Source organism: Harpia harpyja, chromosome 17, assembly GCF_026419915.1.
Source record: "Harpia harpyja isolate bHarHar1 chromosome 17, bHarHar1 primary haplotype, whole genome shotgun sequence".
NCBI lineage: Eukaryota > Metazoa > Chordata > Aves > Accipitriformes > Accipitridae > Harpia > Harpia harpyja.
In genome coordinates this window covers 7,843,136-7,968,902 of record NC_068956.1, presented here as the reverse complement: position 1 = coordinate 7,968,902, position 125,767 = coordinate 7,843,136, and the positions used below count along the sequence as shown (strand labels likewise).

The 125,767-nt window shown below is 43.4% G+C and overlaps 3 protein-coding genes and 1 long non-coding RNA gene across 11 annotated transcripts; 2 read left to right on the top strand and 2 right to left on the bottom strand.

Annotated features, from left to right (window-relative positions):
* Positions 1 to 4,955: 4,955 nt before the first annotated feature.
* Positions 4,956 to 7,119, bottom strand: LOC128153183 (uncharacterized). The gene is made up of 3 exons (XR_008238877.1): positions 6,980 to 7,119; positions 6,052 to 6,134; positions 4,956 to 5,411 (listed from the first exon to the last, which is right to left on the bottom strand). It is a non-coding gene; the product is annotated as an uncharacterized LOC128153183 (long non-coding RNA).
* A 317-nt stretch (positions 7,120 to 7,436) lies between these two features.
* Positions 7,437 to 28,625, top strand: PCF11 (PCF11 cleavage and polyadenylation factor subunit). Of its 3 annotated transcripts, none has more exons than XM_052812124.1 (16): positions 7,437 to 8,091; positions 12,932 to 13,057; positions 15,315 to 15,503; positions 15,920 to 16,111; positions 16,967 to 18,075; positions 18,341 to 18,530; positions 18,625 to 19,267; positions 19,353 to 20,845; positions 22,190 to 22,277; positions 23,006 to 23,125; positions 23,644 to 23,749; positions 24,335 to 24,518; positions 24,995 to 25,150; positions 26,230 to 26,322; positions 26,856 to 26,891; positions 27,516 to 28,625. In XM_052812124.1, the coding sequence occupies exons 1-16, from the start codon at positions 7,903 to 7,905 to the stop codon at positions 27,723 to 27,725; spliced, it is 5,124 nt and encodes a 1,707-aa protein (XP_052668084.1). In that variant the 5' UTR covers positions 7,437 to 7,902; the 3' UTR covers positions 27,726 to 28,625. The 3 variants fall into 3 exon arrangements, with proteins under 3 accessions (XP_052668084.1, XP_052668083.1, XP_052668085.1); XM_052812123.1 differs by having other exon boundaries at positions 7,440 to 8,091; positions 23,641 to 23,749; XM_052812125.1 differs by lacking the exon at positions 7,437 to 8,091 and adding an exon at positions 12,123 to 12,499 and having other exon boundaries at positions 23,641 to 23,749.
* A 1,589-nt stretch (positions 28,626 to 30,214) lies between these two features.
* ANKRD42 (ankyrin repeat domain 42) lies at positions 30,215 to 51,827 on the top strand. Of its 4 annotated transcripts, none has more exons than XM_052812234.1 (12): positions 30,215 to 30,331; positions 32,005 to 33,358; positions 34,941 to 35,048; positions 35,360 to 35,479; positions 36,077 to 36,212; positions 39,683 to 39,883; positions 40,857 to 40,982; positions 43,137 to 43,242; positions 43,861 to 44,036; positions 44,444 to 44,570; positions 47,323 to 47,528; positions 51,044 to 51,827. In XM_052812234.1, the coding sequence occupies exons 2-12, from the start codon at positions 33,170 to 33,172 to the stop codon at positions 51,133 to 51,135; spliced, it is 1,587 nt and encodes a 528-aa protein (XP_052668194.1). In that variant the 5' UTR covers positions 30,215 to 30,331; positions 32,005 to 33,169; the 3' UTR covers positions 51,136 to 51,827. The 4 variants fall into 4 exon arrangements, 3 of the variants coding, with proteins under 3 accessions (XP_052668194.1, XP_052668195.1, XP_052668196.1); XM_052812236.1 differs by lacking the exon at positions 30,215 to 30,331 and having other exon boundaries at positions 32,084 to 32,160; positions 33,195 to 33,358; positions 47,323 to 47,467; positions 51,040 to 51,827; XM_052812235.1 differs by lacking the exons at positions 47,323 to 47,528; positions 51,044 to 51,827 and having other exon boundaries at positions 44,366 to 44,450.
* Positions 51,828 to 52,896: 1,069 nt separating this feature from the next.
* CCDC90B (coiled-coil domain containing 90B) lies at positions 52,897 to 64,570 on the bottom strand. Of its 3 annotated transcripts, XM_052812237.1 has the most exons (9): positions 64,416 to 64,569; positions 62,608 to 62,727; positions 59,803 to 59,906; positions 57,394 to 57,495; positions 56,701 to 56,742; positions 56,550 to 56,621; positions 56,413 to 56,466; positions 55,499 to 55,613; positions 52,897 to 54,311 (listed from the first exon to the last, which is right to left on the bottom strand). In XM_052812237.1, the coding sequence occupies exons 1-9, from the start codon at positions 64,534 to 64,536 to the stop codon at positions 54,256 to 54,258; spliced, it is 786 nt and encodes a 261-aa protein (XP_052668197.1). In that variant the 5' UTR covers positions 64,537 to 64,569; the 3' UTR covers positions 52,897 to 54,255. The 3 variants fall into 3 exon arrangements, with proteins under 3 accessions (XP_052668197.1, XP_052668198.1, XP_052668199.1); XM_052812238.1 differs by lacking the exon at positions 55,499 to 55,613 and having other exon boundaries at positions 64,416 to 64,570; XM_052812239.1 differs by lacking the exons at positions 59,803 to 59,906; positions 64,416 to 64,569.
* Positions 64,571 to 125,767: the final 61,197 nt, after the last annotated feature.

Here is a 125,767-nt window from a genome sequence, read left to right as displayed (position 1 = left end):
ATTCTTTTAATCTTCTTACAAGATACAAAATAGGCTTAAGTCAAAAACTGTTCCTTAATGTAAAGGGTTGAGGGGGATGGTTGCTCGCTTGGCCGTTTTTTGATCATGACAGCTGTCCCCTAGAAAGATTGGCTTTGGAGAGCACTGATACTACTCTAGTGAGCAGGTTTATGCCTCCTTACTCAATATCCATAAAGATCTCTGGGAGACAATTACAATCATAGCAGTAGGAAGAGTCAGCCTGTAGTTAAACCTTCCAGCCCACACACAGTAACAGGAAAATCCTGTTTGAAGAATCAGGGAAGAGCCTATTCCGGATAACAAGAGATAATGTGCTGATAATGCTGCAGTCCCCCCACCCTCTAAATGATTCCTCTGGTGCAAGTGGTCACAGAGTCCAGCCCACAGTGGTTTGATATTTTTTGATATTATTTTACAGAGGAGGGCTGTCCAGGATGGGATAAGGAGAGATGGGTTTCTTGGAAGAATTTCTGCAGTTGAGCTAGCAACAATTTTAATGATCACACAAGCTCAGGGCACTGCAAAAATAATTGTTTTCTGACCCATGCATGGGTTTTCTTGTCCAGATTGAAAATTAGAGAGGGAAAAGATGTGTTGGTAGGGAGATGCACAGCAGTATAAGCCATCCAGCATGGGAGTGGGAAAAGAGAGGGCGCCTGCTTTAGCCCCTACTCAAGGTCTTGTGAGTGTTAACATTGCTGGAACAGAGCTGTGTTAAGCAAGTAAGAGCTAAAACGCCATCCTGAGACCAGATTTACTCTTCTCAAGAGAAATGCTGGAAACCTTTTGCAATACGGTACACACACAAAGATTTTTCACCACAATAGGAAGCTATCCTTGGGCTAGTAGTGTAAGCTGAACCCCCAAAACTGACACTTCCAGGCAAGTGAGAAGAGATTTTTAGCCAAGAATCACAATTCTTCCCAGAAAAATGCCCCAAGGAGCACTATCAAATTCAGTTCATGGAGCTTCCTTCTAATCTAACTGAAGAGCTAGAAAGAAAGAACACCACCCACCTTATCTACTGACTTCGGGGAAAACTACTTTGCACCTCACTATCAAACCATACATTTTCTGATGGACAGTGTTCTTTTGTTAAAAGAAAATCGGAGCTTTGCTTTTAATTAAAAAAACCCCCAACACAAATAGATATTTTTTAAAATACCTTGCAAGTCTCTGCCAACATTTCAATTTCTTTTTTTTTTTCAACAGTGGGAACAAAGACATTAGTAATTGGCAACAACAATTTATCTGAAAAAAATCTTATCAAACCAATAGAATCCTCGTACAGGTAGCAGATACTTGGAGAGGAAAAAACCACTAAAAATGTCCATTTCAGTAGGGCTTTTGTCTCACATAACAGTCCCATAAGCAAAGCAGCTGAAACTTCTATAGGGTTGCTGCAAAACTGGTTGTGTAACTGTACTCAGAAAATCTTTATCAGTGATTCAATGGCAGAACAGAGCAATGCACCTGCAGAGATCTGTCTGGGGTCTGCTTCCATGAAGATGTGAAGAAACAGCTCTTCCTTTTCAGACCTTGGTGTTTGCATTGCCTTTTTTTCCAATTGACTTTTACGGTGTTAGTGCAAAGATCAGATGCTTCTCTGCTAGTCAGATCCTCGCTCACTGTGAGCATGCCATGTGCCATCACTGTTTGGAGTGAAGACCACAACCAGAAGTCTAGAGCTTTTCAGTCTCTTTGTAGTTTACTCCACAGAGTTGGCAGGCTAGAAATACTTCTAAAACGGGACCTAGGAAAAGCAGATACATTCTCCCACACCAACTTCAAAACATTTAGTAAGCTGGTGCAATGCACGGAAGCATCAAAATATACAGAAAATCCCTCAGCCAGACACAGCTGTGATGGGGACAGGGGAGGCAGGACGGGCTGTAACTCGGGTGGCAGCTCCCAGCACAATGATGTGGCACCCACAACCTCCAGCAGATGCAGCTGACCACAAAGAAGACAAATTACATGTAAGTGCTAAAGGAGTTTTTTTATTTTTACATGGATTACATACCATACAGTGTGCTTCTTATCAGACCACACTGTAATAACAAAAAGGTCAGTCCATTACTTGAGCGGAGACCAGGCTAGCTGCAGTCACATTAAACACAAATACAGCCGAAATACTAATTAACTACATGGAATTTACTCACAAAGATCTTGGGTGATTGACTTGCTAAAGGTGCACGAGAACTTGGCTTGTCCAAACACTGCTGCAGACTCTCATCTATCCCATATTCATTGACATTTTTCCCATAGTCATTGTCATCCATCCCACATTCGTTGACAACCATCCCGTAAAAGGGGATGTTGTTGTTGCAGTAGAGTTGAACTCCCAGATCGAACAGAAACATGGTTGAGAGGGGGGATGGATTAAATACTGGACTGATAGTTTGCATAGATGGGAAAAAAACAGAGTGAAAAGGGTTTACAACTCGTACAGAGGGAACCTCTTGAATTTGTGTGTAGAAGAAGTATTTTAGTAGTCATGCAGCTTAATGTCAATTTTTAACAAGCAGTCCCAGCACCATGCATAAACAGAGCCGAAATGCTGGGAGTCCTTCACCGCTGTGGTTACCCAGTGATATCTGTGCCAATGGCTGCTGCTACCTGTGGGTTGGGACGGCCAGGCAAATCTGAAACACCGGGGATCTTTTCCAGGTTAATTCCAGTGTTATGTGACTGCGTACTTTATCAGTCAGAAAGCCAGCTGCCTCCTTTGTGGCTGTACTGCAGTGAGGGACAACTGGTGGAGTGTGATGCCATGTGATAGGAGCAGGTTTAGTTAAATGAAGAGTCTCTCCCATTATCTTTCTGAAAAACAGTTGACAGAGAGGCTTGCTGGTGTTGCCCCTCTCCAATTATGGCCAAATTAGGCTCTGAAGCAAAAAGTTTTGAAAATATAATATACTTTAGTGAATGTGCCTTGAACTCTCTAGGTATGAGTTCCATCTAATCATAGCTGCTTCTCTTTGAGCCGCCAGCCTGCTTGTAGGGAAGGCATGGAGAGCAGGCCAGCAAAAATGTGAATTATTTATGTTCCTGCTGAAAGCATGAGCCTTGTCACTAGAGCCTTGCTTGACTGAATGGATCTGCAGAGACAGTTTCTGTAGCAACCCAGAACCTTGTCCAGCAAAATGTCGCCCAGCCACAGGTAACAGAGAACAGTAATAAATGTCTGCCTGCCTAGCTGAAGATGACACAGAAGTGCCAGAGTAAAATATATCTGGGTTTTGAGTCCTCCAATCTCCCAAGACCCACCAAGATGTCATTTCAGAAGATGAGTTGGTGGCATGTCAGCTTGGGTACCGGTAACAATCCAGCTGTGACAACACGAGGTTTTGAAAGATTACACAAGCCTTTGTGGGAACTCAGTGAGTCTTTAGCACCAGCAACACAAGCTGCTGCGGTCAGGCTCTTACTGGCAGCCCAGCTAGTTAGAGTCAGTGTAAATAAAGATGTGGTTCCCAAAAGCCTACTGTCACATCTTTGGGTGTTATATCCACATAGCAAATACTGGGTTTGATAATATTGTCCAAAATATTTCAGACATCTGGTTTTTATGCCACAGTATTTAGTGTAAATTGACAAAGACAGGAATATGTGGATTCAACAGCTTCTTCTCTATCTATCCTCAGGCTTTGATCCTGGCTTGCTGTTTGTAGTCTGTCTGCCTTCTTGTAAAGATCACAGTGAAAATGTTACGGAAATTACAAGCTGTCAGGACTATCTTGCAAAGCTTTGAAGGGCAACATAGGTTAGTACATTTGTCTAGACATACTAAACATATTTTTCAGTGTGTCAGTATTTGAATTTTTCTTAATTACCAACCCATCAAATGATGTTTTACTAAATATATTCAGCTTATCTTAAGAATTTCTGAGGCTGTGAAACCCAAACCATATTAGAAAAGTTACAATATGCAGAGTTTCCTAAGTACAGAAATGTTGGTAGATGCTTCCTTCATCGTGCGTCTCCAATTCAGCCCCATTCACCACCAGACACTGGAAGAGTAATCTGCAATTTTTTTCTGCTTTCCCAAGTCTGTGATTGCAGTGCTTCCTACATTTCAACCTTACGAACAAAACTAGGCCCTCTGCATTCGGAGTAACCTAGGTGCTTAGCTCGAAACAGGAGATAATCCAGTTGTAAAAGGCTTATGGTTATTTGGTCAGAGGTCACCAAAGTACAACTCTAACTGCGAATAAAAGTGAGGGAAGCTGCATGAGACCTGTGTAACCTATACAAGGAGTAACCTGACTGGCAGACAACGGAGACCTGGTTTATATTTAAAAGTTTTGCTGATTTAGCGATACCAGGACTATAACAACATTCACCGATCAATAGAGCTTTGCTGGGAACAACCTGCAGATGTAGTTTCAATGGCAGAACATCCTTTGCAGTTCTGCTATAAGCAATACATAGTTATTAAAGCAACTTAAATTGGATCTCGTCTCTAGGAGGGTTTACCAGCTCTTCTACTGTAGCTACATTGGCAAAGTTTCTAGTCGAGGCTGTTCTACAAATCAGCTACTGAGTGCGAAGCTGATGACAGCAGAGCTGCTTTGGAGGCTTGATGAGAGCGTAAAGCTTTTCGCCCTTTGGGAGGCCCACAGAGAAACACTGTCTGCTTCCTTAAGTGAATCTCGGCTGGAGAACAAAGGACTTCAGCTCATATACAGAGGGGTAATTTACATCTCATTAAACCAATATTTAAAAATCTACACTGTGTTTGTTTCTTTAGTCTGTGTTTTTCTTTTCAAACATGTCAAAAAGGATGCATTTTCAATTAATTTTTTTTTACTTTTCAAGAATGAAAAGCAGCAAGGACATTTCCGGGTGCCTAGAGATCCTTTTTTTTTCTATCATTGCCTAGCTATAAAACAGTTTAAAGGAATTTTATTAAACTTCTTAAGAAAATTCAGCTCAAGCATAAACACAAGTATGAGTATTTTCAAGTACAACTACAGATGTTTTGGAATGTAATAAATTCTTGAAAGACTTCTTACCTTGACATATTTTCTCATGTAGTAATATAATTTCACAGCTATCCAGCAAAACTTCTTTAATTATCAGTTGCCGGTGATTCTCAAGCCAAGTGTGCTATGTGTAGGTCTAGTCCAGAGGCTTTTTAGTGGGTTTTATGCTAGCAAGCCCCCTAGCTGCATCTATAAAAAAACCCAAACCAAACCTTTAACTGACAGCTATGTCAACTGGGATAAGAAGTAGTGGGACATAGGTGTACCAGAAGCATTTCTAACTAATTATTTCAGCAAAACTATGCTTTTGATAGGAGGTGGTTTCAAGAACACATCTGAAACGTGGTTTCACAGGCATAGGTAAATCGACACTCTGCACATACTGCCGGTAGAAAACAATTCCTGTAATAATAAATGATTTTTCATTAGAGAGCCCAAGGATGGACTCAGTGGGCATTTCTGTGCCACTGTTAATGAGCTGTTTCAAGAATTGCTTTTAGGGCATGGACTGTTCACACAACTCATCAGCATGGGGGCCTCACAGGCAACTTCTTGCTAACAGCCTGTAGACCTTGCTGAGGTACTACTGGCTTCTTATGAAGACCAGTAAAGACAAACTAGTAATATACTAAAATATTGGATCTGCTCAGGCATGTAGGATGTACTTGGTCTCAGGGAGCCGGGTGTGTTCTGGAGGGTAGCAAACTGCTTTGCCTCACATCAGGCACGGTCCTTTGCTGATTAGTAAACAGCAAATCTGGTTTTGAAGGTGGCCTTGGACCACATGATATCCTCATCAAGGCAGTTTTGCTTGTATTATGGGTTTTGCTCCTGTAATTAGTATGAACGAGCATTCTAACTTACAAATATAGTCATTTGAGGAGGATCAAGATTTCCCCACCCTTGCATTTTCCCCCCAGGAGCAGAACAATATGTACTGTTTTTGCCAAGTAAAACTGGGTTTACAGTATGGCTTGATTCCTGGTATGTAATTAATAGTCTTTATGGACAGTGTGTCTTTAAATAGCTGGCTAACATTTACACCAAGAATAAGTCTTGCAGCCCCAGCTTCGGTTGGCCGGAGACAGAAACTTCAGTTTCATTTTCTTATCTTGTGGTGACACACTGTAAAGGCGAAATCGTGTGTACAAAGTACGGCATTTTGAGGCTCACAGGAACAAACATGAACATAGAACCCAACGGGCAAATAAAAGACGCTGTTGTGTTTCCTCTCCCCTCTTCCCTCTTTTGAAGGTCACATTTTTCAGAAAGGGGATACAAATATGAACACAAAAACTACAATACATTTCTGTCCAGATAAAATGGCAAACAGCAGTTTTTACCAGAAACTTGCCAGGTCTCCATTTTTGCTATCTTTCTGCTATATTTACAGAATATATATATATAATTTTTTAGGTACATATAATTCGCATTTTAAAAATGATCTCACAGAATGTGTTTTTCAAGGTGTATTTTAATGAAGCATTCATCCATGGCCTACTTTCAAATGCCGACAGTTCTCCACAGTTAATAAGTAATATGCAGCAGCGGGGGAAAGGAATGGCTATACCTTAACATGCTTTGCAAGCAAGGTAGCTTCCAAGAGGTACCTTTGGGCAAATCTCACGACCAAGAGCAGGTTTTGTTACTTTTGACTACACCAGCTCTCTCCTGGTAGTGGAGTGACAAGGAGGAACGCTGCTCCTGGCTCTGTTCAGACCCAAACCCACTGGCGTGAGGGGTGACCGGTTAGAAGGCGCAAGACAGCCGGCCACCAGAGGAGGAGGGAGGTCGGGCTCACTCGCCGAGGCAAATGAATTCCCACCCGGTAGGGAAAATCCTGTGTCCTGGATCGGCTGGCGCCGCACCAAGCGGTGTGCCGGCCCCCCCGGGTCACACCGGCCCCCCCAGCTCCTGTGGCACAACCCCCCTGGCAGAGGCCGAGGCCGGCTTTCGCTGACAGGCCCTACCTGAGTGCTGCGGCCTGTACTAGCGCGACTCGCTTCGCCGGAGCGAGCGGTTTCTCTGGTACGGGGCTGCCGGCAGACGCCGCTCCCCCGGTGCCGAGGGGCCGCTCCCGGGGCGGCGGGGGGGCTCTGGGGCTGTGTGAGGCGGCGAGGCCGCTGCCCGCCGCTCGGCCGCGGGCCCGCCCCAGGGCGGTGGGCGGTGGCGTTGCCACGGCAACGGCTGACCCAATAGGGAGCGGGAGGCGGGGCGGCGCGGGCACCGGCGTTGCCAGGCCAACGGCTGACCCAATGGCGAGCAGGGGGCGGCGCCGCGCAGTCACGGTTGCGGTCTCGGCGGAAAGGCGGGATCGCGCGGGCCACCAGTCAGAGCTGCGGGCGGTGAGGGAAGGCGGTAGGAGGAGGCGCGGCGGGTTAGGAGCAGGGGAGTCGGGAAACGCAACCAATTGCGAGTCGGGACGCCGGGGTGAGAGCGGGGCTTTAGGGCAGGAGCCAATCGGGGGAGGCGAAGGGCGGCGCTAGCCAATTAGAGGCCGCCGTCGCTGTGGGCGAGCCAATCGCGAGCTGCGCAGAGGGGACGCCAGCCAATCGGGGCGCAGCCAGCGAACAAAAGGGGCTTTCCAAGCCGCCAGCCCCTTTCCTGAGAACAATTTCACATGACGCAACGGTTGGAGGAAGAGGTTTGCGAACCGTAGCCGCCGCCGCCATTTTGTGAGCGTTGAGACTGAGTCGGCGGCGGCTGAAGGAGCGGCAGCGCGAACGGCAGCACCACAGCCAGCGGGAGCCGCAGCCCGGAGGATGCGGTAGAGGAGCCCAGCGGCAGCGGCGGGGGGGGCGGCATCGCTCGGCGGCGGCGGCGGCAGGGGATCGCGGGGAGGGGGCTCTCGGTCGGTGGGTCGGGTCCTGGTGCGGGCCCCGGTCGGAGAAGCATGTCGGCCCCGGAGAGCAGCGCTGGTAGCAGCGAGGCCCGGGAGGACGCGTGCCGCGATTACCAGTCGTCGCTGGAGGACCTGACGTTCAACAGCAAGCCGCACATCAACATGCTGACCATCCTGGCCGAGGAGAACGTGCCCTTCGCCAAGGACATCGTCTCCCTGATCGAGGCGCAAATCGCCAAGGTTTTTATATTCCACCGACTACTACTCCTACCTATACTGCTGGGGGGACCGGCCGGGGCAGCGGGCTAGGGCGGCCTCGGGGGCTAGGAGGAAGGGCGCGGGGGAGATGGCCCCCGGGCGGAGCCGGGCAGAGGGGCGGCAGGAGGAGGAGGAGGAGGGTAGAGGGGACAGGGAGAGACGGCGAAGCAGCGAGGGCGAGAGACGGAAACAGGGCGAGAGAGAGGGGGAGGCTGGGGGGGAGGCAGCGGGCCGGATGGGGCGAGGAGGCCAGTGGCGGGGTGGGTATGGCCGGGCTTGGGGCGGGGGCCGGCGAGGCAGCGGGGCTCAGGGGACGTGGAGGTAGTTAGGGGGGGTGGCGGCTGATGAGGGGGCGAGCAGAGAGAGCAAGATGCCGACGGAGCTGGACGGAGGGTGCCGGGGACTCGGGGCGGGGAGGGGAGCGCCCCGGCCGGGGCAGTGGGGAGAGGGCCAGGAGACTGCGGCCGCTGTGGGGGAAGCAGGCGGAGGGGAAGCGTGTCTTAGGTGGGATCAGGGAGCACGGGGCGAGGCGTCGGGGGCTCCTCCTTCCATCGCTGAGCTTAAGGCTGCTGCTTCTACCCTCCACCCCACAGGGAGCAGGGGACTCGAGGGAGGGGAACAGCCCCCACACCACCCCGTTCGTAGCAGGGGGGAGGGTTTGGGACTCGCCCCACCAAAAGCTCTGGGAGGGCAGCGTGGCTCGCGATTTAAGCCCCGTGTAAATACCAGACACAACATGGCGGCCTGGCAGTGACTGGGCAGCAGCACCTCGCCCTTGTAGCTGGGCTTTCCCCCTACATGGAGCCAGGATTCAGTGTCTCGAATCTGGTGTCTAAACCCTTGTATTTAGCGATTTCGACAGCAGGCGAATATTGCGATCATTAGAGAGGGCCTGACTGGGAGATACTGTGGAGGGTTGGGTTTTTTTGGGGGGTAGTTTAAAGGAATAAAAATAAGGTTAAGTTTATAGCACGCAAATTGTCCACTTCTGAAGGGCTAAATATAATGACTTTTAAGTATCAGTTAAGGCTATTTTCCCAGTGCGGTCCCTGTGAGGTATTATTTTGCGGGGGGTGGGCACCCTTATCTTATAGAAAAGTTTGTGGGTGAAAGGTGATCATCTGTTCCGGATAGAAAATTGTGTGTGGTGGTGATGGGGGTTGTTTTGCTCTGCCTGATTAGAGAAAATTCTGTGGGCTTGGGATAATCTGTTTGGATTTCAGGTGATCTGTGCCCTGAGTAATGCTAGCGTTGTGTGCGTATTTAATTTATTTTGGCTAGAGAAGTTTATTGGTTGAGGATGGGGAAGAAGAAATTCTCCCTGACTGTAGAAACTGCAGCAGCCTGTAGGATCCTAACATGGCGTCTGAAAGGCACATGATATAAAAAGAAGGGAAAGAGGAGGCTCCCTCTGAGCCCAACCCAGGCAGTTGCTGACATCAGTCAGCCACAGCACATGGATGGGGGTTTACAGCACCTTTTTAACAAGAGCATTTTGTAAGAAAAGGGTTCTTCTTTCAATCCTCTCCCTATTCGTGCCAGTCACCCCTCCCCCGTTGTTTCCCTTGCTCCCTCTGATCTCAGGTGTTCAAAGGCTTTTTTCCTTTGGCTTTAAATCGTGGTTTATAATGGTGAGAATTGTACTATCTTAATGATGGGGAGGGAAGGATCTCTTAAGTTATTTAATCTATCTTTCTATCAATGCAGGATGGCTTTTTAGTGTTCCACAGACCTCTTCCAGTCTAGTTTTAAATGCTGCCAGTGGCTGAGTTTGGCCATTCCTTGGGGAGGTGACCTCATAATCTAATAGATCTCACCATTATATCTCCTAAAGGGCAGTGGATGTGTATAAAATGATTTGTGATAAATATCAATGCTGTCAAATTTTTTTTTTTTTTCATTTCTGGGTGATTTAGAGCCTGCCCTGAAGTGTGTTTTTTTTAAAGATGTCTTAAATCCTGTATCAATGGTTAGTTTTACCTAGTTACTGTTTGTGACTGTGGTTTATTCAAGGCAAGTTTTTAGTTGTTTCTGGGAAAGTGATCTCCTTTACTAAGCCACTTTTAAAAAGTGTTGCCTGGAGACAGTTTGTTTAGTGTAAAACTTGAGTGGTCTGCTTTACGATTTAATAAATGGTTCTGAAATGTGTGACTGGTATTATAAAATTTGTAAATAAAAAGTGTGAAATATGTATTTGTCTTTTTATTTACCATTGTATAGTGCAGAATTTGTTTCCAAGACCCATTTTGTATACAAGGTTGGTTTTTTTTTTAAACAAATTTTTGCACGAGTTTGTGACTTGGGGTTCAATTGCCAGATATGATTTTAAACTTGAAATCTTTTAGGAAACTAATAAAAAAGAGCCACACATTTCCAACAGTAGCTTTTCTACATTATTTGAAGGAACAGTGGGAATTCTGTAATGAAGTCTTTAATATTATGCTGATGAGCTCAGAGTTAGCGTTCTTCTGTGTTCTGGTGATTATGCGGCGCCTCCCTGTCTTTTGGTTAGTGTCATGCGGGCACCTTTCTTGCTAGGGGATACTGTATAGACCACCTTAAAACAAAATACATTCAAGTCTGGGATTCCCTTTTGTGGTTATTGGAATATGCACTAGATACCTTGACATGATAAACATTTCCAGAAGAGAAGACTTAAATATTCCAACCATATTTAAGTCATGGTTCTTAAAATGTGATACCTGAGTATCTTATATTTGAAGCAGGGTATTCTGCTGAGCTTCTAATTCTGTGCCGTAGTTTGAAGTAGGCTTCCTTACTAGATTACGGTGCTTCCATGTGTGATTACTTCTAACAGTCTGATGCATAATGAAAGTGACAGTTAAACTTGTCACAGTGCCTTTGCTACTAAGTGATTCCCCAGCATCTCAAACTTGAAGCTTAGCTAAGTATTATGAGCTACTTCCATACATTGGTGAAATGGAAGAATATGACATACTGTGTCAGTAGCTCCTGGGCATAGGTACTTCTGAGACAGCTCTTTGTTTCCGTAACAGCTGACTTTAAAAGTCAGAAATGGTGCACTGTCCTTTCTAATAAAGGCAGGCATTCAGAACTTAAAAGTTAGTGGTTTTAATGTGCCATTGTGCAGACTGTTTTAAAGAAGAAACCAGTATTCCACAGACATTTTAATATTAAACAGTCTTTGTTTTTTGAGGCTAGAGATATGCATTTATTCTAACACTGTTGCATATTAGCTTGTTTACAGCTCAGTATTACATTGTAGTGTGAGATAGGCTTTTAATGTGCTGCAATTAGTTAACTGCATTTTTCTGTTGTTTTATGTACAAAATACACCACGTGCCTGTTTTTACTTTTTTTCAATATGCCCAAAGGCAGTGACACCCCCCCACCCCCAACTAACAAGGAATTCTACCCTCTTCAATATTAAGTTTCAGGTCACAGTATATTAATACACATTTAAGGGCAAGGAGACATTGTGATTTACCCATATAAAAATATTGTTGACTTGGTGCCCTTCTGTGAACCACCTTAAAGGGGAAGGAATGAAATCTAAACTTGTAAAGCAAGAGCACTTCCACACACTTGTCTGGACAATGGGGCTGCGAAGTAAGGTGTCGTTAATTAACCGAGTAGCCTATCCTGTTGAAAATGAGCAGTGAGTGAAGTTATTCTGGTTTTATCCTGAGCTTACAGGATGGTGAACAGGACTTACAGTATTATGAGTGGATGCTCTTCTAAGGGGATCATGGTCAACACACGGCTTGTGGTGGTGTCTTTCATGTTGTCCTCTTCAACAAGTCTGTGTACTTGCTGATGTTTTCTGGAACTTTGCTGTGCCTTCTGCTTTGTGAAAGCCAACGGTGGGCATTAAAATCACCTTGATTTGGGCCAGTAGTGCTTTGTGTACGTTAGAAGTCGCTGTAGGGGTCCAGCGTCACCACACTTCTATCGCACAAACTTGCTACAAGTTTTTTGAAAATGGATTTTAAAAAAACCCCAAACAACAAAAAACAAGCCTTCTCTTGTAGCAAAGATGTGTCCAGAGTTTGAAGACTCCCTTCTGTGAAAATCATGGTTGCAGTTCCTGAGCTTGTCTCTGTATTTACCCGGTCGACTAGATGATTGAGTTTTGTCTGCATTTTGAACTTTGTTCTGACTGTGCATTTTTGCTTGCACTCTGGAAACCTGAACTGTCACTATCTACAAGTGCCAAGAGAGAATGGGACTCCTTGCTCTGTCCGTTTGGATTACAGTGAAATATTTGTGACCTATTCTGCGTGTAGTTTATGAAAAGACTGTTGATACTCGACACATAATCTACGGCTGCAGAAGTTCACTAATTTGGGCTGTTTGCCAGAAGTCTGATTTGTGTTCTGTGAAATCCAGAAAAACAAGCATTCAGGAGGTTTGAATTATGAACTATTTTTTAGAAGTTCCTTGAAGTGCTAACGATGGTTTCCTGCTAACTTAAAGTTACTTTCTCAAGTGGGTTTTGAAAGGTTACACTCAGTACACTAGCGGCAATACTGTCTTGTGGGCTGCTTTTTTCTTCTTTTTTTTTTTCCCCCCTTTTTCCAAAGCTTTGATACGCAAACAAAATAATCTAAGGTGTTCCTTTTTTATGTGATAGACCCACTGCGTTATACTTTGAACTGAGTATCGATTTTCCAGATTAAGTTTTTGTATAAACAAAAAATCCCAAGCCAAATCCCTTGGTGTTTATAGTGGCAACCAAAAAGAGAGGTCTGTATTTCTGGGATTGGTAATCCCTTTATTTAAAAAGCTTAAAATATGTTTTTGTTGTACTAAACTTCTCAGTTTCTTTTTATTACTCCAGGCTCCTGCATCAGAGAAGCTCCCTGTTATGTACCTTATGGATTCCATTGTCAAGAATGTGGGAAGAGAATATCTTACTGCATTTACTAAAAACCTAGTTGCAACATTTATTTGTGTATTTGAAAAGGTATATACACTTTCAGAAAAGTTCTGTATTCTAAGCAAAATTTGTTCCTGATAAAATAAATACATGCTTTCAGTTTTGGGTTTTCTTGGGTGGTGAACTATACAAATTGATTGTTTTTTATAAGTCTCAGTATTGTATCTATACTGTGGAGGATTATTCCTGCTGCTATCAAGCATGAAAGTTACATGTTAGCTGAAAGATGCAAAGTCTTACTTAATTTAATTTGGTTCATAACCATCTGTAATTTTCCTATCCAGGCAAGATTTTACTAACAGTATTTTGGTTACCGATTGCTTACCTGGATGGACTTTTTGTAATGTATAAACCAATTAATTATGAATTGTTGGTTTGTTTTTGAGATAGTCTTTATGCCAAGAATAGACTGAGAATCAGTTTCTTGTGGATTTCTCAGAGCTTCTCTCTCTGTAGTTAGATTTGTCTGATTTATTTAATTCATGATGTGCAAAATGAGTGCTTAAACTGTGAAGAGTGAATAGCACTGACACCTTATTCTCTCCTAGTGGTCTGTGATTTGAAAAAAACGCTGGTCGGGGGAAAGGGTCTTAGAATTTATTGCTATATTACATTACAAACACGTGTTTTAATTTCATTCAACGTTGAAAACTGCTGCCATATCTTTTAATTTTTGCTCTTAATCTTTAAACCCAGTGAAGCAATTGTGCGTATTCCTCAGTGAGAAAGGCAAATCATAGTCCAGTTTTTGGAAGGCTGGGCTTGAATGGGTTTAAGTTGGATCAGAAATGAAGGGTTAAATTCTGTGGTTTCCTGTATGCTATAAGAAAGTGGCATCTCATATGAATGAGATGAATGGAGCTTTTGCATATTTATCTACCGTTACATATCAGCGAGGATCTGAGATCCCAGTATGCTTTATACATGGTTTTCAGATGTAAAATGCATGATGAAATAAGGAATAGATTGTAATAATGACCATAGAAGACTTAAACTCCTGTGTGTAGAGTAGATAGATAGGTAGACGCTTACTTGTTTTTTCAGTACTAGATTGTGAATGTTCTTTTACTGAGTTGCATTTAATGTTGCAGCTGAAGCTCTGGATAATAACTAATTTTCAGAGTTTTATAGGTTAATTGTCTACTAAGCTAACTAGAAATATTTAATTAATGTGTATTAATTAAATGTGTAAAGTAGCAGTCGCTTCTAGTAGCTTAATTGGTCGTGTTAAAAGGTGCAAGTAGAATTCCAGCACTGACATTGTTAAAAATTTTGTTTTATCAGTAAATGGTCACTAAGGTATCTTTAGACACTTGATGAAGTCAGAAACTTCTGCTCAGTCATTTCTGCACCTTTTGCAGTGAACTTCATACCTTCTCATTGAAAATTGTATAGAGGCACCCCCCCAGTAGTTAAGTATGAATTATTTTTGTCGAAGTTCCTGCTCCTCCCTGAAAGAACCTCCAAACTTTCCAGACTATTCTTTGTCTTGCTGTAACATCTTAAAAAGAAAACTGCAGCAAAAACCATCTACATAGTCAATGTTTCAGTTGGGATATTGACATTAGGACAGCTGCATATGTTTTGTCCTCAAATGTTTTTCATTTATTGTTTAATTGAACTGCTCAAGTTATGAGATGAGTTACCTGTCATGAGATAATCCAAACTAATAAAATGGGCGCTGGTCCTACAAAGTATGCTTGATCTGTGGCTCACAGATGGGTCTAATTTTGCAGCTGGACTGAAATATAATTGACTTCATTTTAGCTAATACCCTTTTTGTTGCATTTGTTGGAAAAAAAAATCCTTCAGTGACTAAACAGCTGAGCAAAACACCTTTTCTGTTCACAAAGTTTGTTGTTTCCTGATTTATTTATCATTGTTACGCTCCATTCAGCACAAACACTTTAATAATGTATTGTCTCAGAGGCTGTTGCCTTTCAATATTTTTGTTACTGTATTTTTTCCACAGAAATTGGGCAAGTAAAATGAGAATTTTGGTAATGGAAAAGTTGAAAGAAAATTCTCAGAGAATGGTAATACACAATAAAACCTTCAAATGGCCTTGAAACAACAATTCTACATTTGAACTTCTGTTACTCATTCCGTTGGTATAGACGTATGATCTGCACTGCTTATAAATTCTGTATAGCAAGTTCAATGTGTTAAAATGGCAAACTGTTGATAGAAATAGGAAATAAATGAAATCTTAAGTTCTACAGGAAAGTTTAAGAAATTGTTTTATATTAACTTAACAAGCCATAGAATTGTTTTATTGTTTTAGGTGGATGAAAATACTAGGAAAAGTTTATTTAAATTACGCTCCACATGGGATGATATTTTTCCTTTGAAGAAACTATATGCACTTGATGTCAGAGTCAACTCATTAGATCCTGCTTGGCCAATTAAACCTCTGCCCCCAAATGTGAATACTTCTAGCATCCATGTGAATCCTAAATTTTTAAATAAATCGGTAAGTCTTTATGCCTACTGTGTGAACAGATGGTAATACGTGTAGTTTTCATTGTTTGTATGCTGCTTTTTGACAATTTATTATATTAAGAATGAAGTATCTGACGTTTGTAGACAGGTAAGAGGAATTTCCGAATTCAGAATATTTGATGGGTTTGGGTTTTATATTTCAAAACTGTCTTCTAGATTTTTGGAACACTGATTAATTTATATTAAATCATGTACACCTGTCACAGCAGGCAAATTCTAGTGGGGCAAAAGTTTCAAATTGTTTTAGTTATATTTTGCATTAAAAATGCAATTTATAACTGCTATACAAACTAAGTCGCAGTTCTGGATCATGATAACAGTTCAAGGAGGTGGAGTTAGTTGATTCCATCAGGATTTTAAATGTAACTTTTTTTATTCTGTTTTTAGCCAGAGGAATCTACTGCACCTACCTCTGCTGTCACTTCTGGTGCCTCTACTCCTCCAGCTGTTCCTGAAATACAAAAGAATTTGACACAGGAGCAACTGATAAGGCAGCAATTGCTTGCAAAGCAAAAGCAGTTGTTAGAACTTCAGCAAAAAAAATTAGAGCTGGAGCTGGAACAAACTAAAGCACAGTTGGTGAGTAAGATAGTTGATGAAACTTTTATAGTTGGGACTCACTTTCTTTTAGCCAGTACTTAGCTATACTGGTAACTGCCATACATTATTTTTTCATCATGATAGAGAAGCATAGCTATTTTAGGACTAGGGCAATGCAAGTTGACCTGGGGTTCCTGAACAGTATTTGTTACCTAAAAACCTTAAGGGTTACACTCAAAATAGAGGTAAAAAAAAGGTGAAGTTCTTGGTTTTCTGTTTTTAACTTCTCTCCAAAATGATGCCTGCCAATGATCTTTGTCTTCCACCTCTTCTTGCGGCTTACAGCAAACCAGGCTTTTCCAAATATATTTGCTCTTAGAGAACAAGGAAGCGTGATTGTTGGAAATAAAGGCAGTTTCCTCATTAGGTCAGGTTGGTTTGATGCCACCATCTGAAGATGGTGGTTAAGCTGTATTTTTTACATTCATAATTGAAAGTCTTGCTATGTTGACAGTTGATGGTACCAAAATAAAGCATCTTTGCAGTATAGAAATACGAAAATTATATCAGGTAGTTGGCAGCTTAGTTGCCTTGAGCATGTGGAATATATAGAAAAACTAATGCTGTAATGAGAACATGTGCCTAAGTAACATGTTTTGCAGTATTGACTTTGTAGTACTGATTTTGTATTACATTGAATTTGACCTTTTGTAATGGTACTGCATTATTTTAACACTTGTGATTAGCAATTAATGGGTCATTTTGAGTTAAATGGTTGAATCTCGTAACTTTCAAGACATTTCTATTTATACTTTTGGTTTCGAGACAGACTATGAGCATCTTGGGGTAGGAGTTATGTCATGCAGATTAATGCTGGATTTTTTCCTATTTCAGGCTGTATCTCTTAGTGTTCAGCAAGGATCATCTACTATAGCTTCAGTTCCAGCACCTTCCAAGCAACACATGTCTCCCACACCTCATATGACAGTTAAACCACCTCATCAGACTGCTGTGCAATCCGAAAAAAACAAACCATCCCCAAGTCCTCCACTTCATGATATCAAAATAGTAAATAGGGATCCTCGACTTAATAGGATGGCTCAACATTCTTCTCATGCTAAAGATCAATCTCATAGGAAAGAATTTCCACCAAACACGACTAGTCAGTCTGATACCAAGGCAAACAAAACAACACAGGCTGAAAAACAAAACTCAACAAAGCAAGAAAAATTGAAAGCAAGTGAAAAAACACAAAAGAAAGAACTTGACCAGTCAGAAGCAAAATCTAAATCACCATCCCCTTTGAAAAATAAGCTACCCAATACTAAAGATACTAAAACCCAGGAATGTGAAAGCACAAAAGTATCTGAAATTAGTAAGCGGGATCCAAGACTGAAAAGACATCTTCAAGATAAGTCAGAGGGCAAAGAGGAGGAGGTGAAAGAAAAGCGGAGAAGTACAGAGAAAAAAGAAAAAGAGGAACATAAGACATGTGAACATAGACCAGTAGGCAGCAGAAATAAAGTGATTAATGGTGCTGTTCAGAAACAAGACACGACTACAGAGGAGTCAGAAAAACAGGGTGGAAAACAAGGGAGATCAAGTAATAGAAAACGGTCACGATCGCGCTCTCCTAAGGCACGGTCACCATCTACACATTCTCCAAAAAGACGAGAGAGGAGATCACCCAAAAGAAGACTTAGGAGTTTATCTCCCACTTCATCAACTCCTAAAATAGGAAAGATACGTCAGATAGGCCCTAAGCAGTCTCATGTTGAAGAAGGCACACAAGCAGCAAGAGATGAAAGAAATTCTAATAAGAGAAATGTTAAACAAGAGGTGCGAGATCCGAGGAGAGTGAAAAAAGCCCAAGAAGACAGGCCCCAAGAAACGGCAAGCCAACATTCTACAAAAGCGTCTCCTGATCCAAAGGAGAATGCAGAAAATTGGCAAGGATCCAAATCAGGCAAGAGGTGGAAATCTGGTTGGGAAGAAAATAAAAAGTAAGTTACTATCATTTAAATGACTTCCGTTTAAAGTCAGTGGAAATTCTGCTGCTGACTTCAGTATAGTTGGCTTTGGGAGGCAATGTTTAGGTTGTTAAAATTGATAAGTTTAACTTAGTTCTACTAGTGAAATACAGAAATGATACATACTTAGATTCTAAGGTGATAGTACTGTTTTGCCATGATCAGTTCTAATAGGGATGTAACAGTTATGTCCTGAATAAAGAAGTAATCTGTATTTTAAATACATTCTTGCTTTCAGCTCACAGCAGAATGAAGAACACCAAGCACTTGGTAAATCCCCTCACCAAAGACACCGGGAAAACTGGCCTGCTGGCAAAGGAATTTTATCACCCCGAGCACCAAAGCAGCAGCACCGCTTAAGTGTGGATGCCAATTTACAGATCCCCAAAGAATTGACATCTGCAAGCAAGAGGGAATTACTTAAGAAGGTAATATTGGTAAATCTGTCTTCATAGAAGTATCCTGGGTATAGTTTGCTTTTCTTTTCTCTTTGGAAGTCTAAACTTTAACTTTATATTCTAGGCAAATGAACGTTTAACATCGGGTGAAATAACACAAGATGAGTTCCTCATGGTGGCTCATCAGATCCGACAGCTGTTCCAATATCAGGAAGGAAAGCACAGATGTAATGTCTGGGATAACCCTACAGAAGAAAAATGTGGTTTGAAGAAGAAACCTCTTCTATCGGATGCAGAACTAACATATTATGAACATAAGGCTAAACTAAAAAGAACACAAGTTCAGCATTCATTGTCAAGGCTTGATCTGTTGGATCCTGATGATATTTTGGATTATCATATACCTGATGCATTGCTTTCTGGAATAGAATGTGAGCAAGCAAAAGCCAAGCGTGGAGTACAGTTCGACAGAAAAGAACCATTTGGAGAAAGATCAAGGAGACACTCTCCTGTAAGTGGCACTAACAGACCTTTTGCTGATAACCTCTCACCACTTGAGAGTCGACGAAGACTTGAGGAACAAAATGCTACTAAAGGAGCAAGAGGTTCTAAGAACTTTGATCCTTACGACAGCTGGGGAGAGTCAGATGAATTTAGAGATGCTCTCAGACAACAGGGGAAAAGCACAACAGAGTTCCAGAAAATAGACGGTGATGCAATCTGCAGATTTGATAATCGTGAAGACAGACAGCTTCTTGGGCAAGCTGGTATGTGCTTTTTTTTATTTTAAATCTGTTAAGTAATTGGCAACATTTTAGTGAGTGGTTATCTGGTTTGTTCTGGGTTTTTTAGGCGTTCGAGAGGAACCAAGATCACCATTCAGCGAACGTTTCAAAAGAGCTAGATATGAAGATCCAGAGAAGGCACCGTTTCCGGAAAGTCCAGGATCAAGATTTGGAAGCATTGAAGCAAAGCAGAGAATAAGTGCACTAATGGAAGACAGACCTCTATTTGATGGCTCACCTAGACAGGCTGCTGCAAGGGTTGGGGTAGATGGACAAGGAAGTCCTTTTGTTGATGGTCCTGCTGCTGGTTCAAGTTCCAGAATTGATGGGCCACCTGGACAGGCTGCTATGAGATTTGAGGGGCCTTTGGTGGGGGCTGGTGCCTCTCAGTTTGATGGACCACTAGCAGGAGGAGGGGGAGCTGGACCCCTAAGATTTGATGGGCCACCAGGGCAGCTGGCAGGGGCCCTGAGGTTTGAAGGACCCCCAGGACAGGTTGGTGGAGGAGGTCCACTGAGGTTTGAGGGACCTCTTGGGCAGATAGGTGGGCCTTTGCGATTCGAGGGACCTGCAGGGCAGCCTGTAGGTGGTCCTAGATTTGAAGGACCTGGGGTTGGTCTCAGGTTTGAGGGTCCCCGTGGTCAGCCTTCAGGTGGTCTCAGGTTTGAGGGACCTCACGGTCAACCTCTGGGGCCTCGAGGTCAACCAGGGGGTGGTCTCAGGTTTGAGGGACCCCATGGTCAGCCCTTGGGGCCTCATGGTCAACCAGGAGGTGGCCTCAGGTTTGAGGGGCCACATTTACAGCCATTGGGGCCCCATGGTCAACCTGGAGGTGGCCTCAGATTTGAGGGGCCACATGGTCAGCCTATGGGGCCACATGGACCATCAGGTGGTGGGCTCAGGTTTGAGGGGCCACATGGACCATCAGGTGGTGGGCTCAGATTGGAAGGACCACATGGTCAGCCAGGTGTGGGTCCTAGGTTGATTGATGGACCAGTACACCAGGGAGCTGGTGGACTTAGATTTGATGGTCCTCTGGGTCGGGCCGGTCCGAGATTTGATGGTTGTCACGCAGCTGGATTTGATGGTCAGCCTGGACAGCTGTCTCTCTTGCAAAGATTTGATGGAATTCATGGACAGCCTGGTCCAAGATTTGAAAGGGCACCTGGCCAGCAGGCACAACCACGATTTGATACAGCCATACCTCAAAGATTTGATGGACCTCACCAGCCAGCCTCTAGATTTGACTTGCCCCTTGGCCTTCAAGGTGCACGTTTCGAAAATGTAGCTAACCATCCTGCCTCAAGACTAGAAATGTCACCATACGGACAAGGTGGTCCGTTTGTCGATCATCCCGGCCAGGGCTACAATGGACCATCTCATGGGATGCAGTTCCAGAGACCTGATATATTTGATGGTTCGCCCGGACCAAATTTCAATGGACCAGCTGGCCCAGGAGCACAGAACTTCCCATTGAGAGCTGGACATTACTTTGATGAAAAAAGTCTTCAGGGTCCTCAATATGGAAACTTCAATAATATGCCAATGGGAAGTAATCAGGTAAGAACTGATTGCATTAAATGGTTTGCTTGGAGAAGTGTTTTTGTGTAGAGAATTAGCAGGTTTTATTCCTTTAAAAATTGAAGATTTTTCTGAGGAGCTGGCAGACTGGGAGCCAGTTTCAAGCTAAAAAAGTCATCCTTCTTCAGCAGTTTATAGATAATTTAAGGACATGTTTTGCTATTTTTTAAGAATCTCTTTTTAAGAATTAAACAAAATAGTGGATCTTTACAATCACTTTGTAGCTCAGAATGTGACAGTGAAATTAGTATTTTTAACTTGAAAACAAAACTAGGTACTTGGAAGCCTGGGGTGTTTTCATTAAACTTGCAGAGAAGTGAATTCTATGTAAAGCATGAAAGATGATGTAAGTGAATATACATGATGCATTTTTCTAAGAGGTGTAGAATTAAAATGGACCAAAATAATTCTGTTGTCTTTTTGCAGCTGTTAGTACTGGTGACAAGCCAGTTTTAAAGAGATACCCATAACTTGGGGGAATTGAGAAAGATGCGGACATTGTTGAACTACAGTCTTTTAAAATTATCTTGGCACTGGCATGCTTTATGAGTTAGTTGTCTTTGCTGTTGCGTGTTAGAAGTGTTCTCGAAAGGGGAAAATGATACTTTACATCAGTGAACATGATGTCATCTCTTTCAGTAGATTAGAGATTTTAGAGAGAATTTTTCATTTGGGGGATAATAATTGAACATGAAGAGTTAACTGATTGTACAAAAGCAGGTAATGTGTCCTGCTGACCTCTAATGGGATAAAATTTTAAATAATTTGCAAATCCAGAAAGCAGCTAATTAGGGAAAACCCATTTTTATTACGAGTGTGTTATAAAAACTGTTTTTCTACCTGAAGCTTACCATAGCTGGTTTGCTGAAAAGTCCTGCTTTAAAGATGTGTTTCATGTAGTGAATGCTATTTCAGTAGTTGTGTAAGAATCGTGGCATTTGTTAATAGACATTTACTGGTTTCTCAGATTTCTTTCTGACAAGCTCTGTTTTGGTGAACAGGAGCAATTTAAAAGGAAGTACTGTGTTTGGAAAATGTGACTTAAGGCTCGATAGGTAGAAGAAAAGGTGGTTATTTTTAATTTAAATGTTATGCAAAATGAGTATGTGTTCTGAAATTTTTCTAGTGGGAAGTGAAAATGAGGGAAAGGTTACGTAGTCATTTTTGGACCTTTCAATACCAAACTGACATGGTTTGCTCCTGGAAGGAGTTTAATATATATAAAATTATTGAGAAACATCTAGAAGTTAATGATAAAATTAAAAACCCTAAGTTTATAATGGTATTATTATACAAAAAATACTTAAATGTTTACTTTCACAGGTTTCTCTCATGTCTGGTCAACCAGGGCCTTATGGCCAAGGTCAACAGTATTTGCCAAATCCTGGAAGTTTTGTTCAGAACCCTGCAGGTCTGTAACAAAATAATTAACTTCCTTTTGTTTCTTTTGGATTGTTCTGTTTGTTAGTGGCCACAAAAATTACCCTTTTGTAATGTCCTGGTGTGCTAGGTCTGTGTGGTCTAAGGGAAGCTTTCTCAGTGAGGTGGCCATAGATGTGGTTTCTGTAGTACCTTCATCTCTTAAGTGTTTTCCCTCAAACGGTGAAGGCTTTTATTAGTCTTCATTAACCATGTGGTTTTGGTATGTAGTTGTGCTAGAAAAAAAAAATCAAAAAGGGAAATTTTGGTCTGCTTTTCTGGAAGGCACCAGTCTGTAGGTCTGGCTTGAATTTGTCAGGGTGTGTAAACGTTGCCAGTATATGAGTGGTTAGTAATGAAAACCTTCTAAAAACATCATAAATGGTTAAAGTACGCGATGAAGTCAATAGGTCCTGGTGAAATATTTCAGCGTAAAATAAGAAAAATATTGCATTTCAGTAAACACTATCCAGTAGAAATCTGTGTATGGGCAACCAGCTCAGATAGCACTTCAGAATACATTATGAAGGAAGCTGTTGCAAGGGAAGAAATTAGCCAAGGACTAGACATAAAGCAAAGAGAGTTGGTAAATAATTTGAAATAAAAAATGGAAGAAACAGGAGGCAGAAGGAAGAGTGTGTTGTGAAATAAGCTGATAAAAGTGAAGTAAATTTCTAATGCTAACCTGTTGTCTCCTTGAATGTTGATGTTTTTCCCCAGGAGCCCTTCCACATTCATATCCTGATAACCACCTTGGACAGCTTGATGTCAATGAATTGTTTGCTAAACTGCTGTCAACAGGGATCCTCAAACTGTCAAAAACTGACTCCACTTCAGCGCGTATGTAGATCCATTACGTTCTAACTACTCAGTTTATCCACAGCTGAAGTGTAAAGCTAAGTATAAGAACTTCTGTGAACTCCTGCACTTTTTTTTTTAAACTGAACTTTTTTGGGGGGAAGGAATTTAGTGCATGTGATGGAGTAAATGCTTAGTATCTGGTTTAATTCGTACACTTCAGCTATCCGGAGCAGTCAGTTTTGTCTTTGGTGTGGTGCCTCCCTAACTCGGATTCTTGTCAGTTTCTGAAATATTTCTGTGTCTCGAAAGACTGAATTTTAATGCCAGAGGGGAAATACTGTTTTCCTGAATTGAAATTCTGAGTAACTTGCAGTATCTTGTATGCTTTTTTTAATGATGTTAGAGGATGACTGACTTGGCTATTGCACACTTGTACTTTAGTGTAGTCAGATCGTATTTATTAATATTCGACTAAAAATAACTTTCATGACCACGTCACTTCTTTCTGATAATGTACTGAAACTTTGATAAAATGGTATCTTTATGCTTTCTAGAAGTGAATGAAACATCAGCCCAGCCAGCTGCTGAAGAGGAAGATGATGACCAGAATGAAGATCAAAATGTTCCAGACCTCACTAACTTCACAGTTGAAGAACTTAGACAGTGCGTATAGTAGAATGAGTTTACAGTGTAGTAAGAATCGTGACATGGTAGTATCTAGATAGTTAATCCAAGACAGCTGAGAGCTTTTAAAAGATTATATGTCACTTTTTTTTGATGTTAGCCTTGGAGAACTTGAGGGAGGAAAAAGAGGCAAAATTAACCTGGGAAAACTCTCTTTACCCAAGTTGCATGTTGTTACTTAATCAGTAAGGTTGTGCTATGTATTGAAGCCAGTGTTTCTTCCTTTGTTACTACTAATTTTACCACCTTTGTGGTAGTGTGCAAAGCTGAGCCAAATGCGAGTGTTGCCGTTTTATGCGCTATTAGGTGATGAAGCTAGTAGGCATGAAACAGAGCACTAGCGTGTTTCTCATGAATAGTTAATATGAACCTGTTTGTGATTTGAATGTATCAATTGGTTGTGTTACGAAAATCGGGAAGAATTTAGCTATATTGTGTGCTTTAACCTTGCAGTAGATTCATGCTTTTCCTCTACTCTTGTGGGCATATGAAGTGACTTACTGAGAAACTTCTTACCTGTTTCTTTTCAAAGAAGTGTTAAGACTTTTTTTTCCCTTCTTGTAGGCGTTATGATAGTGTTATAAATCGACTGTACACTGGAATCCAGTGTTACTCATGTGGAATGAGGTTCACTACTTCACAGACAGATGTTTATGCAGATCATTTAGATTGGCATTATCGTCAGAACCGGACAGAAAAAGATGTTAGCAGAAAAATTACACACAGAAGATGGTACTACAGTTTAACAGTAAGTAATGCAGTATGTGTCTTGATAAATTACAGGCCGGATTCTGTGTTTTACTTGTTTATGTGCTGTAGGATTGCAGTTGAAGTTTACATGGTCATGGGAGTTGGCCTTTGGTAAACAATGATGTCTTAGATATTTCAAGTAGTTCTCAAATGCCTGTCAAAATACAAAAGGCAATTGTATGATGAACAATAAAGAGTTTGAAGCTATTGGTACTGTTTTCATCGCACTGAGGATGGAATGGAAATCGAAGGATAGTGTTTTTTCTGAAAAAAGCTTTTTTGAAGTGTAGCATTGCGAGAAAGCGTGCACTGTGCTAATGCTGCATGTGAGGAGCACTTCGGTTTTAATGAAGTAAGATCTACTAAATATGGTACTTTTGGGATGTCTTCTCTTCCTGCCCCAACCCAATGTATTTTTTAAACATCTCTGGCTATTCGTCAGTGTCTGAGTGTGAATGAAAACTTTTTCCTCAGGACTGGATTGAATTTGAAGAAATAGCCGATCTAGAGGAGCGTGCAAAAAGCCAGTTTTTTGAAAAAGCTCATGAAGAGGTGGTGTTGAAGACACAAGAAGCTGCGAAAGAGAAGGAGTTTCAGAGTGTCCCTGCTGGACCAGCTGGAGCAGTTGAGGTAAGTTTCAGCTTGCCTTTATTAGCCCAGATACTGAGAATCATCTAATACTCCAAAGAAGTTTACAGCATTCTTTCATACAGTGGGCTATATGTAGACTGAAGTCTTGTTCTTGGACCTCTGTGCAACTGCTTCGTAGGTGGTGTATTTGTGTGTGTAATGGTTGTTTCGCAGGGGCAGATAGTAGTATGAATCTCCTGTAGGTCAAAAAAATCTACACCCATTGGCATTCCACCGTTTTAGCAAAACTGAAATGGGCAAAGTGTGTTAATTTACTGAACGTTTCCGTAGAAAGAGTAAATAGAGCAAGTGAATTGGAAATAGTCCTTTGTCATTCAAATTATGATGGTGTTTACTGGTTTTTTGATACCTTGAACCAGAAATTTCTTTTTCATTAGAAGACAGGCATTAGGACAAAGTAATATCTCAATCTTAAAGTAACCACTAGATATGTATTTTGGTAGATGAATTGGTGTAGTAATCAAATACAAATGTTAGTAGAATTACAATTTAGTTTTACAAGCTAAGCCTCTAAGAAACTAGCTATCAAGCCATGAAGGCCTTTGTTTTAATTTCAAAAAATACCTTTTGTGCTTTGTTCTCTGAGGTGATTATTTTGCACAGAAGTACTAAAAATGTTAATACTTCATCTAAAAGTTCTGCCTTTTTAATTTGAGACTCCCCGTTAAGGGGAAGAGTGAAGGTAATGCCATAAATAAAATTAATTAAATACCTGTACTGTATTGTCTTACATGACAGTAAAACAGCATTAGATGGTTACAAAGTGTTTTGCAGAGACTTCCTAGCTAAAAGGGCAAAGCTTACCTTTTTCAAGTGACAGCAATCTTGAAGGCCGGACAATGATCATTGCGCAGTCTGCAAGCTATACGCAAAGAATTTTTAAGTAAAGTTTTCTAAAGTTACTTTTAAAGTGTGGACAAAAGATCATGTTGTAGTGTTAATGTATTTATCTTAATTTAAAAGACCCTTTTTTGACTGTTACTAGGTTCCTGAAGTTAATGTATTTAGTAAATTGTTACAATAACATCATTTATCTCGTTACTCCAATAACTTTTCAGAGCTGTGAAATTTGCCAAGAGCAATTTGAACAGTATTGGGATGAGGAAGAGGAAGAGTGGCACCTGAAGAATGCTATCAGAGTAGATGAAAAGGTAATCTGATCTTACTTACATGTGATACTTATTTATAGTAAAACAACCCGAAGAATTATAGCAAAAAAAAAAAAGGGGGGGTGGGGAGGGAGGGCCAACAGTGCTTTCTCTACTGACAGATTCCCATGGTAGTTTTCCTGGCTTCCAAGTACATAAATACCTCAACCTTTGGAAGTGCTTGAAGTCCTGGTATATCATTAGTATAGGGTCACTAACCTTCCCTTATACTGCAGTGCTAAAATAAAAATGAATGTCTCTATGTATGGGTGTAGATATTGGTTTAGTTATTTCTGTATACAGCTGTACACAAACAATTCCCAATGCTTACCAGGCTTCTGTATGATAACTTTTCCTAAATAAACATACACAAAATCTTGTCCCAGTTATATTTGACACCATACTTGGCCTGCTTATACCATTGTTTTTCTAGACAAATTGTGTGATGTGTGTAATTGACACTGTTCTGTTCATAACCAGTGATCCTGCTATAATTTATTTTTATGTATTTAAATTTTATAACAATTCTTTTTCAGATTTACCATCCATCTTGCTACGAAGATTACCAAAACGTAAGTGAATCCTTCTTCATATTCTTTGAAGGATTTTGCTTTCAGTTTGCTTGCTTGATCTCTGACTTTGCAGGGAGCAGATGTGTTCAGAATGTGCTACCTGTTTCTCTTGCCTATGACTAGACAAAGAATCGAAGGCTTTGGGCATAACAAGTATATAATACAGGATTAGCTAAGATGTATTTCTTGTTGTGATGTACTGTGTTGGCTTGTGTGTCATACATGACTAAAGCAAGACCATGGTTTGAAAACACATCATGCATTTATTGTTGAGTAACGTGCGTAATCTTAGGAATTTGCAAAAATGGAGTAAATGGGTGTTGGTGTGTGTTACATTTTTAAGGCTTTGGGAGTTACCATTCCCTTGGGGTTAGCAGGGAATAGTTTATGGTAATGTGTTAAGCATTTCATCCCTGCTTGGACGATACCCTTTCAAAGTAATTGTGAAAAAGTAATGGTATTAAAGAATAAATCTGTTTTATTAGGATCTTGATAAAGTAGAAGTTTGGATTTTGAGTGCTTGACTGTCAACTTGTTTGCATTTTGAAAAAGAGTAAAAGGGATAAGAAGCTAAAAATCGTTGTTTTAATGTGTGTTAATGCTACATTGACTTTCACTTTGCAGACATCATCATTTGATTGCACACCATCTCCCAGCAAGACTCCTGTAGAAAATCCACTAAATATAATGTTGAACATTGTTAAACAAGAAACACCAGAGTCCTGCGACTCACCTAAAGTCAAAGAAGAACCTGATGACACCCCTACTGCCTGTGCAGAAGAGAGCACACCTGCATCTACAGATATCAAGACAGAACCTGATGAGACTGTTTAAATGAACTGAGGTATGAATTCTTTTTTTTACAGAAGAGCTGCTGTGTTAACTCTGGAAGGCAAATACTTTTTATATGAAATAAAAATGTTCAACTGAGGCAGGGCCTCAACTACTGTTTGGTTAATAAATACATTTTTGTATTTGAATTTCTTATTGCCTGCACAGTTTCAGGTGTCATTGTGTGAAAGTTCTGTAGATGCGTGAAAATTTAATGGAATGAAATGGTATATGTAAAAATGTACGATTTTCACTTGTGGAAATGTAAATTATAAATAAAAGATATTTTTGCTATATATGGAGTGTAATGTTTATGCACACCATCAAATGAAGTGTTTCTGTACTTTTTTCAGTTGAAATGGAATTAAAAAGAACTTTTGCTCAATAAGATTCAGAAAAATGAAAGCAAGTAACTTCCTCCAGTTATCCCATAGGTGGGTTATCAAGGGAAGCAGTGCGGGAACTTCTCAGACAGACAACCGTACATTTATTTTCTTTTTAAACTTATTTGAACAAACTTACATATCCAGATATTTAAAAAAAAAAAAAAAAAACAACAAAAAAAACAAACCAAAAAGACAGTTCTGGGTAGAAGGGGAAAATTTAACAAACCAACTGGAGTGCTTGATTGTGAACACAAGTGCCAACAAACAATTAACAAACCAGGATGCCTGGTAGTTAAGACATTTTTAATGATTTTTTTTTTTCCATTAGTCAAACACATAAGAATTTAATACAGCTGAACAAACTTTTCTTTACGTTACAGGGGGGAATGAATGTAAGAATGCTCATTTGAAACATGGTTAACAGGTTTTTTTTGTTGCTTATGACTGGACTTAGATGGTAAACCAGATATCCTGAGATGTTAATATTTCTTAAATGTAATAAATAAAATTAAGCATATATTTGAGTGTGAATCTCTTCCTTTCAGTAACAGGTTTGTGTGGCTGGCATGTTTGTGGGATTGGAAATAACCATACAATTGTGTGTCTGAGAACAATACGCATTTAATGTTTTATTTGCTCTGCCATGTGTTTAGTGCATATTTTTAAAGCTGCTGGGAGCAAGACATAAGCACAAAAAGTCAAAGAGCAATGTCACAGTCCTAGTGTATCACTCTTGCAGCGAGGATACTTGGAGGATTGGAATTCACCCTTAGTGTATGATGTAAGTAGAAATTATCAGCTGTGAAGGTGATTTTGCTGTTGGCTGCAACACTTCTTCCCATCTTCACAGTCAGGCTTCAAGCAGTTTTTAAGATGTGAATAACTACTTGACTCTCATATTAAGGTTGTAGCTGTAGTTGTGAGTGTGCCCAGTTCTAGATGCCAGCCTTAAAAATACCTTTCAGAGGAAGTCTAGAGGAACAAAAATACTTAGGAGATTGATGAGGGGTGAATCAGTCCTTAAGGTGGTGTGTGTGGCTGCTGGCTGTGCTGTGCTGTGGGGAGTTAACTCTTGTTACTTGTTGCAACTCCTTCCCAGGGAAGGGACGTAGGCTTGGCCCCAATTGACACTTTGTGTCCTGGAATACTGCAAACTTCTAAATCATACACACCGAAATTCAGAGGAGACTGAGCAGAGAGGTGATGTCTTTAAACATGTAGAAGGCTGTTAGAACAAATTACTCTGTCTACGAGGGACAGAACAAAAGGAGACCAGCAAGTTGCAGCAGGAGGATTTATGGCAACTTTCTAATGACAAGGATAGCTAAGCTCTAAATGGACCTTACTTGGTCTGTGTAATTATCAATGTGCACCTGTAAATCTGATTGGGAAGGGTTCATCCTGCCTGGAAGCAGGACTCTGGAAATGCAGGGTGCTTTTTTTGCCCCATCAAAAGGCACCAGCTGGTTTTGGCTAAGGGGTCTGAGGAGCAGGACTGTGTAACCGCAGGAAGAAAACCCATCCCCTTGTACCCTGTGAACATCTTGGTGCAGAGAGAGGGTTAAACATACAAATCGTGACTGGAGTCTGATGATCCTGCAGAGAGAGCATAAACAGGTTAAACACCTCTTGGTCAATACATCGCTGATGGTTTCAAAGATGGAATAGATACTTGTTACACCTCTCCCTGGGGAATGCCACGAAGACACTAGCCCAGGGCTGTCAAAAAGGTGCCAAAAAGCACCACCCGGCAACGCAAGTTTCCCCACGCCATCCTTTCCCTGCTACTCTGCCCCTCATGCGCTACAGCCATCCACAGGCAACTGTACTGCAGCTCAATCGGATGAACCCCACCTCCCGATACGCCGGGCAGCCCTCCCTCGCCGAGGGAGAGCGGGCTCCGCCGCCCCGGCCCCGCGCTCTCCCCTCGCCCACCGAGGCGCCATGGCTGCCCCTTCGCCGCCGCCCCCGGCGGGCACACGCCGCCTCTCCCGCCCTGCCCGCCATTTTCCTGCCGCCGCCCGCCCGTAGGGACGGCGAGCCCGGGGAAATCGCGCACTGTGCCCATAGCAACCCCTCTGCGGCGTCGGGCGCTGGGAGGAGGAGGAGGAGGGTGCGGCGAGCGAGGCAGGCTCCCGGCGAGAGTGGCGGGCTCCCGGCCGCTTCTGCTGTGAGGAGCCGCCATGCCGACGGCCGCCGCCGTGCCGCCTCCCCCTCCGGCCGGTGAGACTGGTTCGCCCGCGCTCCTTCTTCCCCCCGTCCTTCCCTCAGGGCTGGGGCCAGCCCCGGCTGCCCCCCGGGCACGGCCGCGGCGGCAGCTTCGGCCCCGCAGCGGCGCCTCTCCCGCCTGGGCCGTGAGGGGAAAGCCCCGCCGGGCGGCGACGCCATGGCGCGGAGGGGGAACGGGGCCCGCCCGCGGCCGCGCTCCCTCGGCTCTGGCTCTCCTGATTTGCCCGGACGCCCCCCGTCTGTGACAAGGGGGCTCCGCCGGCACCCGCACGAAATGCCGAGATTGCTCAATATTCGCCAAACATGCGGGGAAAGGCGGCCGTCACCCCCAGGCTTAGCCGGCCGAGCCTGCGCTTCCCGAGCTGGTGGCGTTACCCCCGCACGGGGCCCAGTAGCGCGGCCTTCGCCTGCAGCCTGGGCTGGCTGGGGCTGGCAGCCTCCCCTCGTCCCCCGGAGCTGCTGCCAGGACGTGCTGCATAGGACTCGGGGGGGGGGGGTTGTGTTACAGAAATACTGGAAAATCTAAAATTGTCTCTTTCCCCCGTTCTGAGCCATATGCTTCTTCGCTTCACTTCTTTCAATGAATTTTGGGCAGGTACTCGTCTCAAAATGCCGTCTTATTTCTTTCTGCAAAGGAGTTTTCTCTTAGAACGTCCAATGAGCATTTGATAACAGTTCTGATAAAAAATTGCACTAAAATTATAGAACCTGTCCTTCACTTTCAAACATATTTTTTACAGAATTCATGTTAACAGCTGTTTACTGAACTTCAGTCCCAGGGCAGCTGCCTTCGGCTTGTTCGTGGTGGCCTGCACCAAGAAACTGTGCAACAGCGCTTGGCGTTGATCTCCGTACAGTTGTAGGTCTCCAGAGGGAGAAGGGAGACAAATCCACTCTGCTGGCAGGCCTTGTCGTTTGCTTTTCTTCTGGATAAAAAAAAAAAAAAGTATGGATTACCTTGAACTTGCTGCACTGGAACATTGTGTTAAACACATTAGTACATTGGCAAGTAGTGTAATTGGCCAGATCTTCCTCTGATGTAAGTCTGTATAATTGTGTTGAAGTCTGTAACCCTCACTTGGCATAATGAGAAATGGCTCCCTTGTGGGAAAACTATGTCCTGGTGATACTGTCTCTTTAAAAAAACAAATTACAAAACATACTTAGATATTATTTGGAAACATGAACTAGATGGCCTCCTGAGGTCCCTTCCAAGCTGAATTATTCTGTGTTTCTATGCTGCTGCTGTTTGTTCATACAGTATTTTGCATGATGGAGTCCCGGTTCCTAACTGAAGCCGCTTTGCGCAGGGCAGCGATCCAGACTGCTTAGCTGGGGGAGGTGGAAATGGAGAGATACACAGCCACGAGACCAAGTGGTGTGTTACAGCACGGGGTGTGTTACTGTCAGCCTGGATTACAGAAACAGCTTCAGCCCTCTTTTCTTCTCTGTGGTAACCCCAAATCTGCTTGAGCACTACTATCACGCTACAAATCACATGAAAATCAGCACTGGTAAACTGCAAAGGCTGTTTTTAACCATATTTAGTAGTTTTTTATGTGTATCACAAACACGTTCATGCAATATCTTATTTATATTCTTTAATATTTTTTATCTCAAATTGTGTAACGATTTTAACTACTACTACTACCATTTCTTCTCTGTAGGTGGAGAAGCTGAGGCACTAATACCTTAAGACCTACATTTTCATGCTTGCTTGACTTGAAAAACAGTATCCCACCTCTTCAAGACTTCTGACAGCGTGAAATCTAATGAAACAGTGTTAGTGCATTTTGGTACTGGAATGATGACTGCTCTAGAAGGTGATTACTAATTGTTTCAGGTTCCTCTTATGCTTGGCTATCTTCAGTTAGCGCCCCCTCAGCCATTAGATCTACTTACATATATTTCTGTTTACAAGTTCTGGCAAGATATCAGGGTGCTGCAAGGGGGTTTGAATATGTAACGCCCATTGTTTCCAGTCACGTAGTTAATTAGTGGAAAGGCCTGAAGGAGAACACAAGTTATTTGATCCCATAGCCTGGTGATGGATTTTTTTTTTTTTTGACCCTGCTGCTTCTACATTTAGAGTTTGATTCTGTGCCACTGAGGTCAGTGAAAATGTTATTGACTTTGGTGGGAGCAAAATATCAGGCAGTTCTAGCAAGAGAGCAACACAGGATGACTAACACATTGTATAAAGAACTGCTTTTCTACATCAGATTTAATTTTGACATCAGTTTGTGTTGAAGCTGATCTGTGCAGCTCAGTCAAGAGCAGTTACGCGGTACGCTCACTTGGTGAAGGCTCTGGTGCCCTCCAGTGTGATATGCCATGCTGTGCCAAGTCCTTAGGCAGCCAGCAGTAGGAGCATGGCCATGTGGAGCACCTGGGAAGTGATGGCTGAAAGCTTGTTGGTCCAAGCGAGAAGCCTCCCTGGTCTCGTACTTGAAAATGTGATTAATGAAAGAGTTTGTGATGCCTACGGTTCTGGAAGAGAGCCAGTGTTGGGGTGGACCTGCTGCAGCATTTGCATACATAGATGGAGTAGTTGTGCTTCCTGCTGTTGCTGTGCTTCTTGTCATCTTTCTTCTGGGTCTTACTCTTTTGAGCCCTTTATTGGGGCTGGAGGGGGCATGGCTGTCTCATTTTTTTTTGCATATTGCTCTGTTTCTGACAAACAGAAGAAGTGACTTCGGATCCCTGCTGAGAGGAATCTCAATCTCATACATTACTCCAAACATCTTGGTTGGTTCCTGTGAAGCTGACACTCTGATGTTTCTTTGATTCATCACTTATTTCCTCTCTCTTTAAATGTTGCTGAACTGACTAATGCCCTTTTCTTATTCCTCACTAGCTGTCAAGAAGAAGCAAAATTGTACTAGTGTTCACGAGGCAGTGAAAGCTGGTGATGTAGAACAGCTTGCATCAATGATAAAAAGTGGCACTGGTATTAATGAGGTGGATTTAGTTCACAAATTCACACCGTTGCACTGTGCGGCGCACTGTGGAAGTCTGGAGGTAAAACATTATGTTAGTGTTCACACACAGCAAGGTTTTTATAAGTTAATGTTTTCCTTCTTTGGGAAAGGCTGGACACAAACCTGCTAGCTTTGGTCAAGCTAAATCAATTAATCTCTGCCTGTTTTTCTCATTAAATATATTCAACAAGAGCAGAAGTACAGTGTTTTAGGTTTTCATTTTGCCTTTCTGAAGCCCCAGGCAGTTTATATAGTCAACGTTGCCACATTTTACAAAATCAGTGATTTTCTTACTCTGAGCAAAGTGTGCCCTATGGTCTTCCTTCTAGACTCACGACCTTCTTTTGTCCCTATTCTGTTTTCCCCTTCTCTTGGGACACCTAGAACATCCTGTAGGATGTGTAAAATATTCTGAAGGTGATTGAAACAGGTGAGAAGTAACATGAAAACATGTTCATTCTGTTTATCAATGTCCTGTCCCATGCCTCATTCTCTATAGAAACAGTCCTAATACATTTTATTTTAATAAATGAAAACGTTGAATATTGATGGAGAAATCAGCAGGTGCTTGCAAGAATGTTTTGAACGTCCAGAAGAACTGAACTGCTGTATTCAGCACAACGTTCACCTTCTTGTTGCAGCCTCCTTGTACAATCTTTAAAGCGATCTAACCTTGAAGCAACAAGGCCATGAATAACCATATAAAAATTCATGTCCCAAAGGAAAGAATGTAAAGTTCTTGCTTGACTCAAGAAATACTAACTGCAGTGCTGTTTCTGGAATGTACAGAAACTGTCAAGAAAATGCTGATCATCATGTTGTGAACCCTAAAAATAGATTGCTTACCCACCCTTTTCTGCCTCTATAAATTCTGCCATTTTTCATTTGACTCTCTGACTTTCTAATCAATGTATTAGACTTTATTGAATTATCTGTCATCTATTTGTCGCTAAGCTCCTTGGTGGAAACAGTGGAGGAACCGGAGCTGTAGGCTGACCTAAAAGAAGATAATAAATCATAATAATATGTAATAAAAAGTTTTAACTGGTCCTCTAGCTGTTTTTGGATAACCCATAAAGCTTTCCATTGCAAGCAATAATATCTGCTGAAAAAAGGGTGAATAAAACAAAACTAGGCTGTGGAAGGATGAGAAGAAAGATGGGATTACGTATGCCTAAGGAGCCTAATAAATTAAATGAGGCTTTAAATTTCTTTCATGGTATTTTTCCTGCCAGTAATTTTAGCTGGAATTCAAATCAGCATGTTTGCGTTGTTTTTTCCAATGCTTTTACCTCATGCCATGTGAATACTCTCACAGGTTACATTTCCAATCTGGAAGAGTAAAATTAAGAAGCCATACTCTAAAATCAATGCTAGGGTCTGAATTAGTATGTTATTTGCACTTTTTGTACCCTTGGGTGAAACCTGGAAAGTATAACTTAACTGTGACTTCCTAATACACAAGTATCTGGCTTAGGCATGCTCTGGGGGTGTCATATTTCCATAATGAAGTATTCTGATACTGTTTTGAAATGTAACATCAACTGATAAATTGTAGTTAAAATGTGCCTCAGATACATGATAGGATAGTTAAATAAAAAACTTTGGTTTTGGTTGAGCAGTGCCTTCACTGGTTGCTCTGGCATGGAGCTGATACAACACATGTAACTGTCAGAGGCTGGACAGCAGCTCACCTTGCGGCTATCCGAGGTCAGGATGCTTGCATGCAGGTACGTATAAATATTCACTCTCGAGTGAAAGTAAGTAAGGCAGACCTTCAGTTTGGACAAATTCATGATGAAGACCATCTGAGAGAGCTCCTAATGGTGCTATGAGTATCTTATCTTGATGTCTTTACATCTGGAATCAATTCACTCTTGTTAAAACCAGTGCACTCATTTGCGCTATCTGCTTTCTTTGTGTAGTGTCAGGGCCTTGAGGTCAGCCCAGAGTTATACTCCTGATCATCTCAAGTCATCCTGCTAGGCAATGTTTGCTTTTTCAGCTTGTGAACTGAACTTCTGCTTTGCATTTCTTTTAGGCTTTGTTAATAAATGGAGCAAATGCAGAAGCTCAAGATGATCGTGGGTGCACTCCGTCACACTTAGCTGCAGCCCATGGGCAGTCTTACACCTTACAAACCATACTGCGAAGTGGAGCGGTGAGAGGCTTTTACCCACAGTTCCCTAGTGCAGAGCCAAAGTCTGGTATCTTTCCAAACAAAACTTTCCCTAGCTTAAACTGAGAATTAGGACTGTAGATTAATTACTGTTGGTGAATTTATTTTTAGGGTAAATTTCCATTTTTTTATTGTAAGATACATTAGGGAAATGATCAAAAAATCTAGAGAGAATCAATAATGTGAGTAAACCACATTCCACTGAGGATGTCATTAAATGAAGATCAGGTGCTGTGGTGGTGGTTGTGATTTTTTGCAATTGTACGAACCTTCTATAGTAAAGGAGACATAAACTTAAAAAAAAAATATTATTCCAGATGCATATTTAAGGAATAATGACCAGTGCAGTGATAGAAGTATGTCTAAAAATGCACCTTTTATATGTGTGTTACTTAAATAAATCCAAGAACCTGTGAAAAGTACCTATCTTGGAATGAGAACTGCATACATGGCATGGACTTTGAAAAACGTTATTTGATTTAAATGATTTAACACAATGAACAGCTGATTCCTATTTATAAAATTGTCTTGTGTCTAAGATTCATTAATGAACGAATTAACCTGCTGCTTTTATTTTAGAATGTAAATGTTTCAGACAGGAATGACTGGAAGCCTGTTCATTATGCTGCTTTTCATGGTCGCTTGGGGTGTTTGCAGCTTCTTATTAGATGGGGAGCATGTATAGATGATGTGGATAACAATGGAAACCTTCCAGGTATATCAGGATAACTCATACATTTTTTAACCTTTGGTTTACAGTTGCTGTGTTATGTGATAATTATAGCAAATTATAAGTAATGTACACCAGCAGCATTTAGTATTTGATTCCATGCAATCAACATAGTTATTCCATTTTTATAATGATGGGGGGAATTACAAAATCCAAAGTATTTATCTGTCGGTGACAGTATCCTATTCACCTCCTGCTGCTGCTGGGAAGGATCCGAGCTCATGGGTGCTGGAATAGGGAGCAGGCTGAGCCTGGTTGAGAGCGCTGTGTAGGTGGGCAGCATCTCCTATGCACGTGATGGAGCATGTGTGCCAATGGAGGTCACAGGAGAAGGGTAGGTGGAGCAGGAGGCAGTTTCAGCTGCTATATGCTCCTTTTTGAATTTGTGCCAGGCTTTAATGGCTGTGCCAGTGTGATCAGATTCTGGCATGTTCACATGCAGGTTTTTGTATCCCACTATTTCTTAAATGGTTTGGTAAAACCCTTGTTCTCATTTACCTGTAATTTCTTCATCTTGATTTCTGGAATGCTGGTATTTCTGTATTATGTGTAATCTGTACTCTTTTCACAATCATAAGCATAGTTGCCTTTAGCACAAAAAATGGGCAGTGTTTATTCCTTGCTCTTCACAGTTTCTCCAGTGTCCCTCTGCCTACCACCCCCCTGCCTCAGTATCCTCTGTAAGTTGAATGGTATTGTTCATATTCTGGGTTTTCATTGCATCCTTTCCCTTTTAGCATTTTCCTTCTTGTGGTTTGTCACATTATTTGTTCCAATTAGCGTATTTTTTTTTCTCTATAACTTGTTTAGAGTTACCTTTTTAAATCCCTTCTTAAAATCTTTTACCCTCTGTTAAGCACCACTTACCTCATAAACTGATACCTATGTTCTGTTTTGCAAACCTGGCTCTTGCATCCCAGCAGAACATCTGGTGTATTAGCAATAAGGGGTTATGATGTTAGGCGTCCTGGTGGCAGTGTAGAAGGTAGCTTTATTTGCATTTGGGAACACTTCCCTGGTAACAGACTGTTATGAAGAGGTGGCAAATGCTAGCACAGTTCTACTTAAATGCTCTGTATATACTGGTTAGTAGAAAATTGTTTTTGTTGTTATTTTGACATCTACAGAAGCTTGATCCTCCAGCCTTTGTTCTGTTTCATTTGATCGTATTATCATCCAAAGGAAAGAAAAAGCTTTGGAACACTGCTAGTAAAAGATTAATAAAGTGGTGTGATGTACAGATCAGCTTTTCCTCAGCTTCTGAAACAGCAAAGTGAACTTAAATCATCTTTACATATTTCAGCTTCAAGATTAGCTGCACAGTGCTATAATTTTTCCTAACAGTATACTGAAAGAAATTTACTGAGGTTGCGATGCCATACACCTAAAACTTGGCTGCATCTTTTGCATGTGTGTGTTATAGTAGAGGCTTTAATTACCTATAGCATGCTAATCTGGGGGAAGAACTGTGGCTCATTCAGTGTACAGAATGGGCTGAGCTCATTAATTCAACATTTTGTTTTCTCTCTGTATTTGTTTTTTGGCCATATCCGTGCTTCTTTCATTGCTCACTAGTTAAACCCGTTCTAAATATAATATTAATTTAATCGTAGTGCAACATGTGAATTTTTCACAGACACTGTTTTTTCACTTGTGTCTTTGAGAAGAGCGAATAGTGTTAGCCTGGTTTTATAAAAGGCAAGAGGAAACACAGAGAAGTTGGGATGCCAACACCAACTACCCACTGCCTATTTGTGATGCCTGAGACAAGGTTTTTTAAAGTTCTTGGCACTAAGCTGCATATTTTCTGTTAACGTCACAGTACCCTTTGGCTTTAGTCTCAACTGCCAAGTGCTCAGCATGCCCGAGGATGGTACAGCACAGTTAGATGTTGGGCACTAGGTACTAAGAAACACACAGGTTAAGAGCCACCTATGAAAAGCTCCTTTATGTGTCTTCTACAGCATCCCACTGAAACTGTGCGAAAAGACATGGACAGAATACAACTCTCTAATCTATTTTCCCCTTGCCATCTTTGCAGAAAACATTGAGCTTTTCTGACTGCTTTCTGCACAGGACAGACATCTGATTAAAAAATAAAAGTTTCATCCCAAAAGATGAAGTTTTATCCCTGAGATTTTAGGTATCTGAAAGTGGATTTGGAAGAGTTGAGGCAGTTTTTCACCAGCTGACTAGTAATCAGTACTTACCTTTACCTCTTCTTCTCACTTATCCCTGAGTAACTAACTGAATAAAATTAAGACAATGGGAAAAACTGCCCTGATTTCAGTGAAGCTCAGATTTTGTTGTGTTACATTTTAGCAATCATCTGTACCTAAGTATTGTCATTGTGCTGTAAAACCAATATCCATCACCTTTTAGAGCAATTTCGCCCTGGAAAGCTGTGGATGGTTTGCAGTCGAGAACTTGAATGTGCCAAGAATTAAGTGACATGGGTTTTTTTTGGTTCTGGGTACATTGCTTATAAGTTGTGAAGATAATGAAATTCTTACCTGGAGACAAACTAACCCTTTTGCCTGTAGAACATCAGCCAGCTTTTACAGAGCATTTTCATGGAGTGATAACATGTAATAAGCATTTATTTGGCAGCTTCTTCCCATTAACAGGACTACAGAATATTACTTATTTCAAAATAATGAGCACGTTTTGTACATCTTTCTTTGTTTTAGACCCAACACTCTAGTAGTATTAAATAATTAAAGCTCAGTGTAGCCTGAAGGACGAGGCAGGAAACACTTGACCCCCACAGAGAAGCAGTCATTGCCATGGTGAGGTTGAGCAGCTCCTGCACACAGCAACTGTCTACAACAGTTGAAGGAAAAAACATATAATAGAAGTACCATGAATAGAAGCCTCTGTCATGGGATGTACCTTCAAATACTTTATTTTCACTAAATTCACTAGTAAAGTGAATGTCACTGTCCCCATTTTACGGATGGGGTAACTGAGGGTGTGATGCAGCTCATTTGTGGTGGCACAGTAGAGGTGGGACTAAAGCAGAAATGGCTTTAACTCCTAATCAAGGACACTGCTTGCTGGCCCTCTGTAATGAGTATCCCTAGGATGGGGAAGTCAGACAGTTGCTGAGGAGTGAGAGTTGTGTTCATGGGGACGATGAGACCCCAGCAGTGCACTCTCCTAGCTAGTGCTCAGTGGTCTCTTGGCAATGTTGTGTTGTCTGCTGCAATCAGCTCTGCTAGGGAGTCTTTTTTGCACATCCTATCCTTGACAGCTTTCTTTTGCCTCCTTTGCATAGAGCTGAACTCTGTCCTGGTTAGGAGCTGAACGTCCCCTATTCAACTGAGGCTGCTCCTACTTGTTGGGTGGCTCAAGCGCTGGTAGATGAGCTAGATGTAACTAGTGGTGAGAGCACTACTTTCTTGGTGGGCAGCAGTGCTCTGCTCTAACATACTTTGTTTCACCTTGTCTTATAGCTCATCTGGCAGCAGTGGAAGGACACTTGCATTGCTTTAAGTTCTTGGTCAGTAAAATGGCCAGTGTCATGCACACACTGAAAGCCAGGAATGACCAAGGAGAGACTCCAAGGGACTTGGCTGAACGGTTCTATAAAGATAATATTCTGCAATATATTGATGGTGTGGAAAAAGAGGGGGAGCATCCAGAGGCACAGGAAGGTGAGTATGGATCAAGATACTGTTAAAACAGGCATTGTAATTCCATAGAAATGCTTGATTCTGAAAACTTGTATGAGCAGAAGTCTAACATTTAAATTACCAATATAAGGAAGAGCTGTTCTTTTCAATGCTTACTAATAGCTGAAGGCTGGGATACTCAATGTGATTTTATAAATGTCTTGGGTTTACCCACGATCAAAATAAAACTTGTCACACTGTGTTGCATTATGAATACCAAGTTATCCATGTTCTTAGACTCCAGCAGAGATCCAGAAAAACTGTATAATTTTAATAAGTTTGCAGATTTGCCTGCTCAGAATCCCTTACTTGCATTGAATAGCAACTTAGCCTGGAAATGTTCCACTGAAATTAAGGTTACTTGCTAACCAGCAATACTACTGCAGTCAGAACAGCTGAAGGATGGAAGTGTGGCAAGGTCTCTAAGGAGAACTGCACCTTCACCTCTCTACTTTTTCTAGGCACTTACTGCCCTTATCTGCTAGTCTTTTTTCATTATACACATATGTATATATGTCAGTAATCCCTGTCTATAAAAAATAACTAGAAAAATCAAATTATATGGGTAGTTTTTAAGCAAGAAGAAGTAAAATAGTTTATATATTTGGTTAGACTATGGAATTCAACAGGCAAACGACTCCAGTTAACACTAGTCATACAACATCAACTGTAAAACAAAGGTATACTTGTTATTTCAGGTTTATGAAATTAATCTCTTCACTGTATAAGATGCCTGTAGCCATAACCAAGAGATGTTTAGTCAAGTCTATGATGAACAGTGCTAGTTATGCAGCTGCATTTTAACTGGTTAAGGGTGCATTAACCTTGCTAAATACAGCTATGAAGTGACCATGCGTTAGTTGCTATAAGGAGAGGCAAGCCATTAGAGACAAATACAAGCATGTTTAGTGGAGTTACTGGCATCTGTTTGGAAACATGTGCATTTCATTTTCAGTTTTAGCTTTCCCAGCTCATTGCGCTGCTTTCAAAGGGGATTTGTTAGTGCTTAGAAGATTAGTGAGAAGTGGAGTAATCAATATTAATGAGCGGGATGATAAGGGATCTACTCTCATGCACAAAGGTCAGTAATTATGATCTGTGTTTCAGCTTGTTACTGTTTGTTGCTGACTTGTTTACTTAGTTTTTCAAGTGGCTGCTCATCAGATAAACTTCATGAAAAACAGCATCTCATTTCCTGAGGGCTTGAAAGGGCAACCCTGAAAAACATATTTTGTGATGTATGTGCGTGTAGGTGTCACTTTAAAAACAAAATAACCAAGCTGCAGTAAAGAAAGAAGAGTTTATATTAAAGAGGGAACAACATCTGAACTGAAAACTAAATAGTTTTTTTTATCAGGCGAGATGTGACTTTTAGAAACATTGGCTAGCTAGGTATAAGAATGATCTGTATTGTGGCCTGGGCCTTTACTTACTGAACATACCAGTACTGTGGAAATGTGTTGTAAAAACCACAACAAAGTCATTTGGTAGGACACTGTGAAGGAAGGTAAACTTCTGGTATCTAATACCTTGATATATAGTGGAGTGCTAGCATTACAGAAAAATGGTCCCCTTGTGTTTGGGCGGTTTCATAGTAATGCCTGAAGAGAGAAATAGGAGAGGGAAGAAGGAGGGAAGTATTTTTGTAATATGCTTTTAACACTATTTCCCACAATTCTTTTTGACTAGATATAAATGGTAGAATTTTTAAAAACATAATTGAAGTTCTCATTAAAAAAATTGATATGCAGGGATTTAAAAAATGTTTTCTACATTCTTTCCCACCCTCTTTTCTTGGAATGGTGCTAACCTATAATTGTTTCATCCCCAATCTTTACATGCAATGTTGGTGTTATGGGGAAATACTACGGCTGATATTGTAATTTCATTTCCTTATCTCAGTGAGAAAACAAATACGGCAAACATCCAAAGGGGGTGGTGTCAAGAAATGGGTTTATCCTTTCTTGAGAAAAACAGCTTGCAGGTTTCAGCTAGACATGCCAAATACCATCTTCCATATGGAAGACATCATTCCTGGCACCATAGGGTATGAGCAGTAGCCATGCCAGATCATATGACTAGGCAAAGCTCTTGTGTTAGGCTGCAGCTGAGAAGTATTGCCTTGAGGGACTGGCCCGAGAAATGATGTACCTATAGCTCCAGCACAAAGCCCTGGCTTCTCTCCTCCATGAGACAGCACCACACACCACAGATTGGGGCAACCAGCTGTGTCTGATATAAGGGAGCCCAAAGCCAGAGAGAGGTGACAATACTTTGCTGCAAATCTGTGACATATAGGCCTTACTGCAAGAGAGTATGAGGCAGCAGTTTTTTGTGTGTCTCATGCTCAGCGCATGAGACTGGGCAAGTTTAGTTTAACTTGTGTCCAGGAAGAGTTGCCAGTAAATTTCTGGAACTAGAAAGTGTCACAAAACCACATTGCATGATCTTCCCCAAAACTGTGTGTACCCGTGTGACTTGAGCATCTTGACGTATAGGCTTCTCTTGAAAATAGTATCTCCCTTGTGGTGTCTTAGTGAACCCAACCTCTGGCATGTCAAATAATGACAAGAGAAGGACATTTTAGGTTTGAAACACTTCAGTTGTATATAACTGACTGTCCTGGTTTCGGCTGGGATAGAGTTAATTTTCTTTCTAGTTGCTGGTATAGTGTTATGTTTTGGATTCAGTATGAGAAGACTGGTGATAACAAACTGATGTTTTCAGTTGTTGCTAAGTCGTGTTTATGCTAAAAGTCAAGGATTTTTCAGCTTCTCATGCCCAGCCAGCAAGAAGGCTGGAGGGGCACAAGAAGTTGGGGGGGGATGCAGCTGGAACAGCTGACTCCAACTGGCCAAAGGGGTATCCCATACCATGTGACATCATGCCCAGTATATAAACTGGGGGGAGTTGGCCTGGGGGGATCGCTGCTCAGGAAGTAACTGGGCAAAGGTCCTCAAGTGGTGAGTAGTTGCATTGTGCATCACTTGTTTTGTATATTCCAATCCTTTTATTAGTATTGTCATTTTATTATTGCTATTATTATCATTTTTAGTTTCTTCCTTTCTGTTCTATTAAACTGTTCTTATCTCAACCCACGAGTTTTACCTTTTTCCTTCCAATTCTCTCCCCCATCCCACTGGGTGGGGTGGAGTGAGTGAGCGGCTGCGTGGTGCTTAGTTGCTGGCTGGGGTTAAACCACGAGACTGACTTGTGTGCACCTTCCTTCCCTTAGCTGCTGGACAGGGGCATGTCCATTGCTTACAGTGGTTGATTGAAATGGGAGCTGACTGTGACATTACAAATGATGCTGGAGAGACTCCAAAGGATGTAGCCAAGAGGTAGCAGTACATATCCTGTAGCTCTGTCATTTATTTACTTACTATTTATATATCAATGTAATGTCAACTTTGTTGGAATTAATCGTGATTTTCAGTGATGGAGTGAGAACAGATCAGGCCCATAAATTCCAGCTCTGAGTGATAAGCAAAGCTGTATTGTAGCTATAAAAGGTTTTAATTTTCACTTAATTTAATTTTTTCTTTTTAGCAAGGTCAGACATAAAAGATGAAAACTAGCTGATCTGCCAAAGGGAAGTTGTGAGCCAGTATGCTTACGGTTTGCTGTACAAAGTAAATGGGAAGTAGCAAAGGCCAGCTGATTTTTGCATTAATAAAAATAATGCAGTGTCTGATGAGATTCAATTAAGAAATCCTGCAAAGCAAAAGATACCTCTGATGTAGGAGTCATTCTCATAAGATTCCATTGAGGCAGAGCTCATGCTATCAGAATACTACAAAAAGCAGATTAGCTGCTCACAGTTTGTGTACCAGTGCTTCCTTTAATCCTGAAAGCCCCTCCGATAAATAGGAACATGAAGAGTTTCAGAGAGCTTCTATCACATGCATTTTTCCAGACGATGGTGATATTTCAGTGTAGGTTAACTGTTCTCTGTGCAGGTTTGCCCATCTGGCAGCTGTGGAACTTTTGACACGAAGAACTGGAGACAGTAACTCTAGTGATGAAGAACTGGATGCGAACAACATAAAGTTTTTTGAAAGACATGGTGTGGAAGGAAGTACAGATAGCAAAGAAGATTTAACACTGGATAAAGCAGACAAAAGGAATGCACGCAGTAAGCACTGTCTTTCCATCACTCCTTATTTGAAAAAGTTGGTCTCAAGACATTATAGTCCTAGTTGCACAGTTTCTGCCAACCGCTGTGACTTTTTCGTTGTAAGATGAGAGAGTTGACAGGATATCTGTACTGCTGAGCATTCAAACAAATTGTGGAAAATTAGAAAGCATAGCAGGGGGCAATCAGAACATAATGGTTACACTGTTTTAAGCCATGTTGGTGAAACCCTGTTGGATTGCTACTTGTTTTTGAGATCTGTTAGCTGCATGGGTGTTGGGTGTAGCTCAGTATTTGCTGAGTGGTGTGATTTCTGCTGTGTTTGTGAGACTATTTTCCGGACTACTGGATTCCAGCATGACGTCTTCTCCATGCATTTTACCTACCCGGGGAACTCTGTCTTACAGTAAGGGCCTATCGCAAGATTCAGGAACTTCAGCAACTTCTAGAAATTGCCTACAGCAACTATAGACAGCTGGGAGGAATAACTGAAGAGGAGAAGAAGATGAAAAAAGAAGAAAGGGAAGTTGAGAAGTAAGGTTAATTTGCCCTGCTAATGTTTAACTCTGTGAGGCCTGTTTTAAAGCCTTCTTTAAGGCTAACTTAATTATGCTGAAATTGTTTTGGCCATTCTGTCTTTTCCACTTAACAACTTTAGCCAGGCCAAAAAGAAATGGACTTCAGCAGTTTCTCTGACCATTTCTAAACTTCTACCACCAGGATCAGCCCCACAGCACAACGTGTGTTTGATGGGTCCACACTTCTTGTGCAAGATCATCTCTTTGGCCTTCAGGTTTTCTTGCAGCATAAGTGCAGTAGGTCTGATAAGTCCTGGCTGTTTTGTTTGCATTGAGGATGCCAAATACATGTATGCACTTTAATAAATCTGGAAAAAGGCATTAGTCTTAGCATGGCTTGGATGGAAGTGCATATACAGCAGAAATTATTCAATGACCTGCTACATTTCTGTGTCAAGGGCAATATATTTCCGTGCTCAAGAAAGCATTAGCTCATATCCAGACCACAGAAAAAAGAAATCTCAGCAAACCTGCCCTTGCATGTGAAGCACTTTTCATAATGTCTGTCTAATTCTCAAGGTCTCTATTAAATGAAAGGGTTCTGTTAAATTGGTCAGGTGATTTGATGGGCAGACTGTCTAAGTTTCAAAGAAAAGCCCTTCTGTCTATCAAAGATTTAGAGCTTAAACTATAATGCAGCATCCAAAAGACAGCCCTGTCTCCACCTCTACCTGTGAAAGATTTGGCTACCCACTGTTCTCAGTCTCTCTAGATAACCACGTCTGATATGTGTTTGGACCACCCCAAACCACTGTCTTTATTTGGTCACTGAGAGGAGTCTGTATCCAGAGGGCTTGTATGCCATCAGGAAGACAACAGACTTACCAGTCTGTGTAGATATGGAGCAGGTAATAGGTGTCACAGATTGGAATTAAAAGTAGTTCGTTTTACCATATACGAGCCAAGAAACTGAGGTCAGGATTTATTTTGGTTCCAGATCACCCTTTGACTCAGCCCAGGCTAAAAGTCCATCTTCCTTAACTTGGTATGTCTGCAATGTAGATGTCTGCATCCGAGTTAGTTACCTTGAGCTCCTTTTTAGACTTCCTGGAGAGGTGTAGGCACTTTCAGGGCATAATTAGATAGGTACTTCAGGATGAGATTCATCACTTCTAGAAGTATTTCTCCTGGCTTTAAAGGAGGAGGGTGACCAGCTCAGATGTTGATGCCTACGTTGGAAGGTCAGAGAAATCTGTTTGCAATGATGGAAAAGTCAGTGTTGACTAATGGCAGAAAGTAGAGTTCATTTTGGATAGAGCAGCTACTCAAAAGCTAGCAGTGCTGATTAGAGGGCTCTGCTAAGGGTCTTTAAGGGATTTTGCTTTCTGTGGCATGTGCAGCTAAACTAGAAAAATAGTGAGGGTCTCTGAAGGGTCTCTCACCTGTGCAGGCCAGAAAGCATCCCTAGCTCCACACTGTCCTTTTGAAATGGAAATACTGCTTCTCAGCATACCTACTACCCTTCTCAGGGTACCTACCTGTGGATAAACCTCAAGATGCTTGTATCGTATGCCAGAAAACCTCATTATTTAAACATATTTAATGACAACACCATTTTGCTAGATGAAAAGCAGAAGTTGCCACTTGGGGGAGGCTACTGTAGCAGATTTTGAAAATTCCTGCTTTAGTCCATGTTTGGTGGCTACAAGAGGCCTGTTATGAACCACTGCGCAGTGCTTTGCTTTGACTAGGCTGCATTGCATGGAAAAAAATGCCACCATGTGTGTGCCACACAGTTTTAGAGCTGTGTCTCATTAATCTGAAGCATGCGAGAAGCCAGCCTGTTCCCCCTGAGCACTGATTTCCCGGCATAAGCACAGGCCATTCTTACAGTGACAGTAAGGCTGATGATACAGCCTGGTAGCTTTGGGCTGCGTGAGTCAGGAGTACTTCAGTCGGGGAAAAGCAGCAGCTCTTGCTGAGAGGTTTCCTGCCCTGCTGTTTGTATCCACAGGGCAGACATCTCCCTTTTCCTTTTACCAATCTTCCATCTTTGTGGCTGTGCTAATTTATCCTGATACAGAGGAGAGCCAGCTCAACTCCAGATGACTCAGTTGCTGAGGTCAATTGCTGTTATAATAAGAATATATGTGAATTATGTCTCAGCTAACCAGTTCCAGGAATTTCAATTAATTTAGGAGCCGTTGTGGGTGGGACCGATGAGATCTTGTGCAACTGTTTATCAGCCAGTGCTTCAGTTTCCCTTGTGTCATGCAGGCTGTCATTTGAGTATTTCTCATCTGTGGCTAAGCCAATCAATAGGAAGGATGTAGAGGCACCAGATGATGTAAACGAAAAATCTGCCCCTGACCCCTCCGGAATCTCAGTTTTATGCTTTTTCTCTCTTTCATACTAGCCTTTTTGCTCCTCGGGCACGTCTCCCTCTTCCGCAGCTGGAGATGGACCTGGGTTACAGCCTACCCAAGACCCTAGCGTCTGGCTCAGTGTGTGGGAAGACGTCTCCATCTCGTGGTCAGATTGCGCTGAGCACAGCTGACAGCGAAGAAGGAAAAACAGTTGTTTAGAGCTGTTATAAAGGGTCTTGAGGCAGGAGCATACTGTAGCTCACCCCAGCACAGTTGGCGTGAGGAGTACTGCACTGCTTTCTGCGGTGACTAACCTGTTCCTTAGGAAAGGCACAGGACCACATGGAGTAACCAGGGCAGGTTTGGATGTGCTTCATGCTCTGTCTCCTTTGCTTTTGGCAGGGCTGTGAGGGAGCTGGAGGCCCAGCTGGAATATGAGCGAGTCAGGCGGGAGAAGCTGGAGAGCCAGCTGGATGACTACCGTGCTGAGATAAGCCACCTTAGGGAGAGCCTGGAGAAGACCCGCATTCCCCCTGCTGTCCCTGTGGTGAGTGCCACACAAACTCCCCAGTGCGTGGGACAGCAGCTACTGCCTGTTGCTTGTGCATGTATGTTCTCACTAAGATTCTCAGGCATGGTGCTAGCAAATACTGGAGTAAAGGTGTTAGGAGCTTTTAGCTTGGGACACTGAAGTGAGAGTAGCCTTTGTCACATCCTGACAGTCTTTGCTGTGAAAGGATATCAGTTTCTCTTTATACCCTGGCAGAGAAGCACTGATGTTCTTCATATTAACAAAAGGGAGTGGACTGGTCCCTGAGTACTTCCATGCTGCATATACAGTGCCTGACAGTTCATCTTGGCTGGTACCTGGTATCATCTGAGACTGGACCAGTGCTTCAGGAGAGGTGTTATCACCACCTAAATGGCTACCTGGCCTGTGGGTGTTGAATCACAGCTGTGGGTTTGTAAGATTCTGTAATCCACAAGGATACAGAGGCTTTTATTCTCTAAATTTCTCTACTTTTATTACAGATTACCACAAATACCACCAAGTAGGTATATACTATTACAGGCTACTACAAATTTAGGATTAGTGAAGCAAACTTACCAACAATATAATAGCTGATGTACTTCTGATTGACTACCTATAAGGATATATAATATCAGTATGAACTGAGTTAGAGAGATTTCAGAAGGGGCCAAACCATCCCAGAGGGGAGGACAAACTGAACCCCAAAAGTGGGCCCAGAAGGGGATCAAGAAAATAACAGGGTCTCACTTCAAAGATAATCTGCATCACAGTCTGGAGTCAGCCAGGCATCCCAAATGAGAGTGCAGGATCTCACAGAAAGTTTGTGTGGAGAATTCAGCCTGTTCAGGAAAGGAAAAGTATGTGCAGCATGGGAAGTTCTCAGAGAGAGCGGCTCCATTTTGGATTAAAAATTAAGTCCTTTTTATGTCATAGAGACATAAGAGAGTGGAGGACACCACCACTGCAAGCAGCCAATAGATGCTGGTGTTTCTATTTCTAATTTCCTATTTTTCACCTGTAACAGCCAATAGATGATGAGGTTTCTGTTCTTTCAGACCATTTTTGGTTTTTCCAGAGTATTTTCCACCTTTTCAGACAATAAATTGCCTTTACAGTCCCTTGTTTCTGTGCTTATTGGTGGTATTTCAGGATGCTTCTGATTTCTAGGTACCACAGCTGTACTTCAAAGAGGCCAGCTGCACTTTTCAAGGATGTTTCTAGTTTCCAGCCTCACAGTTCCCAGGCTGGCAGACATTTTCTTTGTCAGTATTTTTCAGCAGGCAGTTTCTTCCATTCAGTAATTTTCTCCTAACAAGGCCACCTTTCTGGCTGTTCACATCAGATTTCAACCTGATATGTCAACACCTCACCCCCACCTGCATGGTTTGTAGCAATCGCAGCACATGTTGTAGGATATTTCTTTTGCTTGAAAACTCTCCTTCAGAACTGGTTTGTTTTCTTCCCTTTTACACCAGACTGGGAAGTGAGTTGGTGGAGAACTGTAGTACAGTACTGTATTGCTGTGTGCAGTGGCTGACTTCAGTGAATGTTCTCATGTGTCATCTGCTATCGTCTTAATTATCAAGCCTGCTGACAGCACGGAGATGCAATATGAACCATTGATTGGCTTAGCAGGCAAAGACAGAAGAACTGTAGCTTTTTTAAAAATCAGATCTTGAGGATAGATCAGATGTTTACGTGCTGATTTTGGGGACAGGAGAGCTGGCATTTCAGACCTTTCCCTGTCACATAACTCCTACAAACTGATGTGACAGTCAAGACCCCGTTTTTCAGATCTTTGCCATCCAGTCAATTGGCAGCCTTGGGTGAGGCCCCTGAATTCCTCCTGCAATGCGTTGTGGGAACTGGTGTGCAGTAACACTGCTGGTTCTTCCAAAGGTACAGCCAGTGGAAAAGGCTCACGGCCCTGCCAGCCTGGGCTGTTCATTGCTGTTCTCGGAGCTTCACTTAACTTCTTTGACCATTGCACTGCCTTGACCGTAACTGTTTGTAGGGCCCTGCTATAACCAGTATAAAAGTCAGGCAAGGACTCTAGTCACTGACAAAGTGGACAACTCGGATTTACCTCCTTCCTCTGCCTAGAGGAGCTGAGAATCCCCATCCCGGGGGGATGTTCTAACCGGGACAACATCTGCTTTTCTGAGATGGAGCCATGTTCATTCCCCTGCTGGCAGCTGTGCAGTGTGACCACTGTGTTTCAACATGCACTGGTCCAGAGGGAACAAGTGAGAGAAAACAGTTTTATAAGCTGATTATTAGGGCAATCATGCAGGAGGGGGGAGCTGGCTTGTGCTTCACATGAAACATTTACATATTTCTTGGAGGAGAAATTGGGTTGCTGGATAAAAGGGGTAACATTACCGCCTTCTTCAGCCAGGTTTGAATGAGGCCCAGGTGCTTGGAACGTCCCTATTGTATAATGGTCCTTTTCCAGAGTGTGATGGGGAAGAATGCTCCATGGATGCTCTGAGCAGGAAACAAGCACTTAGAGCTCGATTTTGTTACCATTTAAGCCGTGTGTGGATTTGGCCGTTGAAATGCCTCGGGCATTTCAGGCCCCCTGAGAGCAGAGGTGATGCCACCCCTCTGCAGCTGGGAGCAGGAGCTGTGGACTGTGTTGTGCTGCACATCCTTGGAGAAGGACAGAGGAATTTCTGTCCCAAGAATTTTAGTCCTTCTGTTGCTGTCATCTGATCCCAGGCTAACACAGCATGGCTGCGTGTGCAGCGTGGCCAGATGGTATTCAATTGCTGCAACTCAAAGCAGCGAGGCCTTCAGGTTGCTACGGTGCCTGTGTCACACACTTGTGCAGGGTGCTGGCTTCACAGCTTACCTTCTCGCACACCTGTGTGTGCTTTGAGCAGCAGAATGTGGTCTGGCACAACCACACTGCAATTCTTTCCATCTCTCTTCTACCCCCCTTGCAGGATTGTTTCTGCACCTTTCCTGCCCTCCTGGGCCTTTTTTCCCTTTCCTTTAGCCTGTGCCCACTTCCCCCACTGCCATATACAAGCTGTGATGCTCCTTCAGCTGTTTGGCTTTCCACTGTATCCTTTGGGACTGGTCTTTTCCATGCTGCCGAGAACCTCCAGCCAGACAGGTGCCTCCACCCTGGAAAGAAAAGCAACTTTCTACTTCCACAGCTTGCTTTAAGACGTTACTCATTCTAGTTCCCTGGCAGGTTTAAAAATCTAGGACAACTATGGCATAGAGTCCCCCATTTCTAAGGTGGAAGAGTGGCTGTTGTCAGTTTTTTTACCAGCAGCAGTCTGAAAAAGTCCAGTTGGGCATTAGGTTTACTAGCTGGGAGTGGAGACAACTTCTATTGAGGCAAGTTTGTTTTCAGAAACTTCTGCTCTGAGTGACTGCTACAACCAAGGGGCCTTCAAATTTTACCCTGCTGTGACTGTCATCCAATGCCCTGGGACTATGCTCTGCCCTCAGCTTCAGTCTGAACACAACATTCTGCGGTTACTCAAAGCCATGTACTTTTAAATCCTGTCTTATGAGGTAGCAGGTTTAAGTGATTGATTGCTATTTAATGGCTGCAGTATCCTTTGTTTCAGGAAGCTGAGACCATCTCCAAGGCTTGCAAAGAGAAAAAGAAGGTAAAGAAGAAACCAGCCTGCAGCCCTGGACGAGTGTTTGTGAGACTGCGCTGAGGAATGAACCTCCGACGAGGGGCAGGCAGACTGAGGAGGTAGAATGGCAATATTCTACACAATGCAAAGTGTTTGCATAGCCCAGCTCCACTGATGAGTTGTGGTTCTCTTCATTTCAATGAACTATTTTTTTAGTTCTCTGGGATAGAAAATATTTTTAAATCACAGCAGCAGCATTTTTTATTAGGGGGAGAAAAAAAAAAGGCAGAAAAACTTCTCTTCCTGTCCAGGTAGTAGTTTAGCAACAGCTTTGCAAATTATAAGGTGACATTTCAAGAGTTAACTGCAGCAATGTCATAGGGCCTCCTAGGTCAGAAAAAAGTAACCCCTATGGATCTATTTTGTACTACTACCTTAGGAGGGGAAAAAACCAAAAAGCACCTTACCTCCTAAAATAATCAGATAGGACCTTCAGTGTGGAACCAGAATACAGTCTGTGGGAGAAGTACTTCTCAGCTGCAGACAGGTGCCAGGCCCCTTCATTTTCATCTTCAAGTCATCCTAAATAAGCCAGGAACTGACTCCTCCGTGAGGTGCCAGATGAACCGCAGTGGTGGGCCTCCGAGTCTAACTTGGGGCTGAAGAGTTCACTGGGCTCTGGGGCATGTTGTGGTTAGAAACGGCAATCCTGACCACTCCTCCATGCCTAAAAAACATTTCATGACTTCACATATAAAGATTTCTTTCTCATGTGTGCTATTGTGAAATTTTTTTCCCTTTGGAACCCTCATTCTGCATAGTATTTTGAGAGTTTTGATTTTAATAAGAAATCCTTGCACCTAAAGGTTAATTTGCTAATGCTTGAATCCTTATCTGTCCTCTCCTTAGTTACCAAAGGAAACTTAAATCTCTGAGAATTTCAAAGGTACTGAAAAAAAAAAAAATCAATGTATTTGCGTGCACAGAGGGTGAGACACACTAACAGCATAAGCCTTGTATCAGAGCTAAAGAAGGGAAATTCAGTCTCTAGAGCCCATCAACATGTGGTGTGGAATGATGGCGGTGAGAAGCTGCAGTAGATGAGGTATTTCCTACATCACCGCTGGTGCTAAACTCTCACATAGGAATGGTGCAAAAGATCAACCGGAGTCATTCCATGTCCAAAGAAGAGCAACGAAGCTGGTGAAGGGTCTGGAGCACAAGGCTTATGAAGAGCGGCTGAGGGAACTGGGGTTGTTCAGCCTGGAGAAAAGGAGGCTGAGGGGAGACCTTATCGCTCTCTACAACTACCTGAAAGGGGGTTGGTCTCTTCTCCCAAGTAACAAGGACAAGAGGAAACAGCCTCAAGTTGCACCAAGGGAGGTTTAGACTGGCTATTAGGAAAAATTTCTTTCCCAAAAGGGTTGTCAAGCATTGGAACAGGCGGCCCAGGGAAGTGGTTGAGTCACCATCCCTGGAGATATTGAAAAGACCATGTAGATGTGGTGCTTAGGGACATGGTTTAGTGGTGGACTTGGCAGTGCTGGGTTAACGGTTGGACTCGATGACTTTAAAGGTCCTTTTCGACCCAAATCATTCCAATTACGAGAACCTCAGAAACAGTTATAACTTACAAGAAGATGGATTTGTACATGCAACAGTTAGACACCAGTGGCTGCCGGCCACCTGCTGAGACCCTTGCTGCTGGCACCCATGCCTGTTTGACACATGCATAGACAACAGAAAAAGCAGCCTCAACTCCCAATACAATAGCACTGTGCCTGTTGTAAAAGACACATTTTTACAGACTGTTAATCTGTATTCAAGTCTCTCAGTCAGATAGCAAATATAAGAAATTAATTTTATTTTCTTAAATGAAGATCATAAATAATTTAATGCACAGAATGTAAGAATGGGCAGGATAGCAGCAAGTTCAACTGTAAACAGAATAAAATTGCAATTAAAAAAATTGCCACTAATCAGTAATACATACTCTTCAGCCCATAAAGGGCCTACTCTTACTTAAAAGTTTAATCCAGGAAGACTTTTATTTTAATTATTATTTTATTAAAAGAATCAAACCAAGCATACGCATTTGTACTCAACAAAGTGTAACTGCTTCAGTTTTGGAAGGCATCCACCTGCTAATCTCCCATCTCTGCAACAAGAGTTGTGAAGTCCTTGCAGAAGGTAGAGGGGTCATCACCAGAAGTCAGGAGTGTCAGTGTGTCCCACAGGGTTACAGAACAGTCCAGCAGAGCATGGAGATGGGAGGAGGACGACCACCACCACACTGGCACCACTGAGATGCTGAGTATTTCCATGTTACAAGTCAGATCCTATGCCCCCAAAATATGTGAGGGTTTATGGGAAATACTCTGCACTACTTGAAGGGAGGAAGTAAGAGCATTTATCTGCCCCAGGGCTGTACACAGTTGCCAGGAGTAGAGGCATTTCCCCTTGGAAAGATAAAGACAGAGAAGTTCTCCCATTCTGTTGGCCTCTGGGGTTATGGAAATTGCAAGAGATACTGAAAAAAAAATAAATCTATGGAGACGTTTTAGTTCTACATGAGATTTTTGATTTATGTAAACCAGTTTTCAAGAAAAACAAGGATTCTTCAGTAAAGGCCTTGGAGTGTGTGTTTATATAAGTAAAAAACCCCAAAGGGCCAGGCTTCAATCTGTCAGAAGAGAGGAACAAACTGAAGGGAAAAGTCCAGATCCTATATTTAAGATTAATTTACTTGGATCAGAGTAGATCTGTTGGAATCTGGCATTAGTATTCCCATACTGGGAATATTAACTTGGGAACAGTATTCCCCTTTCAAGGCCATACCAAATGTTTCATATTTCCATTTTTGAGAGGAGCTGAGAGTGAGAACGTTCCACTGAGAATGTTCCAAAAAGAAAACTATTCTAAAACACATTAGGAAACACTTTCTGATTTAGCATAAGAAGTCCTTTGAAATAAATACAGTATTCAATAGGGGACAATGAAATATTACTGTTTGCCTCTACTTACCCCCTCAGTTATTTTGATCCTTAGTGTCACATATTCAGAAAACATTTTTAGTGCACAGTAGGAATATCAAAACAAAAAGGTACCAAGGTTTTCTACAGCACAAACATGATCACTGAACTGATGTTGCCTGCGTGGCCTTTTCTCCATCTGTATTTGATGCAGTCATTCCATTTAGATCTATTTCCAGAACCTGTAAAATCCCAGTGCTATTGCTAAGCAAGTGAATACCGAAGCTGTTAAAAAAAAACAAACAAAAGGGAAATCATTAGCCGAATGCTAAATTGTATCACCTTCTACATACAGGAAATTAACTGCAAACAGGTGGAAGAATGATAACAACTATAGAGCAGAGCCTCCTAAACTTCCTGAATTGCTGTAGATGCAATAGAATCATTTTAGAAGACTATGACTTAGATGTAATATCCTGCACAGTAGCACTGCCCAGGTGGTGAGACAGGAGGTCAAATTCAGCAGCCTGAGGAACCACATTTTCAGGGACACATCTGAGTAACTACGCTGGATAATACAGAGCACAACAGGCTACAGTAACTTCTACTATTGTCACCCATCTATTGGAAATTGTATTACAGGAGAGATGGCTGTACCAGGTCTTGCATTAAACATAATTAAAATGATTTCCCACTGAACAAAATGACAAGGAACTAACAATACACATATCTGATACAACACTAGGGTATCTAGGCAGCACCTCTGAAGCCTGATGAGTTGTCTTTCAAATTTGTTAAGCTGCTGTTTCAATTAGTGTTAGAATAAAGCTAATTATGTTTCCCTTTGAACTTGTTCTCACTTCCAAAAATAACGCATCACTCTCTTATGCAGCTCCAATACAATAAAAATTTCAGTGGTTATGTATATATTGAGAAGACAGTCTCAACTCAGACTGAAATTTATTCTGCTTGGCAGGGGGAAGTACCAGTACCACCACACTGAAACGATGTGTCTGTGGACGACTGAATGGGAAATGGAACTGGTCACTCGCAGACTAGTCCCGAATGACAGCTAACTTTCAGGGTAACCTAAATGACCTCAGGAGAACTTTTGTAGCAACTCCGCCACATAAATGGCTGCCCTGCAGCAAGCAGAGGTACTCTCAGACTAGGCAAGGCATTTAGGCTTTTCTTTTTGTTTTCTAAATCATGTCCATATTCCTCCTAATCCCAGTTCTGGGCACAATCCTAGTCCAACTGCAGCAATGTCTGCAGGCTCCCATCGCTTCTGTGTTCTATGTCACATTTCTTCCAGTTGGGGGTGTCTGTGTGTGCCTGCGTCTATCTCCCCCACCCAAACCCAGTTGTCTGCTAACAACTGACTTCTTGAATTCACTTAGCATATACTCTTGAATAAAATTTTACACGTCCAAAATACAATACTGGTACTCACCTCCTTGCCTATCACATACCTGCCAAATAACGTATTGTATCAAGTTTATTCGATTCCATGAGCGTTTTTAAGGAAGCTATTTCAGTGTCAATTTTATTACTGATTTCTGAGATAACACTGTTGGTACTTGAATCCTGAAACATTAAAAGACAGCATATATTTGACAGTGATCTCTAGCCCTTTCAGCTTTGCAAAGCCAAATAAGAATACCATGCTACCAGCAACAAGAGAGAGAAACAAATTTCCAACCTATCACTGAAGTAAAATACGTAACTGGTAAGAGACCTTAGAAGACACAGAACAGCATTTAATACAATCCAGGAAGAATACTGGAGAGAGAGAGAAAAAAAGAGAAAACTCAGATCATACAGACATTTGTCCCTGATATGCCACTGCCTCCTAAAGGGGGCATTCTACAGCGCCTAGATAGTACCCCTAAATCTTTGCAAAACAAAGGTTTAAGCATTCACAAGCCATATCCAGAAAAGGGAGGAGACGCTGAAGATGGGACATGTCCACCTTCAGCCTCTTAGTCTTCAGCGCCCGCTAGCACCTTTGAGGACTTCCAGCCCTTGAAATACTTGCTTGGCTGTCGGCACTGGAACCATCCCTCTGGTACAGCTGATCAGCTCATCTGTTAATACTGGGAAGGGCAGCACGACAGTGCACATCCCACCTGTAACAGCCTGCACGCAAGATACTCGGGAAGCGAGAGACAAGGCTAGGATGCCTCCTCCTGCCTGAACAGTGTTCAGTGCCATTCTCACAGGCCTAGGCAATAGACACGTACAACAGACATGAGTGATACAGCCCAGCCTTTTGCTTTATCACATTCAAAAATCTACTAACTTTCACAAAAGTTTGGGGTTTACATAACGTGCAATGTGTAACTGTATCCCGCTCAATATAAAATGAGCTTTGTTCAATACTTACTTTTTTATGAAACTCTGTAGTTGCTTCCATCAGTTTCCTCTCCTGATCTGTAAACTGTGGATAGAAGATAAATTACAATTGTAGTAACAGAAAACAAGACACAGAACTGGAAAGAGTATCTTGATAGACCAGCTTACCATATCTGTCACTCTGCTCCTTTCCAGGTTTATGTCTAGCTTGCTGTCAGCTCGGATTTTACCAGTTTCATTCTTTAAAGCAAATAAAAATTATGAAAATAACTATTTACTCTCCCTAACAGGAGTGTGTAGATACTTACTGTTTACTTACCAGTAGCTGCTGTTTAACTTGATCTAATTCAATCTTCATTTTCTAAGTGCAGAGGAGAAAAAAAAAACAATTTTACAAATTCAGAAAACTGCTGACCAAGTTAATCAGTCAGGTAAGTGTTAACACCACATGCACGCAATTATTCTTCCGTAATTTTTCTCCCAATGGGGCAATTTGTTCTTGATTAAATATCCTAACTGGTGTGTTCAATTTGTATAGCCATATAGAATCTGCTGGGAATTTTGCTCAAAATAAAGGGATTATTTTGTAACGATGACAATCTTGTAATTCTGAGACTAAAGACAGCAGAAAAATACCAAAATGCTATTAAGCAAAAGCAAAACATGTCTCAATCACCAGTTTAATTAAATTGTTGCAAAGAAACAGCCAACTACTCTCCCTGCGTTCTATGGTTAATGGTGACAGGACTGTACCAGAATCACCCTTAAATAAAATTACAGATGATTCTAAGATGTGTAGATTTTTTTTACTTTACAGAAGAACCGAGCAAGTCTTATCACATGAAATGTATTTTTCTGTGATCACAGAAGTTGTAATCTACAAACACTTCAACTCCGATAAAAGTATCCGGAATTACTTTTACATTCATATTTTGTTCCACAAAAATGTACAACAGGTATAACCCAACATATATTACAATTTAACTGCTTAATTAAAAATATTTATTAGTACCTCATTCTCTGCTCTCAAATTTGCAAATTCACTTTTCTCCAGGATGACCATATCTTTTCGAATGGAGTCCAAATGCGCCATTATCTGCTGTAAAGTTATTTCCTTTGAAACAATAAAACATGTTAAGTTGCGCACTTTCTGGCAAATAAAGGAAAGTAAAGATTTTTGGGTCTGAAATTATGAAATTAGCTACTGCAAAGCACAAAAATGAGGAGACTTTCCAGCAAGAAAGTGACAGAAACACAGAATTTTATAGCTGTAATTTGTTTGAAAGACTCAAGAGGTTTTGGTTTTGTGCTTTTTCTGTTGCTTTTATATACTAACTCTGAATTTAAGCAAAAAACGCCAGTAGTATTAATCCAAGTAGCTATAAAATGAAATAGACCCAAAACTACAGGTTAGTCCTTCATCCTCTTCCATTTTCTATGAACGTTCAGTAGCCTATGAAGCATTAATTGTTGGTTTTAATCCAGTTCCTAAGTAAGCACTTCCATTTCTTGCCCACAAAGTCATCAAAAGCCAAAGACTTAATGATACAAGTATCACACTGTCCTCTCAGCATCACAAGTCTGACGGACACTAGTAAAAGATTGCTAAAAAGCACTGAAAAAAACCTTCCTGGTGTTTGGACTAACGAGTTCAGAATTCAACTATTTACAAACTACAGAGTGAAAATAAAGGAAGAAATTTTGTATTTTAGAATCTTGAAAGCTATACTCCTTTAGTTAGCATAAGGAAGTTACCCTGCTATTCAGCATGGAAAATAATGTATCTCTGTGGGATTCTGCTTTTAAAGCTGAGCGCCAGCAAAATGAAGAGCTCTCATCCAGACTACAAGCAAACAGTACTTCTCAGATCCTACGCTGAACTAAATTTGTTAAAATATGCCCTGACCCAACTTCCACTGAAGTCTGACTACTTCGTTGAACACAATAAAGTTTTTACAATTCCTGGGAAAACTTCAGTTGCATTTACACTAAGGAGCTAATTTCCCACATCCCATCTTAAAACATTCAGTCTCAACACTGACTACACTATAAAAACCAGAACACAATTCCATGCAAATTATATTTGGGATACCGACTTTACACATAATAGGATTTCCAAAAAGAAAGGTTTCCATTTTGATGAAAAAAGAGACACACAAGCTTTTGTCTTCTTCTGAGATTTATAGAAAAAAAGAGATAACTTTCATTCAGAATAAATGCCAGTAAGATAAAAATCTGTTGGAAGTAAGGCTCAGCAGTTTAAATAAAATAGCAATGAATGCTTAATTGCATTAACTCATTGAAGAAGAATGGCACCTAATTTCAGCTTGCACAGCCTTCCTGAGTAATTATTAAAACCATTACCGTGCATCAGAGCTCTATTACCCTGGCCCAGATGTCTAGCCTACAAGAAAAACTAAAGTTCTTTTTATTTTGGCAATTTGTTAAAACGAAACTTGTCACCACCTCTATTATCAGCGGAAAACCCAGACATGCTACTTCACTGATTCACTGCCTCCAGATACGTCCACAAACATGAACTTGAGTATCTAAGTGAAGAAGACACCTCAGTGCTTTGCTTGAGTGCAGGCTGAGGTGCTGACCTAGCCAGCGCAAACAGCTAGGTTTATACCAGCAACCGAATAATTCAGAGCCCACTTGCTGTCCCCGAGGGCACGTGACACACCACAGATTACATCCAGATGGCTAAAATATCTTCCTCCTAAATCAAGGTGGCTCTGACCACGCTGCCTGGTGGGAACAGTTCCTGGCCCTACACTTTCACAGAAATTGTGCCCTGGTCAGGGAGATGGAGAGCTGGCACAGGTCAAAATCAAGCCAAGGCACCGCAGTGGCTCTGGACGACCATGTGCCGGTGCCTGAGCCCTCACCCTAGCCATGTTTAGCTTTTACTATAGATGGAGCTTTAAAGACTGAAATGCAGAGCAAAATAATGAAATAGTTTTAATAGTAGTTTTTAGTTTATGAATAGGAAAATAGGACAAATACAGTGTATCTCAGAACAGAGTTGACATCCTTACTGAAGTTCAGTAAAAACCCTGACAATTTTCTGGTATTTTAGGTGGTCTTGTCATCTCTCAGGAACCCCTCCTTGACTCTCTCTTCTGCCCTCAACCATTGTAAAACACAGTTAAAAGTTTGGTTTCCCCTCAGAGCTTTTCAGCTGCACATGAAGCAATCTGCATTATGTTTATAAATTGTGGCTGCATTTGGAAAACACTCCTGTGAGATGAAAGGTGCAAGATATTACTATTCTTAATACCACCTTGAAACAGGAAAACCTACCTCAGTGAAGTGTTTATAGTACTATAGAAAGTTGCTCACTTGTCTTTTAAATACGCAAATATGAACCATTATAGCTACACAGCACTGTATATGTACACCATAGACTACTTTTTACCTGCTGAGCTTGTGTAACCATATCCTTATAGACTGTGTCTAAACTGACATTCGACAGGGTTATTAATGCCGATACAATGGTCTCCGCTTGCTCCTTCCCAAAGCCTAAAAGATAGTTAAAGGATGACATGTTAAGGTAATATTAGAAAGCTGGATGAAGATAAGAGCAAGAAGTACGTAATAAATGGGGACACTGAAGTGCTGTACCTAACTACAGTGGCAAATGGGAAGTCACACAGTTACTGAAAACTGACAGCGAGAAACCAGTCACTGTGACTTTTAAATAGAAAAAAACCAGACTTAATGCTGCAAAAATCTGAAGCACGTTAACTTAATATACAGAAATAGTCTATGCATGCAGCTGACAGGAGGACCAAATTTCTGTACATTGTTTAACTATTCATGCACTATAGAAATAATTCAGCAAAATTTTACTTTATAATGAACTTTTGCAAATTCTGTTAAAACCAAACTTACCTTGAGCTACAAAGCATGCATCCTATAGAATAATAAAATTAAAAGGTAAGCCTGCATATATTGAAATTGTTCTGCACAGACACAAATGCACGCAAAACTCATTTTAAAACTGCTGCATCCATTGCCCGCAGAATGAATTCAAACTGGGATTTCTGCTTTCTGATGATAAAAATTACACTTTGTCCATAGCTTGGTGCAATTCTGAAGTGTTAAAGATGATGTGTGGTGAATAGTGGAAAAAAAACCCGAGCTGCCACTTTAGCCATATCTGATCTAGTGCTGAGAGCTTTTGCCCTGAAGATTTATTTCCAGCAATCTCACTGATGTGTTGTATTTCAATTGGCCCATTTTATAAAGTGGGGTCAATTAACGTTTTGTTGAAAAATGCTTTCAAGGCAAACTATTTTGAGAAATATGCCACTGCTCCCTTCTAAAATATGGTATTGTCAAGCTGCAACATTGGTTTACATTACTAAAAAAAAGCTATGCATGCTTTATGACAGTTTCCTTCCACTAAGAGGTGTCATAGTATTGCTTCAGTTCCTCTGAATTTTCAGGGTTACTTAGGTATTATTTTGTACTTCCTCTATAGCAGGAACTGTCCTTATTGCATGGAAGTTTAGAAAATGCAGAGAAATTCATATAAGCAAGAGAATGGAGCCTGAAAACTGCCTGCAGCAAGTCTGAGAAAAACTAAATGCCTCTCTCACTTTTGTGATACGTATAGGTTTTGCCTATAGAGCCCACCCACTGTAGTACTGAAGTATTTGTAGAAGTTATGAAATAAATTAAACTGAATAACAACACAGTGTCCCAGCACCAGACAGACTTCACCGCAAGAGCTCTAAAGGAACCTGAGGAAGAAATAGTTGAATTAGTACTGGGGACAAGTAACATCTCACAAACTACCTCAGTTACCCGAGGACTGGAAAATGGCAAATACAGTGTCAGTTTTTAAAAACAGTTCCAGAAGAGATGTAGGGAACTACAGGCTGACAAGTCTGACATGCATGAAAAAACCCCCAAACATCATTAGCGGACTATTAGGAGTCTTCTAACTACTAATACATATTATCATTAGACCCAAATAGTGGAAAAAATCCTAACATCAGATTGGATAAGGTTCTAACTGTCACTTAGGAGAAAGATCGTGGGATTTTAAAAGGTAGTTGCTAGTCTGATGAAGATATCAGCTCAATGCTTAGTAGGGATCAATAAAGCAAACCAAACCCTTAGGAATTACTAAGAAAAGGAGCAGAGAACGAAACAGATGCAACATTAAGTCGCTATTCAAATCCACAGGACATTCAGTTGTCGAGTAATGCCAGCAGCTCTGTTCCCTCCCCTTTGAAACAGGATGTGATAGAAGTGGAAAAGATTCACAGAAGGGCATCATGCATGGTCAAAAGTATGGAAAAGCTACTGCTCAAGGAAAAATTCAACAAGTTCGGATTCTTCTGTTTGGAAAAGAATGATGGGGAAGTAGGACAGAATTTTACATAATCATGAATGACATGAGAGATCAATTGTTCATTCCCTCTTCCCACAAAAGAGCTGAGCAGGCATCAAATTAACCTTGTAGAAGCCAGATTCTGCAGAAACAAAAGGAGTGGATGTCTGAAACTCCATGAGAAAGGATGTCTGGGGTACTAATCAGTTTATAGTGGTTCAGGGGCTGAATAAGCATGTGACAAGAATTCCATTGAAGGTTACTAAAACTCATAGCTGACCCAAAATACCTCTGGAGTGAAGAGAATTGGAGGCTTAGAAAGGACAAGAGGATGTGTCACATACATCTGCCCTGTTCTAACACTCTTGTGCAGGCACTGACTCACAGCTGCTGTCAGGAGACAGAAATGAGGGCCAGATGGACCTTTCATCTGACTTCAGCCAGCCACACTCACCAAATAAAAATGCAGGTATTAAGAATGCATCATGGCACTATGCTGCTGCAAATATTTCTAGTTAGAAAAAACCTTACGTTACTATTAGCAGGCTAGTAGAAGAAACTTCTATTAAAGCTTCATTTTTGCTAGCAAACAGTTCTTTAACTGTGACTTTACATTTGTTAACTGTATTATGTTCCTTGGCTGGAAGGCACTATATGAACTTGTCTACAGCTACAAATAAGGCAAATCTAATGTAACAGTTACTTGTATAGTTACAGAGGCATCAGTGTCAGATGCCTCTCCTTCACCAGCGTCCTTGAGAGGCTGCCAGAACATTTTGTAACACCAAGTATTGGTACTTTGGGAAAATTGATAGCACTCAAAGTTATAGTACTTAAAATAAAAGTTTTCCTTTGAATTATTTATCAGATATCACTTACCATGGGCTTCCAGATCCTGCACTAGAGCATGGGTATCAAAAGTTACCTTCCGCTGCTCCAGGGGAGTGATTTCAACCCTTCTGACATCATACGACTTCCTAACGAGCGTGGCAGCAAAACCTGGAAGTGACAACATGTGCCTTAAACTTAACCTGATTGGTTTATCATGCAATAAGCTAATTTTAATTTCTTTCATCATAGCAAAGCTGCATGGATATTGCAACAAAAAGCTGGGTCCTTTTGATCGCTTGGTTGCAGCACGTGTCAGAAACCATCAATCCCTTTTCCATAGGAAATCTACACCAACTAGGACTCATATATTGATCTTACGTCCATTTGTGTAACTAGGAAGCTGTGTAACAGACAAGCATCCTGATACAACAAAAAACCACCACAAACAATTGTTTTGTAATATCTGAGAAACATCACTTTTAAAAGATCAGCAGTTCTAACATACTGCCAATTTCTACTGGTTACAGCTAACATCATTCATTTGGTTCTTCACAAAATCCCTCAATCACATTCTTTTTACATTTTCTTCTGTCAGCAAGGAGAGTGCCATGTGCGAAGATAAAGCTACAGGTTTTTTTTTTTAGCAAGCTATGCAAATCTAATGTTCAGAATGAATTTGTTGGTTCACCAGGAAAGTAATTGGGAAACAAAGTGATACAGTGTTTGCACCTAATACCTCAGAGATGGGTATTAAAGATCCACTCTATTTATTACACAAGTGCCTTCCCACAAGATGTTTCACTGCTTCTCCTACTTTATTTCAAGCATATCTTTCCCATCATTTTATCTTTGTGGGGCCTTGCATGTTACAGATTCTGTTCTGATAGAGTCTTTGTTATCTAAAAAGCCCTGTTACTTCTAAATCCATGCTTATTCGAAGCCTTTTGCACTACTGGCTCTCTGCCTTAACCAAAATGTTGTTCTGTACCTTATCTAGACCTTTACGCAAAACCTTTATATCATTTAAACAACAGGGAAGTTATATTGTGCCACTGCTAAATAAATCAAGTTATGTGCTACCTTGTATCTGCTCTAAAGAAGTGACTATAATGAAGCCAGCTGCAGTATCCAAACCAAAGTCTGTTTAAGATTTAAGAAACGAAGGAAAGATTTGTGTTTAAGTGCGTGAACACTGAGTACTACGCGCAAATAATTTAAAATAACTCTAACATTTACCGTGGAATAAAATGTTCTTTTTTCACTGAGCCATGACAGCTTTTAAACACACAGCTCTTTGTCCTCTAAATGCGTTAGTGGATTTTTTTTCATTGGATTGAACATATATATTGTAGAGACATTCTCTCAGAAAAGCTAATATTACAGCGTGAAGCTTTGGGTTGCCTAGACATGCTGCTCTTTCTCCTCCCGATTCACTCCTCTATTGACTCTCGGCCCAAAGCTGTCTTCCAAATGAAGCCTGAGCCTGGTGGACAACTACCAGCCAAAACTCTTAACAAACTCACCGACGTTTTCACAGACCGTATCCGACACACCATTTCGTGATGCCTTTCTGCACCCCCTGGCTAACTCCCGTTGCTCCTCCTGCCTCAAACGCTCTGTCAGTCCCCACAAGCTACTCAAGCGACCGCTCTTGCCCACGTAACGCAGCCCTGCCCTCAGCCTTGTGACAGCCCCAAAGGAAGGCGCTTTGTGCTCTCTCACACACCGCCGCGGGGACAGGCCCCGAGGCCGAGGTTACCCCCTACCCCAGCAGGCAGCCTTCCGCCCCCTCCTGCCGCTTTCGCTCCTCGTCCCCCGGGCCAAGGGGCCGAGCACGGCCCTCCGGCGCCTCTCACCTCTCCGAGGAACCAGAGGCAGCAGGGCCCGGAGCGGCAGCGGACCCGACCGGGAGCCGCCGCCGCCACCACCACCGCCGCCCCAGGCGAGGAGCGCGGCGCCGCGCCCGGCGCCCCTCATGGCGGCACAGGCCCACCACTTCCGGCGCCAGGCACCACCCGCCGTCCCCACTGCGCAAGCGCCGTCCGCACGCCTTTCCGCTCCGGCCCCGCGGGGCACGCTGGGTACTGTAGTCCGCGGCCGCAGGGAAGGGGCCCGGCTGGAGGGAGGCGGCGCTGCGCCGCCATGCGGAGGGGAGGAGCGGCAGCGCGCGCTGCGCATGCGCACGCAGCGGCCCTTGCCGGGCGCGCAGCGGTGCGGCCGCCATCTTGGGTCTCGGCGGGTGGTCTCGCGTCGTTCCTCGTCGTTTCTGAGCTGAAGTTGCTGGCCGCAACCTGGCCGCTGCAGACCGCAGGCGTTTCTCGGAGCTTGGCTAAGGCTGGGTGATAGGCCAGAGGCCGATCTGTAGCAAATCAGCTGCAGCAAATCAGTCTGGGTTGGGCGGGGTGTCAGGCCAGCGATGGCCGTCTGGTCTGTGGTGCTGTGGCGTGTGTACAAGGTGTCGATGCCTGTTCAGAGCCAAGATGAACGGGCAGAGTTAAAACACCCACAGGGCACAGCGGGTAGACGAAGAGATAGGAGGAGAATCTGCAGACTGCTCTTGCTTGAAAAACGTGCAGAGAAGGGATATCCAGAGATAGGCTTGCGTCAGTGGGCTCGTCCAAGGGCTCAGAGATAAGCAGTGCTCTAACCAGCTCAGAAATGGAAAAACATCCTGGGTATCACACTGCTAATTAGATTAAAGGACACTTCACTTTGCTGCTGGACAGCATGTGCACCCTGGGGAGGTTTGTCATAACGTATCTGGGTGAAACAACCCGTGAAGGTGCCGTGGCTATTACCTGTGTTACGCTGTGGAGCAGCGACTAGGCAGCCCTGGGGCCAGCTGAATTGCTTTTGTGCCATGTCAGCCTGATGGAACATCCTTGAGGTGTACATGAGAATCCAGGACGGTGTGCCCAGTGTTTTGAGCGTTCCCCAAAGAGTGCTTAAACAGAAGTTTGAGTAAGACAGACTTCATAATCTAGCCCAGCACAGGAGAGCATGTCAAAGACCTTCCTTGTAAGAGCCCTGATGTTGCTACCCTTCAGGACAGAATGATTTCTGGGCAGGCAGGGTGCAGAGAAAAAGCAGGCTGCCTACAAGCCATACAGAATTCAGAGCAATTCGGATCTGTATAGGTGCAGGCGTGGAGCATCCATGCAACTAGCGTGAACAGGCAAATTCAGCTCTGGAGGCTGCAAACCTATTGACCAAAAATGCAGGGTCTAGTGATGTGAGGGCTGAGCATTCACTGCAAACACACAATCCCACGACAGACTTTGGGAGAAGAAAACAGCCCTGAATTTCTCTTACATATGGACTTCCATGCCTGTATACAGAGTTAGAATTAGATTTGTGATGGAGAGGACTGTGCAGAGTCTACAGGGCCCTGTTTTCTCCCAGCTCTATTTGGATGATGTGAGCTGCTCCTGACTTAGCCTGATTTCCCCTTATTCTCTGTCCTGAACTTACTCTAGCCTCAGACAACTGCCATAGGTGAACCTCTCTAAGCCTGCCTCTGTCTATGTCCAAGTATCCCTAACTTTAAATGCAAACCCAGCCCTAGCTCCAGTTCTGAAAGATGAAACTATAACTCTGGATCCTCGTGCTTTTGAACTCTGAAGCTTTCAAATGGCAACCCGTTTTCATTTTACTCCCTATGACAGCAAAATGCAGATTTCACAGCCTCAGAATTTTTTTGCAAAATTGAATTCTTGCTTTTCAGTTTGTGCTAGTTAGAATAAAATACATCAGGCGCTCTCAGACATCTGTTTCACTGTAGAAGTCCAGGGATGCTGAAGTTACGTCTTAAAATAAAAGTGCAGAGCAAAAAAGAAGATTGCCGGTGGTACTTTTTAGAAAAAGTTCTAACTGAAATTGTAAAGTTTAAAAGCCATGATATAAGACATCTGTGATTAAAAAAAGATGCATTTTTCAGCAGTTAACAGCAGCTGCAGGTTGTCTGAAGTCACCCCTCTGTGCTTTTCCCAGAGGCCTACTTCTCTTGCAGCCAGTATGATGCAATGCTTTAAGCTGAACACATAAAAATTCAGGCTTTCAGAGCAGAAAAATCTCCTTGGTAATAAAAACCCCTTGATTTTATCCCAAGCACAAATACAGGCTGGGCAATGAGTGGATTGAAAGCAGCCCTGCAGAGAAGGACTTGGGGATACTGGTGGATGAAAAACTGAATATGGGCTGGCAATGTGCATTTGCAGCCCAGGTGGCCAACTGTATCCTGGGCTGCATCAAAAGCAGTGTGGCCAGCAGGTTGAGGGAGGGGATTCTGCCCCTGTACTCCGCTCTGATGAGACCCTCATCTGGAGTACTGTGTTCAGCTCTGGGGCCCCCAACATAAGAAGGACATGGACCTGCACGAGCAGGTCCAGAGCAGGGCCACGAAGATGATCAGGGGGCTGGAGCACCTTTCCTATGAAGACAGGCTGAGAGAGTTGGGGTTGTTCAGCCTGGAGAAGAGAAGGCTTCAGGGAGACCTTATAGCACCTTCCAGTACCTAAAGGGGGCCTACAGGAAAGATGAGGAGGGACTCTTTATTCAGGGAGTGTAGTGACAGGATGAGGGGTAATGGCTTTAAACTGTAGATTTAGATTAGATATTAGGAAGAAATTCTTTACTGTGAGGATGGTGAGGCACTGGAACAGGTTGGCCAGAGAGAAGTTGTGGCTGCCCCATCCCTGGCAGTGTTCAAGGCCAGGTTGGATGGGGCTTTGAGCAACCTGGTCTAGTGGAAGGTGTCCCTGCCCATGGCAGGGGGGTTGGAACTAGATGATGTTTAAGGTCCCTTCCAACCCAAACCATTCTGTGATTCTATGATTTTGAGTTACGTGAAGGTCCCTTCTGTTGGGAGGTTGGCTTCAGCCTTCATTGAACCACTTGTCTCCATTCAGTGGAAGGGGCTCCTTTCAGTCATTTCAGTGGACTCCTCGCTTATGTGGAGCTTTGCTCCTGCCTTGTTTCCTTCTGTTCATAAGAGCCAGTTGGGGAATCTTAATTTGTTCAGAGGCGTTTCCTCTTTCAGGGCATGATTTTCATTCAGAGGATTTCTAGGCTGAGAACGAAGATGGAACTAAGATGTGTACGGGATACTTGGGGGAAGAATCACTGCTACCAGTGGCAGTTGTCTGAACCAGGGTGATAAAGAAGGCAAGCAGCTGAGGAGCTGAACGGAAGGGTGCTTGCAGGAAAGCAAGCACCTGGTACCTGTACCAAGGTTTAACTTCACAGTCCTGCCATGGTAACAGATGCAGGATTCAGCAGAAATGCTCGAACAAGCCTATCCTTATTTAAAGCATTGAGTTTCCAAGTCAACAACTCCTGTGTTGCCAAGATACAGACATTAGAAAAAAATCCCAACAATAGCAACAAAAAGCTGTCACTAACGGAGAAGAGCCCTGGATCCGCGCCCTCTCTGCAGGGACGTTATTGTTCAGCACTAACAATGTCACACACAGGCTCAGGATGGCAATTGCTCCTTGAGCGGCACGCAAGTCCTTTCCAACCACAAAGGCTTCCCTCGCAGGACAGAAAGGCTGAGTGCCCTAGGGTGCTGGTTTTCTACATCAGACAGACAGTGAGCCGGCAAACTGGGTGTTTGGAAGCTGTAATTTCTGGCAGCCAGTACCATCAACTGAACTCGGTTCATCTTCGTAATAGAGAGAGCTGCTCTGGAGATAATAAGGGCGGCTGTCCCAGCTTGCCGTAGGAGGGCAGCAGCCTACAGCCAGACAGGGTCTGACGATGGGACTGTGTATGCTGATCAACTCACCCTACCGCTCTGTTTTATTTATTGTCATTTATACAAATACGGTGGAGGGCAGCTATTCCTATGCTCTCAGCCAGTCATCCTGCAGCTTTTGCATGCACACAAGTAACACATCTCCATATTGTCTGTTTGTCCATCTGGATGAGGGCTTGCAGCAGGGATTATTTCATTCTGACATACTCTGCAAAGATGCTGTAGGACAGAAGGCCCTCCTCTCAAACAGATGAAAATAAGGAGGGCAAGCAGATGTGGACCCCCGATAGAAAAATGTTGAAACCAATGAGGTGGTTGGAAAGAGGGAGGATGGTGAGACAACTAAGTTTTTTAACTTTCCCCCTTGTTTTTCATACAGTATATATTTTTCACTATCTGGCATCCTTCATGGGAGCTCCCACTTGTCTCCCTTGACTTCAGGGTACAGATCAAAGTTTTAGTATTGCTGACGGTCATGCTATCTTGTCATTGGTATGTGGGGCTGGAAATGGCCATCTGTCTTGAGACCACTCCTGCAAACAACGAGCACACATACCTCCTTTTTTCTCCCTGTTTTCTTTGAGATCTTTCCCAGCCTAGGGTTGATTATCCCACTGAATCACTAGGAAGTTCCTTTCCTGAGTTTAGGTGAACCAAAGATTTTCAAAGCTAGGTATCCCCTAAACTGCTGCTGGATTTTCAGAGATGTTGAGTACTGATTGCCCTTTCTCTCTGCTCTCTCCTTTCTGATTATTTCTGGGTCTCCCACCCTTAGAAGAGGCCTGGGCTATGGCAACGTCTATATTGGCTGTGTTAGTGAGCACAGGTCTCTGAATTCAGCCCTTGCAAACCTCTTCTGGGGTCTGTGACCAGTGTCAAACAGAGTACAAACCGCTACAGCAAAGCAAGTTACTATTTAATCTCAACAAATGGAACAGAGTATAAGAGAACGAGGAGTTTAAAAGTGTCCAAGTGATTGTTTACATGCCATAAGTCATACCTCTCTGTCAAAGCCAGGGCTGATGGGCAGGGGCCTCGTGTAGATTTTATTTCCATGGATGCTCAGGCAGAATCCATCCCTTGTTAGTCCATTCTCTGCTGTCAGCCTGTTGTCAGTCTCTGGTGGTCAGATACTGGTCACACAGCTTTTGTTGAAGTCTGGAAGCATCACGTTCTCTGCTAAAAGATAGTTCCAGTATTGTCTTTTCATGGTGCCCACCCTGCTTCTCTGGAGCTCTTTCTGGTCGTTTGGGTAGTTTTGTAGCTAAGTGAACCAGCATGGAAAGGGATAGTCAAGGACACAGGGAACTTTGGTAGCAGTGGTAGGTAGGCGATACCTGTCTCCTTGAGTCTTTCAGGACTCCACCTCAGTTCTGAAACTGGAAAAAGGGAGCATCACACCACCACCAAGTGTTGCAGCACTACTGAGCCTTGGGGGAAAGGAGGCCAGGCGGGGACTTTTGGAGAAGGTTGCCTTCATAGATGCTAAAATCTCTGCTGGGAATCAACCTGTGAAATTTGCCATGATACAAAGTGGCCAAATGCCTTGAGTGCAGCACAAGTCCCTTATCCCCTCCCAACTCATCCTCTACCTGGGGTTGGGACCATTCATCTATCATCCCTGCCCCAATGTACACCTGCATATCCCCGCTCCGATCCCTGTTCTCCTACATCTCATGGGATAAGAGGGGAGTATTGCTGGGGGTTGTGCCACAGGAAGCAGAACTGGCTCTGATGCCTCCATCACCACACCGCTGAGACAAAGCCAAAGTGCTAGATACAGCTTGGGAGGCAAAGGTGGGTGAGGTCCAACAGCCTGGAGTGGGACAGAAGACAGCTGGTGTCTAGAAGACACTTGCTATTAATCGTACTATTGTTCTCTAATCTTTTCAGCACTGGTTGGGATTATATATATTTAGGAACATGAGACCTCTGCAGTGTAAGTCTCTTTTCCCATCGCTACTCAGGTCAAAGTGTCGTGCTTTGGCTCTCTTCCATGTTACAAAGGCAGGCTATACCACTGCTGGCTACTCAACGGGCTGTTGTGCTTCAGCAACATCTTCAGCTAGCAAACATCTGTCAGAATTTCACTCTCATTTGCCAAAGGTACCTTGCAGGCAGGATGTTGTTACCCAGCAGCTCTCCGGAGTTCCTTAAGCTCTTTATGGAAAACCCAGAGGAAAGGCCTAGTGCATTCCACTCAATTTTGGACTGATTGGAGCTTAGGAGCTTAACTGTGCTTCAGAAATATATTGAGACAAAGAGCAGGGAGCGGGAGAATAATTCCAGTGCAGATAACAACAGAATAGATTCTATATTCCTCATATAAAGGAATTCACTGAGCCATGCTTTCTGGAAAGCTTTCTTCCTTGTGGAGTACCTATCACAGTCTGCTTTGCAGCTAGATAAGCACATTTGCAGCAAATTAGATTATCTTTGAAATAAACATGCAGGGTGGGGCACAGAAGCCTGTGGTAGGATAGGTCGGTGTTCTGCATGATTAATTTAGTTACATTGGGCTCAGCTAAAACTTACCAAATTTAATTTAGATGGAGTATGGGCAGTGGACAGATAGGCTTTGAAGCTGTGGGTGGTATTAATGACACTCTGTTGCCTTTTGTCTTTGTCAGTGTCTTGAATAACATTGTTTGAGACCCCAGTGGGGAAGGAGAAAATAGGATAGTGAAATAAAATGCATGATCACAGGTGTATTCGATTAAGTCTTGTCTAAGTCAGTGAGGTTGCTGTAGTCAATGGAGCCATGCTGACTTGTATCAGCAGAAGCTATTGCTTGTTCTTTGTAATCCTGTAGTACTGAGAAGCCCAAATCCTGTATCAGCATCTCACCATTGTGAAATCTCAATATGTAGATTCTGTGTGTGGCTGAAGGTGATAAAATTCTAGTATGGAAATTAGTTAGGGAAAAAAGACTTCAGTGCTGCGTTGCCTGATGCTCCTCTTGCCTATCTTTCTGAATTATCTTCTCTCTGCCCTCCATAGCTCTGCCATCTACCACCTGTGTGATAGCTTCAGTGGTCAGGTCCACCCCTCGATCATGAGCCCATCTGTATGTTGCATCTCTCCCTAGATGTCCTGATGTTTCATGAGCTCATCAAGCTACAGATAAGTCACCCTTACATTCCCAGTCTAGGTCAATCCACAAATCCAGATGGGTTCTGTTCCCTTGTATTCTGATGGCATTAGGGTACACTGTGCACCAGTGTCCACCAAAGCCTCCTACTCCTGTGGATCCCGTGTGCCAGGCCATCAAATCCACACCATCCAGTAAATCTTGTTGTCCCTATCCTCTGCCTGGTGAGAGACAGGGACCCTCTATTCCTGGCTGGAGTATACACTATCCGAGTCCAGTGGTCTCAGACCAGAAGTTCTTTCACCAAGACCAGGAGGAGAAGTGTTCTCAGCATTTCTGCATCTGGGGCATTGCTGGTTGTCTTTCACTATCTTGGTGGCAACTGGAGTGTCAGTCTTCTTGGATGGGTGCTTCTTAGCAGTGGTCTTCCTTGCAGTTCATGTATATGGGCATCTAGATTTGAGGTGGGCATGTTGTCCCACTTCATGTCCTCCTCCTAGTCATGCAGGAGGAACCACAGGGTGGCATGGTGTGCACCTGGCTCCCCTTTCCCTCTGGCAGGGCAAAGCTGATTCCATGGGGTGTCCCTGAGAGCTGAGACCTAGGCTCATGGTGGGGGGAGGAAGGGAGAATCTCTTTGAACCCCTAGAGCCATTGGACCAGTCACTCCACAGTTAGTGGTTCAGAGTCCAGCGAGTGCATCAGCACCAGGGTGTTGGCATATGACACCAGTGAGTTACATACCACCTTCTGCTACATGGACTGGCTGCAGTCCCACCATCTCTAGCTGCCTCAAGCGTTGGATACCTTCTTCAGTGGTGGTCTGCTTGCCCAGGCAGCATATCAGATTGTCCTTGAGGGGTAACTGGCTTTCATAGTCAACAGGAACCATGTCCAAAGGCTGTGGATTCCAGTTCCCTTTCCAAGCACTTTGTCAATCCCAGTGTCCCAGGAAGCTGCCTGGCTTCCCTGCTGTCTTAACTCCTCACAGTGGACCCCATTATCCCAACACTGGAGCAACCAGGGAGCAATCTGCTCACCTGGCTTGTGGCTGTAATCTTTCCACAGATCTTGCAGCTCCTTTAAAACCTTGGGATTTAGGGCCTGAGTGATTTCCTCCTCCTTGGTGACTTTGTCACTTCCTCATCCTGCTTCCTTTGATGGTTCTGGACAGAAGCTCAGTAGGCACAGGCCAAGCCCCAGAACATTGCTAGAAGTCACTGGGTTTCACTGGGTTAGGCAAGGCAGCCTTCCTTCAAGTGGTGTGCCAATTCAGCAGGCTTATATGCCTGTTCAGGTGTAAAATCGCAGGCTATCGGAGGTGATAACTGCCCTAGGCACCTGCGCAAATCCTCCCACAAACCCTGCCACCACCAGCTGACCACCTTGGGGCACATTTCTTTGTCACCTCACCCAAAAAGTTGTTTACTCTTATGCTAGGACCAAACCAGGTTCCACACACCCAACAACAAGCCAATGATGTTAGATAATATGATCAAACAGCATGCATAAGGATGTACAAGAAACTTGGGAGCCCATGCAGCAGAGCTGGACATGTCCATCCCAGAGGAGTAGAGGGAGTTGTAATCCCTCATGCTCTCTGCAAGGTAGCTCACACAGCACAAAACCAACATCAATGCCAGGGCTGTATGCCAGCCCTGGCGCATGGCCATTGCTTTTATCAAAATGTGTCCAGGCACAGTGGAGTAAAGTGCTAAGCACCACAGCAAAAGCAGCCATTGACAAGCCCTGGACTCTACTATACAGTAAAGCAAGCAGGCTCTGTGACCGGCACAGGACCCTGCCAGTTAACAACTATAACAGGTTATAGCATGCCCAAATCAAAACTGTTATCTCCAGCCCCATGCTGTGCTTGAAAAAGACTGTTGTGGGTTGACCCTGGCTAACAGCCAGACACCTACCCAGCTGCTTGCACACTCCCCTCTCTCGTGGGATGAGGAGAAAACAGAAGGAAGGTGAGGAGACTTCTGGTTTGAGGTAATAGCTTTTTAATAGGGAGAGCAAAAGCTGCATGCCCAGGCAAAGCAAAGGAAAAAGGAATTTATTCACTAATTCCCATTGGCAGGCAGATGTTTAGCCACTTCCTGGCAAAGAGGACCTCAGCATTCATAACGCTTGCTTGGGAAGACAAATGTCATAACTGCAAATGTCCCCCCCCTTCCTCCTCCTTTCCTTGAGCTTTTATTGCTGAGCATGACTTGGTATGGCATGGAATATCCCTTTGGTCAGTTGGGGTCAACCGTCCTGGCTGGGTCCCCTCCCAGCCCCTTGCCCACCCCCAGCCTACTTGCTGGGTGGGGTGGGCAGAGTAGGAAAGAGAGAAAGCCTTGATGCTGTGCAAGGTCTGTTCAGCAATAGCCAAAACGTTGGTGTGTTATCAACACTGTTTCAGCCACAAATCTGAAGCACAGCTCCATATGGGCTGTTAAGAAGAAAGTTAACTCCATCCCAGCCAGACCTAGTACACCTGTCTGGCTGTCCTGGTTTCAGCTGGGATAGAGTTAACTGTCTTCCTAGTAGCTGGTACGGTGCTATGTTCTGAGTTCAGTATGCGAAGAATGTTGATAACACTGATGTTTTCAGTTGTTGCTCAGTAGTGTTTAGACTAAAGTCAAGGATTTTTCAGCTTCTCATGCCCAGCCAGCGAGAAAGCTGGAGGGGCACAAGAAGTTGGCACAGGACACAGCCAGGGCAGCTGACCCAAACTGGCCAACGGGGTATTCCATACCATGGGACATCCCATCCAGTATAGGAACTGGGAAGTGGGGGGGGTGAATCGCCACTCGGGGACTGGCTGGGTGTCGGTCGGCGGGTGGTGAGCAGTTGCACTGCGCATCATTTGTACATTCCAATCCTTTCATTATTACTGTTGTCATTTTATTAGTGTTATCATTATCATTATTAGTTTCTTCTTTTCTGTTCTATTAAACCGTCCTTATCTCAACCCACGGGTTTTGCTTCTTTTCCCGATTTTCTCCCCCATCCCACTGGGTGGGGGGGAGTGAGTGAGCGGCTGCGTGGTGTTTAGTTGCTGGCTGGGGTTAAACCACGACACTGGCAAAGATCCTGAAGGACCCAGATGTACTGGAGAAGCTGACACAAGTTCATAAACAAGTTCATCTTATTTGCAAGTTATTACGGAGATGGATGACAGCTCCCAGGGAGACAGTTTTTCATGGCTCCTGAAGTTGCTCAGAAGTTCTGATGGAGTCCAAAATACTTTGCCTTGGATCACACAGTGCACTTTTAGTGTTTTGAGACCACATAGACATTGCTGCATTTCCACGTAGGCACAAACAGCACCCACTTAACCACAGCACTCTCTGTCATGGGAACAGCTTGCAGACCATTGTGTTCAGAGATCTTGCTTGAATAGGTTATACCAAGACTAAGAGCTTTTCACAAAGCAGTCAAGTATTTATGAGCCTGGAAACAGAGGAAATATATTTCTTTGCAAGTTAATGTAAATCCAGCTGGGACCTTAAAAAATTTAACAGATGAGCTTCAGGAAGGTACACTGCTTGCTTCAAGACAAGTGGAGACGTGGAGGCTTCTCCATTTAGAGCTCCCTCAACACGCAGAGGGTACAGTCATCCTGGCTTGGCAAGGCTGTGTCAAGGGAGACATGTCACTGTAGCAGCTGCTCATTTCTAGATGCTCATTTCATCCATCTGCCCTGCAACTCATCATGCTGTTAACTACATTTGCCTGTAAGGATATTTGTCTTCTCAGCAATGCCATAATGGTTAGATACACTACAGCCAACTGCAAAATGCCACAGACCTTCAGAAATGACTGCAGCGAGTCATATGTGCCGTTGCATAATGGAGTTAAATGAGGTCATTTTTCTCCCCTGTTCCAGGTACAGCAGTTTACACTGAAGAGCTCTGTCATCTTACACAAATGTTCATTAAACATGAAGTGTCTAAACCACCAAAATAAGAGAGCCCACGCCTGACCTTCAGTCCCCAGGAGCCAGTCTTACTCATTAGATAACTGAATTATGGAGTTGCTGACTTTATGATGCGAACACACACACATTTACTTAAATTTGGTTCCCATTATCATGGCTGTAAATTAGGAGTGAATTTACTGCAAAACTATTAGACTCATTTGGTGGCAATCTCTGAAGTGCTTTATGCTAGTTGAAATTCAGTTGAAACCAAATCTCTGCTGATGTCATTCAAGTTCTGATCATTTTCCACAACAGGAAATTTGACCCCTGCTTTGTTACAGTGCATGAATAAAAAGTCTTTTGTTCCTGGCCAGGAGCACACAGACCATGTGAATGAAGGCTTTCTGCATCGGTGACCTCCAGGTTGGTTTGCTGCAGTGACTGTAAGTGGGGATGAATAAGCAAATACTACAGACTTGGTTTTTATTCTGCTAAAGGAACAGAAGTTCTTTGCTCCAATGTTATGCTGATTCCCCAGCAATCAATCCAATTTAAGGTTATAATGCTCCTTTTTGACAGTTTTACTGACTTCAGGTAACAGATATGCAGAAAATGGAAGCCATCTCCCTGATGAGGTTGTTCCACTGTTTTTCACGTTAGGGGCACTATGTTTGTCCCAACAAGGGATGAGATTTATAGGAGCTAATGGTAAGTCCTTTTAATAACCAGGTTTTGGCTATTTCAGCTTCCCTCTCCAGGCCAAATGAAAGCTTGAGTGTTAGAAACTCAAATGTACAGTCATCTGCCTTTTCTGGTTTGCAATCTCAGCTCCTTCTAAAATGAAAAAATACAGTTTTTGGAGTAGTGAAGAGCTTGAAGCTATGAAGCACATGGTAACTGCTGTCTCAATTTACAGGATACATAAAGCGGTTACTTTGAGAAAGGTGCACAACAAATTCCATATTAACACCATTTATGTATGTCCAAGGACATGAGCAACACATCCAGCCGTGAAGAAACAGGCCTCCCAGCCACCAGTACAAAGTTAGAGCTGAATCAGAGTTTCAGACTCCCTTAAGATACCTCTATTTGCTTACTCAGAAATTAAATGCTTCTCAGTATCTACAGGTGACATGCAAAACTGAACTCCCACAACAGACAATTCTAATGAAAACTTACGTAAGGTGTTCAAGATGTTCATCATTGGAGGTGTTCAAGGTGAGGCTGAATGGGGCTTTGAGCAACTTGATTGAGAGAAAGGTGTCCCTGCCCATGGCAGGGGGGTTGGACTAGGTGATCTTTAAAGGTCCCTTCGAACCCAAACCATTCTATGATTCGATGATAAACCTCCCAGGTTTGATGTGACGGGAGAACTACTTCTGAATAAAAGTTTGGTAGATCATCAGTTCCAGCCTAAGTCTATGAGAGGGGAAATGATGCTCAAGATCAAAAGAGCAACAAGGTCAGATAAGGGGATGCAAAGGGAAAGCTGACTTGGGGAGGGCTTGAGGTGGAATTCAGACTCCTTTGCAGTAAAATCAGAACATGGGGAAGGAGAGGCCTCTCTACAACAGATGAGGTCTTTTGTCAGGAGTAGAGTGGAAAGGCTGCCTGCTTGTACCATTTGCAGAGAGAACAACTGAGGAAATCAGAGCATGACACTGCTCAGAGATCTATAGTTGCTCAGTGGCAAAGATGAGAGTAGCACAGAGGCCTTCTGGTTCCAATACCAGGGTCTAGTCACTTCCTGGTATAAAATCTTTTTCCTTACTACATTTTAATCATTTGGAGTGAAATGTTCCAAACTGGAAATTCTGTTCGTGGCTGAATTTGAAAACTTAAGGCAGACTGGTTCAGGTCTTTCTGAGCAGGCAGCTCTGGTACTCCCACCCTTGAAACAACATGGGAATTTTGGCAGGGCATTAGCTTGGGTCAAACCCTTTGCTTTCTCCGTTATCTCTATATTGTATAATGAAGACACTAGAAGATGCTGCAAGATCATCACAGTTCTGCAAGTGGGGGCTTAACCCACACTTCTGTGAACCACAGAGGTACATACTTCAGTACTGAATGAACAGAGGTCTTAAGGAAAATAGCATGTGAGCATGTTGTTTACAACTGAGTCATAACACACGCACAACATGAGCACAAGCAACCTTAAATCTGGCATTATGATACTTGTGTATGCTTGGTTTTGGAGTTTTAATAGTATACGTGTAGTACATATTTATGCATGAGTGTGTCTATATACACACGATATATATATATTTAAGCTTTGCTGTTGAAAAGCAGCCAACCTCTGCTTCAATAGCAGTTGGAAACAAATTATACAGAACACTGAAATAAAGCTGAAGAAAGGATTGTTTTGATCTGAGATATTATTTCTGTTCTGATTCCCCTTTTCTTTTCCTCCTTTGCTTTAATCAAAACTATTAACCCGAGATCATACCTCAGAGCTAAGACAAGCCCATGGGGAATTTCTGAAATATCCATAAGGAGTGCAAAGAAGGAATTTTGCTTTATTTTGCTAGCTATGATTGTAGATGTTCTGTGCCAGGTCTAGTCCCTCCTGTATGCTCAGGAAAATTACTTATGCAATCCTAATTGATGAACACCAATTAACTGGCATAGGTGAACTAGCATTAGCATGCCATCCCATCCATGCATGAGATGAACCACCCCCTGGAACAGACCCCACCTAGAAATTGTGCTGCTCTGGGAGTTGTAATAAAATGATTTGACTTTCCACATTTTAAAATACCTCTTCATCTCAGTGCTGATGTGTGGACATGGCTAGCAGCAACAATCCTGGTTGTAATAGGATTAAATTAAGGAGTAATAGGATTAAATTAAGGAATGGAAAATGAAACTTCTATAACAAATTTCCTGATGCTGAGACTCAAATAACCTGACAAGTAAAGCTCATCACCTGGCATTGAATCACTTAGGAAATATACAGTACAGAAATTTGATATGGGAAGGGATTAAATCTAATGCCTCTTCTCCATCTCAGAGTTTTAATGATTCCTATCTTCTTTGCAGACTCATGTAATTTAGCATGAAGAAAACAATTAAAAGGAACAAACACTGTTGCAAGTTTACTTTTATAAATTACCCCTCTGGAGAGAAGGTGGGCTGCTTCTGTCGTTGACTCTGAACAAAGTGATCATGGTTTGAGAGAGAGGTTGGAGCAAAGTGTAGTCACTCACATTTACAAAGGGGAGAGGAAGACATCCTAGACTTCCAAGGATTTCAGGCTGCTATTCTATAAACCTGCTTTGAACCAAGGCAAATCCTTTTTATTTATTTCAAATGCCTTTGCAATATCTTTAGTTATTTGCACATTGCTTCCTTGAAAAACAGAAAAGATATGTGTGTGTATATGATTCAGCTGAAAAAAATCTTTCAAATGGCCATTCTCTTGTTCCTGATACAGAGATAGCATTTTGCTACTATTTGTTTGCATTACAGAAGTTCCAGCTGAAGTTATCTCCCCCTGTAGCTAGACAAGATACTTGCTCAGGAAAAGGTTAATCTGGGTCTAGGAATGTAAGTCCTAAATCAGAATTGTACCCAGCTGGCAGTGCGTTGGATATTTCCCTCCTGTCTGTCAACTTTCTCCCTAGAGGAGCTAAAGACTAGGTTTACAGACAGCAGACGCAGATGGAGAAGTTGAACAATTCCTTTTGTCCTCAGAAACACCTGGAGAGCAAGATAAAATACAGGGAGCATCCTTGCTTACGCACCATACTGTCTGTTTTGTGTACGGGTAGGTCGGTAGCCTGCGTCTCACATAATGCCTAGGGCGCTTATGGGCACCTAAACAATGAGGAGGGATGTGCATGGGCTTTCACTAACAAGTAGACCAGGCTAAACCTTCTTTTTTTTTTTTTTTCTTTTCTTCAGAATGTGCTCAAAACCAATACCTGAGAGTGAATTTCAAATCGAAATAGTTTGGATTCAAGGAGAGCATGGGCTCATTAGACACAGCCAGGATGGTTACGTGGCTTGAACTGAAATCTTTTAAAACCTGGACCAGTATCTTAACCAGAGATACTATTTCCTTCTTGGGTCAGTGGGATTTTATCCACCGGGGCCAAGAATCACATTGTTCAATGGTAGATGTGTAAGCAGAACCTACTACCGTTTTTACTAGCTTAAAGCCATGACTTTTTCCTTCCTTGAAATTGGGTTGGTGATGGGAAGGAGCATAGAGTTAAAACAGTTATAGCTTCCTTCCTCTCTACTTTCTCTCCCTTTTTGGGAGGAAAGGAAGGGTCTCTCCTTTTGTAGGCTGAAATTATCACCTGCCTTCTTCAGGAAGCCTTTGACGCACTGGGGGCACTAAGAGAGGCATGTGGACATTGTTGTTTCTAGAGATGCATTTGTGAGGCTGGACATGACGGCCACTGCCTGGTCCTTGGGCAGATCAGCCACGCAGACAGATCAGCTGTATGTCTGATCATCAGCAGCAAGGAGGCAGCTTTAGGAGACAGTGAGCAGTTCAAAAGGATGCGATGAACTTCCTAGTGCTGTTTTAGAGCCAAACATTTCTTCAGCCACTCCTGTGTTAGGCATAGATAATAGGTTTGAATAGGAGATGCAACATGGGCAAAATTGGTTAAAACCTTCCATTTCTCCATGAATCTGTCTGAAAGCACTTCCAAAGTGTTTCCTAGCCTAAGAGGTCTTGGTACCTTCTGGTCTCTGAGACCAGTACATCAGCAGAGCCCTGTCTGCTTGACAGACAGACCTAATGTTATTTCGATTTATATCAACCGAAGACCAAATATGAGTGTTCTAGCTTTGCAGATGTGAAGGCCAGGTAGGTAACTAGCTTGAATCACAGCAATTCCGCAGGCAGAACTGTAAGTGTTGCATCATAAAACAATTTCCTAAGTCACCGATAGCAACTAAATCTGAACACCTTCTTTATGCTGCCAAGCAAATCCAGGACAGTAACATGCCAAGGCAGTGGAGTGAGAGAAAACTCAACTTTCATTTAACTCTAGTAGGAGTTAACTGGAATGTGAAAATTTGGTGGTCAGTTCTTGCTATAGAAGGAAACCATTCTCATTGTCCTGAGGGGCAAAATTGTGGAAACAGCTGATTTTTTGTATTCATGGCCTGAGTGAAAATCGCTAAAATTAGTTTATTTGGGCTTGATCCAAAACAAAAAAACCCAACAGTAAGATTTCATGTCAATTGGAACAGTTAATTTTCTTTTTTAACAGTTGAAAAACTACATTCAGGGAAAACATAGGTCTCAAAACTTTGTTTCTGTAACAGAAAATTCCAAATGTTCCATTGAAAAAAAAGGTGGAAACAGGACTTGACACTTTTAGTAGCTGAGAGTACCTGAATTTTTAATTTATGGCAATTAAACTATGTGACCAAACATTTTGTGCCAGTCTGCTCAAGGAAGTCTGGTAGCAGAGCTACAAGCTGCACAGGGGCATGTTTCTGTATGCCAGAGCAGGCGCAGTTAAACAATCCTTCCACCTCACAGGAGACAAAGGAAAATGTTCATGCAAGCGAAAGCTCCAGTACGAAGGAGACAGAGGCCTATAAAAGATGAATGAGCACTGGCAGCGCGGTGCTCTGCTCCTGACGTAGGTAGCCCATGCAGTAGTACTTGCAGGGAGGACTGAAGAGCAAGTCTGTCCCAGGGTTGTCAGGCTTTGTCTTCATGTTTAAAGCAAGCTGACGTGAACGGAGGGGCTCTCCCGGGTGTGGAGGGCTGTGGCTTGCACTGTGGGGCACGTACAGTGTGTGTCGTGCTGCATGAATCCCTAACGCAGCCAGCTCACTGTAACGGAGGAGCCTGCAGGCAGTTCTCATTTGCTATTGGTGATTACACCACCTGTGTGGCCTTGCCTTTATTAAAAAGTGCAGCAAGAACTTCTCATGCAAATGTCCCTCCTGTTTGACAGTAGAAATGATGAATAGAGTTGTTTCCTTGTGAGAAAATCCTGTAGTAGCTCAAATGACCAGAATGGCAGAATCTCTTTTATGGATGGGATCTGCAGGATCGGAGGGCTGTTTGATGCTATACCACTCAGGGTTCCCAGCATCTCAAAGGGTGTAACTTTATCTGTACTAGTCTCTCTTTCTCTGTAGTCTTATCTCTAATAAATAACATCTTAAATGATACTTTACAGAGTCTGAATGCCCCATCATTTAAAAAGGATGTTCAGGTCCTTGAATGTGTCCAGAGGAGGGCAACAAGGCTGGTGAAAGGGCTAGAAGGAATGTCCTATGAGGAGCGGCTAAGGACTTGGGTTTGTCTGGAGGAAAGGAGGCTGAGGGGTGAGTTCATTGCTCTCTGCAGCTCCCTGAGGAGGGGAAGTGGAGAGGGAGGTGCTGAGCTCTTCTCCCTGGGATCCAGTGATGAGACACATGGGAACGGCTCAAAGCTGCACCAGGGGAGGTTCAGACTGGACATCAGGAAACATTTCTTTACCGAGAGGGTGGTCAAACACTGGAACAGGCTTCCTAGAGAGGTGGTCAATGCCCCAAGCCTGTCAGTGTTTAAGAGGCATTTGGACAATGCCCTTAATAACATGCTTTAACTTTTGGACAGCCCTGAAGTGGTCCGGCAGTTGGATTAGATGATCCTTCTAGGTCCCTTCCAAATTAACCTATTCTATTCTATTCTATTCTATTCTATTCTATTCTATTCTATTCTATTCTATTCTTACTGGGATCAAAATGGACCAGCACCTCCTGGTGCAAAACAGCATGTAGGTTGTTTCAGTGTGGGAGCTGGTAGTTTCAAACACAGGAAGGTAGCAAGAAGGACTTGCCCCTGCACTGTGAGGCTCAGAGAAGGCTCCAGAAGAGGCTTTCACAAGTTGAGTTCTGTAATGAAGGTGGTGAGACACTGGAACAGGTTGCCCAGAGAGGCTGTGGCTGCCCCATCCCTGGCAGTGTTCAAGGCCAGGTTGGATGGGGCTTTGAGCAACCTGGTCTGGTGGAAGGTGTCCCTGCCCATGGCAGGGGGGTTGGAACTAGATGATCTTTAAGGCCCCTTCCAACCCAAACCGTTCTGTGATTCTATGATCTGGGTACATTTGTCCACATAGCTGCCTTTTAGCTTCAAAATGCCATCACTGTCCTTTATAAAGGTACAAACAATGGAGCTTCAGTGGGGGCATGCTTCCTTACCACTGCCCCTCGTCCATCCAGAGCATGAGCCAGAACTGATGTGCAAAGTGTCCCTTGAACTGTCCCTACACTCTCTGTCTGCTTAGCCCCACTGGGAGCTCTGGAGCTGGGTCTACACCTGCACCAGAGTATGTCCTGCATAAACAGCATGGAGAGTAGAAGTACATGCACCAGACTCATGGACAGACTGTGAAAACGATAAGTAATTTACTGTGAGGTTGCAACTGTGCTTGCAATGATGTCTTTACCTGGATTGGGTGAGACTGCTCAAGCTGCTGTTCTGCTGAGTTCCTGTATCCTTTATCCACTTGGTTAATGGTCCTATGGGACCACTACGGCACAAGAACGATCCCTCACTACTGGTTATCTTAAAACTATATACAGATATCTCTGGACTATCTTAACTACGCACAGAAAACTGTCCCATGTGGTCATTTTTGCACCTGCAGGCACCGTTACTACTGTATACTAAAGTATCTTATCTATGTACAGTTAGGTCAGTTCTGTAGCAGGAACTGCCTGGGAAGTCTCTGGGATGGCCAGATTCACTGCCCCAGGATGTGACTCGGCACATTGCGACAAAAAAATTGGTCTAGGCACAGGCAGGAGCTGCCAGGAAGAGTCTCTGAAATTGAGTTAGTCAAGAGTTTAGTTGCAAGGGTCTCTAGGAGGGCAGTAAATCACCTTGTCTCAGGTTGGACTGTTGTCTTAAGCCAGCCCATTGTCTCATCCCTGCAGATAATGAGCTCAGGATTTTCTGGACACCCAGGGAATTAATGACTCAAGTGCACTAGGTGTGCACATAGACACAGCCTTGATACCCAGTTACACCACAGCTATAGCTGTAGGACAAACTTGGGTTTCACACTGATGACTTAAATGCTCTATCTCTTGCCACAAAGTCTGCACTCCAGGTGGCTGTAACTCACATGCTGACAACACTGGCCTAATGAGATGTCTGCTTGGTGACTTTGCTGCCATTTATCCCATAGATCTTAAGAGGAGGAGGCTGCCGACTGGGCTGTCCGTTGACACCATATTTAACAGAAGAAACTGCTCCTGGGTGCCCTCTGTTCCCTTACAGTAGCCAGTAGGGCTTCTTGCATCTTCTTCAGAAGTTTGTGAATGTTAGGAAAAAGATCCTGGACTAGGTAAATCATTCCTCTGGTCAAATATGGCAGTGCCGGTATTCCTTGTCTATACCTATGGTATGCGATTTATACTGGATCACAGGGTAATGGAGGCTGGAAGGAACCTCAGGAGGTCTCTAGTTGAACTTCCCGCTCACAACATGGTCAGCTATGAGATTAGACCAGGTTGCTCAGGCCTTTATCCAGTTGGGTCTTGAAAACCTCAGAGAACGGAGGCTGTCCAGTCTCTCTGGGTCACCTGTCCCAGTACTCGACTGTCCTCACGGGGAAGGTTTTTCCTTATTATCAGTGTGAACTTCTCTTCCTTGAATTTACATCCATTGCGTGTCGTCCTCCTGCCACGCACTGCAGTGAAAAGCTTGGCTCTGTCTCCTTCATGACCTCCCATTAAACACTGGGGGCTGCTGTTAGATCCCCTGAAGTCTTTCTTTTTCCAGGCAGAACAAGCCCAGCTCCCCCATCCTCTCCTCACAGGTCAGATGCTCCAGCCCCCACCATCTTGGCAGACCTCCCCTGAATTTGCTCCAGGTTATCAATGTCTTCCCTGAATTCCCTCTATCACCCCAAAACTGGATGCGGTACCTACATGTGGTCCAGTGAGTGCTGAGCAGAGGGGGATGATAACCTCCCCGGCTCTCCTGGCTCTGCTCCTGTTCAAATGGCCCAGGAGGTCTCTTTGCTGCCAGGACACGTGGCTGGCCCATCCCCAGCTTGCTGCCTGCCAGGACCCCCCGGGACTTTCCTGCAGAGCTCCTCCTCAGCCTGCCACACTTTTGCCTGTGTTGTTGCCAGGGGTTCTTCCCTCCCAGGGGCAGGACTTTGTATTTGTCCTTGTTGAATTTCATGAGGTTCCTGTTGTTCCCTTCCTCCAGCCTGTCTAGGTCCCTCTGAATGGCAGCCCTGCTTCATATTGACTTTCTCCCCAGTGTGGTGAAAAGAGAAGGAGGATGAAGAAATAGAGATGAAGTTTCTGCCCCTGATGTTCTTTCAGCTGCAAAGGACAAAATCAAGAAGCATTTACTAAAAAAGTATAATTCTGGAGAAAACTGGTCAGTAAGGTCCACTTGAGTAAGTAGGCAAACAAGCATAAGTCTATGTTGAAAAAGTCAGCCCTGGACGGGAAAAAAAGGATGCAAAATTTTAAAGAGCTTTTGTTGAATGTAAAACAATGTTAGCCTTTTTAAAAAAAGATTCAAATTGTGAATTCCTTTTTCGAAAAGATGTAATCCAAACATCATGGACATTTGGACTGAAGCCTGATTTCTCTGCTCAGAATGTGAGCAGAGCTGTGCAGCACCCAGGAGTGATGAGATCAGTGTCCCTGGCTCACTTGATACAGAATTACACTAACCTAGTGAACCTAAGAAAGGCAGGGAGTTGTGATTTCAAAAGCCTTAAGTCTTGGTAATTTTAACAGCCTGACACGAGCATGCAGTTGCTCTTCCCTGAAGATATGCTGGTGCTGACTAATCATCTCATTTTGGGATGCCTGAACTCAGATGGTGACTGCTCCAAGCTGACTCTGAAATGGGTGCTGTGCAGAATGAATGGACTCAGCAGCAGTTAGGCTCAGACTTGATGAGATAAATTATGGCATAACAGTGTTCAGCTCCTAAAATGGGAAAGACTGGCATTTTGCAGTAGGGAACATGTGTTGCATCTTTTTTCCAATGCCATCCCTTTGGGACAAATGCGCTTTGAATGCCAACTTGGTAAGAATCAGTAATATCCATTCATAAACAGTTCCAATGCAGGTGTTACTGCGTGTGAGAGGAGAAAATACTTCCTTGAACAGAGGATCTATTTCTTTCTATTGGAATAGAAAGTGTTCCCAAATGAGAGCTCTCCCCCATTCCCATGAGACTAGTTTTCTGAGGTCCACTTTATAGCAGGATAAATAACCACACAAAAATTCTTAAGCAGTGCAAAAGGGACAGGCAGGCTCAGGGACTTTGAATATTTGGAGTGTATCTCTGAATAGATCTGGACACCGTAAACCATACCTTTTCATGTGGAATAATCAGCTCAGAAGTCTTGAACACAGGACCAGTGTGTCTGGCTCTGAGGTGCCAACATAGGGTATGCATCAGAAGGGATAGCAAGGCTATCCTCACATCCCAGCACAACCGCCTGGCTTCTGCTGTAGGGTTGTCTTCCCTGCGTCCCACTGCTCCCTCCTGGTTTAGCTCCTTTGGAGCTACTGGATGCTGTAGTTTGTGGTTTTCAGCTTTCAGTAAATTAACTGAGCACACATCTGGTCTATAATTGTAGGATTACAAAAGTGACATTTACACAATTTTCATTGTGCACTTTTGGAATAAAGCTGAAGATTGGGTCTGCAGGCTCTCTCTGCCTCCTTTGACCTGTAGAGACAATGTGACAACACACACTGTACTTTCTGCTTATTTAATATAGGGGCAGCGTGTAGCCATCACCACTGCTAGATAATGCGGTGTGAAACACAGCTTAAGCCTATGTAGTGATTGCATCAAGGGCTTTCAAGGAGCAACTCTAAGATCAGCTGATATCCTCATTAGTTCACCCAGCAGTTTTCAGCAGGAGCAGCTCAGCAGCCTTTGTAACCATTGACAGGAAGGTTTCTTCCTGCTTGCAGGGAAGAATATAAAATAATGTGTTATTTTTCAATGTAAAAGGTAGATTTTTTTCACATTATGAAGCTGTAAGTGTGACATGATTTAAGTCAGCCTCAGGAATGCTGATTAAATGCAAATAAAGGAGAGAAGGATATATTCTGTGCACCCCCTACATATATATATCGCTAATACAGTTTGTGTTGAGAATTTCAATGCAAGAGTAGCTATGGTTCATCTACCAGCTGTAACTTTTACCTGTGACTGTAACTGTCCCCTTGCAAATGTATATATTGCTCATAAACTGGAAGCATCTATGCTAAAGACCATTAAATAGATGTGCTGATATACACACACAAAAGGTTCAAATTCCAGTTGCTGCGTAATTGAAACACTCATTATACATACACAGTCAGAGTTAGACATAATGGCAAATACTGCATTCATTGATGAATAACCATCGTATTACTATTCAACTTATTCCTTGACTCTGGGAAAAGCCTATAGATGCAGAACAAATTTGCTTGGCTAAATGGTTGATGTTGTAAAGATTGATTTGAAATTGGGCTTGAAGAGGAGGGAATGGGAAAAAAAAAGCATAAAAAAACCCTCTAGCAGCAACAACAAAACACAGAAGACACACTCCCGAATGTATAACTGTGATTGAAAGCATAAAGCCCTTTTTCAGGGTTGCTGGGTGTGATTCTCTTTCACTTTCTTTTGTTTGGGGATGGCTCATGGCTACAGGAGGTATTCAGCTCCCCAGTAGAAGAGCAGTCTGGGAAAAAGGATGAAAAGGGCTGAGACTCATCATCATAATATGCATGAATTTATCATTACCAGGTGCATTAGTCTGTATCATTTGAGGTTCTCTCTATCTCATTCAAATCACAAAATTATTCAAGTTGGAAGAGACTTTGGGAAGTGTCTAGTTCAACCTCCTGCTCAAAGCATGGTCACCCAGGCATCAGACCAGGTTTGTCAGGGCTTTTTCCATTTGGGACTTTGTATTGGGTTTGCGTGGCAAGGTTTTGGTAGCTGGGGGGGCTACAGGGGTGGCTTCAGTGAGAAGCTGCTAGAAACTTCCCCCATGTCTGACAGAGCCAATGCCAGCCCGCTCCAAGACGGACCCGCCGCTGGCCAAGGCCGAGCCCATCAGTGACGGTGATAGTGCCTCTGGGAGAACAGAGTTAAGATGGGGAAAAACGTTACTGCACAACAGCAATTGCAGCCAGAGAGAGGAGTGAGGATATGTGAGAGCACCAGCCCTGCAGACCCCCAGGTCAGTGCAGAAGGAGGGGAGGAGATGCTCCAGGCGCCGGAGCAGAGATTCCCCTGCAGCCCGTGGGGAAGACCATGGTGAGGCAGGCTGTCCCCCTGCAGCCCAGGTAGGTCCACGGGGGAGCAGATCTCCACCTGCAGCCCGGGGAGGACCCCACGCCAGGGCAGGGGGATGCCCGAAGGAGGCTGTGACCCCGTGGGAAGTCTGCGCTGGAGCAGGCTCCTGGCAGGACCCGCAGCCCCATGGAGAGAGAGAGGAGTCCACGCTGGAGCAGGTTTGTTGACAGGACTTGTGACCCCGTGGGGGACCCACGCTGGAGCAGTCTGTGCCTGAAGGACTGCAGCCCGTGAAAGGGACCCACGTTGGAGAAGTTCATGGAGGACTGTCTCCCGTGGGAGGGACCCCATGCTGGAGCAGGGGAAGAGTGAGGAGTCCTCCCCCTGAGGAGGAAGGAGTGGCAGAGACAACATATGATGAACTGACCAAAGGGATATTCCATACCATATGATGCCTGCTCAGCAATAAAAGCTAAGAAAAAGGAGGAAGGGGGACGACGTTCGTTATTACAACGATTGTCTTCCAGAGCAACCGCTATGCATACTGAAGCCCTACTTCCCAGGAAATGGCTGGACATCACCTGCTGATGGGAAGCAGAGAATAAATCTTTTGTTTTCCTTTGCTTCCACGCATGGCCTTTGCTTTTGCTTTATTAAACTGTCTTTATCTTGACCCATGACTTTTTTTCCATCTTATTTTCTCCCCGCCCTATCCTGCTGAGGAGGGGAGCGATAGAGCAGCTTGGTGGTCACCTGGCATCCAGCCAAGGTCAGCCCACCACAGACTTGAAAAACTCCAAGGACAGTGACAGCACAACCTCTCTGGTTTGTCTGGATGACAGCCCTGCCCTCAAGAGTTTCAGTGGCTTCTCCCAATGGGTACGAGACTATTGTGGGAGAAGGTGATGAAAGCCTTGCTAGAATTGAGGTAAATGACATCCACTGCTACCCCTCATCTGCAGATCCAGTCATTTTATAGTAGAAGGCAGTCAGGTTGGTCAGGTGTGATTTACCTCTGGTCAATCCATGCTGACTGTTCCCACTCATCTTCTTCTCCTTCAGTTGCCTGGACATGGCTTCCAAGGAGACTTGCTCAGGAGGACTTACTCTATGAATTTTCCAGGGTTTGAAGTTAAGCTGTCTGTCCTCCCGTTCCCTGAATCATCCTTTTGGTGTGTTTTGAAGATAGGTGCAATATGTTTGCTGTTCCCCAGTCATCAGGGACCTCTCCTAATCTCTAGAAACTTCCAAAGATGACCAAAGCTGACTGTGACTGTGGCTGTGGCATCAGCCAGTTCTCTCAGCGCCCTTGGACAAAGCCTGTCAGGTCTCTGCTATCTCATGGTAACCAGAGCCAGGCATACCAATGATCCCCAACCAGTCCTTCAGTGGCAGTGAGCAGCAGATCCAGCTGTGTGTCACCCTTGACTGGCCTATCCACTACCTCTATCAAGGAGTTGTCCCCGACACACTCCAGAAATCTCCTGGACTGCTTGCATCCCACCACGTTGCTCTTCCCGCAGATATCAGGGAGGTTAAAGTCCCCGATAGGAACAAGGGCATGTGATCCAGAGCTGTTTAGAGAGGGCTTGTCCACTTCCTTACTGATATCGGGTGGTCTGTAACACTCTCCCACCGCAATGTTGCCCGTACTGGCCTCTTTTCCAAGCCTGACCCATACGCTCTCAACCCGACTGTTGTCCATCCTGCAGAGAAGCTCCCTGCATGTGCCTGAGCTGCTCCTTCACGTGGTGGGCAACCCCCATCCTCACTGCTCCAGCCCATCCTTTCTGAAGAGCTTGTATCCATCCGTGCCAGCAGTCCAGTTGTGTGAGCAGTCTCACCAAGTCTCTGTTGCTCTTGAAACAACATAGTTTTGTGACGTGTGGAGCTTTAGATGCTTTCTTTACCAAAGTCATTGCGAAGCTTTGTGCGCATAGATATCCCTATGATTTTTCTTTTTCATAAAAAAAGGTAACTGCTTTTTCTCCAGGTGACTGTTTCTGATCTATTCAGGTCATCTCCATCTTAGCTTAGGATCCCACTTGACCTGACCTCTGGGACATGCTGGGAATTGAAGGGTTTAATAGCAGAGAAAGAACAATGACAAAAAAGAAATAAACAACCAAAAAACCCCACCCCAGTCCTGGGAATATAAAAGGGTGCAAAGAGGTTTTTATTGATAACCTCAGACCACAAACTTTATAGTATGTGTGAAAACAAGTTCTTTCTAAATGGTCATTGCTGCCATTTTTCTTTGTTGACAGCCAAAACGAGCAAGGGAAGCCTATATATTTGTATGTTCACCATAGCCCAGGAGTTATTGGGAAGGCATGCTGAGACATCTGTGCATATAAATGACTTTCATTGTAAGAGTTATTGCAAGGATGATCCTCCAGTAGTGATAAACAGATTAGCTTATTCATATATTATAGAAGCAAGACACTGAGTAAGAACAATCAGATTCAATAGGACAGGAGATTGAAATACTAGTCATATTTCTTCTTCCATAATGAAAAAAAGTCTAGGCAGCATTACAGAGGCTCATTTTCCTTTTCTTCTTGACCACTTTGTTAGAAATTAGGAGCTAATAGATAAACTATAGGATAATATTTTTTTTAAATTAGGTTTGTCCTCAGGAGTCATATGGAATATGGAAAAAATAGGCACATGCACAGTAGAAACTAGATACGGGTTTAGCACTAGCATCAAGTACGTACATTCACCAAGGAAAATCCTTGCAGTTATTATATTCACACTCCCAAATGACAAATATCAGAGATCTCATTTTGGCCATCTTCCATTCTCTCTTTCTAAGCTTTTAAGAATATTGTTTTTATCCCTAAACCGTAAACTTTCCATATAAATTTGTAGGATACAGGCAGTAGTTTTATACTCCATTGTATAGTGTAGTCTGTTCTCTGAATATCATATTGCAAGAGCTATTAGTATACTTAACATTCATGCTTTGTTACAATCCTTAGCACCAGTCAAAAGTGCAAGTAGTTGTAAGATTTACTGTCTGGAGAGCACATCTTAATCTAAAATACCCCTGTGATTTAGTATAGGGACATTTTAAACTCTATTGTATTAATGTCTACAGTAATGCTGTTATTAACACTAATGGTCCTATTACTCAATTAAGAAAAATATATGCTTTCTCATTACGCACTTATGTTCAAGGTCTTACATTTATTTCTGTTCTGTGGAAGTTTTGTGCATGTGATGTATACCTCCATATTCAGTAATGGGAAAAGAACTAGTCTTGTTAGAGAAGAGATATTGATGACCTTTCTTAGCATAGCTGAAGGGTTAAAGAGGTTGCCCAGGATGTAGGAGATCTGTGTTCAGGTCAGCCAAAGGGACTCAGAAAACACACCTCGTGAGAGAGGGGTTTTCCCAGCCTAGTCAGGGCAGGCGTTTTGGGGTCTCTCACCACCCCCCCAGGTGAATGCAGTAACAGGAGGCTGCTATATAAAATGTAAGCGATATTCTGACATTGGCCCTCTTTCCTCCTGTGTTTTAAGCCGTTAGACCTGTACTTTATGAGTAGGCTGTTGGAGCGTTAGGCACGCTGTGAGAGCACGTGTTGATCTGATCAGGCCTCTCAGGGGTTTGTGTGCTCCTTTGCCTAATTTTTGGGTCTGGCTTGAGTAGAAATAGGTGCCAAACTGCGGAGAGTGGGCATACGCAGAGGTCTGTGCACCTGGGGAGCTTCACAATCCAAACAGACCAGATAAGCTGCAGCTCTCCAATACAGTCATAAAAGGAACTGCCCTGTCGGGAATTATAAGATGATTTTGGGAAAAACAGCACTAACGCTGGTTGTAAACTGTTTCTCACTTTAGCTTTACAGTGGGGTCATTGTGCAGTATTGCTCACTACTGGAACATTGACATTTGCTTTTTTGAAATTCAGCTGGAGTATCTCTTCACTGGGAAGACATCTAAATGCCTTTTTTTCAATGCTGAGGAACATAGCTCTGAAGAGTGATCAGGGAGCAATAGCAAGTTTATTGTCCAATAGTTGGGCGGAAAAGGTGTGTGTTGGTCTGCCCTGAATATTTCCAGAGATGTTGAGAATTCTGAGAAGGGAAAATATCCCTGCTGTTGCACTGCACTCTAGATGCCTGTTGAAGACTATGTGTTACACAAAGGGTCCTCCTTGGGGTGGCTCTGGTGACAGGGAGCTCCCAAATCCAGCTCCTGGGCATTGTCTGGTCGCACAACATACAGTGAAAGGATACGAGGCTTGTCTTGACACAGGCTAGCATGGGCTGGAGTCAATCAGATGTGCAGGATCCAGGGCATCGTGGTCTTTAGAGTCACCTATAAATTATGGGAGTCTGGTATGATGGGCAGGGAAGGACATTCCGAAGCCATTCTTCAAACTAAAACATCTCCTCACCACTGTGCACAGCCAATAAATCATCACAGCTTTCACCAAGCTGGTGAAATGAATAGCATTCATGTCCTGAAGAGGTCCACTAGCTTTTTAGGGGAAATACTGTTAAAGAGATTCTCCACAGCAGCAGCACTGTGGCCAGGCTTTAGCTGGGGACCTGAGGCTTCTTCTATGACAGATGTGTTGTCTCCTATGCACTGCCCTTCTAGGGTAAAAGTGATTTCTCTTATATGAGCTGATCAAGAAACCACACGAGAACGTCTTTTTGAGGTCAAGGGCTAGCTGGCCACGGCCAATAGCAAGCCTGGGACTGTGCTAACATGTGCAGATGATGTCGTCGCACTGCCCACAGCCTACGTGGTCTTTACCCACTCAGAATACCTGAAGATAAGCAGAGATGTCCTGACTCTGAGACCAGACCAGAACCCATGCAGCATGGCTAACCCTGCCAGGGTAGCCAGGTTGTCTGCACATCACAGAGGTGCTTACACCACATCATTTGCCTGAGCTGAAAGTTAAAATAACTTTTGGAGTAAGGGCACCTTCTCCATTTTGCAGCATGTGATGAAAGAAAGATCTTGTTCCTTCCATTTAAGGTTCTTGCTGAATCAAGCACTTCTGTGCACCCTCAAAGGTTAGAAGAGTAGTACTGGTTGCCTGCCAGGTCTAATAGTAAAGGCAAGATGAAATGTTTTACACAATTATGGAATAAGTCAGTGCAGATACCTAATTTTCATTGAGAACGAGAGCTGTAAGAGTTTACAACTTCACCTGTGAAAATTCTCTCCTTAAATTTTAGCTGAATGTATTTTTCAGGCATTCGTAATATGTTTTAACTGAAATGCAGAATTGTTATTTGGACAACAGTTTATTCAATAATTAAATTTGCAATCGTTCATTTTAGTGCAGTTACAGATAAACCCTAACCCACATCCTTGCCGACTCAACACATCTGTCTACCTGTACTGACATATTTTAAATTGGTAAATCAAGTCCTGAAGTTTAATTCTGTTAATTTCCATGGAAAATTCATACACTAAAGGAGAATGCATTGCAATCTATTTTAGTTTTTGTATCACAAAATCGTTATTACTGGTGGTGGGTGATTTGCAAGTCAATAAAAACTAACCAACTTGACTTCCTGATCTTCTGCTGAATATGCTGTCAGTTAGGAATAAGAGCCGATCGATTTTACTTGCAAACTGGACAAATTTGATGTGGAGTCATTGATCAAGTAGAGAGGCTCCAAGAGTTGTTTTTTTTTTTTAAGAGAAGAATTATATTTGAAAGTTAATTATGGCTTTTAAAACATGCAGTCATCATTGTATTGCAAATATATAAACAACTATAATGTTACCTGGATGTTTCTCATCTGAAGTCTTGGTGAATAAAGGACGGAAGAACTGATTTTAAAAACTGCACAGCACATATTCTGTGTTACACCCTGGATAGTATGCAACACACAGCTTCTTATTTTCTGTGACTAAAGCGTTTTTGTACAGAAAGGGCTGTATCTTTGCTGCAAGCACATTATCTAGAAATCTGTCTTCCAGGTTGCTGCTGGCCGCAAGCTTCTGTTTTATTCTGTGAGCTGGTAGCTTAAGAGGCTGAGCTTCGTGAAAAACAACGGCACTTATCTGTACTGTGGACTCCAGGGAACTCTTAACATTAAGGCTTTCGTTGCTGGCAGCACAAAAGGAGTTGCTTTAATGAGCTTTAAAATCACATTAGAATGCAATAAAAATCAAAGATCTCGCAAAGCATTCTTAGCAAGATCTGCTCCCTGGATAGACCCATGATTAAGAAACTCCAAAATGGGTTTCAGGTAAAAAATCTTTTATCCTAAAGTTCCTCACTAATTATTTCCAATTTCCAACTACTCATCCCTAGCACTATAATAGCACTGATCAAGAAATTAATCGGGAATGATTTATTCTGTGGACTTTACTGGTTTTAGGTGCTGGTTGCTAACAATTTTCTCCAAGTTCATTCCTTATTTAAAATTGGTAGACGAGTAATTCCAGAGTGATATTTGGTCTGTAATTAGTTGGCAAAGAGCTTATTTTGCCTCCTGGATGTGACTGATGGATGAGAGTTTAAACAGATGTGTATGGCATGTGGTTGGCTTTTTCTTTCATTGGATGTATTTAACAGGATAATTGTGTTCCTTTAAGAAATTGCATTTAATTTAAAGTTTATAGCAGAGTCCTCTGAATCTTAGCTATAGTGGGAAACATCCATATCAGTGGGGATGTGTCATGTGTGATTAAATTTGACTGTGCCACAAATAAATAGCCCCCTGGTTTCACATTTTCTGTTACCTTCACTTCAGACGGGTCAAGACTTCAGGGTCAGTCTTAAAATGAGCTTTTTGAAACGTGCAGCTCTAGTCTGGTTAAAGGGAGGAGGCCAATGAAAGACAAAGTTCCCCCAAGAGGGTGTCAGGGCTTTGCCCTTCCTGCCTCTTGCTCAGGAGGAAGAAATCAAGAGTGGAGGTTGCTAGCAGAGGGAGCTGACCTTGCACGCACGCCTTGCAGGCACCAAGGTGTGCTGGGGGAACTGCAGGAGAAAATTCATTTCAGAAGGCTTTTAAAAGTTGTACTTTGAGACTCCCAAGTTGACCTGAGTTGCCGCAGTGAATGGTGTGCGGGTGAATGGTGCGTGGGCAGAAATGTCTCCTATGAGAATACATGGCTTGTGGCTGCTATTTTTGGAACACTCAAAAACCATCGAGGAAGCAGCTCCTCCCAGCTGCTCCCTGAGCTGTTATTTTACATCCTGTAGTGCACCAAGAAACCAGCTGTGGAGAGGCTGCAGACACCTCCAGGGTGGAAGAAATTAACATTTTTTTGCTTTTTAAATAATAAAGTAGTAAAGACAACACAACATTTCAGTTCTTTTTAAGAGGCTGGGACATGCCCCCCATCTTGAAGCCATTATTGGTCTAAGTAACATGTGATGATGCCAGGTTGATGACATTGCACGTGGAGTAGAGACACTTGTTTTTCCTTGGACTCTACGTAGTCTCCCTGCTTCCACTTCTCCCACAGCCTTTGCCCATCCCTCGCACACACTCCTTGTCCATACACAGAGCAAATTAGTCAATAATACCTGACTTGTAGGCTTGGCAATTTATTCAAAATAAGAGTCATCCCTGCACCAAAGCCCAGGACAACATACAAACCTCTTAAATGGTATTTTGAGGGTCTTGGATCATGCATGGTTTTCCTGAACTTCCCCCCGTGGAACAGACCCAGAATGATCAGCAGCACAAACCCACATCACACATCCCATGAACTGAACCAGTGAGCTGTTGTCCAGGGTCTCTGATGATCCATGCTTTCAGGTAGCTGCTGGGAGAGCAAACCAATGGCAAGTGAGAAAGAAGGTCCAAGTGGAAAGGTTGGGGCTGCAGAGCTGTGCCGTGCACCGCAGCTTCTTCCCCAGCACTGTTGCAGGTGGCATCATGTAGCTGTCATTTCTCCTGCTCCTAATTCCCATTAATGCATCGCGTCAGCCACAGTGCAGCCGATGTCAGGAATGCCGGTAGCCAGCCCGTGCTTCATTGTACTGCACAGCCTGCTGATTTCGGCACAGCCCAGTGAGTGCCGGCCCTTGCACTTGGCCTTGTTGAACCTGATGAGGTTCACATGGGCCCACTTCTCAAGCTTGTCCAGGTCCCTCTGGATGGCATCCCGTCCCTCAGGTATGTCAGCCACACCACTCGGCTTCGTGTCTGCAAACTTGCTGAGGGTGCACTCAATCCCACTGTCTGTGTCATTGATGAAGATGCTAAACAGTACTGGTCCCAGTATGGACCCCTGAGGGACACCACTTGTCACCGATCTCCATCTGGACATTGAGCTGTTGACCACTACCCTCCGGATGTGACCATCCGGCAAATTCTTCATCCACTGAAAAGTCCATCCATCAAATCCATAGCTCTCCAATTTACAGAGAAGGATGTTGTGGGGGACTGTGTCAAAGGCCTTACAGAAGTCCAGGTAGATGACATCAGTAGCTCTTCCCTTGTCCACTGATGCAGTCACTCCATCAGTCTAAATATGTAGACTGGTGGCAAATAGGATTCTCAAGAACCCAGCTCAGTGCTACTGAGTATAGTAGAAAATGAGTCTTTCCATCTGTCATTATCTAAATACCTTAAAAACTCATTAACTAATTGAGTTGCCACTATATGTGTCAGGAATGAATTCAATTCTTTGCCCTGAGACAAGTTTTCCTCCTGTTGTTTATGTGACTGAAAACATTCAGCTGAACATGACATCAGCTCTCATTCCCCAACAACTGCACTAAGATTTATGACAGTGTTTCCAGCAGCGTGTTTCTCCTGCTATTAAAGAAGAAGATGAGCACATCAAAGACATGCCCTCATCTAGCACAAGGCAATGAACTTTACATAAAGCGGCACATCATTTTTGTCTTCCATTTGCCACTGATGTGTTCAGTAATGTGGCAGTAGCCGTGACAGGAGCAGTGAAGGTTCCTGACCCATAACCTCCAGTCAGTGCTGGCGAATGCAGCAGAGAGGCTGCAGGATGATGGACATGCAGTCTCTTCAGGCAAAAAGTTATGCTCTAGAAAACTTTACTTAGAGGGTTTAATTTGGCTGCATAGACAAGGGACTTCCATGTAACTGGGGTACTGCCAGCTCTCCTTCCTCTTACTTGGGTGAAGGAGCTTCATTCACATTGACAATGGTATCTGCTTCTCTAGTGTATCTTCCTCACGCTTTTCCCTGTGCTGCCCCACAACAGCTTGCTGATGCTCTCCTTCGTCTTACCCTCTGCACCAGATAGCTGCAAGTTAAGTGACTTTATGCATGGATCTTTTCAGCTGTACATGAAACGTAAACCCCATGTTCCAGACAGGAGATGAGATCACTGCGGTGGAGAACCGATTTGTCCCAAAGTGTGAGTCTAGCTAAGGAGAAAGTATTCAAATTTGGCATTACAGGAATCAGAAAATAAGGATGGAGTGAGAGAGTTCAGTGCAAAGTCAACTGTAGTGGTGGTGGAGGTCATAATGTAGTGAAGTCAAAGAAAACAATGAAGCAGTCAAGAAAAGCCTCCAGCCTTATGGCTTGAAGGCCATCAAGTCAAGGATATGGCAAATGAGAGGAGGGAAGGAGGTGTCTGAAGACAGTAAATAGAGATCAGAGGGGAAGTTCAGAGGCAGACTTCACATCCTCCTGAAATGCGGTCAGTGTAATTGCTCAAGTTGGAAGAGGGCTGATCATCATGGCTTGGTGGGGCTAACAAATGATCACAGTTTGTTTCTCCTTATCTTTAAGAAAGCATGAGACCTCCTCAGCACAAAGCTGAGGCATTCGTAGGTGTGGAGGAAGAATGCCGTCTTTCGAATCTACACTACTGCTTCCACTAAATAGGTCTTCCATCCAGCTCCTGATGAGATAATGATTTTGATTCACTAAGCTTCTAAGCTATAAAAAAGATTACACTCCAACATGATATGGCTTCACATTCAAGGAATAATTAAAGCTACTTTCTTAATTAGCACCCCACACAGGGCAGAACTGTGGAATTCCCCAGTGACTGCCAGGGATCAAAGGGATCCAAACATAATTATTTTGTGCTTCTTTTAGTTCTTTTACTTATTTACAGTGTTCTTTAAATCAAAATCATCAGTTATTTCCACACACATGTCGAAAATGTCTATCCATATTTAAATGCTTTGTCATCAAGCATCTTTCAGTTTACTCTGCTTTGGAAATGATGAAAAAGAAACACATCACATTTCAATATTAGGCATGTTATGACAATTATTCTTTCTTCCATGTTCCCTATGACAGCTCTTCAGGCAAGCATCAATCAATAGATGTTTTCCAACTTCAAAGGCAGTGTTTGGCCTATGACATCTCTGAGTTGCTCATCAGTCAAGATATATTTGAGAGACAAGGTAGCATTTAGATACTATGACTGCCCTGTTAAGCATACTTGTTCAATAAATAATACAAGTAAATAGCGTCATGCTTGGAGCTTCCAAAAAGCCAAACCTATAAATTACTAGTAACTTTTGGCAAAGCTTGATTTATGCATTCTTATTCATGCAACAATCATGTCTGACTGGATCTGTTTACAAGTGATCTTAGACTAATTTATTCTTATTGCATGCAGTAATACTCTTTGTTTTCGCTAGTGAATGTAGAAGGTGAATCAGCTCCATATTCTCAATCTTCCCTCCCACCCTGGGGTTAATTATGTACTAGAGGGAGATGAAAGTAGGAACTGGGACTGAACTGAAGCATTTCATTCCCAGCTTCAGGTAGGTATAGACTGATAAGTTCCTTGAAAAGCAAATTTATAGCACTTTTTCCTCATGAAGTGGCAGCAAAAGGTCCAAATGATGGTGAAGAAAGCTTGAGGTGAGGAAAAGAACTGATCTCCCATGGTACTTACTCCTGTGTTGTCTTTTCTGTGGAAAATCAATGGTTAGGACTTTTTAGAAAGGAAAAGTTAATGGAAGTTTGAGACCCCTGCCAAGTCAAGCAGTTGGAGATCTTGGTCTTTACCTCCACAGCATCACCAGGATAAGAGAGATGCAGATAAAAGTAGGAACAAGACAGATATCCAAGAACCTTCCAGGGTGGGTGTGATGGGTTAACCCTGGCTGGATGCCAGGTGCCCACCAGAGCTGTTCTATCACTCCCCCTCCTTCTCAACTGGACAGGGGAGAGAAAATATAACAAAGAGCTTGTGGGTCGAGATAAGGATAGGAGAGATCACTCACCAATTACCGTCACGGGCAAAACAGACTCAGTTTGGGGAAAAATTAACTTGATTTATTACAAATCAACCGGAGTAGGGTAATGAGAAATAAAACCAAATCTCAGAACACCTTCCCTCCACCCCTCCCTTCTTCCCGGGCACAACTTCACTCCCGGATTCTCTACCACCCCCCCAGCGGCACAGGGGGACGGGGATGGGGTTTACGGTCAGTTCATCACATGTTATTTTCTGCCGCTTCATCCTCCTCAGGGGGAGGACTCATCACACTCTTCCCCTGCTCCAGCGTGGGGTCCCACCCACGGGAGACAGTCCTCCACGAACTTCTCCAACGTGGGTCCTTCCCACGGGCTGCAGTTCTTCACGAACTGCTCCAGCATGGGTCCTTTCCACGGTGTGCAGTCCTTCAGGCACGGACTGCTCCAGCGTGAGCCCCCCACGGGGTCACAAGTCCTGCCAGAAAACCTGCTCTGTGGGCTCCTCTCTCCACAGATCCGCAGGTCCTGCCAGGAGCCTGCTCCAGCGTGGGCTTCCCACGGGGTCACAGCCTCCTTCGGGAACCCACCTGCTCCGGCGTGGGGTCCTCCCCGGGCTGCAGGTGGAGATCTGCTCCACCGTGGACCTCCATGGACTGCAGGGGGACAGCCTGCCTCACCATGGTCTTCCCCACGGGCTGCAGGGGAATCTCTGCTCCGGCGCCTGGAGCATCTCCTCCCCCTCCTTCTTCACTGACCTTGGTGTCTGCAGGGTTGTTTCTCTTACATGTTCTCACTCCTCTCTCCGGCTGCCGAATACCACCGTCCCAACTTTTTTTCCTTCTTAAAAATGTTATCACAGAGGCGTTACCACTATCGCTGATTGGCTCGGCCTTGGCCGGCGGCGGGTCTGTCTTAGAGCCGGATGGTATGGGCTCTGTCGAACACAGGGGAAGCTTCCAGCAGCTTCTTACAGAAGCCACCCCTGTAACCCCCCCCGCTACCAAAACCTTGCCACACAAAACCAATACAGTGGGTCACACAGGACTTTTCCTGTATAACTCTTCCAATTATCACAACTTTAATCCATTTTAATATTCTGGTTAATAGAATAAGATGCGTCCTTTTACCCTAAATCTTATATGAATAAAACGTAGGGACCTGGTTAAAATAAGGGAGTGCCATTCCTAGCAAGAAGTGAACATTGTTAGCGAGAGTGGGACTGCTCTGGGTGTGTTGAGCTTACCGTTCTTTGGGTCTGCTGGTGCTTTTCAACAGCACTGCAAGGGCCAGGCTGTAGGTTGCTGATCCGGTGCCAAATCTGGGGCAAGTTTTCCCTTGTCATTTCTCATCTGTAACTCTTAGCTGGAAAGTAGCGGGAAGAGATGAAACTCTGGGATCGCTCTGAACATGTCACACTGTGCCATATATTTGAACAGGGAAAGCCTACAGAAATTTTCTAAGAGTTGTAAGATTTTGTCCTCTGCTGGTAATCTGATTGCCTTAACCACCCTGGGTCTAGCTGTGCAAGCCACTGAGGGAGTGATAATATATAACTAACACATTTTAGAAACCTATGAAAAAAGGCCTAAACCAGAAATTCCATCTACAATGCCACATTTCTAGTGTCAAAGTGTTAGAAGGAATCGATCAGTTCCCTGCTGGAGAGCTGGAATCTCATTTTTCTAGTCCAGTAGAGTCACAAGATACTAAACCTTACATTGTCACCCATGCAGGACTTCTTCCTACATTCATTATCTCTGGGACGGTGTAAGAGGTGGTTGGGCTGGATGTTTGAGACTACTCAGTAGTTTTATATGGTGGCCATCAAAATCTTGAGGGAGAGCTTTTGTATACGTGGGAAGTACCTTAAGCTACGTGCCCATCACTGACTCTTGCCCACTGAATTGCATTTCTGAACTGTTTCAGGATTTGTAGTTCTTTGGTCTTGGCTATTCTTGACCCTGAAATGGAATTGAGGATGCAGCAAACCTTTGCATCTCATATAAGCACCTTACCAGCTGTGTATTATAAGTGAGGCAGCAGATAGATAAGCCTGGAGAAGTCGAATGGTGGATTGGTGGAACGGGCTGTCCAAAACTCCTTGTATTTGTACAGAGAAATGTTTTAACTGATGCTTCGTGAAGGACATCTTAGGCTGCTCTCCATGCTAATGAGTTAGTGTTACAGAGTCAAACAAGTTTGCTGCTGTTACTTCTCCACACTCCCCTTTCAAAAATAATATTAAAAGTTGTGCCTCATCTGACCAAATGGAGACACCTACACATAGGATCTCATCATCTAAGCTACTTTAATAATCAATGGGAGAGTAATGGGCACTTCAGCTCATTCTAAAATAGATACTGAAAATATGCCAGATGTGTCACAACTTACAAGTGGCTCTCTCCCTGTTGAGTAGAAAGAGAGCCTATGGGGAGTATTTCAGATACAGATATTGACAGTGTGTATGTTTAAAGCTAGGTTAAGACCCTGGGCCCTGTCCTGGCAATGTTTGGCAAGACCTTTGGAATTGAGATTTGCTGCTTAGGTTTCTTTTCATGTTTTTCTTATGTGCTCTGAAATTGCTGTCATGAACTTTTCATAAAGGGCTGCATTTTTTTTCCAAAAGCAAAAGACTTTAAAACACTTTAAAACACTTTTGGCACAAAAGTTGCATAATACTAGTATACTAATGGCTATAATGGTTTATAATTAACCTCTCTACTATGTAGTTTCAGTAATGTCTACTGTATTCATTGTAGTGCATGCAACCGAGGCACCACCAGCTAAATAGTGTCTATAGATATATTTCCTTCACCTTCTTCTCTGTGATTTAGCAGACTTTGCAAAACAACATGAGACACGGCAGATAGCATTCTCCTCATAATTTGCTTGATGCTGGTGTACACTAAGTAAGGGGTAACAGAATGAAATTGGTAGAATTATGCCAATACAAAACTGCATTTTCAAGATCAGAATTAGGCTTTTTTTATTTCTTCTGAACAGAGAGGCCCCTAATTAGGCAAGTTCTTTTGCAGTAATACTAGTGGGAATAGTACTGAGGCTTGGCTAAATTACTCAGTAGCTTTCTTACCAGCACCTTTACTTCTTGGTTCTACTGAAGATAATGTTAATCAATATACTTTCCTGCATTTACTGTAATAACCCTTTTATACTAAAAAATTATTCTTACTCAGAAATGTCAGCAGATAATAATGTCCATTAGTGAGCTATGTCTTTGAAAACTGAAGGAAGAGGAGAGCTTAACAACACGACAGAGCAGACATGGGACTTTGAATAAAATCCAACTTTTCCTTCCAAGCTAATGTTCTGTTTATTATCTGGAGCAGCGAGTGCTTGGAAATCTTTTGCAGACATCCAAACTGAAAAGCAGAAACATGATTCAGACATCAGAGGATGCGCAATACAACAACAAATACTGATACACTAATTGCTGTGCTGCTCTTGGGTTAATTGAAAAAAATCTGTCACTATTTATTCTCCTAAGACTAACATCTAGTTTATGGGCAAGCTCTATTAGTGGCTGCTTTAAAAATTAATTGACCATATCACAGTATTGAGAAAAGCTGCACTCAAAAAGTTGCATGGAATCTCTCATTGTATTTCTCTGCAAAACCAACAAGGATAAATCCCTAAAGGACTCTTAAGCCTTTTCACAAGTCAACTGCATTTGTAGTAGAAATACATGGAAACACAATACCATTTAGTGCGGCGACATGTTGTCCATACAAATTCTTAGAATACAAACAGCTACGATGTTTTATGACCATAAAAGTCCTAGTCAGACCAGGAACCAAAATGATCTGAAGATCCATAGGAAAACAATCCCTCCCTTTTGCAACCTTTAGTGGCCAGGCTGACCTGGCTATATATAAATGATGCCCTCCTTTGTAGAGGAAGTGCTTCTGACTGGCTCAGGTGGATATTGCTTCTTCCACTGCCTCCTTTTTTTGAGCATCTCTTTCATGGTTTGAAGGACCTCTGGAGTCCTGCGATCCGAAGGCTGAGTTAGCGAAGCCCAGCCCTTCTGTGCCTGCCGAGCCCTCTGCCATTCAGAGCAGCATCAGGCTGCAAGGGCTTTAGGGGAAGCGGTATGCAAACCAGTAAATTGCGTATACTGGCAAAGATGTGAATGTAAGGGCTAACCTGGCGTTGCCCCTGGGCTCTAGTACCTAAGCATTGTGCTTTTTCATAGAGGAATGCGGGTTCTCCTGGAACTCAGAGAGCGAAGCAAATGGGAAAACATGCAGAATCATAAGAAAGCAAGCTCAGAGGACCACAGCAGGAGAGCAGTTAAAGCCATCTATGAAAGTTATTATTCTGCTTCTTGTTCATGCTGCTCACTCAAATATGTAGCAAATGGAAGACGCCCCTTTAATTCTGGGTTTACACCAGCAAATATAGCAACTTCTGGGAGATTTTCAAAGACACTTATGATATGGGTCCCTCCACCAGTAAAAGTCAAGTATTTGAGTTTGTGTATATTTTATGTCACTGAAAGTTTGCTGTGCTGATTTTTCGTGTTTAAGAGAGACTTTGATCCAGCAAACTCCTCAAAGATTTTCTCCAGATCCCTCCAAAGTGCAAACAAAATTAGGAACATGCAAGTTACAACTGAACTGTTGATAGTTCAAGAAAAATAAATTCTTATATCAAAAAGAAATTAGCCATTTGGATGGTTTCAGCTCTGTTAATGTTTCTCTAATCTAAGCCATAATAGCAATCTCTTAAGTAACTCAATACCATAGAAAGCAGAGCCAAATGCTCTCAGATCTGTCTTGTGTATTACACTGATCCAGTTCAAAAGCAGTTATTCTCATTAACAGAAATAAAATTATTAATATGAATGCTTTCTGTGTCCTTGTGAAATATCCCTTCTGATATATCCCAGTCTTCATCTATAGAAGAGGAAAGAAGAAAAGATTGTTTTCCTAGATAAAGTGGCCTGGTCAGAACAGAGTCAATAGCAAAAGTCCAATTAATAGCAAGAAAGGCAATACTGGATTAAGGCCCTTTGAGAGACCAATAGATTCAGCAGAAATTCAGGTCATGTCACCCTCTCATTCCTACCAGTCTGGTTTAGAATTTTTAAGCAGTCACTGTCATTCTTTTACTGATTAGATAACACATTTAAAGAAAAAATAGAAGTCTGTTTGAGATCCAGTTAATAGAGGGAAATTGTCTAGCTATTAAAGCAGGAGAGTCAAGACTTGTCCTGTTTTGGAGTCTCCAGATGTCCTTTTGCTGTCCTTGCTCTGCTTCAGCTTTTCTATCTTTACTATGGGCATAATATTTTAGTCACCTTTCAGGAGTGTTGTGCTTTCAAGCCAGTTGGCTCCCAGCATGTACTGGTGCCTGGGACTATCCCACCCCCTGGACAGGACTTTCTGTTTCTTTGTGTTAATCTTCGTGAGGTTTCTGTTGTCGATTTCCCCAGCCTGTCAAGGTCCCTCTGTGAATGGCAGTGCAACTGTTGGTGGTATCAACAACTCCTTCCACTTTATCATCTGCAGACTTGCTCAGGGTGCAGCCTGTCCCATCATCCAGGTCGTTGATGAAGATGTTAAACAGTATTATCCCCAGTGCCTGTCCCTAGGCTACACCAGTAGTGACTGGCCTCCAGTTGGACTTTGTGCTGCTGACCAGAACCCTCCAAGAGCCCAGTTGTTCAGCCAGTTTTCAGCCCACCCCACCGTCCATTTATCTAGCCTGTACTTCATCTGTTTGTCTGTGAGGATGTTATGAAAGACAGTGTCAAAACTGAACTAAAGTAAAGATTAAACAATGTCAACTCCTTCTCCCCATCCACCAAGCTAGTTGTTTCATCATAGAAGGCTGTCAGATTTGTCAGGCATGATTTCCTCTTCCTAAATCCATGCTGACTACTCCCAGTCACAGTCTTGTCATTCATATATATGTTTGGAAGTGGTTTCCAGGAATATGATGTACTTGTTACTATTCCATCATAGTACATGCATGATAAATGTGAAGTTTTCCTCTATAAATATGTGTGCATGCATATACATATGTATATACACAAAAGGATGAATCAGCACACACAGATCTGCAAAGCCATAGGTGGTAAAAAATGTAAAATACTCACAGAAAGAGTTTGAATGTAGGAATTTGTAAGAGAATATTGCTGATGCACACACAGGGCTATAAGGTGCTATGTATAATTAGTTTCCTATTAAAATTTACGTGGCTGTATTTCTTCTATATTCTGTTGTGTTAGACAAACTCAAGGAGGAGTTTGAGAGTCATCTCCTAACAACAGCTTTCAGTTCTCTGGAGAGGCACATGGCTGAAAACTACCCTGCTCGCATGTCTTGACACTGAAGTATTTGTACTTAAAGGAGAAAATAATAGCTGCGAGGTCTGTCTTTCTTCCCATCCTCGGCACAAGAAAGGATTCCTTCAGCAGTGTATTTTTTCCCCTTGTCTGATTGATGAACTCCCCTATCTATTATCCATGGGCTTTACCCATTAATCTCCTATCTAGTAAATCAGTTTGATTTTGACAGTCTCTGTCTTTTGAACAAATCCTCCAGGGTGGAATCAGAGCTTTGCTTTCTAATTCTGGAAATTAGTCAAACAGAAAGGTTCCTCTAACTTGTATGACAATTTTGGGACTGTCTGCATAGACCTTCTTTATTCTTTTGGACATAGGGGATTTTTTTTCCATGTTTGTGGCATACTGCATGCTCCATTTGGTGCACAGGGCTGTCTGTTGTCCTCATACCTCCTATGTTGGGCTGAAATTCCAAGGAATTGTAGACTTGATAATATTCTGTCTGCCAAAGACAGAAATCTGACCCTGTGGACTTAATAAGGTGGTAACTCAGCGGCATATCTCCTAGTGGATTTAAAATTTAAATTCAGTAGGGTACAACTCTTTGATGGGATGGTGGTGTTACGTTTAGGTGTGGCACACTCAGTACAGCGTACGATGGTGTTCCTGAAGAGCATGAAAAGAGCTTTTGATCTCTCAGGATCTATTGCTGCTATAGATTTCTGCAAGCTGGAGAAGGTCCTTCCCCCAGTCTTACCTCTGCATTGTGCTGGCAATTATTTGTGGGGCCACAAAACTTTAGCGGTGGGAGTTCAGCTCACTGGCTGGATTTCCCAGACAGCCCTTACTTGGTGTATTGACACAAACAAAGGGGTGTCTTGGAGACATGAATGAGGAGTCAGGGTCAGACTGTGCTTAGACCAGCAATGACACCAAGAAAAAAAATGTCGTGGGATTATCTCCACTAAGGCATTGAGAGGAAAAACAAATATCTCATTCTGTGTAGCATGTGGTGTTTTTAAAGGTCACCAAGATGCAGCTTGAATGGAGACAACTCCCAAATAGGAAAAAAAGTTCCAAATAAATGAAATAAACCCAACCTGCTTAGTGCAAGGCTGCACTTTAGAAAAATCAATCGGCTCGAGAAATTCACTGACTCAGAAGGAAGGGTGACCTTGTGAGCAAGGCATGAAAGCCAAACGTGTCAAATCACCATCTCCTTATACAACAGCCGACAAGCGGGAGCCACAACTTCTAGCTGTGAAGGGTGACCGTCCTGTGTCCCAGCTATTCAGAACTGGGTTGTGGGCTGTGACACCTCTGCAGGTCACCCGATGGCCTGATTAACACCTAAAGGGGCTCACCAGGCAAGTCATATGGCTAAGCAAATCCCCAAATAGGTGAAGTCACTCCTCATAAAAATTTGGATTTAGCTAAGTGACTTTCTGGTTTTAAGAGAGTGGTATGAGTTGGTCTCCTCCTGTTCTGGTGCTGTCCCAGCTGCAGCACTCCCTCCCTGTCAGAGGGAAGTGGCAATGACTCTGCTGATTCCTTACAGAAAACTTCCACAAGTGGAATCTACCTGTTTCCTATGTGGGACATGATCAGTAAACCTTGCACCGTTTTTGATAACACTCGCAACCAGTGTCGCCTGCCCGGTTGTGGAGCTGCCCTGTCCCAAGAGCTGCTGTATGGCTGGAGCCCACCCACTGCACTGAAACCACATGCATCAGCTCTTATTTTTGTTGTAATCTCTTCATTGACTGCTCCCAGATTGCCCAAAGCGAGATGGCTTGGGCTAGGGTTTTTGGCAACAGTTCTCACCTCGGGGAGTTTTCCTCTCCTGACTCTTTGTCTCCAGTGTTTCTCAGCTGTGTGTGCATGTGTGCAACTGGAGGAACAATGGTGTCTCCACAAATTAATTCTCTCTTATATTTATTCTTCTAGAATAATATATTTATGGTTACCTGAGCTGCTTCTGACATTGCGGGCTAGCATGAAGTCAATCACTCATTGCCACCTTTCATCATGCTGTTTTATCAGTGGATTGCTTCAAATGCACTTATCTTGCAAATTGCACAGCAAGAATTCACTCTTCCTTAAGGGTAATTTTAAAAATAGTTTTCAAGAAGGCATTTTCTGGTCCAAATTGCCTCTATTCTTTTTCAGATAAAGGAATACTGCCTGCAACAGATGAGCACACATGAAAATCCTGAATCCAAACATGCTTGGATTTCAGGCTGTTTCGAGTCTGGATCCAAACTAGCTGGCTAGAGCTTCTTTTTAATTTTCCTTCACTCCCTTTAAGATTCATACATTTTCCTGAGGCTTATTCATTGGCAGTAAGCAGAAGAAAAATGTACTCTCATGCAAGGGAGGGAACCTTTTAGTGAGTAAATCACATTGGGAATAATCCAATTATAAGAATTGTTTGAAAAAATAATGGGTTCCGAGCTACCTTTTTGCACAGCCAGTAACTAACTTTGAAGAAATAGAGAAATCTATGTAAATCATAATTCTGTTGCATTCCACGACTAGTGCTTAGCATGCTGAATGGCAGATGTCATTTATTTAAGCACAAAACAGGTTAGTCCTTTTCTTACCAAAAATAAAACTGTCTGTATATGCAACAAGCCGGTTCCAAAAGCTAATTGCCCCACAGGAAGAAAGCATTAGGAGCATTCACCCCCACCTCATAGTTATGGCAATGATTAATGCACAATTAATGCTGTGCCTTATCACGTACTGGAGACTGATGGACAGTCAGCTCACGCTCCTGATAAGCTCTGCCTTCTCCTTAGGCTTCTCAAGCTCACGGTGGCTCTTTGGTAAGCCTGGAGGTCTACATCTCTGCTGAATACAGTTGCCAAGGTTTTGGATTTCTGTGTTCGTGACCGAATCCTTCATTAAGGTGAACCAGCAGGAAAGCTTACTTGTCTCCAGCGCTCACTGTGCCAAGATAGCTCTGCCAGGGCAAACCTTTCAATTTTCACACAGCAATTCACCTTGCAGAGTAGGAACATAAAGCTGTTGTTCTGCCTCCTTTTCCCTCGCCCTGACCACTAGATAAAATCCCACTTGCGATTAATCGTAGCTATTTCTAAGCAGTTCAGCTTGCCTTTCTAGCTCAGTCTGGCAGCTGAATTTGCTGCCAGAGCTGAAGGACTCCAGTAAGCTATTTAAGAAGTAGCTCATAGTTCATTAGCAGTCTTCCATCTTCATATCTCTTCACGCTAATTCCAAACCATTTAATTTCTTTTTACGGGACACAAACAACCCTGAACTGCCCATCTTGTTTAGCAGATAGATACATTTATTTATTCCTTATTATCATCCATACAGTGTTGCAGAGACGAATGCCATCTACACATCAGTTACAGCCTAAACTTCTACCAGTCCTTGTAATAACCTTCTTCTTCCACCTAATCAGTCAGCCTGTATTCACTGGCGGCTTTTTATGCTTGCTACATGCCACTGTGTAGCACAAAACAAAATACATCAAATGAGAGAGGAAGAGCTGACAAAGGAAATGAATCATGGTAATAGTCCAGTGTAATATGTATGCATTAAATAATAAAGAGTGCAGAATGTGATTTTGCATTGTTTCTTACTTAATGTCATGCTGGAAGAGAGGTGTTAATATTCACACTCTCCTGCAAACTCTCAACCTTGTATTTTTAGCTCTGAAACATCTGCAAAATGTATCTTTGGTGGTCTTAGTGACCATTGGAGACCTCAGAGGCGAGGAACACCTTTGAAGATGAGCCCAGCGCTCCAGAGTTATTGGATCTGCAATGCAAGCATGTGTTACAGCCAACAGCTGATTCCACCTAGGCTGCCTGCACCATCATCCCAGTTTCAAAAGCCAAGGAGCCCTGTGTGAGACCAGCTTGGGTCCAACAAGTGTATGTATTAGTGCCAACCGTGCACCACAAGGAAGCAGATACACCAAAACCGGCCTTGATTTCTGTGGAGCAATGTCTGAGCTAATGCATACTCTTCAATGTACCCTGGCTTGGCAACCATGGTGTGGATAACATATAGTGCAGATGGTCCAGCAATGGGTAATTCAGAAATGCCTCTGTAAGTGCAAAAGACTCCAGAACTGGTCAGTGTTTGTGAAGGAACGAAAGCGATGGGAGCGGTGTGGGGGATACTTCAGTGGGAATGTGTTGCACATGTTGCTAAAACAAGACATGAACCTCCTGGGGGAGGCCGTACTAAAATTTCCACCATGCATAGCTGAATCTGTTATGTAGTCAAGTAACATGGAAACATAAATATGATGTGTCCTCTTTTCCCTTCCCATCCTGAAAAAATACACTCCATTTTTCTCTTAGGCTTCCAGAAGTGTTGCTGGCTTCATGTGGTTTCATTCACATCAAGTTCTTTCTGAAACATCTTTAAGTGAAAAAAAAATGGATTAATCTGCCTTGGCACTTCTGGTGATTTTTGGAAAACATTTCTCATGAGCTGATCAATCTGCTGTATTATTTATGCTTTTGTTACTCTGATATGCAGACATCTTCCACCCTCTCTTTCTCATTCAAATTGCTGAATATTTTCTGCAGGCTGCTAAAATAGATAGCACTATGCTATTACTAATACAGAGCGTCTAAGTTCTTCAGAGCACATAAGAGATTTGCCACAGTCTTCAGAAAGCATGGGGTTGCCAGCTGATGTTTATGCATTTACCTGAAGGCAGCTCTCCGATACTGCGTGGATACTGTGATGCAAAGTTTATGAATTTCCTAATCCTTCTGATTTCAGTAGCCCCTGCAACAAGCTAAAGATAGGTACTGTAATCAAATGTGATCTGTTTTGTGCTATTACCACCCTCAGACAGCAGCCACGTGTGTTTGAAGGCAGGAGCTTTAAAGCAGTGTCACCACTGTCTGGTAACAACGACAATACATCACAGAAAGAGTTGTGCTGAATGAGGAGGTCTGCTAGAGTAAGAAATGTCATCGTAATAGCCACTTTGTGAGTGTCTGCCTCTGTGTAGACGTTTTGCCTGGAGTCTTCTTCAACTATTTGCATACAAATTTAAATGAATATAACCTGTTTATTTAAGCCTAGACCTGTAACTCGCCCATCCCCACTGCAGATTCTCACTCCTTGAGGACTCATGGCTCCCAGGAGGACACATTGGCTGAGTTAAGGCATCCTGAGGAAGAACCAGGTTATAAAACAGGCTCAAAATTTTAGTGGCTGTCTACAGGAGATATGTTTTGGAGACAGCAGTGATCGTCCAAAACAGGGCCAGGGACAGAGGCAGTAGCTGAGCAGTGGGGAGGATTCAGGGTCCAGTGTTTGAGTTGTCTCTCTGACCCTTTTTTATTTAGCATTTGTGAGAAACTATATGATTTTCTCGGGTCGATGCAGTGTTTAATCACAACTGTGTCTCAAGAGCCTTCCTAAGATCAGGCCGTCTTGCTAGGCAGCACATACTGATGGCAAGTCTCAACCCCCAAAGCACGTACATCTAAAAAGACAAGGCAGAGGAGGAGGGAGGAGAGACCACTGACAAGGAGAAGGTTAGATCACCTGAAAAGGAAAAAATAAGGTCAAGCTAGACTTCACTTTATAAATTTTCTTGTACTTAATGTTATATGCAACAGCTTGAAAAGGCAGGTAAGCTCAAAGAAAAGTGCTCCTCTGTGCACTGCGGTGGCTCTCTTCATGGCTGGGCTAGAAATGGTGACACTGTTTTCAGCCCCTGGGACTCTGCACTGTCTCTCTAAGGTGATGAATATGGGAGATGCCACAGAGCTTAACACAGCAAAAAGCAGTTTTTGAAGCCTCTGGCATAGCAATTAACTACTCATCCACCTGGAGATGTAGGACAGCAAGAAAGAAGGTCACCAAGAGGCCATGATTAGATTATCTAAAAGAAAAGAAGAGGAAACAGAAGGATGAGCCAGGCTATGGAGGTACTTGGGAATTAAGACTAAACCATCTAAGTTGTGGTATGGATTCCAGAATGCAACCGGAGAGAGCAGCTCATCCAACTTGTCACACATGTGCCGACTATCAAACCTTGGTGCCCTCTTATTTGTAGAAGGGATTTTTATGTTGTGGTTGCATGGTTGTGCAGTGGAACAATGGTAGATAAACCACACCACCAATTAAGGACAGGATCCAGGAGCCAGGCTGCCTGCTGTGCTGCCCACAGAACTGTATTTTTTCCACACTACTGGGAGAAGGGCCTTCAAAAAGCAGGAGATTGGGTGGAGTGTGTGTCAGAGGGGATAGGAACTGGGAGAGCAGAAGAGGAGCTGAGAGATGGGCAGATGAGAGAAAACATGAAAACTGGGGAGGACCAGTTTGGCCAGGATGAGGAGCAGAGCACTGGAGCTCAGAAAGCCTGTGCAGCCCCCAGAGCGCTGCACAAAGAGCTGCACAGCCAAGCTGGTGGCTCCCAGCGAAGGAAGGAAAACTCTGGTGGAAAGACCACCCTGCTCCTGGGGCTGGAGTTAACTCTCACAACAGAGCCCCAGATAGCATCTCTCACTGTGTTGCTTGCCCTATCTCAGAAAGATCAAGTTTGGGGGTTCCAGCCAAGGTGGTTGACTTCCAAACATTTGTTCGCCATCCATTTCTGAAAGTCCTGTGGCAGAGGGTTGACTGGGGTAGGATGGGAAGGGGTGGGATGGGACTTTTCTCCCTACTGCAGCCTCTGCTGGCACAAAGCTGCGGGATCAGTTAAAGCAGTAGACTTCAGAGAGGAACTGTTCTTTGGCTGTCTTTTGGTTTATAATACAAAATTACTCGATTAAAAGAGAAAAGGAGCTTCTCTGTTTTGTCATTTGATCACAGCTACGCTTGCTTCCTGCCAGCTTGTCAAAGCTTAGTGACAGCAGAAGGATCCCGCCAGTCTTGCTGCCAGTTCCTCTAATAGCAGCTCTTGATAAATCCTTCCTTATGTTTTCTCCCAAATGGACCTGAACCAGAACCCTGGATCTGATCATCTCCAAAGGCGATGAGAGAGGAGTGTTGGTCCAAATCAGAATCAAGTTCTGCTTGATTTTGGGCTGGAACTGGTCTCAAAATGTAGAGTGAGCTGTCAGGGCACTTTGGGATGTCCAAAACCCAGAGCCAGGTCTGGATCTGCACAGTGTGCCTAGACTGTCACAAGGCACTGGGTGGCTCTGATTTGCCAAGATATTGCTCGTCTGATTAGCTGCAGAAAATATGTACTCTCAGGCCATTGCGAATGTGAAATAAATTCCATTAGCACAAACCTCCTGCTTTTATGTAAGAAAACACTTTTACAGGGGTTGAAACAAGCACTTCTAACTTCACATTTTCTAACGAGCTGAGCAACCATCCATCAGCCTATGGCTGAGTCATGAGCAGCAGCCCATTATGCATCAGTACCTTGATTGCTTGTTGCTTTGATGAGTGTTGCTGCTTGCACTTTGATATACCGATAGGCTGTATTTGCAATGGCAATTGCTTTTAGCTTTCTTACTATTATTATTGCTACTGTTAATTGCAGTCTGGCGGCTCTCTGAAGTGGCCCCATCCAGAAAGTTAGAAAGGCTTTACCTGGGAGCTGAAACCTAAGGAATGGTGCCGCTCATCCACTGCATCTGTGCATGGAAGTACGGTGACGTGGGTCGTGGCTCTGAAGCACAGCCACGACAAGGCTGATGGACGTTGTTCTGTCCGTAGGACGGGCAGTGCTGTCACTATGTGAGAAGCAACTGTGATTTGCAGGGGCAGAAGTGTGAGGTCTTTAGGAGTCCTGGTGCCATGGGAAGGAGGAGTGTGGCAGATTTTGCTCTTGCTGAGCTTCCAGATAGCGGGTAGAACTATGCGACAGTTGCTTTGAGCACATCTCACTGCAGTTGAAGAAATCGCCTTGCATGAGGGGTTCTTTTCTATGCCTGTGTGCGTATCCTGCATACGGCTGCTTTTGAGTAGGAAGGGATTGTACTCGGCGAGGCTCAGGCAGCAAAAGCAGAAAAATAACTACTGAAAGCCACATCCTCTAATAACACTGCACCACAGCAAACTACCCAGCATTGATGACCCTGCACCACAGCTAACTACCTAGCATTGTCTTCTACAGCCAAGCTTGATGTTGTATTTTAATAGTACTGACACTGCACATTGTAATTACTTTCTTCTAGAAGAAAAATTATTCTTATCACTGAAATCCAGTATGGGAAAACATGGAAATAATTGCTCAATACCCTGATTTCCACCTAATCTTTTCACCCTGAGAGACTTGTACCCTAATGGGGTAAGATTTCTTTTCTTCTATTTTTGTTTCATTATTTATTTTAACTTTTAATTCCTTCTAATTTATTTCTATTTTTATCTTCTACACTATTTTTAATTTTATAATTTAATATAAGTGTGGGTATTGTAGTTGATAGCATATGAAAATCCTGATGAGCTGTTTCTCCCGGGATTTTTGGCTTTAACTAATTTTGCTTTCTACAACTAGCAGCCCATTCCTCGGATGTGCTCCATAAATGTCATCAGACATTCCCTTGTTCCAGTTTATGGCACTCTTGAGATAAATTTACCTGCTCGGGTCTGAGTCATCATTTCATCTACATCATGTTGTGTACACAGTCTTCTCCCTAACCCAGCCATCCCAATCTTCTCAGCTCTTCCTACGTGCCATTAAGCATTTGCATTGCTTGTCCCCAGTTGCTCTGCTTTCCACTGCATTCTCTGCAATAGCAAAGCTGGAAAAGAACAGAGTGTTTCAGGTGAGGGTGTGCATCAGGTTATATAAAGGAACTTACAGATTTTTCTGCTATTTTTTGACTCAGCTGAATATTTTGTTTGCCTTTTTTTTTTTTTTGGGTTACTGCAAGGCACTAGGCAAAGTATCTACCGCAATGTACTTTCAAGTGAAACTGGAAACGTGGCTGAGCAATAACCCAGCAGTATAATTCAAAGTACTCATTTGCTTGTGAAGTCCCCAGCCTTTGTCAGCACTGCAGTTTGCCCGTTCGCAGCGCTCCCTGCCCGTCCGTTCAGCGGGATGTATAATTGCTTTGCTCCTCAGCTGGCCTGTCCCTGTCCCCCACACTGGTGGGAGTCCTTGTGCTCTCCCCTTTCTGCTGTATGAGCGGTTTGCTGACAGCCACCATCCTCTGCTGGGTGGAAGAGCCTCACTTCATCCCAGCACAGTGTCACATCTCCAAACCATGAGGTCTTTTCTTACCGAAGGGTGAAGGTGACCTGGAACCCCCTGACAGCACCTCCCAGCTTCCCACCTCCTGGCTATTGCCATGACATTCATCTCCGGTTTCATGCAATTATTCATTAGATCCTCCTTTTGCTTGTAATGAGACTACAACATCAAGTCTCATTATCCTTTTACCCAGAAGAAGAAGGTCCGGACTGTTTCAAAAGCAAACAATTTACAGCAGTGGGCAGGTGCTCACAGTATCTAATTTACAATTTGTTAACACCAGTAGCGTTTTACTGGGAGGTTATTTCACCTTCCACAGCTACTGCCTTTCTGACAATAATTATTAAAAACTCCTTTTGGTTAGAACAGTATAATTTCATTGCCAGCACAGGGAGGCTTTATATTTGAGGTTAATAAAATGTAACATTTCATTCCAGAGATCACAGTTTGTGTCTCGTGCTGTAACACTCTTTGCTTAGAAACATTTTCCTCTGGGGTGGAAAATGGCTAGGCAAAAACATTAGCACAGAAACACTACTTTAGAGCTGTCCATGTCTATATTTGCTTTCATGCAGAGCCAAAAAGGGGACTTACAATGAGCTAATACAACTGGACAAAAAATGTCAGAAAAATTATATATATTTTTCAAAAAGTGGCAAAAGAAAGTTTCTTTTAAAAAAGATGCTTCTAGTCCAGAGGTATTCTGATTTCAGTATAGGGGCAGATGCTCTGTGGCATCTACTCTGCTGTGAACTTTAAAACATTGACTGAAGGAGTCAGTTTGCTGTCTGAGTCCTTACCCAAAAAAGCAGGGTGCTCCTTGACTGCAGTTAGATGAACACAGAAAATACAGACACACACAGATCTTCTGCCCTATTGGGAGAGTGAGACTGATAGCAGTAAAGTGAGTTTTTCTCCCAGTTGAGGAGGAAAATAAGGGTGAATGTGGGTAACGGAGGCAAGGGCAGGCAGCTCAGAGGTCAAGCTTGGAGATGGATATGGAAGAAACAGCTACCCCTTTTTGAGATTATTGACTGCTTTTAAAATGTGTAAAGCAGCTCCGCTTAGCAAACAGAAATATAACGGAAGAAAACAAGATATAGGAAGAAAAGAAGAATTTTTGGCACTAGATGTCTAAAAGTGTAGCATTTGGTAAAGACGTGCCATGGGAGGGCAGCAGCCAAGAAGCCAGCAGCAGCAACAGGAAATCCTTTTTGTAGCGCTGAAATTCAGTGCAGCTTCGTTATCATCTTACAGTCTTATCAGCTCACAGTTTAGCAGCTAACGTTCTCCCTGGTAACTAGATACAAGAACAATGTCATAATTTGAGAAAAAAAAAACCCTGAATGAAATCTTTGCTGTTCCAGTTTATGCAAGAGATTGTAACATTTCTCCTACACACATAGTAAATAGGACAGTTCTTTATGATCTTGCTCAACAAAATCACTTTTGTTTGCCTGAGACACCATTACCTGCCCAGAGGGCTTTGGAGCAGACCCGTGCACACAGAGGGGACCTGCTGTGTTGTTCAGGAAAGGAGGGAAACCCAGTGAAGAAAGTGAGACAGCCCACACTGAGATTGCTTTTGTTTCAGTCTGATAACATCTTTTTCATCTCATTCTCCAAGGTGCTACATAAATAGATTATCATCATCCTAACTGTGCAGATGGGGAAACTGAGGCACTCGAAGGCTGGCTCTGGATTCAGGGGCTTAAATGCATCTGCCTATATGTGGCTGGGGACCTAACCACCTATTATAAGCAATGCAGATGTGGGATGTGATTCATCGACCTAAACGAGAGCACCCAGTGCCACTGGAGTGCCTTGGAGTCTGCTCTCCAGCCTTGCTCTGCCACTGCAGAAGGGCATGTGCCTCTGTTTGATGTTGTATCATATATAGCAGCCCCATGCGGATGCTCCAGGTAACTCAGGGCATGTAAACATGATAATCAGTGCTTATGTGTGGGCAACTGAATCAAGCCGTGGTTGTCCAAGTGTGGAGCTGGTTCTCCCCTGGAGGGAATATTGCAAGGACACAGAGCAGAACTGGATGGAAAAGCCAGGCTGCAGCCTGCTGCCAAACTCATGGCAGGAGGATGAAGGGAAGAGGACTAGGAACGGCCTCCAGGAGAGGTGAAAGAGGAGATTTCAGCAGGTGGGTTTTTAACAACTGTTTTGGGAACCTGGTGGGATTTTTAATGGCCAGTGTGATGAACCTGCTCAGTTATAACCAGTCTCCAACACAGACTGACCCACACTGTCCCAGATCTGCTCTCAGTAGCCCTGTCTCCCAGGCCAAGTGCTGTTTTGTGATGAAAAGGGCTGTGCTTGATTCGGAGGTATAACTTGTCAGGGCAAGTAATAACCTAAATCTCATTTGTGCTCCCTTGTGATCTTTTATGAATCAGGGTCATTGTATCCCGGTGTTTGCATTTCATATGGATTCAGATTAAAAGTAGAAAGCATTTTCCTTTTTCTGCTTTTACTGAGAGATTATTTCTGCAAATCCCAGCTTTGCAAACCTCACGTGTTCAGGCAGTTGGGTTTCTTCATGCACCTTGAAAGCCTTGCAGCTCAAAGTGTATCTTCCACAACACTGGTATAGTGCCCTTACTACCTCATGGAAGGTTCCCAGCATAGGGAAGGAAGGAAGAAGTGGCCATGGACTCTCTGGGCAGAAGCCACTGATGGAGAAGAGCTTTTCACTGTTGTCATATCAAACCCCCAGCTCCTGTCTCTGTCTTACTATGAAGCGTCACATATGAATGAAGGCATCTCGGCATTTCTTGCCTAAACTGAAAAATCTTTGAATCGGGCGTTATCTTTACACTTCTGATCATAATGTAACCCCGTGCAATCATATCACTAGACATCCAAGGTCGGATCTTGTTTGGGCAATTTCACACTTGAAGGCAGCAATGCTGCTTTCTCTTCTCATAAAGCTACAGAAGCTGGCTAGGGGCATCCATGCAGGTAACCCCTTTGTCATACCTGTTATCTCTGGGTACAGTCAGAGGGCTGGATTAGTGCTGAACACAGTGAGAAGTGCAGTACGACCTGTCAGATAGACCCACCCACACGAAAGTGTATGTAAGAGAGAGATTGCCAAGAGTATCTTGTTTCTGCACAGGGGTTTTGGGTGCTTGTGGGGTTTAGAGTGACGGGACCTCCGTGGTGCTCAGGTGTGATAATCCTCAAGTCAATGTAGATCTCCAGCAGATGTCTGAATGCCCTGGAAGGAACTGGCTGTGACATGAGCTGTTGTGATCTTTCATGGCTCAGAGCAGTGGAAGGTTACAGATATTGTAATACAGAGTTCAGGACCCCAACCTTTTTTGACATATAGGCTGACACTGCACTAATACCCAAGGCAGGAGCTATCTCTTGTCTGCATTTGACTCATACCAGTCTCTGAGTGACTTTTTTTTTCACAATCTTTTTTGCCAGCAGCTCATTTTACTGTGTCACGTAAAATATTTCCTCATCAGGCTGACCAGGTTTTTCTTTCTTATATTATGCTCTTGCATTTTGGCAATGAGATGAAGCTATAATTTTTGCTTTGCCATTGATCTGTATGCCCACGTCTTCACTGTCCTCAGTTGCTTCTGAGAACTGAGACCTATAAGGGCATTTGGGATGGTCTCCCTGAGCCAGTAAGTGGTAAGAGCTCAGACTGTGGGATGGGTGATACAGGGAGCAGGAGCCATCTCAGAGTCATAGCGGCTGCTGCAGGCAAGGCTGGATACCTTAGTTGTTGTGCATGCCACAGATTTTCATACGGGAAAAGTCATCTTTGTTCCCTGCAGTTAGATGCTGGTGCTGATGCTGTCTCTGGGGTGATGGCACATCCATCCCTGTCCAGTGCCAAGTAGGAATTGCTGTCTGGAAGACGACTGCATTGATAAGCACCATTGTTGGAGCTTGTGGCCTGTGTGGGGTGTCCCCGAGCACAGGATCTGGGCAGCACATGCTTGTGAAACCATCAGCCTTGTGAAACTCTCTGGAAGACCAGCAACTCAAAGACAGACTCATTTGCCCTCCACTAGTGTTTCTCAGCAGAAGCTTGGGTTTGTTCCAGGAGAAGTGCCTAGCAAAGTCAGCTCTCCTCCTCCTCCTCCTCCTCTGGCCTGGAGTGGGCAGGGTAATAAGGCCGTATCCAGACTTGCAAGTTGGGGCAGAAGGAGCCTGGCTGCTGTGTACAGTGCCAGGGAGGTGGCCTGTAGCTGAGCACAGGAGATATATATAGATGAGCTAGCGATTTGTCCCTGCAGGCTGTCAGTGCCAGGGGACCCTCCTTGACGGGGTCTCACAATCTGCCCTTGCAGGAAGGCTGCTCATTGCTGGTATACCTGACCAGCAGGATGGTACAGCCGTCCTTCTCCTTCGTTTTCCTAGTAAGAGTTGACCTTGTTTTCACAAAGACAGAAATTAAGCTTGGCCAAGCAAAGCCACGTGGAGCCTCACTGCTGAGGACTCCTTGAAGCATCCTCTGCTCAAGGCAGTGGTCCTTCTTCTCTTCCCCACCCCATTGCCCTTGATCCTATGGGATTGCTCCTTCGATGTTTGCCTATGATCAAACCTGCAGTGCCCTTACATGCATGGCTGTTGCCAGTGGTCTGCCTGACCTGTATTCTGCACATCCTCTACTCTGTCCATACACAGAAGTGCACAAGTGCCCTCTGAATCCAGCGTGCCCCAGAGATGACAAACCACGGGCTTGCCCTGGTGGCACCATCCTCTATGCCAGGAGGCTGAGCATCGTGCAGCTCTGAGGAGGGGCTTTGTGGGGGCTGTGGGGTGAGGATGTGGGGTGCAGGCTGTGATCTGGCACTGTCTGTGTTGAGGGTCTCAGCAGGGGCTGGCTGGGTAAGGATGACCATTGCTAATGCTTCCCTTGGTGGCCCAGCTGGAGCGTATGCAGGAGACGGGCACAGCTGGACCAAAGAGCCAAGTGGTGAAAATGGCTGGGGAATTTGCGCTTGAAGTCATTGCCATGGGCATGGTATCAAGACAACTTCAGATGCAGCCTACATGTCTCTCCAGATACTGAACATACCATCTGAGATACTCCTGAGTGTTTGGTTATAGAAATAATCTTTCTTTGTGCTATTTTGGTTTTTGCTTTTTAGCCTTTGGGAGAAAAATGCCTCTATTAGATTACAAAAATGAGTGTCTGTGTGTATGCAGATGGATATGATCCACTGTGAAAACTCATTCAGGAAGAGTTGGTAACAGAAGAGCTTTGCCTTCTATTTTAAATGGACAGGGATGTTATGAGTGGTTGAATGGTTCCAGAGCTGGTCAGCATTGGGGTGGGACGACAAGGAATACACTGGGTTAGCTGGGGGAGAGTGTGGCTCGGAGTGGTATGTCCTGCACAGAACCAGGGTGAAGTCAGGCATTTTCTTTAAAATACAGCTTAAAGCTGTTGTCCCACCCACCAGCAGTTAGTGACCGGTCTTTGGTCTTTTTCATGAAATGATGAATGTTGGGACCTCATTGCTGTGTCCTTCTTCCCGTCAACCTCCTTGAATTTCCTCTTTCTGTTAGAAAAATTGTTCTCTTCTGGATGCTACAGGAGGGGGATGGCTCCACCGCCCAAAACCCTACGCAAGCTCTGAGCTCCAGTAAAAGAGTGGGCAGTGGGGGAGGCAGAAGCAAAGGTTTATTTTTGCGGAGTGCCACTCTAGGTGGTGTATTTTAGACAGATGAGGTCTGTTGCTCTGCCAAATGCAAACTTAAATGTACTCCCCCCCCCTCGCAAAATGGTATTTGTATTTTTTTTTTTTTCTTTAAAATTACCATAGTCTCCATCTGGTAGCACCCTGCAGGACTGAGCTGTATTTGTGTGGATATTGAGATCAGGACGCAGAGTACTGCCTCTTGCACGTCCCGTTTGGGGTTTTGTTTTCTGTTTACGCGGTAGAAATAAATGAATTCATGCCATCTGCCCCCACTTCCAAATGAAACACATCTGTGTGAGACAGCAACAGAGGGATGCGTGGGGCCGGCGAGGTTTCCAGCACAGACGCAGCAGTGTCAGGATGCTGCATCCCTGCACATCCCGAGAAGAGCGGCCAGGGTGCTCTGCGCTTCCAAAGAGCTGCCAAATGATGGAAGTGGGAGCCAAACTGCGGGCACCAAGTTTGGAAAATCTTGCAGGAATCTTGGCACTCGCCTCCTAGCCTCGCCTGGATATAAACAGCAGTTTTTGTCAGAAATCTGCCTACAGATTCCCCCCCTCTTCATTTTCTCTCCTGACTGCATCTCCAGATGAGAGCTTTAGTGCTTCACAGTATTACAGGTTGTTTTAAATTCCAAATGCCAGCAAGAGGTCTCCCTAACATACAGTGCATATATAAATAATATATATACGGCTTTGGATGGTTATATAATTAGGAGGGTCCTACCTCCTTTCTTGTATAACACTTTTCCTCCTAAAAAATCAAGTGTAATTTTCTTTGGGAAGGTCTGCAGTCCTAGCGGAAGGGAAGGAGACCAGATCCCTGAACACCTGTACCACCAAGTCTCTTTTAGAGGCTTCCTGAAACATCAGCACTACAGTTGTTTTTGAGTTTTGCATAAGAAAGGAGGAAAGAAAATGCCCCTGTGTGCAGTTTAAAATCTGGCACTGGAGCATTTCTTCTCATCTTCAACTCCATATTCGTCTTTCCTGCTCCCTGCTGCACTCAATGTATTTCTTCTGCTGCGATGGTTTTCACATAACCTCTTTGGCAGCCACAGGAGAGGTTCTCGCAGCTCAGACTGTGTTGGCACTTAGGCCCCTTGAAACATCAGCTACTGCATCTAACTTAATCAAGCACATTGAACAGAAGCGGGGGAAGCTGTCTGCCAAAAATAGGTTTATGCAAGTGGTTCTAGGTTATATCTAAGCTGTTAGTGCCCAAGAGCACTTCCCTGCTTCAGGGTCCTGGGATGGTCTCCAGACTGCAAGTCAGGCCAAGACCCAGACATGGCATATCACTTTTCTTTACTTTGGAATAAAACTGCAGTGGATGGAGGGAGCAGGAGATGCTCTGGTCTGTCCTCAGTCTTTGGGGGAACCAGATATGTGGGTGTCCTGGCCCCATAGTTTTGTCAGAGGCTTTGTGTCTTGTTTAGGGCTAAGCCAGGCGCGTTATAGGAACAGGGAGAGAGCTACGGGTACGGTGAGGGCTTAGGGCTGCTCTCCAGCTCACTTCCCTGTAGGTAAATTGGAAAGAAAATTGTTCTTTGCTTCCCAGGTGCATTGTGAGATGCTCAAAGACTGCAGAAATAGTGCTAGGCAAGTGTGGCACGTGCACCTGCCCCGATAAAGACTGAAACTTCTCAATCGCTGAAAGGAAAGAGTTAAAACTAGAAGCTGCGGTTTGGGGGGTCAAGCTGTCTGACCTGAGTGGTGACCCTGGTCAGGTACACACCTGGGCTGGTGATCACCATCACCTACATACCTGGGCTGGTGATGACCATCATGTACGCACCTGGGCTGGTGATGACCATCACCTACACACCTGGGCTGGTGATGACCATCACGTACACACCTTGGTGGAGGGATAGGAAAGGCAAGGCCCTTCAGTTGACAGACAAGGCCCTCAGCCAATGAAGCACCTCAGTCAAGAGAAGTTTCCAGACCGCTGACCACGTATGACCATGAACCCTGACCTGACCTAGTGTATAAATGGAGCCTGCCAGAAGACCCCCTTGAGCTATTCTTCCTTGGAGCAGTAGGTCTGTGGTTGGAGATGTTGCCCTTAGATCAGGATGCTGTCTAAGGAAACTCCCTGGGGCTGAGTGCCTCGCCGTATCGGTGAGTGGTATGTGCATTTTGAGTCATCATTCTAAGCTTAGATTTGGTTACAGTTCATATAGTGATAGCTCCCACCTGACATCCCAAACCTGTAAATAAGTTGTGTTTGTCACAGTGTTTATGGCCTAATATTCCTGTCCAATCTGGCTGTTCTGTCTCAATGCAAGATAACATTCCTGTTCAAATGGACTGTTAGGTTTTGATATCATTAAAGAAAATTGACTTTTGAAATATATCGCTGTCCGTCTGGTGTTTCTGCAACAATAAGATGGGTTGATGTGCTGTTGGGTAACTGTGCAGAAAAAACAGGAAATAAAGATAAGCATTATCTTTGCTTTGTGCGTCTTAGAGCCCTTTAGAGGCTCTAAGGTTTGATTTATACAAGAAATGTCCATGAACCTAATAAAGGCATGTTTTTAATAGGAATGAGCTCATTAAACAGAAGAACGGCTCACATTGATTTCAGTCAAATCCTTACTAACTCAAATTAAAACAATATAACCCACTGCTTAACAGAAAATAAGAACACTAATTTGTTTTTAAATGGCTTTAATGTAAACCATTGCACTTCTCATGGGGAGATAAGCCTCAAAACCAGGATTTTCAGAGGAGCTGGTCTCTAAGCAAGCTGGTTTTAGGGTGGCAGCAGAAGATACTCAGTGCCTCTGAAAATGGGTTCCTAATTAGCCTCTTCCCACAGAATCACAGAAAAACAGGTCTGGAAAAGATCTTCAGAACTGCTCTGTTTCTACCACCAACAAATATGTATACATAGACAATGGTCATATACATGGATACATACACACACATGTATAAATCATTGCCATATTTTGTGCCTCTGAGAACCATTTAAGTGTAAAAAAAATAAAAAATGCTTCCTCAGAGGTAAATGATTCAAGTGGATACACACTCAAGGGGAAATGTTTGCATTAAAGCCAATGAGAGGTTCAGATATTTAACCAGGAGCTATTTATTTACTCAGTCTTTTAAAGTTTTTTTTGTATAATCTCTTTGCTATTACCAGAGTTATTTGTGCATGGACTGTGCATAACCTGGGGTTTGAAGAAACTACTTATCAATGCTGTGAAAATTGAAAATTGAAGTCATGCCTTGCAAGAATACTTACAACTAGAAAATGGGCATGAAGAAAGCAAAATCTGTTGAAAGGCAAAGCATTTGGATCTGACCTGTCTATCCTGCAAGTTGTCTTGGGCTTTATTCAACACTTACTGTTACGTCATTGTGTGGCAGAGGGGAGAGGCTTACAACATCAAGACTGTTTATCAGCTGCGGGCACTTTCTGAGCTTGGTCTAGAATGGGGACCAAGATTTGGAGATGCTTGGGGAGATTAAGAGATGGGGCCATGGGTGAGAGGTGTAGGGTCCTAGAAAGAAAGAGGTGGGGCTCAGTATCATTATCAAAGTACCTTGTTTGTCTCTATCTTCATTTTCCTTTATCAGATCCCACAGTTCCATCTGGTGAAGTTCACCTGTTCATTCTTCGTTTCCAGAGGGGTATGAGCAGTTTTCCCTAAGAAAAAAAAAACCCCAAACCTGACTCCCACTGAAACACCGTGGCTTTGCTTTGATTATTTATCAGTCTAGTATTTCATGTTCCAGTTGGCCTGAGTATTTCATGTTTGGATGTTAGTGGCAGTCAGAAATGGGTTCTTCATTCAGCTGTCTAAGATGCATCCCCTCTGCTGTGGGGATAACGGGACCATTGCAGCAAGTCAGTCATGTTCAGCCAGCTTTGCTCATCTATTTCCCAGGGTAGTCCCTCCAGTTACCCTGAAATGGAAGAGGGGTGCGATGGCTCCAGGGATACTGGTGACCACCTGCGGTAAATTTGGCTGGGTACAAACAACTGGCAACACTTTTCTTGTTATGAAAAAAGGTACCTATAGCCAATCTGTGTCACTGCTGTATGCAGCTGTGCATCACCCATTTCTGACCCGTAGGTTTTCACCTTTTGAAAATCAGGGCCTTTGTGCAGATATACCCTGCAAATGTGTTTTCTCTAGAAGAACAAGACGCTGTACTCCTCCGTGCTGGTGGTTTGGAATTATCATTGCTGTAATCTGCTCTCTGTGCCCACCAAATGGCAATCCAAACATGTATGAAGCCTATTGTCCCCTATTGCAAAGGCATGAGGAAAGGGAAAGAAAAGAGGCTCCATGCAGAGGCAAAGTCAGGCCACTGAAGGGGCTTTCACTTTCTCCATGAGCACTTTTAGGAGGGGACAAGCCTGTCCCTGAGTGAAGTGAGGCAGTGGAGGAAGCCTCACGAATACCAACTGTTGGAGTTTGGATGCAAACAGCTTGTGTTTTGTAAGCAGGAAGGTGGCCAAGCTGGTTCCTTGGGAGAGATTTAAGTAGCATAGGTGTGGAGGATAGACAAGAAGATTTGGGATGTGATTCCAAGCTGCTGATGCAGCAGATAGGTAGGTGTAGCAATGATGGTGAGAGGAGGCAATGAACCAGTGGGGTGGATAATGTCATTGCCAGGGCTGAGGGGAAGAGATGGTGGTAGAAGGCTTAACAAATTAGAGTATTTACTCTTTCTTGCAGGTCTGGGAAACTGAATGCATTTGGTGCAGAAAATTTTCCTGTCACTCAGGAACTGTTTGTGACTCTTAATAAAGGTGGAAGTGAGGCTGGCTGAGACTACTCTGAATTTCTGTACTGATCATAATTCAGGTGAGCATCAGGGATTTCAGAACGACCATGCCTCTGCCCTTGCCTGTCCATATGCTATGTGCATTTTCAAAAATGTGCATTCCCCAGAGAGTTCACAAATCAGGTAAGAAAAACTGTTTTTGTTTTTTTTTTTTTTTTCTCTCCTTTTGCAGTGCTAATCACCATGGTATCCAAGTGCTTATTTGTTAGGCTTGCATAAATCATTGCTGCTTTTGTAACAGCCTCCTGGGGGAAGTTTTGTCTAATTTATTGGGACTCTCACAGAGAGAGTAACACCAGGCTGGCAGGCAGGAGCCATTGGTGCTGTGCTTCAGCAATCCCTGCTGCCCTCCAGAGCCCCCCAGCCCAGGGCAGGGCTGCAGAGGGAGAGCTGCGGGTGCGGATGGGGCAGGCGAGGGGTGCGTTTTTCTCCCTGTGGTGGGGAGAGCTGAGAAACGCTGCCTGCTGTGTCCTCCCTCCCGGGCTTTGGCACTGCGTAGCCTGATGGTTTTAGGGAAAATGGGACTGGCATCGTGCCTGGCTCCTGCACAAAGCTCCTTGGACCTATTTGGGGATGAAGAGCAACAGAGGGAGAGTGGCAGCAGGAGAAGGATGCAAAGTGAGGACAGGGCAGGATGGGGAATGGTCCCTGTGAGTGCATGGCATGAGCCTTTAATCCCACCTGAATGAAACATGAGGCTGGCTAATGGCAAGCATAGCTAGAAACTGCATTTCTTATCCTCATACAAAAGCACTAGACTAACTTTCCTTTGCTGCCTTACTTTAGCCAGACTCTCTTTTGGGTAGCTACTGCTCATTTTTCTTCCTGTGTCTTTGTCTGGATGCCTCTTGTAACCTCTCTGCAGAGGAATTGATAGAAGTGCCTTGTGCTGTTCATGCCTGCTCTAATTTTAAATGTTTTTCTGAAGTCTGGGAGCAAAATTATGGTATGTTTGGAGCTACAAACAAAGTGTGCAGGTGTTAAGGGATTTAAGAATTTGAAAATACATAGGCTACTTCGAAGGTAATCCTTGGAATATTAAAAGCAAAAACCTGCTAGGCCACTTTGCATAACACACTATATAATCTGTGAAGTAA

Bases quoted from the DNA above. Each gene is read 5' to 3' on its own strand.
- PCF11 (XM_052812123.1), top strand. From the start codon at position 7,903: ATGTCGGCCCCGGAGAGCAGCGCTGGTAGCAGCGAGGCCCGGGAGGAC. The intron at 23,126-23,640 runs GTATGTAGATCC...TATGCTTTCTAG, and splicing joins AACTGACTCCACTTCAGCGC to AAGTGAATGAAACATCAGCC. The intron at 24,519-24,994 runs GTAAGTAATGCA...CTTTTTCCTCAG, and splicing joins GATGGTACTACAGTTTAACA to GACTGGATTGAATTTGAAGA.
- ANKRD42 (XM_052812234.1), top strand. From the start codon at position 33,170: ATGCCCTTTTCTTATTCCTCACTAGCTGTCAAGAAGAAGCAAAATTGT. The intron at 33,359-34,940 runs GTAAAACATTAT...TTGGTTGAGCAG, and splicing joins CGCACTGTGGAAGTCTGGAG to TGCCTTCACTGGTTGCTCTG. The intron at 39,884-40,856 runs GTGAGTATGGAT...TTTCATTTTCAG, and splicing joins GCATCCAGAGGCACAGGAAG to TTTTAGCTTTCCCAGCTCAT.
- CCDC90B (XM_052812237.1), bottom strand. From the start codon at position 64,536: ATGAGGGGCGCCGGGCGCGGCGCCGCGCTCCTCGCCTGGGGCGGCGGT. The intron at 62,728-64,415 runs GTGAGAGGCGCC...TGTCACTTCCAG, and splicing joins GCCTCTGGTTCCTCGGAGAG to GTTTTGCTGCCACGCTCGTT. The intron at 55,614-56,412 runs GTAAGTATTGAA...TTAATGTTTCAG, and splicing joins CTACAGAGTTTCATAAAAAA to GATTCAAGTACCAACAGTGT.